Below are 131,773 nucleotides of genomic sequence, written 5' to 3'. Positions count from 1 at the left end.
TCACAATATGTTTACTTTCATTCATATCATATTTGTGAAATTGTATAGTTATGACTATAACTTCAATGACTATAATTTCAATTATGATGAACGTCGCCAACCTGTAAAAACGCACTGTATTTGTGACCTGTGTTTTGGGTGTTGTTAAAATTGCACTGACACCCACTGTAGATCGCAAGGGCAGTGCAATTTGAATGTGGTTTGAGAAACATGCACTGATTGCAGGTTTCCTGCACCACATTCTAGTGTGAAGTGAGTAAAAATCTAAACTCCAGGCAGATATAAAAGACACCTAAATGCAGCTCTGTATTCATCAATACATCAATATATATATGTATATACCGTATTTATAAGGCGACGGTGTATAAGACGACCCCCTAATTTTCCAGTTAAAACATAGGTTTTGGGCTATACTCGCCATATAAGACTACCCCCCTTCCGAGGCAACACCATTTAAAAACATCAGATTTGATTAAATATACACCCACTAATCTGTCAGCCTGCTGGATGTGCGGTAATACTGTGTGTATGGTAGCTTGGACTAGGTACAGTATACAGTATACAGGTGAAACTCGAAAAATTAGAATATCGTGCAAAAGTTCATTTATTTCAGTAATGCAAATTAAAAGGTGAAACTAATATATGAGATAGACTCATTACATGCAAAGCAAGATAGTTCAAGCCGTGATTTGTCACAATTGTGATGATTATGGCTTACAGCTCATGAAAACCCCAAATCCACAATCTCAGAAAATTAGAATATTGTGAAAAGGTGCAATATTCTAGGCTCAAAGTGTCCCACTCTAATCAGATAATTAAGCCATAACACCTGCAAAGTGTTGCCTTTAAATGGTCTCTCAGTCTGGTTCAGTAGGAATCACAATTATGGGAAAGACTGCTGACCTGACAGTTGTGCAGAAAACCATCATTGACACCCTCCATAAGGAGGGAAAGCCACAAAAGGTAATTGCAAAAGAAGTTGGATGTTCTGTCTGCTGTCTGGTTCCTCCTGAGGCCTTTCGTGCAATAGCACTTCATCAGAGGGAGAACCGAGAGCCATGACTGGATGATTGCATATAAATAGGGGAAATGGCGCGTGCGCACTACGCCGCCAAATAATTTTCTTGATGGGGCACTTTGATTAATGTACACTTTTTTGCTGTGCTTATTTATTAGATATATTTTATTAACATATTATTTTCATATCCTTGTTGATTATTTATATAATTTAACTGGGGAGCATTCTTCCCTTTATTTCCCCACATTCTGAGTGCTGTACCAGCTGTATCTTCCCTTTATCAGTACGAGTGATCCTTCCCTCCAGAACGATCGTTCACTGCTCTAACCAGCAGTTCCCTATACACAGTAATTCAGTGTACTATACGATAAAATGACAAAATGGCGGATCCGGAGTTGTGCATGTGCACTGGGTCAAACTCCGACAAAATGGCGGCGGTGTAGTGCACACGCGCCATTTCCCCTATTTATATGCAATCATCCAGTCACGGCTGTCGGTTCTCCCTCTGATGAAGTGCTATTGCACGAAAGGCCTCAGGAGGAACCAGACAGCACGTGACATCACCGCCGCCTGGAGCTACGAGGAAGCCTGGCGGCCATTTTAACTGAGGGTTAGTAATCACTTCATGGATGTTACTATACCCTGCTGTATTTACTGATACTTCAATAAAGGTTCATTGAACCTACTACACTATGGGCACCTGTTTTGTGGCTCCTTCATGGAGCTATTAAACCTACAGGTACCCCAGAGATACAAGTGTGACCAGAGGAAAAGGAGCCCTGTACTCAGGCTGAGCACCTAGTCCATCCTTAAGGGGACCTATGGATCCAGCAGATTTCTTTACTATTCCCAACGACTTGATGACTGCACCATAGAGGAAAAGTTCACCAGAATATCCTGCTTACCTTGAGGGTTTATATTATATGCGCATTATCCATGCGCTTCCGGTGAATGCGCACTTTAACTATTGGTTGGAGTCACAAGTCAATCTGCTGCGGAGTTTATCCTGGGATTTATATTTATTTATTTATATGTGAATTTCACATGTGGACATTTTATCATATGCATATGAGTTTTTAGATAGCAAATTATTGATATATTATTCATTTTTTACACCATTATTTATCTTTCAGCGCTACACTTCTATCTTGTCATGTGTTCACTGTTCAATTAGTATTCTGAGTGTGGGGAGATGACATCACTGTATTCCTTAATGTGAGCGTTTAAGTGGGGTGGGGGCAAGGCAGCCTACCTGCACATTAGTGCTCACTTAGCTCTCTTTGTGCTCCCCTCCAGCAAATTAAGGCCCGAGCTGCCTGCTGCCACACTGTCACCATCATTACCATCTTTTTCTGGGTGCCATGTCTCTATTCTTTACCCACTGAAGGGCCGCTCATGATGAAAGTTGTACACATGCACACTGAACCTACATTATGCCAGCACCCTGCTCCATTCTTGGTCTCTTCCAGATGCTGGGAATGGGCTGGGACTCCACAGTGCACTGTGCATGTGTTGCAGTCAATTTGGTACAGATATTAAAACCTTTGCTGGCTGACAAGTAGAAGAGATTTTGGAATTAGAAACTTACAAAATCCCTTGCCAAAAAACTCTACCTGCTGGCAAGTGTTAGGTATCAGTGATTTTATCTGCCTGGCTGTACTGGGCTCTGCTGAGTAAAACAGCTCCATTATATGTATTTAATCTATGTATTGACATGTTTGCCTGGAGTTCAGCTTTATCGTTACAAGCTCACAACATTTTTAGAGTCAGTAGACAAGTAATGTGCATTGCTTACCAAGCTGACAAAACTGTAAACGTTATAATATGTTACCAGTTTGGGATGCATATTGCTAACATTTCTGAAGTTAATTCAATTAAATGATCAGAACATCATCCTGAAAAAAAATTGTAGAGGCATGCAGCAGTATAATAAATGACATCCCGATGCCCCTACCAGCTATAGTGTTTCTGCCATCCCTTGTAGATATGAAATGGCAAGAGGTAGGGAAACTCCAAAAGCAAAGCACTGGTGGTGGCAGCAGGATGAATCTTCTTGCAGAAAAGCAGTGGGGTCAAAAATTCCAAGCCAACATGGAGACTGACAGTATCAACTAGATCATGTTTTCAAACAGCAAAACAAACTTTTTTTTGCTAAGACATCGGTCATACAAGGATCACTTTTACACAGTTGGCCAGCTTGAACATGTATTGCAATATACAGTTGTGACCAAAATTATTCAACCCCCAATGCTGTAAAGGGGTTTAGGGACTATAGTGTACATTTGGAATTGTATTCAGAATCAAATCCTACAAGGACGTTGTAACTACCCAAATGCAACTAAAATGACATCAATTGTTTATGTAATACAGTAGTAAATGGTTCTTATGTGGTTTCTTCATTGCCACAATTATTCAACCCCTTAAAGACTACCACTCTGAAGAACAGAGGTTCATACAGGTGCTTTCCATCAGGTATTGAAAACACCTGTGGATGTCACCGAGCAGCAATCAAGCATAATAAGCACCAATTAGGCAGCTTTAAAATGACTGTGATACTCAGCTCCTTCTAGACATTTACTGGTGTGGTTACAAACATGGTGAAGGCAAGAGAATGGTCCAGGAAGACAAGAGAAGAGGTGATTTCTCTTCACAGGAAGGGCAATGGCTATAAGAAGATTGCAAAGATGTTAAACATACCAAGAGACACCTTAGGAAGCATCATTCGCAAATTCAAGGCAAAGGGCACTGTTGAAACGCTACCTGGTCGTGGCAGAAAGAAGATGCTGACTTCGACTGCTGTGCGCTACCTGAAGCGTAGAGTGGAGAGAAGTCCCCGTGTGACTGCTGAGGAACTGAGAAAAGATTTGTCAGATGTGGGTACAGAAGTTTCAGCCCAGACAATAAGACGCACACTGCGTAATGAAGGCCTCCGTGCCAGAACTCCCAGGCGTACCCCCTTGCTGTCTCCAAAGAATAAGAAGAGTCGACTGCAGTATGCCAAAAGCCATGTGGACAAACCACAAAAGTTGTGGGATAGTGTTCTGTGGACTGATGAAACAAAATTAGAACTGTTTGGGCCCATGGATCAACGCTATGTTTGGAGGAGGAAGAACAAGGCCTATGATGAAAAGAACACCTTGCCTACTGTGAAGCATGGTGGAGGGTCAATCATGCTTTGGGGCTGTTTTGCTTCTGCAGGTACAGGGAAGCTTCAGCGTGTGCAAGGTACCATGAATTCTCTTCAGTACCAGGAGATATTGGATGGAAACGTGATGCAGTCCGTCACACACCTGAGGCTTGGGAGACGTTGGACCTTTCAACAGGACAATGATCCCAAGCATACCTCCAAGTCCACTAGAGCATGGTTGCAGAGGAAAGGCTGGAACATTTTGGAGTGGCCATCGCAGTCACCAGACTTAAATCCGATTGAGAACCTCTGGTGGGACTTAAAGAAAGCAGTTGCAGTGCGCAAGCCTAAGAATGTGACTGAACTGGAGGCCTTTGCCCATGAAGAATGGGCGAAGATACCCGTAGATCGCTGCAAGACACTTGTGTCAAGCTATGCTTCACGTTTAAAAGCTGTTATAACTGTAAAAGGATGCTGTACTAAGTACTAAGATTGAATGTCACTTGGGGGTTGAATAAAACTGATAATGCTGTGAGCACAGAAAAGACATTTGTGGTTATTTCATTATAACTGTTATGTTATATTTGTCTGACCTACAAGTGCCTCTTTAATGTAAATGTAAGCAAGATGACTGAATGATCAAAAGCAATGTCAAACTGGCCAAAACACTCAATTTCAGTGGGGGTTGAATAATTTTGGTCACAACTGTATGTGAACCAAGAATTTCATGTACTGTATAAGGGCCAGCTCACACCACAATTTCTGTGTTACAGATGCATTTCTTTCTACATGTGCGTTTTCAATGCATTTCAGTGACCTTTTGATGCTTTCCATTGCATCCCCCCCTTTTTTCCTTCATCTCAGTTCAAGACATGTGCATTCTGATGGCTTTTTTTATGTGTTCTGGTGCATTTTTGATGCGTTTTGCCACATTCCAGATGCTCATGGTACAGACAAAATGCAGCATGCTCTACCTTTGTTGACTGCACTGGAATGCACTGCACTGGTGTGAACTAGGGCCATTGGAGTACATGGAAAACACTGTGAATGTGTTTTTGAGGCAGCTGAAAAATGCACTGGACTGCATCTGTTATGAACCAGCCCCTAAAGACAAGTTTGGTAGAAATGTGTTGGTGTATAGCAGTGTGCAGAAGGTTAACTTGAATATGACTTGTTACATGTGACATTTGACAGTTAGAATTGGTCAGCATAAATATATATTGCAAAATATGTGAATCTGCAAACTTAACTAAAAGTGCATTATAGGGAAGTGCAGAAGATCAGTTGAGAATATTACTGCTACATTCTTATCCAATGCAAGTGTTTCCTCATTCGACACTCAGTATTTATTGGGATAGCAAAACTGGCATCTGGTTTTGTAAGGAGCTCAGCAGCAATGTACAAGGTAGCACCAACAACACTGTTTCAAACAGTTATATAATCACAGCTTACACTTCCGCTATATAACATGAGCATGTTGTGATTGCTGCCTCTCTGCTGGTCATCTCTTTCTGCAACTTTCTGAATTCTCTGCATGCTATGCAGTTTCTTCTGCTGTTTACTTTCAATTTCTAGGGACTACATATCCCATGATACCTTGCTGCCTGCAAGCAGTGATTCACCTCCTCCTCTCAGCACCTCTGTAGTTCAGAAGGCAGGCTCTGTAAAATGTGGGACACACTAGTGCCTCTTCGCAGGGTATAGTGAAATGTGTTCTGCTTCTGAAATCTAAGCACTGAAAGTGTTAGAAAGTGGATCTCTATAACTGATCCAGTTGTGGTGAGATAGCTTTAAGTGATTGTAAAGGCTCAAGGCTTTTTACCTTCATGCATTCTTGCATGAGGGTAAAAACCTTTTTCTGTGCAACATCCCTCATCTCTAGCCCACCCTAATACTCACCTAAGCCCCCTCTTGATCCAGTAATGTGCACTGGAGTTTCGACTATCCCGGGACTCTCTCTCTTCATTGGCTGTGTCAATCACAGCCAGTGAGCCAGTGAGAAGAGAGAGGGGGTAGGGCTGAGCCACTGCTCCCTGTATGAATGAACACGCCTGCTCAGGTGCCCCCATAGCATGCTACTTGCTGTGGGGGCACTCGACAGGAGGGAGGGGCCAGGAGTGCCATTGGGGAACCCAAGAAGAGGAGGATTCAGGCTGCTCTGTGCAAAACCACTGCACATAGCAGATACATATGACATATCTGTTTGCTTTTTTTTTTTTTTCATTTAAGCCTTTAGTATCACTTCAATTTAGTACCTTGGAAGACAGTGACTCAATCCAAATGACATCCAGCAGCTCACAGAAAGCTTTAACCCAAAATAACTTGTGAAGATCATAACAGATGAACATCAGATAGGTCAAGAAATCATAATGTGCTCCAGCAAAATACAGCACATGTGATGAATGGAGACTCAGGCATGAAGAAGAAGGGTGAGACAAATTGCATAGCGCATCTCCTAGCTCCTAGCCTATTTGACGGCAAACAAACAGCGATGTATGTGTAACATGATATTCCCTATGTTCCCTATATTCTCTATGATTTCAAATAAATAAACAGTTGAGTATCAAGTCTAAATATTAAGTCGTTAAATCAAACAAGGTGGTGCTGACTATATTATTCCAGAAATGTTATGGACTAGTGTGAAGGACTGTTACATGCCTTTACTGCAAAATATTTTTTGACATGGTAGTGATATGGTCACTGTTCGAAACAAGTAATGCGATCATTTGGCATGACATGTATCTTGAAAGAGGAAATTGTGGAAGACCTCCTGACATTACCTAAACAGACTGTGCCTATGATGACCTAACCTAGGTTCAGGTGTTGGGCGTATGGTGCATTATGTTGATTTGTTGGCGAGCCTTGTGTTCCAATGGGATATCTCTGCTGTAAAGCAGAAGGATATCGGCATTTCTGTCAAGAGCTGGTATGTGGTCAACTAAGCCTCTCAAGTGAGAGTGGTGAGAGGCAGAGAGTAGGGATCTCCTCTCTGCTGGATGGAATTTGGTTTCACTTGATGAGAGTGGGCAAAGGTATTCCTATGCTGCCATTCAGGGGAGTTACTACAATACCAGTGGCTCTCCTGCATGAAACATCTGTGATGCCAGCACAGGTACCCAGGGTATATGGTAAGGCATCTCATGTTATGTTTAACAGGTCAAAAAGCTTTGATTTTGCAAGAGACCTGTTACTCTGATCATCTAGAATAGTATACAGTCTTACAGCTTTTTCAGGTTGACCCTTGGGTTATACATGAACTAAGCATAGTTTAACATAGGATTTGTCACAGTCTTTCTCCACAAACAACTGTACATGTGGAGAAAACTGGAGTATGAGGCACTGTTTGGTGTGTGCTCTCCCCACCATGCTTTGCCTCGGAAGGATTATGTGTAGACAGAGTGGGACTGTCTTGAAATGGATGAAGGGCTGGCACATGATCATCACTGTCACATTCTTTGCACTTGATAGTAGCCTTAAAGTCTTTAGCATGGTGTACGGTGGAAGTAAAGCGCTTGAAGCAAACCCTAAACTTTTTTAAAAGCTCTTTGTGTTCTTGCAAGGGTTTGGTTCTGAAGTCAATACATTTCCTATGTGGGTGTGGTATGGTATATACGGGGCATGCATATTGTTCTGTTCAGTCTTTTCAGGGACTGTAGTTGGTGCAGGTAGAACATCAGTCTTTTTCACAGACACTGGATGTGTGAGGTCTCTATGTGAGATGTGTAAGCTTACAAGCCTTGGAAAAGGTGGTAGGGTTGGACTTTCCAAAGGAGAAACTTGAATCATTCTTATTATCCGCAATTCTCCTAAAGAACTTTATTTTCTTCCTTGTACCTTGATCTAAGTGATGCCCATTTTTCCTGTATGCCAAAAGGTAACTTGGAGACTACAGGATTAACCCCACAAGTAGTATCTAGGAGTCCTGCCACTTCTTTTCCACTAAGGATGTCCATTCTTCCCTGCTGTGCAGCCAGGTGTACAATGATGCTTTGATGTGGAGCAGCAGCTACAGCCAGGGATTGTATTTTTCACAGCCTATTGAGTCAATCTGGTAATTCCCAGTGAAGATTCTCTGAGATGGAAATCTTTTTTTTTAAACTGGTAGAACCAACAAAATGGACAGTCCAAGCTCAGGGAAGAGATATTTGCTGTTCTTCTAAACTTCCATCCTTGTCTCAAATATCAACTATACCAAGTGTACACCTTCCTTTCACTTACAGCATATGTTAAAGTGTATTAGTGCCACGTCTGTACTAAATGAACATGGACAAATAAGAAACCTGTCCAATGTAATATTAGCTCCACAAATAGCAAGTGCTTTTTGTTTGTTCGCTGACTGCTCTGTTCAGCTACCATCAATGAAGAAAAATACCTGGTGCTTCCAGTTCATAACTAAGCATTTGACTCATTCCCCTTTCATTTTTTTATGTGATTGGTCATTGGCACACCTAGTACTTATACAATGAGCTGGAGAGAGTTCTACAAATGCTAAAAAGAGAAATTGCAGCGCTAAACACAAAAACATTGAATAATGTCAATAGATAAATACCATCAAGTGCGAAAAAAGTTAATTCACATAAAGCAAAAATGAATACAAAATAATATACATAAGTCAAATGGTGTTCAAATCAATGATAGTGACGTCTCACCATCTGTATAGATGGGCTACATATTGAAGTCCGCTGTTACTTGTTAGTTTATGAACCCCTGCGGATGTGCGGTTGCGATAAACGGAGTTGGGTTGTGAGGCGTTATTGCTGGAGGTCGTGCTGCCATTCCGACTGTCTGGCATCCCCTTATGTAAATGAACACACAGCGGTGTCTTTGTGTTTAATTGGCTATTTTATCTGTGTATATATGCACTTTATTAAAACTACTACACTATGCGAGATTTGTTGGTGGTGTTTGGATGATGAAAGTGCATGTACTGACATCTGGTGGAGCAGGATATGAGGAGGATTATCGAGTTTCCTGATACACTGAAGGATCCTACCTTGGGAATTTATTATCATGCAAGTGCTATTGCTGTTTTTCTAAACAGCAACATCTTCTGGTGAGTTTTCATCCTAGCCATTGTGGAGGTAACATGTCTGTTGTTCCTGCATTACTGGGTGAAGATTTATTATACAGTGGACATTGGGACTATTCTTTCTTGTTTATCACAGTCCACAATCATTGATTTGAACACCATTGGACTTATTTTTTGTTTTATGTGAATTTTATTTTTTTGTACTTGATGGTATTTATCTATTGACATTATTCAATATTTTTTTGGTATGTCGGTATCCATTGCATGCAGCTACACATCATATTTTTCACTTTCTGTTTTTTTTGGATCAGCGCTGACCTTATTTTGTTTTTTATAGAGTTCCACATATGCCTCTCTTGGACTTACAAATGGTTCACTCTGTTTTCTCCTGATGGCTGAACAGAAGAAAAAGGCAAATATGGGCAGCTGGTGATATTGGCATTAAAATTGCTTGCATGGGCATAGCATGAGCATAGCGATCTTAAAATATCCTTGTCTTGCCCCGATTTGATGCTCATTTGAATAACAGGCATGCCTTAGGGACATTAAGGAGCATTTCCAATGGTTGGATTTACTATTACCATCTCACAGAAACACCGCACAATTTGATGCAAAATATTCTTTGCTTAAATAGCCTGCTGGCTTTTAAAACAAAAAAGGAATAATAATGTGCAACGCAGTGTGTGGTATTCCTATGATGGTGAAAGTGATTGCTTTTGTGCCAACCCAGCACCTTATATGTGATGCGGCACCTGATATGTGATGCGGCACCTGATATGTGATGAAGTGTGCATTTCAATCTCACCTGGAGTTGCATGTAGAAAGTTTAGTGTAAAAATGACCAGTTAGGATTAACAGAAATTTAGCAATTTGAGACCTTGGGAATCTCTGCATGACCTAGTTGATCTTTCCCTCTCTTCAATCAGAAGAGTGAAGGAAATCATGAACAATACTTGCAGCATTGCAGTCCATCAGGCATATCCAGGCATATCAGACCTCAGTGCAGATGTCTCTAAACCCATCTACAAACAGCCTTATAGGGACAGCACATTCCAAATCTATCCGCATAGCAACCCTAAACAAGCCTCTGTCTCTACAGAGGGTGTGGTGGACCGTAGTAATTTGTTTTCAAAAGGTCTCTGTAGTCCAGTCATCTTTCCCTGGCCAGAAGACAAGCTCAGCATGCGTGTGTTCACTGTTGATGCACACTGACCATCTTGACTTCAACCTCTGTGACAAGTCACATCCTCATTCTCAAAACTGGAAATGACACTCCTTCGGAGGAGGGAGAATGAGCTGCTCTCTCTCAAGAGCACTTGAATCACAGTATTTCAGTCTGCTGAACAGCTGAGCACAACTTCATATCTTCTGTGCCCAGAGCAGTTGCTTAGGTAAGTGGCTTTCTATTATTAATGGTAAACTCCATATAAGAAGAATACACATTCAGGCTATGAGAATTATGTATTATTATTACTGTTGGAAGTTGTTTTTGCTTTATTAAGTAAACAAAATCTTTGAATTGTTTTATTTTGGGTTTTTTTTTAGTATTATTAGAAATTTGCAGTTTTTTTATGTTCATTTTACTACAATAGATACATGCAAGTATTATTATCAGTTATTAGGGAGTACTGCTTAATGCTTAATCACAGAAAGCAAACCATTGCCTAAGGCTAGGTTTACAAAGCCACTTTGTTTTTTGGCTCCCCTCAAATAAAAAAATAGGTCAGATACAGAACAGAGATGCTGAGAAGAGTAGTACAGCACAAAGAACTATTTTCTTTTGCATGAATGTATCATTTGCACACACCTGTTAAAAGGACATCAGAATGAGAGAAGACCGCTGAACCATGTGTTGGCACTTATATTTTTCAACTATGTGTTTTACATTCCATGTATACAGCACATTTGTTTTCACATACAGAACTAAGCTTATGTATTTTTTTCTGTGCTGCCCTCTTACTCTTTTCCTTATGTCACTTTTTTTTAAATAAAAATGATACCAGGAGGAGACAAGGAATGAGAACAAGTCAATAGGTGTAAGTGATGTCAACAAATGGAACCTGTCTGCTTGGCCAAATTTTTTTTTAATCTTTAATTAGCAGAGGTTACTGAAGTCTAGAATGTCAATGTTATCATCATTGGGGATTAATTAGCTTGACTATAACCAACCTAAATGATTTTTAATTTTTAGGGACCTTTGAGGCTTTTACAATGTATTTGATGTGCTGTTTTAATAAAACCCCTGATGTGTTTTTTTATTATAGTATAGGCTAACCAATGTACACAAAATGTAAAAATATGTTGTTTAAATTAGTGTATTATTTGTTTTAATACTGTAGTTGTACCTGAAAATTACAGTATTAGTGACACACTGGCATCTTCAGTCTGCAGTGGCACCTGCAGGTTCTGGGTTTATTTTGTACATGAACCTTCGTCCTGAGTGTGATCACTATGTCATAATGATATAGTGATCACATGACCAAGAATCCCGCTGATTGGTTCCCAATCCTTAGTGGGACCAAAGCTGTAATGACAGTCCAGTAAGACAGCTAGAAGCTACGTACAGTGCCACCTGCTAGCTGTCAAAAAGTGAATGTAAATTAACATCTCTCAACACTGGGCATTATTGAGAGGAATGCTAGTCTACAGATTGTGTCAGGAAGCTGTGAAAGAAAACGTTTTAGGACTTTCTAATTCAATATTTTTCAAAGTCATTGACCCAGAACAACTCTACATACAAAAGTACTGGGACAAGAAGGTCAGCAAGGCAGCCAGGTAGCTAGCATTTGAATACTGAATAATGGCAGCCTTATTTTTTCTTCCAGGGATGGCTTTAACCCTTCACTGCCAAAGACAAGAAAGAAAAATTCTTTCATAAGGCATAGACAAATACAAAACACATTTTTAGTAAGAAAACATTAAAACTATTTTTTACTGCTACCTGTGCCTTTTTGTCCTGTGACATCTGCTCCCCCCAATTCTTGTCTGGGTGTCACAAGAAAAAAACAGTGATGGAATATCTGCCTAGTGAGATCACAGACAGAGAGACACTCTATCCAGTAAAAACAACTGGCTTTTAATAAGAATAGTCTGAGCCAGCTTTCCTTACAGCATTATACAAACAATTTAATTTAGGCAATGTGCAGTGACATCACTTTGAACCTTGTATTTTATACCCAACCACCTTTATAGTACTAGTCTCTGTCTTTAATTAGATGTTTGTGCAGACATCATGTCAGACATCTTGACCTTTTACCTTTCAAAACATCAAAAGTATTTAAATTTTTAGTTCAATGCAAATACATTCAGTAAAGCAGTACAAAGTATCTAAAATAAAAAAAAAGCAGTGCAAATATACTAAGCAGGTAATATTCAGTAAGTAACCCAATTCAAATTTAATTTGCTGAAACAAAATCTGCTTTGAAAAATTGGTTGCTATGAGTTACTGAACTTTGCCTAATTCTCCTTGCATTACTCAACATGGCTATTATATTGTATAAAAAAGCATTGTATGAAAAGAGTTGCTCACCATACTAGTTTAAAGGGTTAGTTCACCTTTACATAAAAATATAAAGGTGAACTAACAATGGACACCCCCCATCAGTCCCTGCTGTCAGGCTGTCAGCAGCCTCACAGCTGGTCCAATAGTCAGGGGACTTAAAATCCCCAATCTTCTTCCTCTTCCTTGTCAATGCTTCTGGGACAGACCAGATCAGTTCTGATTGGCAGCACGGTCACTGTGATAGCACTGACCAGTCAGAATCGATCTGGTCTGCCCCAATAGTACAGATGGAGAAGAGCATGGATATCAAATTCCCGGACCAATGAACCAGGTGCGAGGGTGCTGATGGCTCAGCAACCACGAAGGTAAGTACAGCGAGAACTGGGTAGGTGGAGAGGATGTCACATGTTACATCACCTTGACATTTTTTTCTGTAAACCTGATTTAACACTTTAGGTGTAGGGTCAAAGTGTGGGTGTGGTCTTAAAGACCAACTCCCTTTTCCTATTCTCCATCCCACCATCCCTCCTCCTCAACCCTTCCATTAAAAGAAATTTCTTTATACTTATCTTTTTACTTGCAGACTAATATCACAGGTCCTTCCTTTTCTCCTTTGTCAGTGGGTAATTTGTACTCCCAGACAGCAATCATGTAATAATGTGTGAATGTCACACCGTACCACACTGTACGAGAGTAGTATTAGTGTTATAACATGCCTCCAGGGCTTGTGCTCATGAGGGCCTGGAGTCACAGAAAGTGGGTTGGATGATTGGCACCATTCAACTCAGTACTGGCACTGGATCAGAGAGCAGGTGAGTGTACTGGTAACATCACTCGAGTGGTGGTACTGCAGCCAGGGTTGTTGTTTTTTTTTTTCTTTTAAACATGGTGGGCCACTGATTTATTTAATTTATTTAGAAATGTGAAGCTGGTCATGTTATAATTTCCTCATATAATGTACTAATTCACCAACCAGTACAACAAACGGAATGCTATTTGGGCAGAATAAAAGACAACATTGCATTTAGTATAACTCATTTAATAACATTTACTTACAGTTCATCAACTATCATATATAATTCATTGGCAATGATAACAGCTTGATACCCAAGATAAATTACAAAATAGTAAAATTACTAAGAAAACATAATTATGACACAGTATAACATACCAAAGTATAACTGTGTCTTTACTCTAGTACTGTAGTGTAAAATTGTATTGGCAGACTCTTCTTTCCTGTGGGTTCTGACATGGAGAAATAGCTTAGAAGATTCCTGTTATGTTTCCATTGGCTGGCAAGAGAATTTACCACTCTGACTGCCTTATAACTGACATAGTATACAAACCCATGTCTAGTGGTTTTTGTGTTCTTATCCCTGGCATCCAGCAGTCTGTGCATCCATATCCACCTGTTATCTACAGTTTTTTGTGCTGTATTCCCCTGGCATTTAGAATTCTTTTACGTTCATGTTCCTATATTCCCTGGACGAATTAAGAATTTTGATGCAGCTGCAGCCTGTTCCCAAAACAATTAAGTCCCAGGGATCTTCGTAACGCTTTGCCATCACTAAACCACAGGGGTAGGAAATACTCATAGGCATTTGTCCCCACTCCAAAGCTTGTCACATAAAGGTTTATTTACTAATTCACTTTGCAAGGGAATTCTTCCCAGAGCTTAGTGAATGAGATGATCGGGTATTCTTTGCAAATTAAACTTCACCACGTTCACTAAGCTATTGGGAAAGTTCCATTGCAAAGTGGGAAATGGAATGTGAGGGACAGAAAAGAAAGCACTGTCCTTCAAAAATCAGGAGTTATGCTTTATAAGGCCCTGGCAGAAACAGAAAAGTCAGAATAGATATGATAACCAAATATAACTACGGTAACCTAATTTGATATTTGCAAGAAATTACAAGAACAAATAATGTATTTCATGTGCATTGTTGGTAATATACTCTGAGTTAGACTGAGATTTATCATTTGTTTTGCAAAAACTGTAAAATAACATTCACTCATTCGATAAGGAACTAGACAAAATGTTTTTGGCTAAGATACATTTTGCTGTCAGCTGAATATGTAAAGTATTTCGATTTCGAAATGGCATACAGATCAAGCACTATTAAACAAGTGTTGTGTGAGCCATACAAGCTGGACATCCTGGTAAGGATATTAGGCAGAATTAAGCAATGTAGTTAATTTCATTTCCTGCGGCAGTAGCACTGTAACTATACACAAACACTTTTCACTTTTTTACCCAATGAAAGACTGAATCAAGCATCACCTGGGATATAGACGTAGTGCATGGGCAAGAATTTGGAAGCAACAAAAATATGTCACAAGTATAATAAAAGCGCCACACCCTTAATATTTTAAAGCAGCAATTCCACCTCAAAGAAACCAAATAAATTTCTTAGTGCTATAACTTAAATAAAGGAATGCGCTAAAACCACAAACTATTCCTAATTTACTGTAGAAACATTAGTGCAAAAAATATATACCGGTATATCTATTCTCAATTAATATCAAAAAATATCAAAATTATGTGCAAAACTTTTTTTTAGTGCATAAGTAATTTAAATAATTAAATATTGTGAATATAAAAATTGTCCAATTTTGTATTTCTTCAAATGTCCAAACAAATCCTTTTCCAATTCACGTGCTCTCAAAGAAATTGTGCCAAAATCCACCACCAAAGTAAAGTTGGGTAACTCACCAGAGCTCCATGCTGATCAATCTCTAGATCTCTGGGAGCAGATGCAATGAATCAAATTCTCAGGTGTGATGATCAATAGCTACACAATCATCCATAAGGTAGGTATCCACCACTCAATATAATGGTTCCAGGAGCATTATATCACTCTCTCTTTTTATATCTCTCCACCGAGGTCATGTTAGGGAATGAAAGAAAAAATCATGGTGCAGCCAGTTTTTATATAAAAGTATCCAACAATTAATAAAGATTTACACTCACAAAAACAAAAATATGTGTGCTCTGTCCTAAGAATGTGCCAACATGTCTTTTGTTCTATTTTATATTTGTTCATATGTTGATTGACCAAGGAAGAAAACGGTTTTGGTACTGGGCACCCTACTTTACTAACAAAAATGGGTATGCCGTGAAAAAATCATCCACTAGATTGTTTATTAGAAATTGTATTCATTAATGTTTTTTTTCCATTGGTTGTAGGGTCCATGTAGCTATGCCTGAATGTAAAATTCTATTTGGTACTGTACAGACAATATTTAACCACTTGCCTTCCAGAGGATTTACCCCCCATCCTGACCAGGCCAATTTTTGCATCACGGAACTGAGTTACTTTAACTGACAATTGCGCGGTCATGCAACGCTGCACCCAAATTAAATTTACATCCTTTTTTTCCCACGCATTGAGCTTTCTTTTGGTGGTATTTGAGCATCTGTGCATTTTTTATTTTTTGCGCTATTAAAAAAACATCGTCAATTTTGAGAAAAAAACATTATTTTTTACTTTTTGCTATTAAACATGTCCAGTAAAAACGTTTTTAAAAATCTAATTTCATCATAAATTTAGGCCAAAATGTATTCTGCTAAATGTCTTTGCTAAAAAAAAAATCCCAATATGTGTAAATTAATTGGTTTATGTGAAAGTTATAGCGTTTACAAATGGCTGTATATATACTGGGATTTTTGTTTAAATTTTTACTAGTAATGGTGGCGATCTGTGACTTATAGAGGGACTGCAGGCATTCTGATACTAGGGGGAACTGACTTGTTGTTACTGACAACCCCAGTGACACCAATACAGTGATCAGTGCTAATAAAAAGCACTGACAATGTACTAATGGCACTGGGCAGGAAGGGGTTAACATGTGGGGCGATCAAAGGTTTAGTTGTGTGCTGAGTGTGTTTTACTATGGGGCTGTGTCTGTGTGCTTCACTGTAAGCACACTGCCGTGCATAGCTGTGCTGTGCACAGTCATTCAAAGCAAAGTGCACGAGCTGGCAGGGAGATCCTCGGCAATCACGGGTGCCGGCAAGTAATCACCGACCAGGACCCGGCGATTGACAGCCACGGCCGCGAATGGTGGTTTGGGTAGCACTTGGTTGGAGGCCCCGAGTTGATGAGAAGGCTTCCCTTGTGGCTCTGGTCCGAGCACCACTGAACGTGTTGACAGAGGTACAAGGCTCAAAGAAGCACGGAACCGGTAACTTGATAGCAGGTGAATGCCATGGTCAGGGACATAGTCAAGGTGAGGCAGGGTCACACACGATGAGACAGCAGCGTGGTCAGGAGGCAGTCTGGGGTTGGTACCAGGGAAGCTGGAAGAGCGGGGTCTAGTAGCAATTCGAGGTCAACACCAGGAGATCAGGCAGAGAATAGTCTAAGGCAAGCCGAGGTCAGGATCCAGAATCCACAGAGCAAAGTCAGGAACAAGCTGGGTCAGCAACAGTCAGTACAAACAGGAACACAGAAACACGGATCACAGAAAGCTGAAGAACATCCAGAAATTAGTGCACAGCAGAGTCTCCTTTAAATAGGCAGCTTGGGGCCAATGTGCAAGCGCCTGCGCGCTGATGTGTACTGGCGCACAGAAATGTGCCTACGTGTCAGTGCACACTGGATATTAGCCTGAGCTTGTCCATGTGCATGAGCAATAACTGTACGGGAATGAGCAGCTTACTTGCATTGATAGAACAGCATATTTTTTTCCATTGATGGAAACTTAGAATAGTACTTGAGGGCACAAATACAAGATATCTTCCTTCAATTATTTATATAGATTAAGCCTACAAGCTCCCTGTTACAAAAAAAAAGAAATATACCACATACATAAGAAATATCTCTTTTTTATTTTTGGATGGAGTATGGTATATTTAAAACCATTATCAAACTGTTTTCGTTTGTGCCCCTTTGGGATGATTTTTTTTCACTTCCAGACTAAAGAGAAGAAATCCCTCCAAAGTCAGTGAAATTCCTTCTTCGATAGTGGTCATTAAAGCAGGCATTCTCTATTGCCACTCTATTGGCATCCCATTTATCATCACCTCCAGTTCCAGTCACAACTGTACAGTTTGAATTTCCCATCACTTTCTGTTGTGCTGACAAGGGTCCAGAAGAAATATAGAAGGTGAATCTCCCAGCAGGCATACAATAAAACCGTTTCCTACGCCTAAAACTAAAAACACTTTGGCCTGCAGATATATTTCACTTTTTACGTAAGAATTTTACAATTACAAATATGGATTCAAAGTTGAGTCATATTAGTCTGGTTGCCAATTAGAAGAGTGTGCTAGCTATAAGAGAGGTGAATCAATTAATTGTTTAGGTATGTGTTCCAGAAAGACCAAAAAATTGGTTTCCCATATTGTCAGGTGTTCCAGTTTAAAAACTGCAGTATTATTTAAGGTGTCAAGGGGAATTTTTTTTTTTTAAAAATACAGTTATGTGCTAGTCATGGACAAACTGGAAACACAGGAACAGTAATTAGAAGTCATAAAGCATACAGAAAAGCAGAGATTTTTTTCCTCAGAGAATAGGTACAGGAACTCCCCCTTTGTGAGTCACCTCTTGTCTCCGCATCTACCCACCTCCAAGTACTCTGCTGGTTCTACCCCCTACCCACTACCCCCTACCCACTTCTTAGTATTGCTCCTTTAACCACTAGCCTACAGGGCACTTATACCCCCTTCCTGCCCAAGCCAATTTCCAGCTCTCAGCGCTGTCACACTTTGAATGACAATTGCGTGGTCATGCAACATTGTACCCATATGAAATATTTTTCATTTTTTTGAGACAGATAGGGCTTTCTTTTGGTGGTATTTAATCACCTCTGGGATTTTTATTTTTTCTTAAACAAACCAAAAACCACTGAAAATTTTGAAAAAAAGTTTTTTCTTAGTTTTTGTTATACAGTTTTGTAAATAAGTGATTTTTCTCCTTCACTGATGTGCACTAATGAGGCTGCAGTGATGGACACTGATAGGTGGCACTGATGGGCACTGATGAGGAGGCACTGGTAAGTTGCACTGATGGGCATTGACAGGCATCACTGATGGGCACTGAAAGGCAGCACTGATACATGACACTGATACATGACACTGATGCATGACACTGATATATGGCACTGATAGGCGGCACTGACTGGCACTGATAGGCGGCACTGACTGACACTTTTAGGCGGCACTAACTAGCACTGATAGGCGGCACTGACTGGCACTGATAGGCGGCACTAACTGGCACTGATAGGTGGCACTGATTGTCAGCACTGATTGGCATTCATAGGTGGCACTGACTGGCACTGATGGGTGACACTGAAAGACAGTTCAGATGGGCACTCATATGTGGCATTGATGTGCACTGGTATGCAGTGATATGTGGCATTGATGTGGCACTGATGTGCACTGGCACTGAAGGGCACTGGCACTGATGAGCACTGACAGGTGGCACTTCTGGGGCCACACTGATCATCAGGGCACACTGATCATCAGTGCCCAGATGATAAGTGTACATGTCCCCTCTGCGGAAAGCCGATTACCGGCTCTCCTCTCCTCTTGAGCTGTCAGCGTGACAGCTCGAGAGGAGAGAAATGCCGATAACCGGCATTTCCATGTTTACATGTGATCAGCTGTGATTGGACACAGCTGATCACATGACCGAGCCAACATCTTTGGCTCTTTCCGTGATCCGCTGTGTCTGAGGGACACAGTGGACTGGTGATCGCCGCGCTGCGCGCTCCCTGAGCCGCACATGCTCAGTGAGAATGGTAGGACATCATATGACGTCCTATCAGAACGAGAAAATCACCTTGCGCCCGTCATTGTACTATACGGCGGGCGGAAGGTGGTTAAGAGAATACAGAAGCAAGTATCATTTTGCGGTGCTACGTAAATTTTATTGAATTTGTAAATGATAACAAGAAAAGGGTAAAATAGATCAACTCAAGCAACAATAGATTCCCCAGCAACAACGGACTGCATGCAACAAAATACCAAAATACTCCCAACATCAACAACAGATCTCCACACAGCCAGCAACAATAGACCCCCTCCCTTAACAGTAGATCCCTCCCTGGAACAATTGACCCCCCCAGCAAAATAGGACCCACCACAGCAACAATATACCTCCCAGCAGCAACAGAGACCCCCCCCCGCATAAAAAGATCCCCTCCAGCAACAATAGATCACTCGCAGGTAGCATCATTAGTCCCTGCAGCATACTCCAGGATCCCTTGCCATTACATACATTTAGTGCTAGAGGTGGTGGAGGTGCTGCAACTGTGTTCCCCAGCATTCCTGCTGAAAAAAAGCCCAGGAAAAAGGAATATACTGAGTCTTCACAGTACAGCTGATGAATGTCTGCACAGTCCCTGAAATTAGCATAGAATTGAATTACCACATCTGTAACCCAGTCTTATAGGGAATATATTATTATTATTATTATACAGTATTTATAAAGCGCCAACAGTTCTCTCAGTGCTGTACATTACAAAGGGGGACAGAACATGCGACAGTACAATAACAATACAATGCGATACACGAGGGGTTCGAGGGCCCTGCTCTTTCGAGCTTACAATCTAGGAGGGAGGGGATAGTGGTACAGGAGGAGATAGCTGTGGGGGATGGAGTGGTAGGAAGAGTGGATATATATATATTGTGTTCAATGATTTTTAGGATTTACATATAAAGGAGCTCAAATTGATGTAGAGAATCCCATCGATGGTTGTCAATGGTTTCAACTTTTTATCTCTGTTTATGTGTTTGTAATTGCATCTGTGTATGTGGCAGCCATATTTGCTCTTTACATATTCAGGCTATGCTTCTGTTTCAGAGTACTACAGTGCTTGTGTTTTCTTCTTACAATACAAGTCTATAAGTTTGATTTACTAAAAGCAAAAAGACTATTTACATTTCATGGGAAGTGAAACTTTGCATGTGAATTTTCAACAGAGCTTAGTGAATGAGGTGAAGATCTACACTTCTATCACCCAATCTTGTGCAAGAAAAATGCTGTTTTTTATTTTACTTTGCACATGATTGGGTGTTCTTCGCAGAATGAAATTTCACCGTATTCACTAAGCTCTGGGGATAATTTTCATACAAATACAACTTCTCTTGCAAAGTGAATAGCCTATTTGCCTTCAGTAAACCAACCGCTATGTGTCAGCAAACGTAGCAAAACCATGTGTTCACGGCATATAGTGGATTGTCTACAAATTTCTACGCTTGATATTATAGAACTTATGAAAGGGCATGCTTGTAATAAATGTCAAAAACAATTTTAAAGCGTAACTCAAGTATTTTACCTTTGCTTCCCTTCCCTGTTATAAATTCAGTGCTATGATCACCCTCTCTGCACTTTAGCTCTGCTCTCCACATCCTCCATTCGTCAGTCCTGTCTTGGGTTAGACATTTAATCAACTTCCTATGAGCTCAGGCTGTCAGGGATACAACCCCTGGGGTGTATCATCACATTGGTCAGGGGTCACAGTCAGGGAATGGTTCTGATGTCATAATGCGAGCGCTGTTCTCTGTAGCATTGAGGACTGTCCAACATTAAAGGTGGAAGGGCCCCTGGGGTGTGGTGGGGGGAGATTGGAGGGATACAGGGGAGCTGCTAAATTTGGAGTTGGACATTAGGATAAACACTAAAGTAATGACTTAAGATATGTGCTCACTGCAAATACAGTATATGTTTTCTTTAACAAAACCTTTACGATTAGAGTATTGCAATGTTCAAACATATGGCAGCAAACCATTGGTATCTAAGACTAAAGCACAAAGTCAAGGAACCTGTGCAGGAAGCACACAGTTCAAACCCCTGAGCTAAGGTGTAATATATTAAGGTCAGATGTTCTATCTTTCACTCAGTTTCCTACATCTGGATAGGTTTACATCTAGAAAAAAGATAGGATGCCTTCATCTTACATCACATGTTGTTATCTCTTAAAAAATGGGCTTGGTATTACAATTGTATTGCACAGAGCAGTGCCAAACTTCCTTTTCTAGGGCCCCCCACCAGTACTCTTGGCTCCTCCTCTTCTCCAAGTGCCCCCCCCAGCAAGCTGTGTGAGGGGGCACCCATGCTGATATGCTCCTGAGCTGGGCTTTGTGTGACTATAGAAACACAGTGCAGCTTGGCCCTGCTCCCTCTCCCTCCTCGCAATGGCTTCCTGCTGCCTCTGTGTCCTATGAGGAGAGGAATACAGACCAGCGCTGTTGCAGATGGGCACAGTGCTGGATCGAGATAGAACTCAGTATACAGGGAGGTAAGGGAGCGATACTACGACTGAGACATTTTTTACCTTAATGCAGGGAATGCATTAAGGTAAAAAATGTTCTGAAATGAACCACTTTAAGAACTTGAGGCTTTTCCCAATAAACAGTGTTGCAAAATGCCACTACATACAGTTCAGGGTTACAATGAGAGAATTACAGAAAGGAAAGAAACTGGCCTAAATGCAGATGAGCCATCCTTCTTATTGTTAGGTATTTGTTATTTTTTCCAGTTCATTTAAAAGGTTAAACACCCGAGTATCACTTCTGCTTGTCATACTGGTAGCCCTTAGATTTGGTAACCAGCCTTTTCTAGAAGACTTTCTTTCTTTTAAAAAAGATTTGGTCTTTATTACCCTTAAAATAAAAGGATTATATAGTAGTTGACTGGCCATTCTAAGCCAGTTATTAATGCTTTGTAGATAACATTTTCCTACCCAAAAAGATCTATACATATAAAGACGTATGTTCTAGACAATTAATTTAGTCATATCATAGTAACATATAAGTTCTAGCTCACATATGCTGAGATCATAATAATATATGTAGCACTACCCCCTTAGGAGTCGCTAAAAGATTTGGGTCCCCCTATAGCCCTGCACAGCCAGGCATCACACATCTTCACAAAAGCTTACACCCAGAGTCAGAAATCAGTCCATGAGCGTTGATTTTGTTGTTTTATTTAGGGGATTTGAACTAAGATAGGGTTAGGGATGCACAGGATGCCCAAGGGTACTGATAAACTGAGGACAACTTCCTGGAACTATTTACAAGCCTTCTCTGCAGCACAATCTCTGCTGAAGATCTAGCCAGCGTCTATTTAGTGTACCGGACCCTAGATGAACTTCATCCAGCAATCTGGAGGTATTCCTGAACATAGGATCTGGTTCCTGTCCTTTTAAGAGATGAACAGTCACTGGTTTTCCACCACAGTGCTCCTAGACCTAGTAGTCCCTTGAGTCTGCCAGGTTTTTTTTTTTTTTTAATTCATTCACTTTTTTTTTTGTTAACATTTTTGTCTGAGTGTAGATCTATGTTTGTCCCAAGCATGTCTGAAACCACTTGCCCTCCTGAGGTTTTACCCCCCTTCCTGACCAGGCCATTTTTTGAGTTACGGTGCTGCGTTACTTTAACTGAGAATTGTGCGGTCATGCAACACTGCACCCAAAATAAATTTACATCCTTTTTTCCCACAAATTGAGCTTTCTTTCATTGGTATTTGATCGCCTGTACATTTTTTATTTTTTGTGCTATGAAAAAAAAAGACCGACAATTTTGAGAAAAAAACAATATTTTAAACTTTTCTCTATTAAACATGTCTATCAAAAAAAAAATTAAAAAAATCAAATTTTGTAATAAATTTAGGCCAAACTGTATTCTGCTACATGTCTTTGCTAAAAAAAACAAAAACCCAGTACGTGTAAATTAATTGGATTACGTGAAAGTTATAGCGTTTACAAGTGGCGGTATAGATACTGGAATGTTTCTTTTTTTTTACTAGTAATGGTGGCAATGAGCGACTTATAGCGGGACTGTGGGACTGCGGTGGACATTCTGGCACTGGGAGGAACTGACTTGGTGTCACTGAGATCCCCAGTGACACCAATACAGTGATCAGTGCTAATAAAAAGCACCTACACTGTACTAATGGCACTGGGCAGGAAGGGGTTAACATGAGGGGCAATCAAAGGGTTAACTGTGTGCAGGGAGTGATTTACTGGGGGGCGGTGTCTGTGTCTGTGTCTGTAATCACACTGCTCTGGATGTCTGTGCTGTGCACAGCCATCCTGTCAGGAATGGACTTGCCAATAGTGGTGGGACTCACCTGCCTTGTGGGCTGCAGTACCAGGGCTGGCCAGCGGGTGCTCTCAACAACCAGAGGTTCACTTCGGCAATTAGCCATCACCTGGGGCTGATTGCAGGTGGTGTATTTAAGGGATGGCCAGACCTGCAGTCTGTGCCTTGGTGTGTGTTTTTCCATGGGCCCCTGTATCTTGTAACCTGCATTCCTGTTTCTGCCTGACTTGTTGCCAACCCTGCCTGATCCTGACCTCTGCTGACTTCTCCTGTTTGATCCCTGGCTTGTGACCCTGACCATTCTCTGCCTGACCACCTGTACCTACCTGTCCGTTAGTTGTTGTACCCGGCTCATGACCTGACTACTCTCCGCCTGCTCCTCCTGTACCTACCTGCCCGATAGTTATCGACCCGGCCTGCCTGACTACGTTGTGCTCTATATGTGTATGTACCTGTGTATCTATATCAGTTTAGGTTTGGGTTTGTTTCACCTTGTTGTATGTATTTGTGTTAGCTTGGGGTTTGGTGCACTGCGTTTATATTTGTATTGTTAGTTTTATTAAATTGTCTTATTTATACCATATCTGAAGCCTGCATTTCCCTGTGTCAGTACACACACCTCTGGTCACACCCGCATCCCTGACACATCCAGAGCAGTGTGCCCAAGCTTTCAGGGAGGAGGACTGTTAGTAAACAAAACAGTCCTCCTCCCCGTCGGAGATGCTTGGCAATCACCGGGCGCCAACAGGTAATCACCGGCCGGGACCCAGTGAACAACAGCCACGGCCGTGAATGGTGGCACAGGTAGGGCGTGCATGCGGCTTGTGCGCTCCCCCTACACGGAGATGCAAAATCACGTATATATACGTGATTTTGCGCACCCCTGCCGACCTGTAGCAGTATATCTGCTATAGGGCAGTGGGAAAGCGGTTAAAGCTGACTGACTCACTACCTCTTCTGGACGTCTGTTCCAAGCATCAACTAACCTTTCAGTAAAATAATACTTTCTAAGATTAATTTTGAACTTTCTTCCAGTTAGTTTGAAGTCATGTCCCCTAGTTCTTGATCTTGATCTTCATATTGAGTCCTGCCCTCTTGAACCTTATTACCCCCTTGATTTATTTAAAGGTTTCAATCCTGTCTCCCCTTTTCCTTCTTTCCTCCAGACTGTGCATACTAAGTTCCTGAAGTCTCTCTTGATATGTTTTATCCCTCAGATCTTTTGTTGCCATCTCTGGACTTGTTCTATCTTATCAGTATATTTTTGTAAGTGAGGTCTCCAGAACTGGACACAGTTTTCTAAATGAGGTCTCACTAAAAATCTACATAAGGTAATCAGGACCTCCTTCCTCCTGCTTGTGATCCCTCTAGTAGTGCATCCTAGAATTCTATTAGCTTTTCCCACTGCCTGGTTACACTATTTGCTCATGTTGGAATCATCTGAAATAAGTACCTCCTCTGTAGTGCCAGTCAACACTGTACCCCAAATGTACTCCGTCAAAGGATTATTTTTCCCTAGGTGCATAATTTATATTTAGAAACATTGACTTGTAGTTTCCACTGCTTTTACCAATCTTCCAGCAATGCCAACTCATGTTCCATGTTACAGAAGCCTCCAGGGATATCAACTCTATTATACACCTTTATATAAAGACATACCTTGCCCAACAACCCTTTAGTTATATCACTTACATATAGATTATAGAACAGGACCTAGTATAGATCCCAGGGGAACATGACTACTCACTGGTGTCTGTTCCAAATGAATGTTTTCCTCCAGCCAAGAAGTTAAGTAAACAAACATTCAAGTTAATGAAACCAGTAAGCTATTATAATGCGACTTTTGCAGTAATACTTTCTCCAAGCACGGGACATAGTTGATGACTGTGGTTAAGAAAGTCTATCTATGTAGCAGGCATGGTTAGGGTAAAAAAGATTATTTTTCTAAATATAAATTGTGTCCTTGGTAGTGCAGACAGTAAAACACAGTCTAACTATCTTACTGTTTTGTTTGTCCTTGATGTGTTGCGTACATAGTTCTTGACTCATATCCTCACTCTCTCGTTACATTCTCAGTCCACACTGCACGTACCACAAATTATACAGCACACTGGAAAATACATTTCAAGGCGCCATTATCTGTGTTTTTAGTATTTACATAACATGGACTTTACAAAGCACCCAAGCTGAGCGACTAAATATTCAAATGTTTTGCCCGTAAAGAGACCATGTCACCAACTTAAATGGAAAAATGAAGTATTTAGAATATTTCCTGGAAAAGTTTTTCATTTCCATAATTGATCTTTTATTCACTTGCATGTGGCTTTGAACTTAACAGAAAAGTTTACAAGTTTATTCCCTCACACAGCACCCTCCCTCTTTGAAAACCATTGCCTTTTCCTCTTCTGAGAGCATCCAATTACTCTTTGTCCTGACTTAACATCTCCACTCCTCCTTTCACCTTCCTACAAAGGAGCATAGGGGATTGTTTATAGAGTGACAGGTCTGAGTCTGTTGTGCTGACATCACATCCAAGATGGTGGTATCTATGAGCAGTTTCGGGGCTTTTGGATGTCTATACGACTAACGCATAAAATATGTTAAATGCACATATAATCTATAGAAATTTTTGTTGAAATTTAAAGGGTTTCTTTAAAGCAAATCTTCACCCTCGTATTAAAGTTGTCTTCTCTCCACTCCTCCTCTCCTCTGCACACTTAGCAAACTTTTGTTTTTTAATAAACTCTTCAAGCCTGCCCACCCACCATGCATGTCAATTGCGTAGGCGAATGACATGCATTATGCCTGCTGCGCCTCCTGGGATATGCACGTCACATAGTCCTTCATTGAAACGGAGGAGGAGCGGGTCTAGAAGTGAGCCATCGTGGGGCCAAACCCGGAAAACCTAGCAAGCCTCTTGATGACATTCCCGAAGAAGATGGTGGCAAAGACCAAACAGGGGCAGAAATCTGAAAGGATTCTGCAGGTCACTACTGGATCCGCTAGGCAGGTGAGTATCTGGACTCTTTTACCCACGTCCAGCCCAGGCCAATTTTCACCTATCAGCGCTGACGCACTTCAAATGACTATTACCCAGTCATGCAAGACTGTACCCATGTGAGATTTTTATCATTTTTTTCATACAAATAGAGATTTCTTTTGGTGGTATTTAATAACCACTTTTTTTTGTGCTATAAAAAAAAGTCAGAAAATTTAGAAAAAAAAATATTTCTGTAATAAAATTTTGCAAATAAATAATCTTTCTACACAAATTTAAGCCAAAACGTAATCTGCTACATTTCATTGGTGAAAATAACCCAAATCAGTGTTTATTATTTAGTTTGTAGGAAATTAATAGAGTCCACAAACTATGGTATATATCTAAAAGTCGATAAATCCTGATGTACTGACGGTCTATCTCATTTCTTGATGCCCAAAAATGCCAGGACAGTACAAATACCCCCGCCATGACTGCTTTTGGGAAAGTAGAAAGTTGGATGTATTTAGTAAGAGACATTGCGCGATTTTTGAAGTTGTAATTTTTTGCCATAATTTTGTGGAAAATAAAGAATTGAAAAAAAAAGTTCACAATTTATTTTTAAAATACTGTCACCAATGCAGTACAGCATCATCATCAGGACCTAGTATGGATCCTTGGGGAACATGACTACTCACTGGTGTCTGTTCCAAATGAATGTTTTGCTTTGCTGCGGTGCTGCGGTGATCAGAGAAGCTAACCGGCGACAGTGTGTAAAAAAAAAAGATAATTTATTAAAAAAAAATTTTAGATTTTTTAAACATTTTTTAAAATGTATTACTTTTTTTTACGATTTTTTTTTCTACTTCTGTGACCAGAGCAATACAACTATAGTAACATTGTACTACTCTGGGCAAGTGATCAGTTTTTTTTTGTTTTTGTTATTTTTATACATTACAAATTTCATTGGTATAAGCATGCATTTTTACTGAATGAAACTGATTCATTCAGTAGTTTTTGTTGTGATCAGCTGTGATTGGCCATAGCTGATAACATGCTACAGATGGGCTGTGATTGGCCCATTCTGTACATGTGACCAATGTGATCAATCACAGCTAGCAGCACAGTAGTAAGCAATGAATGGAATGAAAGGAAGCCATTCATAATTTACAACTGTTATGTGATCTGCTATGATTGGTCAACGTGAACACATGACACTGGCAGTGAGCCGGTGTAGTAATCTGTCATCGGCTGTGTCTGGAGGACATGGCTGGTGACAGATCGCACCGGAGCTGTCAGCTGTATATAGGCTGTATGTAGCATCATCTACCTACAGTATACAGGGCTGTGTTGTGGCGGCAGTACGGGGACTTCCTTCCCTTTCCTGGAACAAAATTGAGTTGGGATGAGTACTGATCAGACATTCACGGTAAGCCCTGTATTTTTATGAATGAATGCACGGTTTCCTCTGATTGGCTGGGTGAGTGAATGATTTCCAAAGGGAAAAAAGGGGGGGAGGATAGGGCTAAGAAAAAGTATATATGCTGAAGTTAGGTTTTAAATTAGGCTATGCCAGCATAATTGCTCAAACATAGTATAAGCAGGACAGTTCTCCCACAGTAAATGTTCAATTCCAGTATCATAATATATATCCCCATATCCTCTGCCATCCTTTTTGGCATTCAACAAATTTGCAAGAAGTTTGCTAAAGATGAAGCACCAAGTGCAGAGGATTGCTTAGCAGGCCTGTCATTTGTTCTTGGGCTCTGCTGATATTTCTGGGAAAAGCATCAAGACATTTACAAGAGTGATGAGAATTCTAGGAATTGCCCCCTACAAACGGTGTGTTGTTACTGCAGAGACTAAATATATGAATTTCTGGCAGTTGTGGGAAATCATGACCAGCACTATATCAAATTAATTTTAAATGCCTTATATTACCAAATTGTCTGTGTAGCAGTGATATATGTTATATGAATGTTTTATCTCTTTGTTCCGAAGACACTTGTGAGAATACTTTATTCACATTAGTGCCTGTGCATAATAATTTGCAGGCTTTATTTACAATCATAGAACTAGGGCAGCAGCACTGAGCTTCATCACTCCCAAATTCTAACATTTTCCTTATGGTTTACCACTTCTGTCCCCTCTGGATATTTATGTCTAAATCAAGTAAGAGAACTGCAGGGGATCTGGATGTTGAGTAAACATTAAACCGTCTCTGTTTTCTCTTATTTGGTGAGTTGCAAAATTAAAGCCCAACTCCAGGATATTAGCATCCCTCCTCCCACCTCCATCTAACTAACCACTGGTATAAAAAAAAAATATCCAATTACCTTTTTACTTGCATGAAGCCAAGGTCATATGACAACCCTTCCCTCTTCTGTCTACTTTCTGGGGTCCTGCTTTGTGTGTTAATATTACTGACTGCATGGCACTGACTGCATGGCTACACTTCTAGTGGACATGTCATCTCTCATAATTTCCAGAGGCAGGAGAGCTCACGAGGTTGGTGAGGGGATCACTGCCCAAGAAGATAACAAGCAGGGAAAAATGTCTGGTCCCCAGGGCATGGAATTAGCTTAGCTCATAGACGAAACTGTGATTTGATCCATTACTCTTCAGGATGGCTTAGGAAGAGATATATGGAATCAACACTGAAGAGTAATGTATTTAATGCATAATGCAATATTTAATTTAGTTTTTGCCTGGATTTGGGCTTTGAACTTAGCTCTGCTCATAAAGCAGACTGTATACCCCCAAACAATCACCACATAAGAAGGAGAGCTTGCACGAAAGGGTGCAATCACTTGGATGACCTAGGCCAATATAATGTCTAAATACAAGCCTGATAATATAGCCTGCCATCATTACTATTCAGTTCTGAAATGTTAACAAGGTGACCCTAAATGCATTTACAACTTTTTTTGCCAAGAGATAAGGTTTCTCCCTTTCCTGAATATATTCCCAAGCATGGAGTACAATTCAGCTAGTGTGGGAATAGGAGTAAGGTTTCATACAAGTTAGAAAAGCCAGCTTTAAAAATGTTGTCCATTGTCAAAATGACAAGGCGAGTCACTAAGTCATTTTATGTTTCCCTCTCCTTGCATTACTGGAAGTGAAATGCTTATCTTTCTCTATGGCAGGTGCATCCGTGACTATCCCTAGGAAATTTTTGTTGGACTTTCACCTGACCTCATTTAAGGACAAGCCATGTTCTGAACCCTGATCCTCATTGTGAGTTGCTGAAACTCTGTAACCCACTAGTATGTATCTAGAACTATTGTCAGTTAAATATTCACATTAAATTCAGACATATCCTGCTTGGAGGACAGTTATCAGCACAGCCATGCAAATCCTGATTTGGGTGTAATATTACATAGCACTCTTCAGCACTAGTAAAATTTTACTCCCTTTCCTTCCCATGATAATGTCTGACTTGTTGTTTTTGCAAACACCTGGCATCAATCCATCATTTTATAAAAAGCTCCGCTTATATTAGTGCGAATTCTTAAGCTTTTGACTAATGCAGAATCTGTGAATGGGGGCATTCTTCCTCTGCAGCGTTTCAGAGACAGTCCTTTCATAGGACTGTGACACGCTACGTTGTGTATTTATCTTTGCATGCCAGAGATACTCTTTCATCGTCGCACAAAAACGACTGTTTATTTTTTTAAAAGAATGACATTTTTGTGAACAAATAAATATAACAGCACTGGATTGGAGCATTTCTGTATGTGACCAAATTTTTCCAAATCCAGATGAGCACTTATGGTTAGATAACAGACTCATGCTGACATAATAGATCAGTTTGGCATGGGAATTGATAGATAAAGGACTAATCCAGATTAAATGGGGTGTTTTGTTACTTTGTGCTTCCCAAGGCAGCTCTATGTGCGCCAAAAACAATATACAATAACTCAGCCCCATATTTCAGCTTCCTACAGCCAACATTTCTGTTTCTACAGACTTTGAAGATTCTGTAGCCTTGTACAACATTTCAAACAGAAAACTCTCAGGGGTTCTAAGGTTAAGGGTCCATTCATACCACATGGGATGGGACTGCATTGGGCAGCTATTCCAGTGAAGCTACACCACATGCCTTGTCTCCCTATCTGCCAGGTTCATACCACTGCATTGCAGTGGTGTGCAAGTAGTATGTACTTTTTTCAGCTCAGCGCAGTGCAAGGCAATCCACTGCCTCCCACCATACAGCCGACATTTGAACTTTATCAGATGTCTATATGACAGCTGAATAAAGTTCACTAAAAAAGGAAACTGTGCAATGCGCTGATCTTGGTTGGACTGCACCACACACCAGCAGTGCCTTAGTGTGAACATACCCTTAAATTAGTTGTACCTGTTTATCTACGGTTTCTTCACCCTTCATCCTTTCAAAGTGCAGAATTGACAAAGGATCTCTTAGCACTGAAAAGCAGCAGGTGGGAGTTGAAGTTACAGTTGAAGGACGCCCCCACCCCCTCCATACAGCACATATGAACAGAGCTGAGGCTTGCAGTCACAGGTTTTGCTCTCCCATGTCATCATTTTTCTCTTAGTGTCAGGAAAATTCCTGAGAAGTGACTCATACAGATAGTAGAGGAACAAGGTACCCTGTTTCCCCGAAAATAAGACCTACCCCGAAAATGAGACCTAGTTGTGATCAGGGCTTTTTTTCAGCCGGAACATGGTGGAATGCCAATCCGCAACCTCTGGCACTGGCCCTGTGCACACCCATATCTACTGTCTCTTATAAACACAGAAGCGCGGCTGAAGTGACAGCACCATCCACTCCCACAGAACCTCCCTACCTCTGTACTCACTGTGGGACAGGGAAGGAACAGATATCTGTGGGTGCAGTATGCAGTGTGTTTAGGGGCGGGGTATCTCCTCCTGCAGCCTAATGCATGGAAGCCGATGCCCCAGGGGTGATAACCAGCCAGTGGGGAAGAGGCGGAGCGGTGAGGAAGATAGGACCCGAAACGGGAGTTACTATAGAGAGGGGCCGGCTGCTGACAGCTGTGTTTTGCAAAGCTAGCTAACCATATGAGGGCAGTGGAGGGGGAGGGGGGATGTGCAAAGGTGAGCTGAAGTCAGGTGTTGCAGAGGTAAATTGAGTCAGGTGAGTTGCAGACAGGGTGCATAGGTGAGCTGTGGCTGGGGGGGAGTGCAGAGGTGAGCTGAGTTGCAACCCACCTTTGCACCCCCCAGCCACAGCTTAGCTCTGCACCCCCTGGCCACAGCTCACCCCTGCACCCTTTCTGCAACTCACCCCTGCACCCTGTCTGTGGCTCATATCTGCACCCTGTCTGAAACTCACCTGTCAAGTCACCCCTGCAACACCTGACTTCAGCTCACAAATGTCATCATCCGGCCCTCTCCATAGTAAACCTCATCCACAACTGCCTGCAGCTCACCTCTGCACCCCCTGTCCACACCTGAACATTTAAAAAATAAGACCTACCCTGAAAATAAGACCTAGTGTGTTTTTTTGAGCCCAAAAAAATATGACAGTGTCTTATTTTTGGGGAAACACGATAGCAGACAGAAATGACACTTAATACTCTGGATTGAGACAATCACACACTCACTATAGAGCATGGTTTCTCAACCAGGGTTCCATGGAAGGCTAGGGTTTCTCAAGAGATTGCTAGGGGTACTTTGAGCCAGGAACAATTTCTGCCTCTCACAAGTTCCTACTAACACCCTTGACTTTTCTAGCTTTTTGAAAGGGGGTCATTCTTCCCAATGCCCACAAGAGTATGGATCATTATTCCCAGTGATCATCACACTAATGTATCATGAGTTGTAGAAATATTCATTTTTAACAGGGGTTCCCTGAGCCTGGAAAGTTATTTTGAGGGTTCCTCGTTGTTGAAAAGGTTGAAAAGGTTGAAAAAGGCTGTTATAGAGGGATATGCTCTGTTCATATTTCATGTCTGAGGTTTACAACCACTTTGAGCTGACCTCTAGTCAGCTGATAAAAATCCCCTAAATAGTAAAGGTCTAATGCTCAATTACTCTAATCTAGCTAACATATCGGCCAATTCTTATGAACCAATCAAAATTTGGGTCATAGATGACCCTGCTGATACCACCCAGTTTCACAAACTTCTATTAAGAAACAAAAAGTGCCAAGCAGAAAAAGAGATGTCTGAACTGTGAATGCAGCCAGTCAGCTGCCACCACTGTTTGGTTATTCTGACAGCCATAGGAGCTGTCTTTTAGAATAAAATAGCTGGAAGCCAACGATTCATTTGTCTACATTGTTTAGCATGAGATCCTGAGAGGCAAACCAATATTTTAGAAGCATACATTCCCTATTCACACAATTCAATTTTTTTTGCTGTATATCATGATTCCTAGCCATCGTATAATCATGTATTGCTCTGTGTATTCCATGCTCCACACAGTTGAATTTTCTACATTGTGCTGTACACTTCCTATTCCAAACCATCCCATTCTGCATGCTAAACCTTGGGTTTCTATTCTACATTCCTTCTTCTTTATGTGCTGTACATTCTTTATTCCACAATATTACTTTCTGTATGATTGATATTCTGTATACCAGGGGTCTCCAAACTTTCTAAACAAAGGACCAGTTTATTGTCTTGCAAACTTAAGGGGGGCTAGAATGTGGCCAGTGGGAGTAGAAAATGTCCTGGTATCAGTGGGAGTAAATGGTGTTCTCTGTTTGGTTCCTTGGTACTAGGGAGAGAAATAGTGCCCCATTGTTGGTGTCAGGGCGAGGAATAGTGCCCTACTGTTGGGGTCAGTGGGAGGAATAGTGCCCTACTGTTGGGGTCAATGGGAGGAATAGTGCCTCGCTGTTGGGGTCATTGGGAAGACTCATGCCCCATCATCGGTGTCAGTGGAGGAATAGTGCCCCATCTTTGGTATTAGGGGGAAGAACAGTGACCCATTGTTGGTGTCAGTGGGAGAAATAGTTCCCTGCCATTGGTGTTAGTGGGAGAAATAGTTCCCCACCATTGGTGTTAGTGGGAGAAATAGTGCCCCATTGTTGGTGTCAGTGGGAGAAATAGTGCCCCATTGTTGGTGTCAGTGGGAGGAATAGTGCTCCATAGTTGGTGTCAGTGGGAGGAATAGTGCCCCATTGTTGGTGTCAGTGAGAGGAATAGTGCTCCATAGTTGGTGTCAGTGGGAGAAATAGTGCCCCATTGTTGGTGTCAGTGGGAGGAATAGTGCTCCATTGTTGGTGTCAGTGGGAGGAATAGTGCCCCATCTTTGGTATTAGGGGGAAGAATAGTGCCCCATCATTGGTCTCAGTGGGAGAAATAGTGCCCAGTTGTCAATGGAAGGAACTATACCCCATTGTTACTGACAATGGGGGGGTATAATGCCCCAAGGGTCAGATAAAAGCTAGCCAAAGGTCGCATCCAGCCCTCAGGCCACACTTTGGAGACCACTGCTGTATATCTGCTGCCATCTTACACTATCTGTGCATACAGGCTGTTGTTTTTTTATTGCTACATGTCACAGCTCTATAGGGCAAACTTCATGGTCGCCAGACTTTTGAAAGCAAGGTAGATTTTTATGCAGTTTTTGCAGGGATTACTAGAGATGTGATATGAGTGAGGAAGGAATAAAGAGCTTAGAACAGCCTCTATGCACAGGTACCATTAGATAGGATAGCATAAAAAACATTATGGGGCACTTTAAATATCTCATTTTGTGTGCTGTTAAATGCATATTGCCCTGTGATCCACAGTAAATTCATATTTTAAAAAGAACTTGATATGCCACTTAAGCTGTGTTTGGGTGTTGTGTGAAAATGTTTTCTGTATAATTAGACAGAAGGGAGTTGCTCTACTATCTCAGACTTATGCTTTTTCAGTGACAACACCCATCGCAGTGCGTTCAGTGCCTGCTTACATTTGGTAAGTTTTTATTTTTACAGTCTAGCTGTAAGATTTCACTTCAAAATACAGAAATAGTTTTGCTGTGGGATGGGGGATGGCTACAGAAATAGTCTGGAGACCTTAGTTCAGTCACTGCTACAATACGTATACAGTTGTCTATTTACTCTGTAAAGAATCAGAATATTGAACTGCCTTATATATACGTGTCCTTAAGTTGCCAGGGTCACATCTTGACCAATATTTGGTGTACTCAGCATTCTATAAATATTTGAAGGAATGTGGAGTTTTAACTTAACAAACGTCTTGGTCCATTGAAAACATTTCAGCATACCAATGATTGTGCAGGTGGACTTAAATACAGATGTCTTTTAGGACTTGTTGACATGAATATTTTTGTTTGGCCTTTTGTACGCAGGCTTTTGTAGTTTGACAATCATTTCGACATCTTCTGACATCATTTTATTGAAGTGTTTTTATGGGATGTTGATGGAAGAAGCACATTTTTAAAATAGTTCAGATGGATTTGTGTATACCTGCATGTTTAAACTGGTAATAAACCCAAAAACAAAAGTTTAATATATCACAATTTACCAATCCTTAAAGCTCAACTCCAGGCAAATAAAAATGTCTGCCTTGCAGAGAGGCTGTACCTGCACTGCAAAGGTTAACTGCTCATTTTTGTCTGGGGTAACTATGAAAGGAGCTATACTTACCCGATCCTCCACTCCTATTTGCAGCTAGACTGGTTCCTGCAGCTTCTGCACCCCTGTACTCTAGCAGTCTAGGGTTATGACGTCATCAAGACCAGAGCAGCGTCCAGTGCTGCTCTGGATGTGAGGAAGCGCTGCATAAAATGTTGGTGCTATATAAATTCTGTATAATAATAAATAATAATGGCTGAAACGTGGAGAGTGCTGTCTGCCGGAGGAGCAGAGGATCAAGTAAGCAAAACTGTTTCTCTTCTCCCCTAGACCAGCCTTTCTCTGGGGTGACCCTGGGGTGCCTTGAGGTTTCTTTAGGAGTGCCTTGGCAAAATGTCTAAAAATTTCCCAAAACTTCTATACAAGCCAGCGGGTGGAACAAGCCTGCCTTTTAGTTATACAAAGCCACAGGTTTTCATTGTGCACCATTACGACCTTCTAGCTGCCGGCGTCCTGACAACCAATGACATCTTCAGTTGATAAGGAGGATGTCAGCTGCCTGCACAGCATACTAGTTTGACCCTCTCCTGCCCCTCTCCATACCCACCCATGCCCACCCTCACCCGCTGGCTTGTATACAGTGCTGGGGTCACATAAGCTCAGTAATGGAGAAAAACTGAGGAAGAAGAGAAACACCGGAATACTACTCAGCACCAGTGTGCAAAAGTGTATCTGCTTTGGAAGAATACATCACCTCTAATGTTGGGTGTCCTACATGTGTGGGTGTTGCTTTGTGATATAAAAATAATAGAATAGTTTTTCACATTTTAGAATGGGGTGCCCTTTTAAAATTATGGACAGTCTAGAGGCATCCCATTTTAGAATGGGGTGCCTCAAGACTGTCCATAATTTTAAAGGGTGCCTCAGGACTGTTCATAATTTTAAAGGGTGCCTTGACTGAAAAAAGGTTGAGAAACACTGCCCTAGACAAAACAAGCTATAACGTTTGCAGGTCTTTATTCTGAGTTTGCGGGCTCAGGTCAATTGAATGGCTGAGCCACGATGTCGTCACTCAAGTGCATATGCGTGGTAGTCATGGCCGCGGCACAGAACTCTGAAGGGATGGCATGAGTATGCTGTCACTTCAGAGTGCATGAGCTGGTGACATTATCGGCTGGAGAAACAGTGAATGTCTCCTTTACGTGGGCACGTTTTGGAGAAATTCATTGTACATACAGGCAAGCTTTATTATAAGCTTACCTGTAGGTACAAGTGTCCAAGCAGTGTTTATTAGCACTTTAAATGTGGTGGCTGCCGTAGGTTTTTTTTTTTAAACTTTCTTGCTACCTGTGATCTTGCCAGTAACACACTTCCTGTCTTGGGTGACTCTACTCTAGAGCGGAGCAACTGAGACACCTTTGTACAGCAGCATTATCAGTTAAGTGTAGTGTAAGATGCACTAGCAAACTTAAATGGACTTGACTAACAAATTAAAACTGCACTCCAGTTAAAACATTTGAGGCAATTACAGCAACATTTGCTTCCTTTTTGGATAAAGGTTATACATACAGTGGGGATCGAAAGTTTGGGCACCCCAGCTAAAAATTTGTATTAATGTGCATAAAGAAGCCAAGGAAAGATGGAAAAATCTCCAAAAGGCATCAAATTACAGATTAGACATTCTTATATGTCAACAAAAGTTAGATTTTATTTCCATCATTTACACTTTCAAAATAACAGAAAACAAAAAAATGGCGTCTGCAAAAGTTTGGGCACCCTGCAGAATTTATAGCATGCACTGCCCCCTTTGCCAAGCTGAGACCTGCCAGTGTCATGGATTGTTCTCAATCATCGTCTGGGAAGACCAGGTGATGTCAATCTCAAAGGTTTTAAATGCCCAGACTCATCTGAACCTTGCCCCAACAATCAGCACCATGGGTTCTTCTAAGCAGTTGTCTAGAAAACTGAAACTTTAAATAGTTGACGCTCACAAAGCTGGAGAAGGCTATAAGAAGATAGCTAAGCGTTTTCAGATGTCAATATCCTCTGTTCGGAATGTAATTAAGAAATGGCAGTCATCAGGAACAGTGGAAGTTAAAGCAAGATCTGGAAGACCAAGAAAAATATCAGACAGAACAGCTCGCAGGATTGTGAGAAAAACAATTCAAAACCCACGTTTGACTGCACGATCCCTCCAGAAAGATCTGGCAGACACTGATGTTGTGGTACACTATTCCACTATAAAGCGATACTTGTACAAATATGGTCTTCATGGAAGAGTCATCAGAAGAAAACCTCTTCTACGTCCTCACCACAAAAATCATCGTTTGAACTTTGCAAATGAACATATAGACAAGCCTGATGCATTTTGGAAACAAGTTCTGTGGACCGATGAGGTTAAACTTGAACTTTTTGGCCGGAATGAGCAAAGGTACGTGTCAGGAATGGACTGGCCAGCAATGGTGGGACTCACCTGCCTTTTGATCTGCAGTACCAGGGCTGGCCAGCGGGTGCTCCCAGCAATCAGAGACTCAACCTTTCAGCCAGCTAACACCTGGAACTGATGATACTGGTGTATTTAAGGGATGGCCAGACTTGCAGACTCTGCCTTGGTGTTGTGTTTGTCCTGGGCCCTGTCTCTGTCCTGCATCCTGTTTCTGTTCCTTTGCTGACCCTGTCTGATCTGATCCGCTGCTGACTTCTCCTGCTCTGATCCCGGCTCGCTCCTGACCATCCCTCTGCCTGACCCTCTGTACCACGCTGCTTGCTACCTGTTCTGATCCCTGGCTTGTGACCCTGACCATCCCTCTGCCTGACCCTCTGTACTACGCTGCTAGCTACCTGCTGAACCTGGCCTGTGACCCCGACCCATCTCCGCTTGCTCCCCCTGTACCTACCTGCCCTATTGATATTGACCCGGCCTGCCTGACGACGCTTGCTTGTATGTACTGTTATCTGTGTGTGGTTGGTTTGGTTTGTTTGCACTGTATTATGTTTTAGTATTGCACTGCGTTTATGTTTGTATGGTTAGTGTTAATAAATTATATTGTTTATCACATATCTGAAGTCTGCGTTTCCCTGCGTCAGTCACACACCTCTGGTCACACCTGGGAGCCCTGACATTACACCAAGGCCAATCCTGACCAGAAGTGGCTGCACAGGGAAGCCACCTTGGCTTGTTGCTGGGAAGGATGGATCTGGATGAGGTTCAGTATTTATCTCTGCTAGTGCTTGATGACAGAAAATATGCTTATCAGACTCTGAAGGAGTATCCCCGGGATGAACTGCTAGAATGTATACGGCTCGCTCATGTTCTAGTAGATCAGGGCACAGATTTCTCTATGGTGCAGCCATTGATTAAGGTTTGTGTTGAGTTGGTTTCATCTGGTTCCCCCGAATGCAGGGATAAATTTTTGCCACCATTTAGTGCAGACCAGGTAGAGTCCCTGGTGTGGTTATTAGAGGATGATGTGGGTTACTTTCTGGAGCGTTATTCCACATGTTCACCACAGGTACTAAGAGATTGTATAAACGCAGTGCAGTCTTTGGTCAGACAGGCTTTGTGTAAGCTCAGCTTTGTTCAACCCATACTGCAGACATGGACAGACTTGTTGCACCCAGCCTCAGTCAGCTTACAAAGACCCAGTCCTGCTTCTAATCTATTTCCTCAAAGCTCTACTCCTGTATTCCCAACAACTCCCCCAGTTACAGCCCAGTATACTTGGCTATCTACCGCATGTCAGTACCCTGTTCCCACTCGCTGCACCTATCCTGCCTTTAACCCTGTAAAAAAGCCCTCTGTAGCAACTGCTCCCTCTCCTGTTCCATCCTCCAGTTCTTCTCTGTCTCCAGCTGCTCCATTCGTTTGCAGACCTGCGTTTACTTGCAGTGCTCCAGTAGTTAAAACCAGAAAAAAGCGAAAATTCTTTCCAACCAATACCATCCTGCCAGTATCCAAACCGGTGAACCTGCCTTCCGTGGTTCAGCCTGAAGCCTCTACTCAGCCTGATGCCTCTCTTCTGCCTGAAGCCTCTACTCGGCCTGATGCCTCTACTCGGCCTGGAGCCTCTACTCGGCCTGGAGCCTCTACTCAGCCTGGAGCCTCTACTCAGCCTGAAGCCTCTACTCAGCCGGACGCCGGCATTCAGCCTGATGCCTCTACCCAGCATGATGAACTGATCCAGCCTGACGATCCTATTAGGCCAGTTGACTCGATGCCCGCTGTTGATCCAGATGATCCGGTACCTGATCCGGTGCCCGCTATCGTGCCAATTGACTCAGAGCCCGCTGTCGTACCTGGTGACTCGGTGCCCACTGCCTTGCCAGATGACGCGGTGCCCGCTGGCGAGCCAAATGACCTGATGCCTGGTGACCCAGGGCCCGCTGTCATACCTGGTGACCCGATTCCCGCTGTCGAGCCAGACGATCCAATGCCTGGTGACCCGGTGCCCACTGTCGTGCCTGTTGACTCGGAGCCCACTGCCTTGCCAGATGACGCGGTGCCCGCTGTCGAGCCAAATGACCTGATGCCTGGTGACCCTGTCCCCGCTGTCATACCTGGTGACCCGATGCCCGCTGTCAAGCCAGACAATCCGGTACCTGATGACCCGGTGCCCACTGTCGTGCCTGTTGACTCGGAGCCCACTGCCTTGCCAGATGACGCGGTGCCCGCTGTCGAGCCAAATGACCTGATGCCTGGTGACCCGATGCCCGCTGTCCGGCCAGACGATTCAATGTCTGCCCCAATGCCCGCGGTCATGCCAGTTGACTCGGAGCCCACTGCCTTGCCAGATGACGCGGTGCTCGCTGTCGAGCCAAATGACTTGATGCCTGGTGACCCGATGCCCGCTGTCCAGTCAGACGATCCAATGTCTGACCCAGTGCCCGCGGTCATACCAGTTGACTCGGAGCCCACTGCCTTGCCAGATGACGCGGTGCCCGCTGTCGAGCCAAGTGACCTGATGCCTGGTGACCCGATGCCCGCTGTCCAGCCAGACGATCCAATGTCTGACCCAGTGCCAGCGGTCATGCCAGTTGACTCGGAGCCCGCTGTCGTGCCTGGTGACTCGGTGCCCGCTGTCGTGCCTGGTGACTCGGTGCCCGCCGCTTCGCCTGGGGGTCCGAGACCTGTCGCCCCGCCTGGGGGCCCGATGCCCGTCGCCCCGCCTGGGGGCCCGATGCCCGTCGCCCCGCCTGGGGGCCCGGTGCCCGTCGCCCCGCCCGGGGGCCCGGTGCCCGTCGCCCCTTCCGGGGGCCCGATGCCTGTCGCCCCGCCCGGGGACCCGATGCCCGTCGCCCCGCCCGGGGGCCCGATGCCGGTCGCCCCGCCCGGGGGCCCGATGCCGGTCGCCCCGCCCGGGGGCCTGGTGCATGTCGCCCCGCCCGGGGGCCCGGTGCCTGACGCCCCGCCCGGGGGCCCGATGCCTGTCGCCCCGCCCAGGGGCCCGATGCCTGTCGCCCCGCCCGGGGGCCCGATGCCGGTCGCCCCGCCCGGGGGCCCGATGCCGGTTGCCCCGCCCGGGGGCCCGATGCCTGTCGCCCCGCCTGGGGACCCGATGCCTGTCGCCCCACCCGGGGGCCCGGTGCCTGGCGCCCCGCCCGGGGGCCCGGTGTCCGCTGCTCCGCCCGGGGGCCCGGTGCCCGCTGCTCCGCCCGGGGGTCCGGTGCCTGCTGCTCCGCCTGGTAATCCGATGTGCCTCTGCCCGGAGTCCTGCCCGATGTGCCTCTGCCCGGAGTCCTGCCCGATGTGCCTCTGCCCGGAGTCCTGCCCGATGTGCCTCTGCCCGGAGTCCTGCCCGATGTGCCTCTGCCCGGTGTGCCTCTGCCCGATGTGCCTCTGCCCGGAGTCCAGCCCGATGTGCCTCTGCCCGGAGTCCAGCCCGATGTGCCTCTGCCCGGAGTCCAGCCCGATGTGCCTCTGCCCGGAGTCCAGCCCGGTGTGCCGCTGCCCGGAGTCCTGCCCGGTGTGCCAGTCTTTGATATCCCGCCAGTTACCAGACCCGGGCGGTGGAACATTTTGCCCAGCTAGGACTGTTTGGAGCGTCCTGAGGCCGCTCCTTGAGGGGGGGGGGTACTTTCAGGAATGGACTGGCCAGCAATGGTGGGACTCACCTGCCTTTTGATCTGCAGTACCAGGGCTGGCAGCGGGTGCTCCCAGCAATCAGAGACTCAACCTTTGAGCCAGCTAACACCTGGAACTGATGATACTGGTGTATTTAAGGGATGGCCAGACTTGCAGACTCTGCCTTGGTGTTGTGTTTGTCCTGGGCCCTGTATCTGTCCTGCATCCTGTTTCTGTTCCTTTGCTGACCCTGCCTGATCTGAACCGCTGCTGACTTCTCCTGCTCTGATTCCGGCTCGCTCCTGACCATCCCTCTGCCTGACCCTCTGTACCACGCTGCTTGCTACCTGTTCTGATCCCTGGCTTGTGACCCTGACCATCCCTCTGCCTGACCCTCTGTACTACGCTGCTAGCTACCTGCTGAACCTGGCCTGTGACCCGACCCATCTCCGCTTGCTCCCCCTGTACCTACCTGCCCTATTGATATTGACCCGGCCTGCCTGACGACGCTTGCTTGTATGTACTGTTATCTGTGGGTGGTTGGTTTGGTTTGTTTGCACTGTATTATGTTTTAGTATTGCACTGCGTTTATGTTTGTATGGTTAGTGTTAATAAATTGTATTGTTTATCACATATCTGAAGTCTGCGTTTCCCTGCGTCAGTCACACACCTCTGGTCACACCTGGGAGCCCTGACAGTACGTTTGGAGAAGAAGGGGCACAGAATTGAATGAAAAGAACCTCTGTCCAACTGTTAAGCGTGGGGTTGGATCAATCATGCTTTGGGGTTGTGTTGCAGCCAGTGGCACAGGGAACATCTCACGAGTAGAAGGAAAAATGGATTCAATAAAATTTCAGCAAATTTTGGATGGTAACTTGATGCCATCTGTGAAAAAGCTGAAGTTAAAGAGATGATGGCTTCTACAAATGGATAATGATCCTAAACACACCTCGAAATCCACGGGGGATTACATCAAGAGGCGTAAACTGAAGGTTTTGCCATGGCCTCCACAATCTCCTGACCTCAACATAATTGAAAATCTATGGATAGACCTTAAAAGAGCAGTGCGTGACAGACAGCCCAGAAATCTCAAAGAACTGGAAGACTTTTGTAAGGAAGAATGGGCAAAGATACCTCAAACAAGAATTGAAAGACTCTTGGCTGGCTACAAAAAGCGTTTACAAGCTGTGATACTTGCCAAAGGGGGCAGTACAAGATATTAACTCTGCAGGGTGCCCAAACTTTTGCAGACACCATTTTTTTGTTTTCTGTTATTTTGAAAGTGTAAATGATGGAAATAAAATCTAACTTTTGTTGACATATTATAAGAATGTCTAATCTGTAATTTGATGCCTTTTGGAGATTTTTCCATCTTTCCTTGGCTTCTTTATGCACATTAATACATATTTTTAGCTGGGGTGCCCAAACTTTCGATCCCCACTGTAAATGAATAAAAACTGACAATTTTAAGCTTTCCTTCTCAGTTTTAAATGGTTTGTCTCAACTTTATAATTTCCCAATTTTCCTGGACAGCTTGGTCTGTGACCCTAGATTTACACCAAAGCATTTTCCGTAATATTTTGCAGAAATGCAGCACAGTCCATTTAACATGATTTCCTATGGGACATGTTCACATCTCCGCGTTTTCACCCGGTGCATTTTTTGGAAAGGATCAGGGACTTTTTTGAATGCAAAAAGTTGTGTTTTTGGTTCTATAGACTTCAATGGAAACACTGCAGCAAAGCATGTAGTGCATTTTTGCTGCATTTGTTATGCATTTTGCCATGTTTTTGATGCGTCTTGCATTTTAAATCTGCCTAGGAACAAGAAACATGGAAAAAAAAATGCAAAACACATAAAAAATGCAACAAAAACGCAAAATGCACTTCTAAAATGGATCAAACACAACCTGCATAGGTGTGAACCTAGCCTAAAAGTAAGTTGTAAAATAATGTACTTACTGGCCAAATCAATGGGTGAAAATAAAAAATTCTTAAAAAGAAAATTAATGTAGCCACCATGTCTAAGAATAGGTAAACTGCAATATACTGTATTAAATTCCTATTTGTGGCTTTAAAGTTCACCTGTTCCTAAACTTTGCACATTAAACTATTTACATTGCTTTTATTGCTGTTTCAGAATAAGTAATTGCTTTAGTGGTCAACCCTGTGCACATGTTCAATACATGAAAAAGAAAACAAATGCAGCCACCACATCTAAAAATCAGTAGGCACAATAAAATGCATTTTCGTTTTGGGGTTTAATACCACTTTAGGGTTATTGTAGTCGTATTAGTGCACAGTTGAGTACTTTTAATTTGCATTAACAAAATGTAACTGTTAGTTCAAAAAAGAAATGATCACCAAGAGTATGTAGCGGTGTTGTTGTATACCTGCATGCACTGGTGTTTTACCAAACATCCCACACAAAAAAAAGATTTCACTGTTCTGTAAAAATATATTAGACAAATGTCTCTCTCAGAATATCTCAAAATATCTGCAGTCCAAATCAAGAATGAAAGAAGATCAAATAGCCAGGAATGTGTCCCCCCAAAACTTATAGGTCCATATGTTACTCAGGGATGTTTATATCAGTCAGGATTCCTTATCCGTTATGGTTGTGTGTCCACTATAAAAAAGACAGTATAAAGCCACTGGCCAACTCTATTAGACCTCCAAAAGGAAAGCCAAATAGCCCCCATCCAGGTGAGCCAGCACTCCATCAACCTACAGCGCCATCCCAATAGACTGGCTACACCAGTTTCCTGAGGACTCCAGTTTTTAGCAAATGTGTGCTACACCTTCATGTTTTGCAAGTTTTGGAGAAGGAAGCTCCACACCATACAAGAGACAGTGACAATATAGCACAAAACAGGCTCTTGCCAGGACCACAACCTGGAGTCAGAGCACTGGTTGCATTTAATGTTAGCACTTGGATGGGAGCTATTGGGCCTACCTTTTGCAGGTCTAATAGCATTGTTGAGTATCTTTGAGTGCTTTACCATATTTCAGTTTTTCCAGGACTCTTCTTTGGCTCTGAGTGGTCCTCAACAATCCAGAGAGTATTGCTGATATGATAATGTTAACACACTTCTCTGTATGATTGTATTGTGAGAGCGAGGTGTTGTGCTGATGGTCCCACAGGAGGTGAGTCTATGATGCCCTGCACTCCAGGAAGCAGTTTGAATGATGCTTGGGAGTAGATTTACTAAAACTGGACAACTCAGAATCTGGTGTAGCTGTGCATGGTAGCCAATCAGCTTCTAACTTCAGGTTGTTCAATTAAGCTATGTCAATAAAACCTGGAAGCTGATTGGTTTCTATGCAGAGCTGCACCAAATTTTGCACGCTCCAATTTCAGTAAATCTTCCCCTTGGTGTCATTTGACCTAGAAAAATACCAGCGCTAGATTATACAGCTGGTGAGTCTACGGGGGAAGAGAAGGTGAGTATTGCAATCAGAGCTATTTGAAAGATATAATAAAACTGGACTTAAAGCAATGTTTACATTATAAATTGAATTTTATGGGGAAATGTTTACTAGCATTTCTACTTTGCATTTTGGTAAATGCAGCTTCTCTTACTGTGTGTTGAATTTTAATGTGAATACAAAGTAGAAGCATTTCCAAAGCATCTCATATGCATTCTAACTTAATCTCAAATGAAAGGCATATTTCCTTGGAAACTTCTTAAACTATGCTCTGACATGCTTCTGAGTCCATGTAGACAAACCTCTAAATTAAAACAGTCATGACGGAAATTGTTGGGATTGCTGCTGCAGCCCCCCTGCAACAGATCAGAACTAACAAGAAAATAGTCAAAATAACAATAGTCCCAGCCACTTAAGACATTCCTGAGACAGTGGTGCCAATAGACATGAGCCCATCATGTCTAGTAATGAATCTGGCTTTGAGTGTGCAAAATTAAAGTGGTTCTAAAGTCTAAAAAAATTCTTACCTTAATCACTTGCCCCCCGGAAGATTTACCCCCCTTCCTGACCAGGCCATTTTTTGCTTTTCAGCGCTGCGCTATTTGATAATTGGGCGGTCATGCAACGATGTACTCAAACAAAATTTATGTCCTTTTTTCACACAAATAGAGCTTTCCTTTGTATGTATTTGATCACCAATAGGAATTTAAATTTTTTGTGATATAAAAGAAAAAATACCAAAAAAAAAAAAAAAACCCGCTGACATTTTCTACTTTCTGCCATAAAAGACATCCAATAAACTCAAATTTTGTAAAAATTTAGGCCAAAATGTATTCTGCTACATTTCTTTGGTAAAAATCCCATTAAGTGTATATTAATTGGTTTGTGTGAACGTTATAGAGTCTACAAACTAGAGTGTAGCTCGTTTTACGCACCTTTTACTTTCTGACTGCCTATCACATTTCTTGAGGCACTAAAATGCCAGGGCAGTACAAACACCCCCCACATTACCCTTTTCAGAAAGTAGACACCCTAAGATATTTGCTGAGAGGCATGTTGAGTCCATGGAGGATTTTTTTTTCCACAAGTTTTTGGAAAATGACAAAAAAAAACATTTTTTTTACACAAAGTTGCTATTTAAATGGTATATTGCTCACTCATGCTATGGGTATATTTGGAATTACACTTCAAAACATATTCTGCTACATCTCACAAGTATAGGGATATCACATGTGTGAGACTTTTTGGCAGCCTAGTTGCATATAGGAGGCCAAAATCCAATGATCCCTTTGAAAGCCTGATGGCACGTAAATTCCTCATTTCACTTTCTCACTACCTATCACAGTTTCAGAGGCTCTGAAATTCCAGGATAGCACAACCCCCCCCCCTCCCCAAATGACCCCTTTTTGGAAAGTAGACACACAAAACTATTTGCTGGGAGGCATGTTGAGTCAATGGAAGATATTTTTTTTACCATAGTTTTTTGGAAAATGACAATTTTTTTTATATACACAAAGTTGTCACTTAAATGATATATTGCTCAAACATGCCATGGGTATATGAGGAGTTACACCCCAAAATATATTCTGCTACTCCTCTCAAGTATGGGGATACCACATGTGTGAGACTTTTTGGGAGACTAGCCACATACAGGAGTCCCAAATTCAATAACCTCTTTGAAAGCCTGAAGGTGTGTAATTTCCTCATTTCACTTCCTTACTACCTATCACAGTTTCAAAGACTCTGAAACGCCAGGATAGCATAACCCCCCCCCCCCCTAAATGACCCCTTTTTGGAAAGTAGACATCCCAAACTATTTTCTGAGAGGCATGTTGAGTGAATGAAAAATGTTATTTTATAACACAAGTTTTTGGAAAATTACATTTTCTTTGTCACTTAAATGATATATTGCTCACACATGCCATGGATATTTGTGGAATTACATCCCAAAATATATTCTGCTACTTCTCTCAAGTATGGGGATACTACATGTGCAAGACTTTTTTGGGAGCCTAGCTGCATACAGGAGCCCAAAATCCACTGACCCCTTTGAAAGCCTAAAGGTGCCTAATTTCCTAATTTCACTGCCTTACTACCTATAACAGTTTTGGAGGCCCTGAAATGCCAGAATAGGATAGCACAACCCCCCTCCCCCAAATGACCCCTTTTTGGAAAGTAGACATACAAAACTATTTGCTGAAAGGCATGTTGAGTCAATGGAAGATATTTTTTTTACCACAGTTTTTTTGGAAAATGACAATCTTTTGGAGTTTTGGAAAATCTCATCCAGCAGCACTGCAATCACTGATGTATATTTAGAAAGCACACCCTATTGCTGTCAGAATATACAGATAGGTGCTGCAGCTGAATGGTCTTCCTGCAAAGAAAACAATGGTTAACAATAAAACAAAGTAACAATAGAGAGTGAACTCAATAAAACAACAACTTTGTTATTGAAATCTGTGCCAAAAAATATGAAAAATATATATGCCAAAGCATAGGAACAATCCACCCACTGGCCACCCAAGGCCCCCTTGCTTGGGCACATATGTTCTTTTTTTTAACTGCGGATGATAAATGTCATCGAGCAGCGCTGCTCGCACTGAAGTATATTTTGAGAGCACACCCTCTTGCTGTCAGAATAAACAGATCGGTGCTGCAGCCGAATGGCTTTCCTGCAAAGAAAACAACCATGGTAAACAATAAAACACAGTAACAACAAAACAATACCTCAATAAAACGACAACTATTTTTTTTTTTTACTTTATTTTTTCATTTTTTTTTCTCACTTTTTTTACTTTTTATTTGAAACTGTAAACAGAATTTTAGGGTCTCTTAAAATGTGATTTTCTAGTTTCCTGTCTACCTAACATATTTCAAGACCCTGTGTATACATGTGTCCTAGACTGTGCCATGCATATACTAATACAAAACTAGTGTATGGTAGCGACGGAAGCAGTTCTTGAAGCAGAGACCAGGTTGGCCAGGACAGGGGGGACAAAAAAAAGTGGGTGTCACGTCTAATTCCATGTCTGCTTTTTGGAGTGACTTTTGGGTTGGGGTACCAGAAATGGCATCAGGAAAATGCCTCTCATGCAGCCGGCTCACTGCATCTGGGTTGGGTGTTTGAGCCACAGCACCTTCTGGATAAAAAAAAGGGCCGTCATAATATCTTCCTGAAATGTTAGGAAGGATCCACTTCATTCTGTTGCTTTTTTAAAGCACAAAAGCGTTGTACAGAGCCAATTGAAATAATTATACAGACTCTTTTTTTATACCAGCGTCTGGCTTTATGGGAAGCTATGTACGGCTTCATCATCTGGTTGTTGAAGTCCACCCCTCCCATGTTATGGTTATAGTTGTGGACACAGAGGGGGCTTCTCAACAATACCAGCTGCTGTGGAAATTTAGACCATCATTTCTGCGTTAATGGAAGACAGGACGAAAACATCCCATTTGTCCTTCTACTTCACTGCGAGCAATTCATCATTTTTCATGAAGGCTTCCTCCCTCTTTCTAAGTTGGGTATATCCAAGCCATTGGGGGAAGCTACAAGGGTTGGTATTAAGTGGTTAATACATGTCCTTCATTAAGTTAAAAATTGTTTCGGTAGTAATATTGCCTGCTCACCACTACCACACCCCCTCCTTAACTGAGTTCTCACTTGATCCAGAGCTGTGCCCAACCGTAGTGGTTCTCCCTGCTCACAAGCTTTTCTGAGATAGTGGGAGCCATAGGCTCCCACTGCTGTCAGTCAAATCCTGTGACAAAGGAGCGGGGTCAAGGCTGTGCCATGCTGTCTGTGTCTATGGATGCAGGCAGTGCAGCTCAAGACCGAGCTCACAGGTGTGCCACCATAGGAAGTGGCTTCCTATGGTGGCAAACTGAGAACAGGAGGAACCAGGAATGCCAGTGGGTGATCCCAGAACAGGAGGATTGGGGCTGCTCTATGCAAACCTATTATAAGTATAATATGCTTGTTATTTTTAAAAAATGGACTTTAGCCTGCTGTTGGGTGAAAATGGGTCACAGGAGTGCAGTTAGTTCTGCATCCATAGGAGAAGTATAGCCAAAAAATCATTGGCTATACTTCTCCTTTAAGTTAACTAGTTAACTAGTTTCAGCGTGCTGCTGAAAAACTGTAGGTTTTATTTACAAGTTATTGTAAGTACAAGACCATGTCTACTACAAAAATGGTTAATATTGACAGTGATGCCTTGCAATTCAATGGTTGTTTTTTAGTATATGGCACTCTCTGCATGGTCTTCCTGTGTCTGTGTGGGTTTCTTCCTGTAGTCATGAAACCCACTGGAACGTTAATAGGCTCTCAAATATACTGGCTTTAGGAGAGTCATTAGACTGCAAGTGCTTCCCGCTCCTGTGACATAATCAATGACTTTACAAGCTACAATGTGTCAAAACTAGCAAAATTTAAGTAAACATTTTGCCACATAGAGGAAGAAATACCTCTGAGACAACTTCCAGGAGAGTCAGCATTGTATGAAGGCTACAGGTCTTATCAATGGGCCTCCTTATGGTATGACATCTGCAGCATAACCTACTACTTTATGTCTTCCTTTCTAGTTTAGAAGTCAGACCTTCTCTGTTGTTTCTTCCTGTTTCCGATACTACTGGTTTCTTTCTTTTTAATGAAATGTTTATTGAAGATTTTAAAGATACATTGAAACACTGCAGCACTAGACAGTAACATTAGAGTTCAAGACATCTTGATGAGAACTATTACAAAGTTGCCATCCCTGAAAGCCAAAAGAAACAATTGCAGATTGTTGAACCAATGACTGCATAATGGGATTTTCCCTAGATCTACTGCAGTGTTTTTCAACCTTTTTTCAGTAAAATTCTACACAATCTCAAGGCACCCCATTCCAAAATGTGAAAAACGAATCCAATCAATAGCTTTATATAATGCAGCAGCTTCCGCACATGTGGGGCACCCAATGTAAGAGCGTATTTGTTCTTCCAAACCAAATACACCTTTGCTTACTAGTACTGACTAGTATTTCAATGTTTCTCTCTATCACTCAGCTAATATGACCGCAGGGGAGGAGCAAACAAAGATGCTGTGCAGGTGCCCGACATCCTCCTTATCAACTGATCACATCATTGGATGTTTTGAAGCCAGAGACTGGAAGGTTGTAATGGTGCACAATGAAACCCTGTGGCTTTGGGTGACTAAAAGGCAGGCGTGAACCACCCACTGACTTGTATACAATTTTTGGGCAATTTTTAGGGACTTTGCCAAGGCATCCCTGAAGAAACCTTAAGGCACCCCAGGGTACCTGAGCACCATGGCTGAAAAAGGCTGATCTAGGGTAATAATGTATAGGGTTTTAGTGGTCATTGGCAGATACTGCTAGTTTAATGCTACTATTTGTATCTATTTTTATAATTATGCATACATGAACATTCAAGACTTCCTACATTTATTAGTTGCTTTAATTTCTTTATTTCAGATATTTAATTAAATGGTTAGTTCACCTTTACCAAAAGAAAAACTGCCCATGCAGGTAAGGAGTGCCTAAAGGTAAAAGGAAACAATGTAGCTTTGAGAGACACTCACATTTTGTTCTTGGACCAGCATTTAGTCTATTTGAAATGTGCACAAACATCTTGGGGCGGTTGTTTTTCTACTAAGGATTTTCCACAACTGCCAGTAATTTGGGATCAGGATAAAACTGTAAAGTGTGTTCTCATTTCTTCCTTGTGAAATCATTTTCATGCCTTTGAGGTCTTTAGCCCAGAAAAAAAAAAAGATTGGAACACCAAAAACAAATAGAATATAGAAATTGGTTGTTTCTAGCAATAGAAAGAGATATATTTAAAGGGGAACTCCACTATGAGCATTTTGTATCTAAGCTAGCTCCATAACAGAATCCCGGCATAATTTCAGATGAGGTGGATGGAAGAACTCCCCCGCCAAGACATTGTATTCCAACAACGGAGCACCCACCACTGTTAGAATACAATGATCTGGGGCTGCAGCTGCTGACCAACAGAAAGTTTTCCAACATGATGTCCCTTTGACAGAAGTTGATTAAACAATCAACTTCTGACTCCGACACACTAAACAAAATTTGCCCAGTCCCTGCTGGACCAATGGAATTTTAATCAGTGTATAGCCAGATTTTCAGACAATTGAAATGATCAATGATGTCATTCCTACTGGCTCTGCCGAGTGGCATTGGACCCAGAACTATGCAAGTGCCCTCAGATGGGAGGTCAATCAGCCACAGCTCAAGGAACTTCCAGCAAGATCTGGAGGAACCCCATGGTTCCAAGGAACCCTTGTTGACAATGACTTGTTTACACAGTCTATTTATGTAATAAACATACAAAGAAGACAAAAAGCGGTATCTATAGCACGTGTGACCTTTTCCTCTTCTCAGCATATTATTGCTGAGCATGTGTGAACAATGCAGTAGGAGGAGTCCTAGTTTACTCTGTAAGCCATGCTTTCCTTCAGCATTATACAGATGTGTGTGTGAGCACAGACTGAACCTATTATAGGATGTCATGCTTGGAACTGCATATTATCTTCTCTTTGATTGCAGAGAAAACAAATAAACATGATCTCTTATTAAAGGAATAGTACTGTACTTTCACAGAATTTTTAGATATTAATGTAAAGAGAAAGTTTTGATGTAAATAATCTTATCAATGTGCATACATTTTTTTGCCTCCTCATTGCCGGTTTTAACCCCGTTATTGACGATTGTATCATAAGCCATTGTGGGGCGTTCATGATGCTTCCCTATTGACATTTACAGTGTGTATAGCGTTCAGCAAGCTTGTCGCCCACCAATTGCTACATGTCAGATCAGCTGAGCCGCGGTCACAAAGGGAAGATTGATATATCTGGCAATTTTAGAGAAAAATATTTGTTTCTTTACAGAAATGCATAATATATACCAAATTTGTGTTAGAAAGGCCACACTTTGAACATATAATACTACAGGACAAATATTTCTACTTGGACAATTTTAAAAGGTATAATAAACCCAGTAATAGGATAATGACACAATTATGCTATTACAGAGGAGTCAGTCTAAGCGATAATCCACTGGAGGCAATCAAGTAAGTTCACAATGCACAAGATTGTTAAAAGTTAGCAAAGGCCAAGGCTACTTTCAACAATTTTAAGATACAAGATTATTTCCCACAGAAAATGTAACAAACATACTATATACACACCTACACTCTGTAGCCCAGCTTTCACAAAGTGTGTTGGTGAATCACAAAGGCTAATCAGTTATTATCCAGTCTACTACTGTATGTTAGACACAGTAGCAGGATGGAAAGAGTATTATGTATTTTTGTATAGTGTTTTGTTTATACAGAATCAACAGTTGCAAAGTGTATTTGTTCCTATATCCACCCTTAGTAAACCAACATACATAACAGTTTTATTGAAAAAAGGATGTCAATGTACAGAGCATAGTTAGATATCAATCCATAGATACAATGTAGTGAGAGGTATCATATGATGTATATATCATGGATAGTACATAAGCTAAGTCATACTGTAGGTCTCATAGCTACAGTACATGTACAAAATGGGAATAGAGCAACATACGCAGAAGTATTCAGTAGACCTTCGGACGTCGAGTAAGGGAGGACTTCTCATTAATCAGACTGTACATTAACATAAATTAACCATCAGGGTACACTTTTTAAGATTTGGGGGGGGGGGGGCAGAGAGTGAGGAGTAAAGGACCAAGGAGGATAGGTTTCTGGGCTCTCACTACTGGAAAAGCAATCATCTATAACATGGAGCAAGGTAGGGCTCTTCAAAAGGGTGTGCTTAGGGTAAAGTTTATCAGCTATGGGCAATGTCATCCTCCCATGTAGGAAATTTACTAGGAGTAATTTGAGGACTGAGATAATATAGGAGGAACAAAAAAAGGAAGGAAGGGGGTGAAGAAATGGGGGAGAGATGGCTGAGGAGGAGGGAGGAAGAAGAGGGAGGGGAAAGGTAAGGAGTAGGCAGGTAAGAAAAGTTAAGGGACAGATAGGAGAGAAGGGGAGACTCGTGGGGTTTTACAGGATCCCTCCTGCAGGAATACTCCCTGTCTAGGGTCTCTATCACAGATAGCAGATCTATTTTACTTCAGTTGAGTACAGTTGAGGGACCTAGTATACTTTTATATATTTCAGTCATTTAAAAATGAATCCAGCATGCCCACGTGGTAGTGATATTTGATGGGGAATCATTTGCGATGCTTATGAGTTCTTCCATTTCTGCTTTTTTAAGTACGTGGTAAAGCCATTCCGAAAGAGAGTCATGCCCCAGTGCAGCGAGATGCACAACTTGGCAGCATTGCTCATATGCATCGCTAGTGATCTGAAGTAGAATTTGTGGGAGATAGAGGTGTGGTGGAGAAGGAATTGAGCAGTGAGAAATCCAAAGTGTGTGTTGCCACCTGGGAGATCATTGCGTGAACTTCAGACCAAAAAGGGTAAATCAGTGGGCATTCCCACCATATATGGAGCAGTGAGCCCACAGTGGTGTGGCAACGCCAACAGCTGTTTGAAAGAGCTGGGTCAAATTTATGAAGTAAGGCTGAATAGCACCTTGCGTCAAAATGTTAATGGATCCCTTGTGAGCAATTATATATAGGTGTTAAGGCAGTATATTTATAAGTACAGCATCTCTAAAAAGGGTAATTTTTAAATTTTTACACATTTTTCACATTTCTACTAGACATTGTTTCATATATTTTTGCAGAAAAGTACTAACAACCCCAAAACTATTATATCATTTCTGAAAGCAGAGGCCTTGTAGAATAAAATGATGGAAGTTGCAATTTTTATTTTGCATGATATTTGCAGAACTGCTTATTAAACACAAATTTTCAGTAAGAAAATAAATTTTAGTGCACATGAACACAATATAATACCCACATTTTTGGTTAAATAGAAAATATGGGGTTGTGGTGAGTAGGCACTAAACATGTCAAGGTTTAAAACTGCTCATGCTTGTGAAAGGTCAAAAAAACTGTAGCTGTTTTAACTTTAACCTCTTTTTAACTGCTTGAAGTCCAAATTGTTTATAAACTCGATCATATTCATTCACAAACTGACACATACTAAACTCAGTGTACTATGTGTCGGTGATGAATGAACAAAATGATCAATATTGGCAATTGCAATGGATCCATGGAGATCCGTGCTGGCGTGGGCATTTTAGGGACTGCAGGAGGTAAGAAAGCAGCAGGTGGGATGTAAAGAGTTGCGGCTTATAGCAGAGGAGGAATATACAGTTGCAAGAAAAAGTATGTGAACCCCTTGGGATTACGTGGAGTTTTGCATGAATTGGGCATAAAATGTGCTCTGAACGTCATCTAAGTCACAACAATAGAAGAACACAGTCTGCTGAACATAATACTACACAAACATTAGATGTTGCCATGGTTTAATTGCACATAACATGTAAACATTCACAGTGCAGGGAGGAAAAAGTATGTGAGGCCCTAGCTTAATGACTTTTACCAGAGCTAATTGGAGCCAGGAGTGAGCCAACCTTGACTCCAATCAGTGTGATGATATTGGATGTGTTGCTGACAGCTGTCCTGCCCTTAAAAAACACACACCTGTTTTGGGTTTACTGGTTTCAAGAAGCACTGTCTGATGTGAACCATGCCTCGCAGAAAAGAGCTCTCGGAAGACCTGCGATCAAGAATTGTTGACTTGCATGAAGCTGGAAAGGGTTACAAAAGTATCTCCAAAAGCCTTGATGTTCATGTGTCCACGGTAAGACAGACTGTCTACAAATGGAGAAAGTTTAGCACTGTTGCTACTCTCCCTAGGCGCGGTTGTCCTGTAAAAATGACTGCAAGAGCACAGCGCAGAATGCTGCATGAGGTAAAGAAGAATCCCAGAGTGTCAGCTAAAGACCTACAGAAATCTCTGGCACATGCTAACATTTTTGTTGACACATCTACAATAAGGAAAACATTAAACAAGAATGGAGTACATGGGAGGACACCACGGAGGAAGCCATTGCTGTCCAAAAAGAATATTGCAGCACATTTGAAGTTTGCAAAAGAGCACCTGGATGTTCCACAGCACTACTGGCAAAATATACTGTGGACAGATGAAACCAAGATTGAGTTGTTTGGGAAGAACACACAACACTATGTGTGGAGAAAAAAAGGCACAGCACACCAACATCAAAACCTCATCTCCACTGTAAAACATGGCGGAGGGAGCATCATGGTTTGGGGCTGCTTTGCTGCCTCAGGGCCTGGACGGATTGTTGTCGTTGATGGGAAAATGAATTCCAGAGTTTATCAAGACATTTTGCATGAAAACGTACGACCATCTGTCTGCCAACTGAAGCTCCGCAGAGGATGGGTGATGCAACAGGACAATGACCCAAAGCATACAAGTAATTCAACAAAACAATGGCTGCAACAGCACAAAATACGCCTTCTGGAGTGGCCCAGTCAGAGTCCTGACCCCAACCCGATTGATATGCTGTGGCATGACCTAAGAGAGCGATTCACACCAGACATCCCAAGAATATTGCTACACTGAAACAGTTTTGTGAAGAGGAGTGGTCCAAAATTACTCCAGATCGTTGTGCAGGTCTGATCTGCAACTACAGGAAATGTTTGGTTGAGGTTATTGCTGCCAAAGGAGGGTCAACCAGTTATTAAGTCCAAAGGTTCACATACTTTTTCCTCCCTGCACTGTGAATGTTTACATGTTATGTGCAATTAAACCATGGCAACATCTAATGTTTGTGTAGTATTATGTTCAGCAGACTGTGTTCTTCTATTGATGTGACTTAGATGACGTTCAGAGCACATTTTATGCCCAATTCATGCAAAACTCCACGTAATCCCAAGGGGTTCACATACTTTTTCTTGCAACTGTAGGTCTGTACGGCATCCGAACCTGGCCTGCTGGAAGCAGTGCTGTATGGACCTGACAGCGAAAGGGTTAAGGTTGGCAGCTATTTTGAATAGTTTTGGGTCTTGCAAGAAAGCTATGAAACCTTGGTGGTAGCAAGAGACTATACAAAAAGATATCATTGTTAAAAATATATATCTGAATGGCTGGTGATAAGGTTTTGTGAATGAGCAAAATTTAAAAAATAGAGGTAACAGAAAGGATGAAAGGTATCCAAGGGGAAGATCCCTGAAAGCATATTAAATTTAGCAATATCAAATACACAGTACATATGTAAAAATAAAACCCCTGGTTAATGCTTTCCTGGCAGCACCAGGTACTGGTCTTGTATCCACCCCCTCCTATGGTTTTCTGAAGGCAGCCTGTAGTGAGTGAGTATGTGGGGTCCCTTCCACAGCTATGCTTTCTCACAAATTATGTACAGCACTGTGAGGCTACTAGTTATACATGTTATACAACCCTAATCCTCTTCTTTTCAGGTCCCCTGCCAATGCTCCTGGCTCCTCCCCCTTGACTAGTGCCCGCAATAGCAGCAGCTTGCTATAGGGGCACTGGTGTGTGCTCGCTGTTGAGCACAGCTCTATGTGTCCATAATACACATAGAGCTGTGACTTGGCCCCGCCCTCTCCTTATTGGCTCACTGACTGTGATTGACAAAAGTGCAGGAGAGGACTGTACATGGTATAATGGAGGGCACTATGTGCATGAGAGAAGTGTGAAAGGAAGGGTAGTGGGCAGTATGTTCAGGAAAAGAGTGTGGCTGGTATGGTGGTGGGCATTATGTACAGTAGAGAAGCGTGGAGGGTATGATGGTGGAAAGTACAGTATGTTCATAAGCAGAATGAAGAGGGTATGATGGCTGGCAAAGAGCGCATAAGAAGAGTGTGGAGCTTATAGTGGTGGGCAGTATGTACAGGAAAAGGTGGCACATATGATGGAAGGCAGTATGTGCATGCAAGGACTGCAGATGGTATGATGTTATGGCACTGTGTGCATGAAAGGTGTGTGCAGGGTATGATGGTGGGCAGTATATGCAGGAGAAAAGGGTGGAGGGTATGTCGGTGGGCATTATGAAGAAGAGAAGTGGGTAAGAGTATGATGTTAGGCAGCATGTGCAGAAGAGGATTGCAGATGGTACAATGGAGGGTAGTATGTGCAGGAAAGAAGTGTGTAGGGGATCTTGATGGGCAGTATGTACAGGAGCAACTGGAGGAGGCAGCAATATGCAGCGAAGGAAGCAGCAACTGAAGTTGGGTTCACGGTCCATGACCAGCCCAATCTATACTGCCAGCTGCAGAGACCAGGAACCAGGTGATCTACACTGCTAACTGCTTTTGAGAGAACATGTGTGTGGGAGGAACAGGTACATATTTCCAGTCTCAGAGATCCTGTCAAGTAGAAAGTGAGTTCCAAGAGTAGGTTTTCTAATTGGAAGGGATGCGTGGTGGGGAAATTGAGATGACAGGATTGGAGTGGTGAGGAGGATCAGGAGAAGAAGTGAATATATGGGGAGCCAGGCTGAGTTTGCAGGATAAGAGGCATTGAGAGTCCAGATGCAAGTCTGTAGCAGAATATAGCAGAATAAGAAGTGACACTTTTAGTTTAGAGAAGACACACTGGGCTATGTTGGGGAGAAATGTTGTTCAGTTGGAATACATTTTACTGGCTAATCACTATTGTTGCCTTGTAATAATTCATGTGCATAATGTGCGCACATACAGGCCCATACAATATGAATGTGTGTGCCTATGCACCAGTCATAATGAAGAGTTTTGTAGCAGATAGCTTGTGGCAGTGCATGCAACAAAAGCCCCTTTTTATGGCATACAGACATGCAAAACCAATGTCACAAGGAGGTAATAAGAGGTTGAAACCCTAAAATATACTCCCTTGCATGTTCTTTATATAGCATTTACCATTGGTTCTTCCATAGAAGGTGGCTGCCAATATAGATATAATATTACCTCCTTTGACTTAGCGGAGCTGGCTCTGCAGGTTCTGAGCAGACATTTAAAAAAAAATGTCATCTAGGTCTTATTCTCTCTCATTCCTCCGATGTACTCAGAGAAATATGGGAGCTGTATTGCTTAAAAACACAATTGCCTGGGTGTTAATCCAATTGCTTTAAGTCCCTGATCAAGTAGAGTATATAGTAGGTGAAGTCAGAACTCCCTCTCTGCATACTAATGCAGTGTTCATTTGAGGACATACCTAAGTTTACACTGTGTTCCTCATACAAAACTCTCTCTTCTTCATTCAAACTTCAGTCAGATATCCAAAAATCACTTGTCAATATCATAACTTATCCATCAAACAACAGTAAAGTCTGCTGTCTGCTGCACCTCTTCCTTAACACAAGTGTCATCTTTGATTCGCTAATATATACACCAGTGAAAATGTTTTTTCTACTCAGTATCTGTAGAAGACCCAAAGTGAACAGTCTTTTTGCCTTTAGTAAATCAACCTCTATGTATTTCTCCCAGAAGAGGTTTCTTTAATTATGAATAATACTATACTCTTAATACTAAGAGCCAAACTTTCATTGCCTCTGAGACTGAAATAGTGGTGCCCATGGATGACATGAAAGGTTTTAGCTATAGTGTAATTACATTTCATTTTAATGCTTAAAGACCATATAAATGTCAATATACTTCTAACAATAAACAGGTATATGGAAACGTGTGAGGAGTGTGCTTTGTCACATGGTGGCTATTTGTCCTGGATGAATTGAACTTGGAAAACTTGGTGCTTGGACATTAGCACAAGGGTCCATCTATTTAAGCCCTGATTTACTTACTCAGCTAAAAACTATTTTCTATGCTTTTCACTGACAGATGTCAACTATGCTAAGTATTTGTATTTCATAAAATGTGACTTAGATCTGGCTCTTAAGCATCTTTGCTTCTTCATAGCTATGCTACTCCACATTCCTTAGCAAAATATGAGTCTCCTAATATACAGTAGGTATTTCCAGTTTAAAAAGAATTCAGTATTTTCAAAGATTTTTGAAACTTGCATGTGAAAACAAAATCTTTAAATATTGTTATCAATGGGTATTAATATTTTGCAAAGATATTTTCTTTGTCTAATCTGCAAATGCACTTTGGGACAAATATATTTTCTCATTACATATGCAGGTTCTGTCTTCTGCTTTGTAGTGCTACACAATAGTCAAACATTACTTCTTACATTGAAAGTCTACTTGTTGGCCAACCCACTGAAAACAATGTATCTGGTTAGTGGCTAAAATGTTCACAACAGAAATCCATCACCAGACTCCACACATATACCACCTTCTGCTCACAGATATCCATTCCACAGTGACATCCTGCCCCTCTCATCCCCACATATGTCAGTTTTCCCTTCAAGCCTGCTTCACCCTCTCCTCCACTGACTACTCACCACTATACCCTCTAGCACAAACTGCTTGGTAGTTTGCTCCTGCATGTCCACTGCATGTTCCTACTATGCCCACTGTCATACTCTCCACATTCCTCTCTGCCCACCATCACACCCTACACAGTCCTATCCTTCTCATAGTGTTCACCATCATACCTGCCCTATAAGTTTTGCCCACTAAAACAGTTGTTAAATATTATTTCTAATATCTCCAACTTTGCACATTCTGGAATAGGAATCATTTTGCTAGTTATAGTAAATCAAGTGGGAGAGAAATGTTTTTTTCTGGCAGGATCAACAGATAATTAGTGGACCGTGCTTAGTATTATAGAAAAACAAATGGAGTACATTTATACAGTTTTCCAGCCTGTTTAATTTACTTTTTTGTTGTTTACCTATAGTACTACCTTAGTGGATTTTCTGTCTTCACTTGTACTACACCGATACTCTTCTTTTTTCAAAAACATTATTAAAGGTTAAAACTTTATGTATTGTGAGGTTTCCTGCTCTATAATGACTAATTACAATGCAGAATTTTCATAGTAACTGAACCAGGGGTGGACTGACCATTTGGAAACACGGGCACTGCCTGAGGGCCCGGGGTCAGTAGGGGGCCCCATGAGATGCCCCTGGTACCTTTTTCATAGGCTTTTTTGAGTTTGGGCAAGGACACAGGAGCCCCATGATCCCCTATTGCCCCGGGGCCCCATGAGTGGTCAGTCCGCCCCTGAACTGAACCATGGAATGTCTCTTCTCACGTACCGTTCTGATTGGTATATTACTTCATTCATGCAATAAAAACCATGGTTAAATTTTTACTAATGATTATTATTGAATGAAGATATTACAGTATAATTACAGTATATTAACTCCATGTTAGTGCTCCCCCAATTTGTCATGAGTATTAGGAATATGAGCTGGTAATTAATATTAAAAATTAATGCCTTCCATTCCATGGTGACACCAACCAATATGCCTGAATTGCCAGGCTGGTATCCTTTGAGAGTAGACATATTTTTTTCCAAGTTTACATTGCAAGATAAATCCAAAAAAGTACCACTGTTCTTGCTGACAACTGACCTAGTGTAACTTCACTGCAATCATAGATTATACCAAGTAAAAACCTATAATTTTCAACCAGATATTAGTAATGTCTTCAATTTTACTGCTTGGAATTTCAGTAAGAACCCATGTCAGGTTTGTTGTGTTGTGTTACTGCACATTTGAATGGGCTGTCATGGCACCACAACAGACCAAAAATCGGACATGAATCATTATTTCTAATACAGTGCACCACAACACAGAAATGAGTTATCATGCTTTGTGGTACTCTGGCAGGTGTGAATGATAGATTGCCATGCATTGCAGTAAGGCATGTGTTAACAAGCATGTTATTGCAACACATAGTTGTGGATGTGCCCTCAGTGTAATGAAGACCAGTTAATACAGTATGCTAGTGAATTTTGGTTATTGGGAGAGCTCCCAAAATTACAATGCTAAAAATTGTAAATTTTTTAAAAGCTAATTGATTTTTTAAAAGTAATTTTAAACTTTCCTCTGATTTCTCTGCAGCTGCTTAGCTCAAGAAAAGGATGAATTTGTCAATGAATGAGACTTTCCCTGAGGAGTTGGACTTTTTAAACTATACTTATGAGTACTACGACTTGGATGAGGCACCACACGGAGCAACAGAGCCGCAGGCACTCCATATAGTATCAATTGTGATCTACTCGTTGGCCTTCCTACTTGGGGTACCAGGAAACTCCATGGTTATCTGGTTCACTGGTTTCAAATGGGAGAAGACTGTCAGCACGCTCTGGTTCCTTAATCTGGCCATTGCAGACTTAATCTTCGTGTTGTTTTTGCCTCTACACATCACATATGTGGCTACAGACTTCCACTGGCCATTTGGGAAGATACTTTGCAAAGTCAATTCATTCATTGCTATTCTAAACATGTTTGCCAGCGTGTTTTTTCTCACTGTAATCTGCTTTGACAGATATATCTTTTTGGCCTGTCCAAACTTTTCTCAGAAACACCGAACACTGACCAAAGCTGGCATAGTGAGTGGGGTGGTATGGATAACTGCCACCATTATTGCTAGTCCAGCTCTGTACTTTAGAGACATTGCAAAAGATACCCAAATGACCACTGTCTGCTATAATAATTTCCATGAAAATGATAATTCTGTTATTTTGAAGATTCACACATCCCTTACCTTAATAAGGTTCTTTATTGGATATCTTTTTCCTTTGCTAACAATGATTATATGTTATACAACCTTAACTATCAAATTGAAGATGCTAAACAAAAAAGCCAACAGTAAATTCTTCTGGGTGGTCCTAGCTGTTGTCGTGGCATTTTTCCTCTGTTGGACTCCTTATCATATATTTAGTTTGCTGGAGTTAAAGATCCATCACAGTGATGAATATGGCGATTGGCTAAGAATTGGCATGCCTATTTCTACCAGTCTGGCCTTTGTTAACAGCTGTATCAACCCAATCTTTTATGTCCTTATCAGTAAAGTGTTCAGGACACATTTAGAGGCCTCACTTGCAGAAATATTTAAACACACTTTACGGGACATGAAGCAGACATCTACACGAAGTGAAAAGCTTGTGGACTCCGAAAATAATTCAACATATTGTGAAACAGTTTCCTAAAAAGTTAATATACTGTATATAGAACATACAAGTAAAATACAGGGATGAGTGCTTTTTCTTTTGTTCTTATGTCATTCCACATCAGGAGAAATATATGAAGATCTTATTATACACCCATGGATGTTTCCTCATTTGAAAAAAAAAAAAATAGGTCATAAACAATTTTTTTTGTCAATTGACATTATTTTAACTCAACGTCTTGCATTTTAAAATAGATTGCTAAAACATTTTTTAAACCAAATGCAATCATTCTTTGCGGTCTTCACCACCAATCTGCATCATGTGAATAAACCACCACAGAAGCTATTCCTAGCATTTGCTGGTTACTAATCTTATTGTGGTTTCTTCTTATAGATTCTCTGGACGATATCATATTGGTCTGCTATAGAAAAAAAGTAGGTTAAGTCTAAGTAGCAGTTATGTAGAAAAGGAAGCTAGAGCAGTAGATGCATAGACAATTTTGTTATAAAGTGACTCTGGCTATTACTGAGTATTTCATTAACAGTTATTAAAGTATTTAGTTACTATTAAGTTTATTGCATATGTTTGTTGATCTGTATGGGTCGGGAAAATGAAGTTGAAGGATCTGCAGAAGTAAATACCAACACTGTGTACTTTTTTAATATTTAAAACCCAACTCCAGGCAACTAAAAAATGGTCCCTTGCAGTGGGACTGTGCCTGCTCTGCAAGGCTTAACTGCTTGTTTGGGTCTAGGGAAACATTAAAAGACGTTTTATTTGACTGATCCTCCACTCCTCCCCGATCCTAGACCAGTCCCTGCAGTGTCATCTCTAACATGCTACAACGGTCTGTGATCCTGAAGACTTCATGACCAAAGTGGGTCCATATCCCTGCATTGGACGTGTTGATGCCGAGTCCACCGCTGGAATGTCATCTGCCTTGGTAGCGGAGGATCAGGTAAGTAAAACTATTTCTCCTCTCTCATAGATGAAATGAACCCCACTGCATGGGATCATTTTTAATTTTTCAGAAGTTGGACTTTAAATAGACCCTGTCAAAACTGCTTATTCAGGTAAACTGATAGGGTCTGCATTATGGCAGAAGGCTACATACTACCCCATACACAGAAGCACCTGCATTTTGCAGTGGCTGTGATGAAAGGAATGAAGAAGGAATGAGTGGTGTGAACGTGAGTATATGGGGGTTGAGGGAGTGGGCTTTAAGGAGACCCTATTACTTTGGACTGGATGGACACGATGACATGTTCTCTTTAAAAAGTTGAGTAAGTCACTATATTTGGGAAAGATCTATTAGACTACATGTACACTGGAACATTTATTCTACTAGAAGCAGAAAAATGCTAAATGCGGCAAAAACGCGTGTAAGTGCTGTACCACATTTAGCCGTTTACCTAAATTTAGCATTTGGGTGTTTATTAATTTCATTGGCCAGAGTACTTGCCATTGAGATGAATACACGCCCAAGCACTAAATACAGTTAGTGCTTATGTTTACACACCCAATATATGTAGGTTAGTGAGCGCACTCTGAAAAGCGACTGTTGCACTAAAAGGAACCACAAAAGCTTTCTGATAGAATCATAAAACAGGGAGTGCAGCGCTACATTAAATATTAAACAAGTTGAACCTTTACAACAAAGGAATATATGATTGACATAAATCCACTATAATATCATAATTGGATTACGTAGTCCACCATAGGATTTCAATCACTGTGAGTATGGTCCGGTGTTCTGTTGTAGAGATATGAATAGATTGCCTATTCACCAGAAACACAATGTTAATAGGCATATCTGGATCACATGCATCCTGGGGTCCCGGGTAGAAACAGCCTGGTGCTAGGATCCTCTGGTGGTCCCTCAATGGTGTGTAAGAAGGATACCGGTCTGGTCACAAAGTACTTACTCCTCTGGTCTGCAATGATGCCTGAAATACTGGGGCTGAGGTGTGGAGGCTCAGTGCCAGGTATGGCGAATAAAGGTGCTCATAGTGTAGTATTATAAATAATAAATTTATTGTGTCAAATAAGAGCAATGCCGTACATACATAAATGACTGCAAATAGTAGTAAGAGGCTGCGGTGAGCAATGATAAAAGCACCCGAAAAGCACTAACCAGTACAAGTCAAAAGTAGGCCGCGGGACCTCCTGATCCGGCGGCGTGACGTCAAGGCGTGCAAGGGCTCCTCCTAGACGCGTTTCGTGTAAACACACATCTGCAGTAGGGGTGATGCCATCACCTGGTACTGGTTAGTGCTTTTCGGGTGCTTTTATCATTGCTCACAGCAGCCTCTTACTACTATTTGCAGTCATTTATGTATGTACGGCATTGCTCTTATTTGACACAAATTTATGTTTACACACGTTTTTGCCGCGTGTGGCTTTTTTTCACAATTTTCCTGTGTTCAGGAGAGGGATGTTTAATTGTCCCTAAATAATGCTGCTGCTAAACTGCAGTGTGCATAAGGCCTTATAGACAGAACTAATATGTTTGAGGACATGGGTTATTAATTCATTAGAAGCCACAACATCAGAAAAGGAATCAGTGATGTCAGTGCTTTTAGCAAATAGCATACTGTTTTCACCAACATATGTATGCCTGTATTTTAAAGTGGAACTTTGGTCAGAAAATTAAGTCCAACTTGATCACTTCAGGCTGGCCCCTTTTGCAGGTATACCTATGAAAAATGTTAGAAATAAGTGCCTATACTAAAAACCAGTAATACATTGGGGTTGATTTATTTAAGTCAAATAGGCTGTGCAGTGAAAGTGCAGTTGCTCTAGATCTGAGAGGAACATGCAAGGAAAAAAAAAAAAACTGCATTTTTGCTTGCACATGATTTGATGAAAGAAATCAGCAGAGCTTCACCTAATTTCAGAGTTTCCCCTCGGATCTAAAGCAACTACTCTTGCAGTGCACAGTATATTTACCTTTAGTAAATCAACCACACTGTCTCATTCTGCTCTGCACATGCTCAGTTGCTCTCTATTTTTAGGCACTATGCTGAAAATGAGAGCCACTAGAGGCCGATCTGATGACAGCCTAAAGATTTACTGCAGCTCAGGGGCTCTGGGCTTCAGCAAACTGACAGGCGCCGACAAAAAGAAACGGGAACAATGCTAGATGCAATTTCCAGCACAATTTGGTAGCATAATTATTAATGTGAAATGTACGTTCCTTGCTAAAGAACATTATTTCTCAACAGTTTGTTAAGGGTAAAGTTCAGCTTTAAAGTGGAGTTCCACTCACCTGTCAAAAAATAAAAGTCAGCAGCTACTAAAACTGTAGCTGCTGACTTTTAAAAAACAGCCACTTACCTGTTCCTCAGTCCCATGGTGTGTCCCCTGCAGCCTGTTTCATCGGCCGTCCTGGATTCCAGGATGCCGGCATCTTCAGTGTGGACACCCGGTTGTGATAGCTTGCGGATTCACAGCCGGGTACCAACTGTGCATGCGCGAATAGTGCTGCGCTTCATGAATGGTCCTCTACTCTTCTGGGACCTGTCACGTGTCCAAAAAGACTACAGAAAGGGAGGGAGGTAACCTTCCGCTTCCGATTGCCTAGGCGATCGGACCGGAAATGGGAGCGGGTACCTGTCGAATTCGGGTACCCGCTACCCCCGCCCCCAAAGGTGCAAATCCTTAATGGGGAGTGGGGGAGCAGTCCTTAATGTGGAAATTCCCCTTTTGGGTGGAGCTCTGCTTTAACTCTCATTCAAAATAAGAAGCTCCACAATCAATGGGGTTATTTTGATAAGGCAAAGATTAATAAGCCATAAGCAGTAACAAAATCAATCAGCTAAAAGTGCATGCAGTGAAATTCCATTGTTGCTATTAGTTACAGCGATTGGCAAAGGGGCTGCTCACGTGTCTACATCTGAACATTGTCCTATATCAATGGCAACCTTTAGGTAAAGCCATATGTATAATGCTGACAGATGCACTACAGGGGCTTATACTGTCAGTCTTGATTGTTTACTGGCATCAACAATATCTGTTCAGTGCATTGCCACACTGCCACACTTTGGTAATGTTTTTTTCAACAAAATACACTCTGATCAGTATCCCCTTTCAGTTGCATATGGTTACATGATATTATTTGTGTAGCATGAAGTATATTTGATTTTAGTTAAATATATATAGTGCATAAGGGATACATGATGACTAGGTAACATTTAAAATTCTACTATATGAAAGAAACAAAATTTAAAAGCGAATGCTTATTATTTAGGTAAAGTGCATCGCCTACAAATTTGCACTGGAAATTATATATTATATAAACTGATAGAGAAGAGAATGTACTTCCATTATGTAACTCAGGAATCACTAGGGCAAGGAATATTAAAATAGTTGGTTAAGGAACTCACTTGTTGAAAGCAACAGTGCCACCTTCAGTTGAAAATGTAACCTGCCTTCTTCCTTTCCAGACTTGTTTAATAAGATCCACATAAGAACAACCCTTTTCATTCACAAAAAAGAGAACAGATTTAAAATGGTTGTTGCTCTTATCTTATGGCGGGTGATGCGGTAATCAGCAATGATCATCTGTAATGTCCCAACACATTTCCCCTTATTTAATCAATGCAGAGCTCTCTTCCACATAGATGTCTTCAGTCTGAAAGTTCTAAAGCAGTTTAATTGCAGTGAAGTTTGTTTTGCAAAGAACTGCCTTTGTCGCCCTCCTCATCCTACCAATGCTCAGGTTTACTGACATAGAAAAATGCTCAAAATAGTATGTTACAATAATTCATTGCATGTTAAATAAAAAATTAGGGCTTTTTTAGAATTAAAATTCCAAAACATCTGAATGGAGCCCATGGGAGAAACAGGGGGAATGACAACCCTCAGGGTACTGTGGTCACCCCCTGAAGGAGGACACCCCACCCACATTCCACCTATCAGGCCATGCACAACACCATAGTTATCCCACCAGACCGCACCCAACTGGGAAGAGATGCAATCAATCCTGAACTTCGTGAACCCTTCAGGAAGGCCGAGGCTTCCTGAGAGCTATGCGCCACCAACATTCCTGTCCTGCCACAGTTTCAGAGCTCTCCAAAGACGTAGCCTCACTCCATTCATCTAGGCTCAGAATGTCTACTTTTCGCCTAAAAAAACCTGTGCTAATATACTATTACGAGCATTATTTCTATGTTGGTAACATTGAAGACAGACCAAAAAAGAAAAAGAATGAGCAAAACAGTCCTATGACAGCAGACCTAACAGCATGAGGAGCCAAAGAGAAAGGCGCCACCCTACCTGGAAAGCTGATCAACAGCTGTGGTCAGCAGAGCAATCTCCAGAGTTGTGCCGTGGCCAGCAAGTTTCCTCCTTTAAACATTAGATCAGAGAAATGTTGCCGGCATAGAAATAGAAGGAATAAACGTGTATCATTAAAAATGACTGTATGTATCTTTTTTTCTATAAATATAGACATAGAACTATTTTTTTCTGGTCTGCCTCTATGAAATCTAGGAGTCTTTTAGTTGAATCCCATGATCAAAAATGGCACTGCCCAGAGACAATAGATTCTTTCTCCAGTTTTGACATTTTTAACCAAAAGATGACAAGCCTGCCCACCACGACAAGGTAGACTCTTTTAGGGCAGGACCTACACTGAACTACACTACGCTAACCTACTCCATGCTAGTCATCGTATTTTTAGTGTTAGATGCCTGTTTGTAAAAAGCCTCATCCTACAACCTGCCTTCTTCCTTTCCAGACTTGTTTACTGAGATCCACATAAGAACAACCCTTTTCATTCACAAAACAGAGAACAGATTTAAAATGGTTGTTGCTCTTATCTTATGGTGGGTGATGCAATAATCAGCAATGATCATCTGTAATGTCCCAACACATTTCCCCTTCTTTAATGAATGCCGAGCTCTCTTCCACATAGATGTCTTCAGTCTGAAAGTTCTAAAGCAGTTTAATTGCAGTGAAGTTTGTTTTACAAAGAACTGCCTTTGTCGCCCTCCTCATCCTACCAATGCACAGGTTTACTGACATAGAAAAATGCTCAAAATAGTATGTTACAATAATTCATTGCATGACAAATAAAAAATAAAGGCTTTTTTAGAATTAAAATTCCAAAACATCTGAATGGAGCCCATGGGAGAAACAGGGGGAATGACAACCCTCAGGCTACTGTGGTCACCCCCTGAAGGAGGACACCCCACCCACATTCCACCTATCAGGCCATGCACAACACCATAGTTATCCCACCAGACCGCACCCAACTGGGAAGAAATGCAATCAATCCTGAACTTCGTGAACCCTTCAGGAAGGCCGAGGCTTCCTGAGAGCTATGCGCCACCAACATTCCTGTCCTGCCACAGTTTCAGAGCTCTCCAAAGACGTAGCCTCACTCCATTCATCTAGGCTCAGAATTAGAGATGAGCAAATTATTCAAAAATTCGGTTTGGCTGATTCGCCAAATTCGCCGAATAAATTCGCTTCAAGCCGAATATATTCGCTGCGAATTTAACTTATAAAAAGGGTGTTTCTAGGCTTCAGAGAGCCTTTATATTAGTGCAGAACACTGTACCTTTAATTTAAATGCCCTTGGAGTCTGCTGGGGAAGAGAAATAATACTGTCAGTCAGTATGACATGCAGATGAGTGCCGTCGATCTTAGAATCACCGCACACTTCACTCATTTGGGCAGTCACGGGGCCAAAACCAGAGTGTGGAGCCACAGTGTGGCGGTGGAGGCAGCAGCAATGGGAGGCCATACAGCACCCTATGACAAAATGGAACCCACCAGCAGTGTGAGGAGACCTGAAAGTGGCACATGGCAGAGTGTGGCGATGGAGACAGCAGCAATGGGAGGCCGTACAGGGACCCATGACACACTCTGGACCTGGCAGCAGCATGAGGAGGCGGTACAGGGGCCCATGACAGATTACGGGCCTGGCAGCAGCATGAGGAGTCGGTACGGGGGCCCATGGCAGATTACGGGCCTGGCAGCAGCATGAGGAGGCGGTACAGGGGCCCATGGCAGAGTGGCGGAGCGTAAGCAGCTAAAATTGAAGGCCATACAGAGGCCTATGTTAAAAAGTCCCCCCAGCAGCAGCGTGGGGAGACGACTATCAAGAGTCCAATGGCAGAGTGGCGGAGCAGAAGCAGCTTCAATTGAAGGCCATACACAGGCCTAGGTTTAAAAGTCCCTCACAGTTAATTCCAATAACGAACTCTACTCCTCCGTGCAATCTACTTACGAGACCCTGGGCAGGTCTGGGTCCAATTTGTGGTAGAGACTGGTTTTGTTCAGCCATGCTTGAGCGAGTAATAACAGGTCTGTGCTGCCCTTTGGTGTCTGGCTTAATGCGCACAACACTGAACGTCCCAGCGTTTGTCAACGATTTGCCGTTAAGTGATGCAAACCCGCTGAACCACGTTCATGAGGAGCCGGTACAGGGGGCCATGAATCAGTATGGACCTGGCAGCAGCGTGAGCAGACGACAGAGGCACATGGCGCAGGGTGGCGGTGTAGGCAGCATTATTCTGAAGCCATACACAGGCCTAGGTTAAAAAGCGGAAGCCGTCAGCAGCGTGAGCAGACGACAGAGACACATGGCGCAGGGTGGCGGTGGATGCAGCAGTATTCGGAAGCCAAACACAGGCCTCGGTTAAAAAGCGGAAGCCGTCAGCAGCGTGAGCAGACGACAGAGGCACATGGCGCAGGGTGGCGGTGGAGGCAGCAGCAATGGAAGGCCATACAGCACCCTATCACAAAATGGAACCCACCAACAGTGTAAGGAGACCTGAAAGTGGCACATGGCAGAGTCTGGCGATGAAGTCAGCAGCAATGGGAGGCCGTACAGGGACCCATGACACACTCTGGACCTGGCAACAGCAAGAGGAGGCGGTACAGGGGCCCATGGCAGAGTGGCGAAGCGTAAGCAGCTTAAATTGAAGGCCATACAGAGGCCTATGTTAAAAAGTCCCCCCAGCAGCAGTGTGGGGAGATGACTATCAAGAGTCCAATGGCAGAGTGGCGGAGCAGAAGCATCTTCAATTGAAGGCCATACACAGGCCTAGGTTAAAAAGTCCCCCCAGCATCAGCGTGGGGAGACGACTATCAAGAGTCCAATGGCAGAGTGGCGGAGCGGAAGCAGCTTCAATTGAAGGCCATACACAGGCCTAGGTTAAAAAGTCCCCCCAGCAGCAGTGTGGGGAGACGACTATCAAGAGTCCAATGGCTGAGTGGCGTTCCGGGAAGTCAGCGTTGTGATTGCAGATGCAATGCAGAAATTCTACGAAGTAATGCCGTGGGTGCGAAGAAGATCATATACCGTCGTACTTCCATCCATAAGATGGAACAACCTGCGAACCGGGAGCTTTATTGCCCTGACCCGCTGAGCAGCTTCTGGGATACCCAAGAGGCCCATGGCAGAGTGGCGGAGCGTAAGCAGCTTCAATTAAAGGCCATACAGAGGCCTATGTTAAAAAGTCCCCCCAGCAGCAGCGTGGGGAGACGACTATCAAGAGTCCAATGGCAGAGTGGCGGAGCGGAAGCAGCTTCAATTGAAGGCCATACACAGGCCTAGGTTAAAAAGTCCCCCCAGCAGCAGTGTGGGGAGACGACTATCAAGAGTCCAATGGCTGAGTGGCGATCCGGGAAGTCAGCGTTGTGATTGCAGATGCAATGCAGAGATTCTATGAGGTGATGCCGTGGGTGCGAAGAAGATCATATACCGTCGTAGTTCCATCCATAAGACGGAACAACCTGCGAACCGGGAGCTTTATTGCCCTGACCCGCTGAGCAGCTTCTGGGATACCCAAGAGGCCCATGGCAGACTGGCGGAGCGTAAGCAGCTTCAATTAAAGGCCATACAGAGGCCTATGTTAAAAAGTCCCAGAGGCCTATGTTAAAAAGAATGTGGCCGATAGGGCTATATACTGCATGGAATTATAAAGTTGTAAAGACAGCGGCCTATAAGGCTATACACACTATAACAATCATGACTTGATTGACCATTGGCCTATAAGGCTATACACAGCATGAATATCATGACTTATTCTGAGAGTGGTTTGGAAGGCTATATACAAAAAGTAATTCATGAGCTGTCCGGACAGCGGACAATAAGTACATATATACAAATCAATTCATCAGCTGTCCAGCCAGCGGCCTCAAAGGCGACACATATAGAAAGCAATTCATGAGCTGTTCAGACAGCGGCCTCTAAGGCGACAGATATACAAAGCAATTCCCGAGGTGTTCAGGGAGCGGCTTGAACGGCTAGGTTATTACTAAATATATTTTTGTGGCCAAACATCGGCCTATAAATAGATGTCTACACAGTGACAAAAAATTATGTCACCAGACAGCGGCCCCTAAGGCGACAGATATACAAAGCAATTCCCGAGGTGTTCAGTGAGCGGCTTGAACGGCTAGGTTATTACTAAATATATCTTTCTGGCCAAACATCGGCCTATAAATAGATGTCTACACTCTCCTCGCCAGTACTTCTTCGCCTGGCTGCTGAAGAGGCGGATGTCTCCCCCCGTTCCTGACCGCCCTCTGTTAGCTCTTCCTCACTGTACAGTGGGGCTGAGCCCACAGCATGCGATACTTCGCTTGGTGAGGGAACACCAAAGGACAGGGGCAGGTCGAGGACACGTGATTTCAGTGGGCTTGCTCCCGGGCCATGCCAACTAACGGTTGTGTCTGACGTACCCACCGACCGTTGGCTGTAGGTGTCAGAGATGACCTGGGAAGAGGAAGACGACCGAGTCAACCAATCGATGACGGCAGGGTTGTCGGTGGAGACACGACCGCTGGATGACACCGGGAGCACTGGCCTCTGGCTGCGACTAGTGCTGCCTCGACCCCTTCCTCTGCTGCCACGTCTGCTCGCTCCTGAAACATTGCCTCCTCTGCCACTCCTCTGCGTGTTGTCTGACATACTCTTTAATTCAATAAGCACCCCAAAAATAAAACCGGATTTAACTCTTTGAACGTACAATAGTGGTTGTGAAGCAGAAAGTCAGTTTATTTAGCACAATCGGTCAATTGCAGCTTGCCGTTGGCTGTAAACTGTACGTTTATGTCACTGGAATGCACTAATCACCCAAAAAATATTACCGCCAGCCGGCGTGTAAATGGATTTAACTCTTTGAACGTACAATAGTGGTTGTGAAGCAGAAAGTCAGTTTATTGTACACAATCGGTCAATTGCAGCTTGCCGTTGGCTGGAAACTGTACGTTTATGTCACTGGAATGCACTAATCACCCAAAAAATATTACCGCCACCCGGCGTGTATATGGATTTAACTCTTTGAACGTACAATAGTGGTTGTGAAGCAGAAAGTCAGTTTATTTAGCACAATCGGTCAATTGCAGCTTTCCGTTGGCTGGAAACTGTACGTTTAGGTCACTGGAATGCACTAATCACCCAAAAAATATTACCGCCAGCCGGCGTGTAAATGGATTTAACTCTTTGAACGTACAATAGTGGTTGTGAAGCAGAAAGTCAGTTTATTGTACACAATCGGTCAATTGCAGCTTGCCGTTGGCTGGAAACTGTACGTTTATGTCACTGGAATGCACTAATCACCCAAAAAATATTACCGCCAGCCGGCGTGTAAATGGATTTAACTCTTTGAACGTACAATAGTGGTTGTGAAGCAGAAAGTCAGTTTATTTAGCACAATCGGTCAATTGCAGCTTGCCGTTGGCTGGAAACTGTACGTTTATGTCACTGGAATGCACTAATCACCCAAAAAATATTACCGCCACCCGGCGTGTATATGGATTTAACTCTTTGAACGTACAATAGTGGTTGTGAAGCAGAAAGTCAGTTTATTTAGCACAATCGGTCAATTGCAGCTTGCCGTTGGCTGGAAACTGTACGTTTAGGTCACTGGAATGCACTAATCACCCAAAAAATATTACCGCCACTCGGCGTGTATATGGATTTAACTCTTTGAACGTACAATAGTGGTTGTGAAGCAGAAAGTCAGTTTATTTAGCACAATTGGTCAATTGCAGCTTGCCGTTGGCTGGAAACTGTACGTTTATGTCACTGGAATGCACTAATCACCCAAAAAATATTACCGCCACCCGGCGTGTAAATGGATCTAACTCTTTGAACGTACAATAGTGGTTGTGAAGCAGAAAGTCAGTTTATTGTACACAATCGGTCAATTGCAGCTTTCCGTTGGCTGGAAACTGTACGTTTCTGTCACTGGAATGCACTAATCACCCAAAAAATATTACCGCCACTCGGCGTGTATATGGATTTAACTCTTGAACGTACAATAGTGGTTGTGAAGCAGAAAGTCAGTTTATTGTACACAATCGGTCAATTGCAGCTTGCCGTTGGCTGTAAACTGTACGTTTCTGTCACTGGAATGCACTAATCACCCAAAAAATATTACCGCCAGCCGGCGTGTAAATGGATTTAACTCTTTGAACGTACAATAGTGGTTGTGAAGCAGAAAGTCAGTTTATTTAGCACAATCGGTCAATTGCAGCTTTCCGTTGGCTGGAAACTGTACGTTTATGTCACTGGAATGCACTAATCACCCAAAAAATATTACCGCCACCCGGCATGTAAATGGATCTAACTCTTTGAACGTACAATAGTGGTTGTGAAGCAGAAAATCAGTTTATTTAGCACAATCGGTCAATTGCAGCTTGCCGTTGGCTGGAAACTGTACGTTTATGTCACTGGAATGCACTAATCACCCAAAAAATATTACCGCCACCCGGCGTGTAAATGGATCTAACTCTTTGAACGTACAATAGTGGTTGTGAAGCAGAAAGTCAGTTTATTGTACACAATCGGTCAATTGCAGCTTTCCGTTGGCTGGAAACTGTACGTTTCTGTCACTGGAATGCACTAATCACCCAAAAAATATTACCGCCAGCCGGCGTGTAAATGGATTTAACTCTTTGAAAGTACAATAGTGGTTGTGAAGCAGAAAGTCAGTTTATTGTACACAATCGGTCAATTGCAACTTGCCGTTGGCTGGAAACTGTACGTTTCTGTCACTGGAATGCACTAATCACCCAAAAAATATTACCGCCAGCCGGCGTGTAAATGGATTTAACTCTTTGAACGTACAATAGTGGTTGTGAAGCAGAAAGTCAGTTTATTTAGCACAATCGGTCAATTGCAGCTTGCCGTTGGCTGGAAACTGTACGTTTATGTCACTGGAATGCACTAATCACCCAAAAAATATTACCGCCACCCGGCGTGTAAATGGATCTAACTCTTTGAACGTACAATAGTGGTTGTGAAGCAGAAAGTCAGTTTATTGTACACAATCGGTCAATTGCAGCTTGCCGTTGGCTGGAAACTGTACGTTTGTGTCACTGGAATGCACGAATCACCCAAAAAATATTACCGCCAGCCGTCGTGTAAATGGATTTAACTCTTTGAACGTACAATAGTGTTTGTGAAGCAGAAAGTCAGTTTATTTTGCACAATCGGCAACTGCAGCACCAACTGTGCACGACAGCCACCAAAAAAAAAAGGGTGTATGTCACTTTAAATTTTCGATTCTTTGATAGCTGTGGCCCTAAGTAACGATTCTGTGTCCCTGAGTAACGATTCTGTGTCCTTGAGTAACGATTCTGTGTCCCTGAGTAACGATTCTGTGGCCCTAAAGTCTCTGTGGCCCTAACTCTGTCCCTTAATACACACAGGTCTGTCTCTCTTGAATGACCGGAGGCTAATGGAGAATTCTAAGATGGCCGCGATTTATAGCTCCACCATTACACAGTGCTGGCTGGCTGCTGATTGGCTAATGCGATCACATGTCATGAATGCATTATGGGTCAGCGCGCCTTGTCTGCGCGCCTTCCCAGAGATCCCCGCCCCATCTTCTCTGTCCATTTTCTCCGTCGCCACACATGTCGCCGCCATTTTTGGTAAAATTCGATTCGTGCATCCGAAGTTTGCTAATCTTCGGATTCGTCGCGAATAGAATTTTTCCAAATCTTCGGAATGAATTCCACTTCGTCATGTTCGATTCGCTCATCTCTACTCAGAATGTCTACTTTTCGCCTAAAAAAACCTGTGCTAATATACTATTACGAGCATTATTTCTATGTTGGTAACATTGAAGACTGACCAGAAAAGAAAAAGAATGAGCAAAACAGTCCTATGACAGCAGACCTAACAGCATGAGGACCCAAAGAGAAAGGCGCACCCTACCTGGAGAGCTGATCAACAGCTGTGGTCAGCAGAGAAATCTCCAGAGTTGTGCCGGGGCCAGCAAGTTTCCTCCTTTAAACATTAGATCAGAGAAATGTTGCCGGCATGAAATAGAAGGAATAAACGTGTAACATTAAAAATGACTGTCTGTATCTTTTTTTCTGTAAATATAGACATAGAACTATTTTTTTCTGGTCTGCCTATATGAAATCTAGGATTCTTTTAGTTGAATCCCTTGGTCAAAAATGGCACTGCCCAGAGACAATAGATTCTTTCTCCAGTTTTGACATTTTTAACCAAAAGATGACAAGCCTGCCCACCACGACAAGGTAGACTCTTTTAGGGCAGGACCTACACTGAACTACACTACGCTAACCTACTCCATGCTAGTCATCGTATTTTTAGTGTTAGATGCCTGTTTGTAAAAAGCCTCATCCTACAACCTGCCTTCTTCCTTTCCAGACTTGTTTACTAAGATCCACATAAGAACAACCCTTTTCATTCACAAAACAGAGAACAGATTTAAAATGGTTGTTGCTCTTATCTTATGGCGGGTGATGCAGTAATCAGCAATGATCATCTGTAACGTCCCAACACATTTCCCCTTCTTTAATCAATGCAGAGCTGTCTTCCACATAGATTTCTTCAGTCTGAAAGTTCTAAAGCAGTTTAATTGCAGTGAAGTTTGTTTTACAATCAACTGCCTTTGTCGCCCTCCTCATCCTACCAATGCTCAGGTTTACTGACATAGAAAAATGCTCAAAATAGTATGTTACAATAATTCATTGCATGCTAAATAAAAAATTAGGGCTTTTTTAGAATTAAAATTCCAAAACATCTGAATGGAGCCCATGGCAGCAACAGGGGGAATGACAACCCTCAGGGTACTGTGGTCACCCCCTGAAGGAGGACACCCCACCAACATTCCACCTATCAGGCCATGCACAACACCACAGTTATCCCACCAGACCACACCCAACTGGGAGGAGATGCAATCAATCCTGAATTTCGTGAACCTTTCAGGAAGGCCGAGGCTTCCTGAGAGCTATGCGCCACCAACATTCCTGTCCTGCCACAGTTTCAGAGCTCTCCAAAGACGTAGCCTCACTCCATTCATCTAGGCTCAGAATGTCTACTTTTCGCCTAAAAAAATCTGTGCTAATATACTATTACGAGCATTATTTCTATGTTGGTCACATTGAAGACTGAACAGAAAAGAAAAAGAATGAGCAAAACAGTCCTATGACAGCAGACCTAACAGCATGAGGACTCAAAGAGAAAGGCGCCACCCTACCTGGAGAGCTGATCAACAGCTGTGGTCAGCAGAGAAATCTCCAGAGTTGTGCCGTGGCCAGCAAGTTTCCTCCTTTAAACATTAGATCAGAAGAATGTTGCTGCAATGAAATAGAAGGAATAAACGTGTATCATTAAAAATTATTGTCTGTATCTTTTTTTCTGTAAATATAGACATAGAACTATTTTTTTCTGGTCTGCCTCTATGAAATCTAGGAGTCTTTTAGTTGAATCCCTTGGTTAAAAATGAAACTGCCCAAAGACAATAGATTCTTTCTCCAGTTTTGACATTTTTAACCAAAAGATGACAAGCCTGCCCACCACGACAAGGTAGACTCTTTTAGGGCAGGACCTACACTGAACTACACTACGCTAACCTACTCCATGCTAGTCATCGTATTTTTAGTGTTAGATGCCTGTTTGTAAAAAGCCTCATCCTACAACCTGCCTTCTTCCTTTCCAGACTTGTTTACTAAGATCCACATAAGAACAACCCTTTTCATTCACAAAACAGAGAACAGATTTAAAATGGTTGTTGCTCTTATCTTATGGCGGGTGATGCAGTAATCAGCAATGATCATCTGTAATGTCCCAACACATTTCCCCTTCTTTATTCTGATTGGTCAGAAGAGCCAGGTAAAGGCGGCATCTGCGGTGGCGGGAGTGGGACCAGCTTCTGTCACAGGTAACAGTAATCCAGCAGCTTCATAGGATTGCTTTTACAGGGAAGGGGATTGCTGGCAGGAGAAAATGATATCGCCATCATTTTTGGAGCTGCAGCAATGAAAGAGATATCACTCTTCCAATACAGTGACGTACCAGTACCAAGGAGCAAGGACAATAATAAGACACCCCTGCCTCATTCCACATGCAGAGGAAATGGGGTCCTACAATACATTATTCATTTTATACGTACATTGGTGGTATACAGCATTCTCAGGTTTCCCCGATTGCACGGGACTGCCCGAGAAGGCCGTGGAAGGCAGTGGGGGAGGGGAGCATCGTCTTCTGCTGCTTGTAAAAGCAATCCTGCAGCTAATTAGCCACTAGGATTGCTTTTACATGAAAGCCAATCGCCGGCTGAAAAAAAATAATACCATGATGATGCCTGCAGCTGTAGGCATCCTCCTGCTATAACCAAAGTCCAGTGATGTACCAGTACCTTGGTTTACGAATTTAATTCGTTCTGCGGGACATTTCATATAGTGAAAAATTTGTAAACCGAAACACTGTTTCCCATAGGAATTCATTGAAAACCAATTAATCCGTTCAGAAGGTCAGAAAAACAGTAAACGCTACTAAAATACCGCATGAGTTATTTTATTAACTCATGCGGTATTTTAGTAGTGACAACCATGTGTTAATGTTTCAGCTGTCAGCGGGGTTCCCCACTGACAGATGAATGTAAAAGAATCGCTGGTAATTAAATACAAATTTTAATTGCAGGAAATTCACTCAGCTGTCAGGTGCCAGTTTTTAAATGTAATTACAGTTTTGTTTTTTTTCCCTTCACTATACAGTAGTTCAGAAATTCAGCTGTCACTTTCCCCCTCCAGCTGAAAGAGAGTTTCTTTTAGTTTATTTCCCCAAGTTAAAAGATACAATGTTTCCTTTCAGTTTCTTAAAAGATACAATGTTTCCTTTCAGTTTCTTAAAATATACAAAGTATCCTTTAGCTCTCGGAAACTGACAGCTAATGTTGTGAGCTATACTGAAGAAAAAAAAAAAGATGGCAATAGCATTTAAAAATCAGCACTAACATACACTTAGTATTGTGAAAAAAATTTGTAAAAAAATTGTAAACCGAGGCCTTATTTTCAGTGGATTTTTATTCGTAAACCGAAAATTACATTAACAAAGGCATTTGTAAACCGAGGTATTACTGTATAAGCTATGCTCTTCTTTTTTTTTTTTTTGTATGCAGCCTGTAGACTGAATGAAAAAAAGAGAAGAAATCTCTGCCAGAAAAAGTGTGTGGTATGCCCACCATTAGAATATACCGCCCTGCATCCACCCACTTCTAATGGTGGGCACACATTAGGTCACACTTTGCCACATGCGCCAGTTCCAAGATTGTACAAATGTCTAAATAGTGGCACACTTGAATAAAAATTGTCCATGTATAAGTGGTACCCCGTATGGAAAAAGGATGACACCGAGTCCCAAACTATCATGCTACTGCTCCCCATTTATTCTGGGCATCTGGGGGGCTCCACGTGACTATCTTTTCTCTCGTAAATCCGAAACTTATAAGTATAGCCTGTTGCCCTCTCACAGGTCTTATACACCTTGACCCCATATCTGGCACGCTTGCTGGGGAGAAATTGTTTGAATGCAAGGCGGCCAGAAAAATTCATGAGGGACTCATCGGCGCAGATGTTTTGCTGGGGAGTATAGACATCTGCAAATTTTTGGTTAAGATGATTTGTGAGGGGCTGAATTTTGTGGAGCCGGTCAAATTCAGGGTCACCCCGAGGGCGACAGAGTGTAATGTCGTTTAAATGCATAAAACACATTATACTCTCATGTCAATGCCTGGCCATGGCAGCAGAGAACACGGGCATATGATGAATCGGGTCTGCGGACCAATACAACCGCAATTCATGGTCTGGCAAGGTCTGAATTTGGGTTGGCGGCTCTACGGGCCTGAGTGTGAATTCTTGGTGGTTGCCGGACAATACTTGTGCTCACCACTGCGCCAGCTTTCACTACACTTATGGGACTCGCCATGTTGCCAAGTCATACTGCAGTACTGGTATTATTATACAGGATTTATATAGCGCCAACAGTTTGCTCAGTGCTTTACAATATAACGGGAGATAATACAGTTCAACACAAGAGGGTTAGGAGGGCCTGATCCTGGGAGCTTACAATCTAAGAGGTATGTGAAAGACCAGGATGTACTAGACCGCTGGTGCTCGCCAGTTCACCAAAAGGTAGTATGGCACTAGTACTGGCACTCTGCTCCATTTTAGAGTCATCAAAATTTACCGAAAAGTGCTAACAGAGATCAGGCCTGATTCTGCCAACAAAACGGTTTTGTGTGCAATGTATCAAGTGACAGTGACCTACTGACATTGCACTTGCTGGGGAGAAGGGGGGGGGGGTAAGTGTAGGGGTAAATGCAGGTGTTGGCAGGTGCTGGGGCTGGTCCCGCTAACGCTGCGTTTTTGGGGATGCTATACTAATGTGAACGCTGGTATAGTACTGATCTAAATCAAGATATTGATCTGTTCAGACATTATACTAGCAAGGAAGGTTTACTGTGTATGAGCGTCTTCCTGGCAATCAAGGGGTTAAATAAGATGACTGGTGTACTGACGGGCAATTTGACGCTATCTGGGAGGGGCGTGAAAACCAAGGGAGCGCCAACCACGTATAGATATATGATTTTGCGCACCCATGCCACCCTGTAGCAGTATTTCTGCTATAGGGTGGTCAGGAATGGGTTACATAAGTGGTTTGTGTTACGGCGCTGCTTTACTTTAACTGACAATTGCGCGGTCATGCAACACTGCACCAAAATTAAATTTACATCTTTTTTTCACCATGAATTGAGCTTTCTTTCGGTGGTATTTGATCACCTGTGCGTTTTTAATTTTTCACGCTATATAAAAAAAGACAGAATTTTGAGAAAAAAAAATATTTTGGACTTTTTGCTATCAAAAATGTCCAGTAAAAAAATTAAAAAATCTAATTTTGGCCAAAATGTATTCTGCAACATGTCTTTTCTGAAAAAAATCCCAATATGTGTAAATTAATTACTTTACGTGAAAGTTATAGCATTTAAAAATGGCGGGAAAGATACTGGGATTATGCGCGCCCCGTACCCGATATGCAAAATCACGGCCTAGATTGTAAGCTCCCAGGATCAAGGCCCTCCTATCCCTCTTGTATTGAACTGTATTGTTGCTGTATTGTCTCCCGTTATATTGTAAAGCGCTGATCAAACTGTTGGTGCAATAGAAATTCTGTATAACAATAAAAATCACGTATATATACGAGATTTTGCGCATCGGTGCCGCCCTGCCGCAGTAGATGTACTGTGGCTGGTCGGCAACTGGTTAAAATTGGATCTAAAACTTTTGTATTTGTTTGTTTTAATAAACAAATGTCAAACTGAACTTTCCTGTGCAATGGTTTTGCACAGAGCAGTCTCAAGCCTCTTCTGGAGTCACCCACCGATGAGGTGCAAAGTCTGTGGAACCACCTTGTGTTCTCCAGGGCTCTTTTAGGTGGAGATGGGTTGTGCTGCAGACAATGTTTCCCAAGCTGGGGTTCTCTAAATCTCTCTGGTGCTAAACAAACACAGAAATGGATTGAAGATTCAAAAAACATTGGTCCCAGGAAGACTAAAGGAATAAATGTTGATTTTGATGTAAACTGTTTTGCAAGTTCTGCTGTTCCTACTCCTTTCCTCCCTACTCTGCCACCAATGCAAAGCTTCACTCAACAAGCTGAAGTGAGAAGCTGATTGCTTACGATGCACAACTACTCCGGATCCTGTCTGCACCCATTTTAAGTAAATTCCCCTCGAGGTAGCCCAAAGGAGGACTGTCTACAAGCTCTCTTTAGCCCATTGCACAGTAAGTCCATGAACTTTACAAGCTATATAACAACGGTAACCTACAGAAAAAATCTATATCTGCTCATATAGGAAAAACCAGAGTTAGGCTTACCGGTAACTCTTTTTCTTCGAGTCTTCCAGAACAGTCCTTGAGACGTAGAGCTCCTCCCTCCAGGTCAGGAAACACGCCATCCCCCACGCCTTTAAAGGCGAGCCTCCAGGCCTCCATCCTCAGTTTTTATTCGAGAACTAGCGGAAGACACAAATATATATACATATAGATAACCCCATATACAACACTTGTACATTTGAAGGGTGGGATATTGCGGCTGTCCTGGAAGACTCGAAGAAAAGGAGTTACCGGTAAGCCTAACTCTGGTTTTCTCCTTACGTCTTCCAGGACAGCCCCTTGAGACGATAATAAAGAACTTACCCCTTAGGGCGGGCCCACTGCCTGCAGGACCCTGAGTCCCAATGCCTGCTCCCTATTTGACAGGAGATTTATCCCCTATTTCAGGGCCTTGGATGCTACTGTCTTGGACACTGGTGCTGAGCTGGTTTCCTGTCTCAGACATTGGTTTTGGTACCAAGATCTCCTCCTCTCTAGTACAGATTATCCAGAGAAACATCTAAGCTTTAGAGCACCTCTAGAGGCTACAGGTGAAAGCTTGACTTTCACCTTCAGGAAATCCCAACAAGTAGCCCAAAGAGGACTCAGTCAGTGCTCCACTAGGGCCTACAGTGTAACTGCTGTCACATTTATAAAATGGCACCTTTCTGAGCAATACAGACATGGGAAGAGTAAGGAAGAACCCTCTGCACACTGCAATATATCCTTTCTAGCAAACTTTGTCATAAACATAGAGATTTGTAGTTCACATATATTGCAATACATGTTTAGGCTGGCCAACTGCGTCAAACTAAACATTTCTGGCCAGTCCTACTCTACCAAAAGCAAATGCTACTGTGGACACAATGCCAACATGGGGCAAAAAGACACAAAGTGGGGGGAGAGCTGCTAGGTTTAAACCTGGCTACTGACCTTCAAAGCTGTAGAGGATGTGAGAATCATGCTTCACTAGGGCATCCCGCGCTTTTTGGCTGCAGCTCATGGCCGGTCAGTTTGCCATTAATCTGGACCAGATACTAGGCTCGTACCCCAAATTCAGGGCTTGCACTCCTCTGTCTCTGCGGAGCCTCCGACATTAGAGTGGAGTTTATCCCCTGTTTCAGGGCCTCTCACACTTGTGTCTTTTGGAGCCTCCAACATTAGCGTTGAGTTCATCCCCTATTTCAGGGCCTCGGACGCTGCTGTCTTGGACACTGGTGCTGAGCTGTTTTCCTGTCTCAGACACTGGCTTTGGTACCAAGCTCTCTTCCTCTCTAGAACAGATTATCCAGAGAAACATCTAAGCTTTAGAGCACCTCTAGAGGCTACAGGTGAAAGCTTGACTTTCACAATCAGGAAATCCCAACAAGTAGCCCAAAGAGGACTCTGTCAGTGCTCCACTTGGGCCTACAGTGCAACCGTTGTCACATTTGTAAAATGGCACCTTTGTGCGCCACACAGACATGGGAAGATATAGGAAGAACTCTTTACACACTGCTATATATCCTTTCCAGGAAACTTTGCCATAAACATAGAGATTTGTAGTTCACATATATTGCAATACATGTTTAGGCTGGCCAACAGCCTCAAAGTAAACATTTCTGGCCAGTCCTACTCTACCAAAAGCAAATGCTACTGTGGACACAATGCCAACATGGGGCAAAAAGACACAAAGTGGGGGGAGAGCTGCTAGGTTTAAACCTGGCTACTGACCTTCAAAGCTGTAGAGGATGTGAGAAGCATGCTGCACTAGGGCCTGCAGTGCAACCGTTGTCACATTTGTAAAATGGAACCTTTGTGCGCCACACAGACACAGGAAGATCCAAGAAGAACCCTCTGTGTTCAAGGACAGCCCCTTGAGACATAGAGCTCATCCCATCGGGTCGGGGAACACGCCATTCCCCACGCCCTAAAAGGCAGACCTCCAGGCCTCCGTCCCCAGTTTTTATTCGAGAACTAGCGGAAGACACTGAAAGACACAAATATATATACATATAGATAACTCCATATACAACACTTGTACATCTGAAGGGTGGGAAATTGCGGCTGTCCTGGAAGACTCAAAAAAAAGGAGTTACCGGTAAGCCTAACTCTGGTTTTCTCCTTACGTCTTCCACGACAGCCCCTTGAGACGATAATAAGGAACTTACCCCTTAGGGCGGGCCCACTGCCTGGAGGACCCTGCGTCCGAATGCCTGCTCCCTATTTGACAGGAGATCTAGGCGGTAATGCATGACGAAGGTAGAGAACTTTGACCAGGTGGCTGCCTTACAGATCTCCTCCGGCGAAGCCCCGGCCCTCTCTGCCCAAGAAGCTGCTAAGGATCTCGTCAAGTGGGCTTAAAGAAAGGGGGGAGGAATACCTAAAACTTTGTAAGACTCCCCGATAGCTAATCTAATCCATCTACCTATAGTGGATTTGGACGCTGCGGAACCCTTCTTTTGACCAGAAAACAAAACAAAAAGGGAATCTGACTTTCTAAATTCCCTGGCTCTATCAAGATAAATCATAAGACTCCTCCTTACATCTAGCAATCTTAGCCTTTCTTCTTCCTTACCTTCAGGAGAAGTGTAAAATGTCGGCAGGACTATATCCTGAGACCTGTGAAAGGAGGAGGATACTTTAGGGATAAAACCTGGATCCGTCTTGAGGACAAGCCTGTCTTCAAAAACGGTCAGGTAAGGCTCCCTAATAGAAAGAGCTTGTAATTCACTCACCCCTAACAGGCACAGGTTGATTTACACATAAGAGGGATATGGGGAGCTGAGACAGGGGTCTCCCCACCTCTCCTAAGTGAGCTGGGTTCCATGGGCCCCCCCCCCACCCTAAGTGGCTCCCGTCACAAACCCCAAAACACATGATATATTTTTCTAAAGCAGATGCCCTAGAGCAGAGCTGTCAAACTGGCAGCCCTTTAGCCGTTGCCAAACCACAAGTCCCATGAGGCATTGCAAAACTGAGGGTTACAAGCATGACTCCAAAAGGTACAGGCATGATGGGACTTGAAAGTTTGGCAACAGCTGGAGGGCCGCCAGTTTGACACCCCTGCTCTAGAAAATTAATTGACGGTTGTTGCAATTTTTTATGTCACACGGTATTTGCGCAGCAGTTTTCAAATGCAATTTTTTTGGGGAAAAAAAATTTATATTTTTGTTAATTTTAATGCAAAAACAATACATAACCCAATTTTTTGGGGCAAAATATAAAAGATGATGTTACGCCAAGCAAATTGATACCAAACATGTCACGCTTTAAAATTGTGCATGCCTGTGCGACAAAGATGAAAATTTTACTGTCCATAGGCTAGAATTAGTGCCCGACGTTCGCAGTGATACCTCACGTGTGACTGATGAGAGCATTTGCGCGTGACTGATGAGTGCATTTGCCTTTGCGCACAAGCACAAGGGAATGAGAACCCTTGAATGTTTTTTTTTTTAATTAATTTTTATTTTTACACTGTCACTTTAATTTCTTTTTATCAATTTTATTGCTGTCACAAGAAATGTAAATATCCCTTGTGACAACAAAAGGCATGTGACAGGTGCTCTTTATGGAGGGTTCTGAGGTCAATAAGACCCCAAATCCCTCTTCTGCCCTTAAAAGTATTTGATCACATGCTTTTCATTTTTAAAAATGGTGCCGTTTACATCCAGATAAATAGGAAGTGATGTAAGGTCATCGTTTCCAGTTCACTATATCACAGAGCCGAACGGAGCGGTTCCCCTCCTTGTTCGGCTCTGTGATCAGCCGGCAGAAGCGCGGACTGGTTGATCGGGTATCTCGGTGGGGGGTGTCCCCTCCAGCTGCTTGGTTTTAGACCGTCGGCTCTAAAAAATGGTACCGGGATGATGCCTGCATGAAGCTTCATTTATCATCCCAGTACAACCACTTAACACCAAATGGCATACATGTACGTGATTTGACATCAAGCGGTTGAAGGCAAGTATACCTGGAGGGAGCCCCTTCCTCCCAACAGAAGTCCAGCAGGAGCACAATGGCACCTGAAGGCCTACAATGTGTCTCCACAGCAAATCCAGTGAACAAGCTATAAAAAAAAATGACAACAATCCCAATTTATAACTAGCTATTGAAGGTGCACAAGGAGGGTATGGCACAGTTCAAACAGAAAATTTCCCAGCACACTTACCAGCTAGCTTGAAAAAGAAAAATGACTCAACCTAATAATTTACATTAAAAACAGAGATTTTAGTTGCAGACATTTGCAAATGTATGTGGAAGCCGCACTGCCTCACCAAGGCTCCTCTGTAAAGTGCAGTCCAACTCATAAATGTGAGAGTCTTCCTGTTGGAGCATTCACAAAAGAAATAAAAATGGAACCAAAAGGAGCGATATACTCATGTTTCCGCCAACAATCCTGTCCTGAATCTTCTCCATCTTCATTGGCTGGCACAAGATGACATCACTTCTGCGCATGCACAGGAGCTAGTCATTCTGACACACAGAGACTGGCCCGGAGCCATAGGCTGAGCTGTGCATGTGCAGATCAGGTTACAGAGCTGGAGAGGACATCGAGCAGGCAGGTAGGGGCATTTAACTGCTTGCCATCCAGCCACTGTGGGAAAAAAAGCCACAAGGTGGCACCGCTGGGCAAAATCACGTTTAAAATGTGATATTGCAAAACAAGTAGGGGGTGCGCACGAGGCACGCAACCGCCCTACCCGTGCTGCAATAAAACGGCCAGCGGTTTGTCGCTTGTCTGGCCAACTTTGACCACCCACCTCTCTCTAACAACAGTGGCTGTTATGTAAAGAACCAGGTTGACCACGCCCATGGGAAAACCACACTTTAGGCGAACAGGTCCTGCTGTCTATCCTCCGTAAAGGGGTACACCTTCTTCCCCGTTTTACAGTCGAGCGTGCACACGCAGACGGGACAGCAGTAAAGAGCTTTGTAGTATTTTGAGGGGGCGTTTACTAAAAAGGGACACACACAATCTGGAGCCACTGAGTATGGCAACCACTCAGCTCCTTGTGTCCATTTCAAACCTTCACTCAACAAGCTGAAGTGAGAAGCTGATTGCTTACGATGCACAACTACTCCGGATCCTGTCTGCACCCATTTTAAGTAAATTCCCCTCAAGGTAGCCCAAAGGAGGACTGTCTACAAGCTCTCTTTAGCCCATTGCACAGTAAGTCCATGAACTTTACAAGCTATATAACCACGGTAACCTACGGAAAGAATCTATATCTGCTCATATAGGAAAAGAATTGTAACGTACCTGGTGGTGGAGCCTGATGTGGAGAGAGGGCACCCTCTTTCCTCTCCCGTTCGGGACCCCTGATAAGGTAGACAGGAAGTAACGAGCTGAGAGAGGCACGAGTGGCTGACGGGTCTGCGGTGACAGCTGGCAGGTGGAGACCTGGAATACCAGGATGCGGGTAGCAGGATGCAGGTGAGCAGGTGCAGCAGAGACGTGTAGCTGAGATGTGGATGACCGTGTCAGCTGGTAGCCAAGGATAGTCACAGGCAGAGTAGAATAGTCAGGCAGGCCGAATCAGGGTCAATCGGACGGATCAGGTACAGAGAAGCAAGAAAGAGGATAGTCAAGGGAGAGCCGGGTCAGTGCAGGTGGAGTTCAATTGTTTGTCAGGAATCAAGCAAGGAGGTCACAGGAGTCAGGATACAGGAAACAGAAAGTAGTAGATCAGAAGGCACCATTCTGTTTGCAGCAGGGGTTAAAATAGCCCACCTGTGCTCGTCAGCACATGCACGTGTGCGCAGCTGCGACAATCTTCTTCCCTGACAAGAATTGTGTTTGTGACTTTTCATCTTAAGAACATTCCTTTCATTTACTAATTGGTCAGCTTGATGTTTGTTTTGAAATGCAGTGAGGAGAAAATTCAAGGGAGCAAGATGACAATTTTTGAATGAAACTCATTTCTAACAGTGTATGCAGTTTTCAATCAGGAAAGTCCATACATGTGACAATCCAATGGTAAAAGCAAAGGGTAATTTGAAGTACTTTCAGACAACCTTCAGCCAGAGGTCCCCTTTAGGTGGGATGGAATATCTAAGGGGGGCCTCTGGCTGACTTCTAACCACCCCAGACTCCAGAGGAAGGATATCCAGACCAGGCTGTATTTCATCCCACCCTAAAGGGGACCTCTGGCTGACTACAACATATTTATACACTGCGCATTTAAAATGCGCATCTGGCGAGTGTGCATTTTTACCATACTCCACACGTCTCCGGAATATCTGTTTATATGCCACTGGGATAACAAGATTTTTTAGCTCATATCCGAATCACTTACACTTATTGGGACTGTTTTTATTTATTATATATCTGGACATTATTAATTAATATTTATTCATTGATTTGCATATCAATTAATTCCTAAGGTGGTTATTTACTAAGCACTTTATCTGGATATTAAGCATTTTGTTTTGTTATTACTAAGCACTTTATTTGGATAATATCCAGTTACTTATCCAGTCTTATTATTAGCGCTGCACTTTCTACAATTGTACTAAATCACATATATATATTTGTGACTGCGCAGCCCTGCCGCCCTGTAGCATTACTTCTGCTATAAGTCGGCTGGAAAGTGGTTCAATTTCATTTATTTTGTTTTTACACTGTACCTTTTATTTATTTATTTTTTTATCACCTATATTGCTATCACAAAGGATGAACAACAGCCCTTGTAATAGCATGGACCATGACAGGTCCTCTTTATGGAGACATCTGGGGTCTCTGAGACCCCAGATCTCTCCTCTGGCCTCCAAAGCAGCAGACAAAAAACTGAGATTGGTTTGATCTGCTGCTACACAAGCTAGGAATGGCTTGCAAACAAAAAAACTGAAATCTTGTTCGTCCCACTGTGTGACGTCAGAAACCAGCCGGTTTCTGACATCATACAGTGGGAGGAGTAAGATCAGTTCCTCTGTGTTCAGGGAAGCCGATGCTGCCAGTGGCATCCTTAAGGGGCTCCCTGATTGGTCAGAAGAGCCAGGTAAAGGCGGCATCTGCAGCGGCGGGAGTGGGACCAGCTTCCGTCACAGGTAACAGTAATCCAGCAGCTTCTTAGGATTGCTTTTACAGGGAAGGGGATTGCTGGCAGAAGAAAATTAAATCGCCATCATTTTTGGAGCTGCAGCAATGAGCAGGTGCTGGCCTGAAAGACTCCTGGAAAAGACGTTACCGTACGTGTAACTTGATTTTTTTCTGCTCTGCCTATATGAAGTCTACGAGTCTTTTAGTTGAATCCCTTGGTCAAAAATGGCACTGCCCAGAGACAATAGATTCTTTCTCCAGTTTTGACATTTTTAACCAAAAGATGACAAGCCTGCCCACCACGACAAGGTAGACTCTTTTAGGGCAGGACCTACACTGAACTACACTACGCTAACCTACTCCATGCTAGTCATCGTATTTTTAGTGTTAGATGCCTGTTTGTAAAAAGCCTCATCCTACAACCTGCCTTCTTCCTTTCCAGACAAGTCTTATACACCTTGACCCCATATCTGGCACGCTTGCTGGGGAGAAATTGTTTGAATGCATTGCACAACAACAATTGCATTGTTTAGCCCATTGCACAGTAAGTCCATGAACTTTACAAGCTATATAACCACGGTAACCTACAGAAAAAAATCTATATCTGCTCATATAGGAAAAACCAGAGTTATGCAGGCCATAGATGGGGAGAAAAAGGGCCGTTTTTTCGTCCGAAAATAAAAACGGCCGATTATCTTATCGTTAGTGGACGATTTTGTCGGCCGTTTTTCGTGTATTTTGGACTTTCAGATTATCGGTGATGTTGGAAAATTTTGCGGAAAACGCCCGACTTTATCCTCATTGATGGTCAAAAACGAACGATCGTTTTCCGAAAATTTTATGCGCATGTGCAGTGACCTGGAAAGATAAGTTTGCAGCGTACGAAGTTTCGTTTCCGGTACAAGTTCTAAAATGTAAACATCACATCATTGTATGCACTAGTGTGTAAATAAGTTCTGTGTGATCTGTAATATATTTATTTAACTGTGCTGAAGTACCCCACATATTAAAATTGTTTATGTTCAATCTCACCATATATATTAACTATTATAAAAATAAAAAGTCAGATTTTTAAAGCAGAAGTGCTTTATTGAACAATTTTGCAAGTATCCAAAATAACATTATCCAAAATAAAATATTTTTTATTATTTTAGAAGCATTATGTTTATTGTTCATAAAAAACAATTTACTGTCTATTATCAATATAAAATGTGACAATATAGATAAATATGGTTTAATGGCAGAAACCTTCAATAAATAAGAATTTCAAGTTTGCTAATTGCTGACATGACTGTAATCATTTTGTAAAAATATGTACATGTAAGCATAATTCCAGTGCTGACATGAATGAAAGCAGTTGAAAAAATTAGTCAGCAAAAAGCATAATGGACATCCTTTAGCAAAACCTTTGTGCAGGCAAGACTGTAATCAGTTTTTTAGAATATCAGGTAAAAGGATATGCAATGCTCAAATCAACAAGCATAGCATAACCCCAGTGCTGACATTCATAACAGCAGTTCTAAAAATGTGTCTGAGAAAAGGATAATCAACCTGTGTGCAGGCAAGACTGTGATCAGTTTAGAATATCAGATAAAAGGATATGCAATGCTCAAATCAACAAGCATAGCATAACCCCAGTGCTGACATTCATAACAACAGTTCTAAAAATGTGTCTGAGAAAAGGATAATCAACCTGTGTGCAGGCAAGACTGTGATCAGTTTAGAATATCAGATAAAAGGATATGCAATGCTCAAATCAACAAGCATAGCATAACCCCAGTGCTGACATTCATAACAGCGGTTCTAAAAATGTGTCTGAGAAAAGGATAATCAACCTGTGTGCAGGCAAGACTGTGATCAGTTTAGAATATCAGATAAAAGGATATGCAATGCTCAAATCAACAAGCATAGCATAACCCCAGTGCTGACATTCATAACAGCAGTTCTAAAAATGTGTCTGAGAACAGGTTACAATGTGCAAAACATCCATTGACAAAACAATTGCCGACATGAATCAAGTGTAACATTCAGAGAAAAAGGGTTAGACATTTAACAGTGGAACATTTTTAAAACAATGGTAAGGGATATACAATACGCCAATCATATCAGTTTGCAGAGTGTATCCAAAACTGTATTGATCCTGCATTGCATGGTGTTCAAAGTTTCCCTGATGTCCTCAATCTGGACGTTACAAGCCATCAATTCTGCCGTCAGTTTTTGGGTGGTATAACTGTTTAGTGCTGGTGACTCTGGATTTCCTGTTAATACAAATCAGAATTATTAATGTATGTTTTCAGACAGATGAATGCATGTATAGATAACTGTATATAGATGAATACTTGCCCCAACTTGTGCTATTGACTGCATCCTCCTCAACAGGCATGAGGTTCAGTATTACTTCCTCAGAAACCTCCACAGGGTCATCCATAACATTTTTTGCCAAGTCCTTATAGACAGATTCATGTTTCTCAGATTTATCTTCATCAATATTCTTGCGTTCTCCTGTGTGAATTAATGTGAAAGTAATCAATACAGCACTGAAGTTCTATTGACTGATGACTGTAACATTATTGATCATAATAAAATATGTCACATTAAAACAGCATATTACATCAAGAAAGAGGCATAACACTTTTATCATACATATAGGGAAAACATTATACAACCTATAAAAAATATTTTTTTATTGAAGACAATACTCACTTTTTTTGAGAATTTTTCTTATTCTCTTAAACTGATCAGCTTCCCTCAACTTCAGATCAGACCATCGTTTTCTCAGTTGGTCCTTTGTGCGTTTTACCCCAAATTTTTTCCTAAGCACTTTAAGTATTTTGCCCATTATTGCATCCTTCCTTTGATTGGTGTTGTTGTAAACTTGCAGCTTGCAGTCATAATCTTTTCTGAGCAGGATTCTAACCATCTCCACCATTTCCTCAAAAGACATGTTGGTTGCCTTTCTTTTTGTATCTTTCCCAGTTTGTAGAAGCTGCTGCTGTGATCCTTCTTGCTCACTAGGTTTGTTGACCTCCTTCTGCTCCGCCATCTTGTTCCCAGCAAAAGAGGGAGGAGGAAGGGGCGGTGTTTATAGTGTGAAAGAGCGCCAAAAAACACGAACGTTCGGACGTTCGCGGACAGAACGTTCATTCGACCGCGCGATCGTATCTACTGAGGAGGGCTGCTAGTGTCTGCGGAGGGCTGCTGGTCGGAACGATATATCGTGCATAGTTCGACAAGAAAACGAATTTTCCGTGTCAAAACGACATCAAGTCATCTTTACCAGTAGGTACCTTGCAGAATTCGATACATGTTTATAGTTATGCAACATGTTGCAAGGCTTTCCTGTCTCATGTGCTGGGTGCTGTGTACAATTTAACCCATTGTGACAGCATAAGCATATTGTATTATTATCATTATTCATTATAATATATATTTGGGCCTCATTGTAAACCTTTTTTTTTTTTCTTCTTTCAGCTATGGCACAGAAATTCACATCTGTGGCGTTTTTGCCAGAGTTTATTGACATGTACAGGGAGATGCCCTGTATGTGGAAAGTGAAATCTAAAGACTATTCCAATCGTTTGATGCGTGAGGAGGCCATGACAAAACTCATAGACTTGTGCAAAACTGTGTGCGTACATGCAGATGAGACCTATGTAAAGAACAAGATTTCAAATCTGCGTACTGCATTTAAAAAGGAGTTAAATAAAATTGAAAACTCCAAAAAATCTGGTGCTGGCACAGATGAGGTGTATGTGCCACGGCTGTGGTATTTTAACAGCCTCATGTTCCTGCATGACTCAGATGTGCCAAGGGAGTCTCAATGTACTTTGCTGCCTGGTCCCTCTGATGAACCATCCTTTACACCTCTGCCTGAATTCGAGGTACCAGAGACACAGGTAATTGAAGTCAAACATATACTTTACAATATATGATCATATGTAACCTCAGAATGTACAATTAAATCAATGAACACAAATTTTGCAATATATATTTATTATTTAAATGCACACATGCACCTTTTTTTGCACAACTAAAGTCAACTTTAATATATACATTAGACAAACTTTAATATATACTTCAGACAACATTATCCTGCCAAGATACTGCACCATGGCCCACAAAATATTGCATATAATTGACACGATTTTCACGCGCTGTCGCAGTTGACAAAACTGGACGCGCAGGAGCCAAATTTTCAAGGCCTCCATTATCGCTCCTCCATTCTCCTGGCAGAATTTCACCGCTTAACGGATCTTCTCTGTCCACTGATAGTGGTGACATATAAGCTGTGTTGGTCGACCTGAGAAAATTGTGGATTAGGCAGCAGCTCTCCACAATCACATCAATTGTGTCAACGCTCACATTGATGGGAGTGTGGAAAATCCTGAAGCGACTTGCCAGGATGCCAAAGGCATTTTCCACCACGCGTCGTGCCCTTGACAGCCTGTAATTGAACACTTTTTGATTGTGATTCATATTTCGCCATGGAAATGGCTTTAAAATATGTTCACTCAAAGGAAAAGCATCATCCGCTACAAAAACAAAATTAAGTCCTTCAACTGTATGCTCGGATGTTGGAAGATGTAGAAGTCCACCCTTCATTCTTCTGTGGAATTCAGTATTCTCCATCACTCCTCCATCGGAATTACGGCCATTTTTTCCAATATCCAGATATATAAACTCATATTTGGCGTTCACAATGGCCAATAGTATGATACTGTAGAAGCCTTTATAATTAAAGTAGTAGGACCCGGAGTGAGCCGGCAGTGTAATGCGCACATGTTTGCCATCTATGGCACCACCACAGTTAGGAAAGTTCCACAGGTCTTGGAAGTCTTTGGAAATCTGCATCCAGTCTTGAGGGCACATTGGAAACTGAAACAGATAAAAAGGTTTTTATTGCCTGTTTTTGTAACATTTAACATGTGTTCTACATTTCTGTTTGTTATAGGAAAGTGAGGCAACACCAGATAAAAATACAAGATCACTGCACGTGAACAAAGGAAAAAAAAAAAAAAACCCAGAGTCGGAAACAACATTATTTTTAAGGCAAGCATCTGCTGCCCTGGCTGAAAAAGAGGATGAATGCGACGCATTTGCAAAACACATTGCCCACAAGCTGAGAAACATGAGCCTGCAACAACGGGATATAATAGACCCACTGATGTACCAGCTATTGACTATTGGCCAAAGGGGACAGGGTACCTATGACACCCGAATTGTTGGATTCACTAGATATCCACCTCCACAGGGCACAGCACAACCACATAACATGCCTCCAAACACACCAGCCAGAGAGCCTCTTAATTTGGCTGTCTCCCCAATTAATCCACAGTGGCCACAACAATCCCACAGTACTTGGGATGTGAACTACCTCAACCTGTGAGATAGTGCAAAAAAAGTGTTCACATTAAAAATCTTAAAATGTTTTTTTGGATCTGTGTTTAGTTCAATAAACTTGTTAAAAGTTATATAATATAAGACTGGAATCTTATTTTTTCAGAATCGTTTCTCATTGTGGTTTTCCTCTTTATTGTGTGGGGGGGGTGGGGGAAGTAAGAAGAATTTATTAAATTTTTTTGCTTTTGTTCTAAATGTTTGATAATTTCACTATGACCAAAGTAGAACAATATTACCATGGTAACATTGTACTACTTTGGTGAAGTGATAATAACTTATTTAACTATTTGCAAAGTATTACTTTGCTATTAACAAGCATTTACAGTAGGGGTCCTCAAACTACAGCACGCGGGCCACATGCGGCCCGCAGAGCAGATTCATCAGGCCCGCCGGCAGGGGACATTAAGTACAGGGGCGGGCAGGGGGCTGCTGTCTCTTATCTGGCTCCGGTCCCAGTACCACGATGATCCAGTCCGGGATGCGCAGCTCCTTCTCTCCGGCCGCTCCCTCACTCGATGTCCGCGCTGCCGCTCGGCTCCGCCACCTCGCCGGTGATTGGGCGCAAGTGCTGTAGCTTAGGAAAAGCACACAGGCAGCCAATCACCGGCGAGGAGGCGGAGCCGAGCGGCCCCACGAAAATCAAGGGAGGGAGAGGCCGAAGTGCAGGAAGGAGGACAGCTGACCGCCCGGTAAGTGCCGTGCAGATGGTGCTGCTACAATCAGGTATGATGGCTGCAGCAGCACCATGCTGGAACAGGGGTCGGCTAGTTAAGTGTCATTGCTGTCAGTGGGAGGAATAGTGCTCCATCATTGGTGTCACTGATACTAATGATGGGGCACTATTCCTCCCACTGACACCAACGATGGGACACTATGCCTCCCACTGACACCAATGATGGGACACTATGCCTCCCACTGACACCAATGATGGGACACTATGCCTCCCACTGACACCAATGATGGGACACTATGCCTCCCACTGACACCAATGATGGGACACTATGCCTCCCACTGACACCAATAATGGGGCAGTATTTTGCTCCATAAGACACACTTGGGGGAAATGTCTGTGCGTCTTATAGAGTGGCCGGACCAGTATTCCCATTGCCGTTGTATGTCCACAGTCTCTGAACAAATGCGGACACAGTACAGGAGAGGACCATATTTTTTTTTTTTAAAAAACTATAGTCCAGCCCTCCAATGGTCTGAGGGACAGTGAACTGGCCCCCTGTTTAAAATAGTTTGAGGACCCCTGATTTACAGGTAAGACATCAATTCATTCAGGTTTTCTTTACTTAGCAGTGATTTGGACACGGCTAATCACATGACACAGCTGGCCTGTGCTTGCGATCGCTGTGACCATTGACAGCTAGGCACACTAGTACACAATGTATGGCATGAATGAAGCCATCCATTGTATACAACTGTCATGTGACCTGCTGTGACTGGTCACAGCAGGTCACATGGTACCGGCAACAGGGCCGGTACTCCGATCTCTCATGGGCCGTGACTGAGGTTAACATGTGGGTTGATGAAATGGTTAACTGTGTACTGTTTCACATTACATGCTGTCAGTGATTTGCACTGTATGCACATTGCTTTTTATGAGTAAGATAAGCAGAGTCATATAAACCAGTGTGCAGGAGCAGAAAGGGGAGAGAACTGTTAGATTTACAAAGACAAAACAATATAACAAAATAATATAATATTTCAGTTAAATATATATATATATATATATATATACACACATATGTACTAACTACCTTCATATAGTCAGCTTTCAGCACACGGGATATTGCTGCACACGTTTCTGGGATTATCCGACCTAAGGACTGTGCGGATATACCCGTTGAAAACTTGAGGTCTTCATAGGATCTTCCTGTTGCTAGGTAACGTAGGGTTGCAATGAGTCTCTCCTCTGCGCTGATGGATTTGCGCATGCAAGAGTCTTTTTTCTTAATGTGGGGTCCAACCATGGATAGCAGGAGCTCAAAAGACTGCTGTGACATTCGCAAATAGTTTTTAAAGTCATCAGGATTGTGTACTTTTAAATTGGAAAGCAGGTTCATGTGTGAAAACATGGCACGTTGAAGAAGCCATTGTTTGGACCATACTCTGCTCTTCCTTGCTTTCTTACTTTTGTTTTTCTTCTCCACTGCTAACAGGCCAACCATTATTAAGGCCAGTTTTTGTTTGGTGATATTTCGTGGCATTTTCGTCCAAGAAACAACGATACCTCGTTCGTACGACACGATTATTATTTCCCCTTTCGTCAGGTTCCGGTGAGAAGGATCACAAAGGTCACAAAATGACATCATTTCCTGTTATAGGTTACTCGTTAATCAGCCGATTTTCGTAATAATTGGTGGTCAGGTAAGTTTTTTAGACCGACCGATAGTTCGTTAATCGCCCGAAAATCTGCCGTTTTTCTCCCCATCTATGGCCTGCATTAGGCTTACCGGTAACTCTTTTTCTTCGAGTCTTCCAGAACAGTCCCTTGAGACGTAGAGCTCCTCCCTCCAGGTCAGGAAACACGCCATCCCCCACGCCTTTAAAGGCGAGCCTCCAGGCCTCCATCCTCAGTTTTTATTCGAGAACTAGCGGAAGACACAAATATATATACATATAGATAACCCCATATACAACCCTTGTACATTTGAAGGGTGGGAAATTGCAACTGTCCTGGAAGACTCGAAGAAAAGGAGTTACCGGTAAGCCTAACTCTGGTTTTCTCCTTACGTCTTCCAGGACAGCCCCTTGAGACGATAATAAAGAACTTACCCCTTAGGGCGGGCCCACTGCCTGCAGGACCCTGCGTCCCAATGCCTGCTCCCTATTTGACAGGAGATTTATCCCCTATTTCAGGGCCTCGGACGCTACTGTCTTGGACACTGGTGCTGAACTGGTTTCCTGTCTCAGACATTGGTTTTGGTACCAAGCTCTCCTCCTCTCTAGTACAGATTATCCAGAGAAACATCTAAGCTTTAGAGCACCTCTAGAGGCTACAGGTGAAAGCTTGACTTTCACCTTCAGGAAATCCCAACAAGTAGCCCAAAGAGGACTCAGTCAGTGCTCCACTAGGGCCTACAGTGTAACTGCTGTCACATTTATAAAATGGCACCTTTCTGAGCAATACAGACATGGGAAGATCAAGGAAGAACCCTCTGCACACTGCAATATATCCTTTACAGCAAACTTTGTCATAAACATAGAGATTTGTAGTTCACATATATTGCAATACATGTTTAGGCTGGCCAACTGCGTCAAAGTAAACCTTTCTGGCCAGTCCTACTCTACCAAAAGCAAATGCTACTGTGGACACAATGCCAACATGGGGCAAAAAGACACAAAGTGGGGGGAGAGCTGCTAGGTTTAAACCTGGCTACTGACCTTCAAAGCTGTAGAGGATGTGAGAAGCATGCTTTACTAGGGCATCCCGCGCTTTTTGGCTGCAGCTCATGGCCGGTCAGTTTGCCATTAATCTGGACCAGATACTAGGCTCGTACCCCATATTCAGGGCTTGCACTCCTCTGTCTCTGCGGAGCCTCCGACATTAGAGTGGAGTTTATCCCCTGTTTCAGGGCCTCTCACACTTGTGTCTTTTGGAGCCTCCAACATTAGCGTGGAGTTCATCCCCTATTTCAGGGCCTCGGACGCTGCTGTCTTGGACACTGGTGCTGAGCTGGTTTCCTGTCTCAGACATTGGCTTTGGTACCAAGCTCTCTTCCTCTCTAGAACAGATTATCCAGAGAAACATTTAAGCTTTAGAGCACCTCTAGAGGCTACAGGTGAAAGCTTGACTTTCACAATCAGGAAATCCCAACAAGTAGCCCAAAGAGGACTCTGTCAGTGCTCCACTTGGGCCTACAGTGCAACCGTTGTCACATTTGTAAAATGGCACCTTTGTGCGCCACACAGACATGGGAAGATCTAGGAAGAACCCTTTACACACTGCTATATATCCTTTCCAGGAAACTTTGCCATAAACATAGAGATTTGTAGTTCACATATATTGCAATACATGTTTAGGCTGGCCAACAGCCTCAAAGTAAACATTTCTGGCCAGTCCTACTCTACCAAAAGCAAATGCTACTGTGGACACAATGCCAACATGGGGCAAAAAGACACAAAGTGGGGGGAGAGCTGCTAGGTTTAAACCTGGCTACTGACCTTCAAAGCTGTAGAGGATGTAAGAAGCATGCTGCACTAGGGCCTGCAGTGCAACCGTTGTCACATTTGTAAAATGGAACCTTTGTGCGCCACACAGACACAGGAATATCCAAGAAGAACCCTCTGTGTTCAAGGAGAGCCCCTTGAGACATAGAGCTCATCCCATCGGGTCGGGGAACACGCCATTCCCCACGCCTTAAAAGGCGGACCTCCAGGCCTCCGTCCCCAGTTTTTATTCGAGAACTAGCGGAAGACACTGAAAGACACAAATATATATACATATAGATAACTCCATATACAACACTTGTACATCTGAAGGGTGGGAAATTGCGGCTGTCCTGGAAGACTCAAAAAAAAGGAGTTACCGGTAAGCCTAACTCTGGTTTTCTCCTTTACGTCTTCCAGGACAGCCCCTTGAGACGATAATAAGGAACTTACCCCTTAGGGCGGGCCCACTGCCTGGAGGACCCTGCGTCCGAATGCCTGCTCCCTATTTGACAGGAGATCTAGGCGGTAATGCATGACGAAGGTAGAGAACTTTGACCAGGTAGCTGCCTTACAGATCTCCTCCGGCGATGCCCCGGCCCTCTCTGCCCAAGAAGCTGCTAAGGAACTCGTCAAGTGGGCTTAAAGAAAGGGGGGGGAATACCTAAAACTTTGTAAGACTCCCCGATAGCTAATCTAATCCATCTACCTATAGTGGATTTGGACGCTGCGGAACCCTTCTTTTGACCAGGAAACAAAACAAAAAGGGAATCTGACTTTCTAAATTCCCTGGCTCTATCAAGATAAATCATAAGACTCCTCCTTACATCTAGCAAACTTAGCCTTTCTTCTTCCTTACCTTCAGGAGAAGTGTAAAAGGTCGGCAGGACTATATCCTGAGACCTGTGAAAGGAGGAGGATACTTGAGGGATAAAACCTGGATCCGTCTTGAGGACAAGCCTGTCTTCAAAAACGGTCAGGTAAGGCTCCCTAATAGAAAGAGCTTGTAATTCACTCACCCCTAACAGGCACAGGTTGATTTACACATAAGAGGGATATGGGGAGCTGAGACAGGGGTCTCCCCACCTCTCCTAAGTGAGCTGGGTTCCATGGCCCCCCCCACCCTAAGTGGCTCCCGTCACAAACCCCAAAACACATGATATATTTTTCTAAAGAAGATGCCCTAGAGCAGAGCTGTCAAACTGGCAGCCCTCCAGCCGTTGCCAAACCACCATTCCCATGAGGCATTGCAAAACTGAGGGTTACAAGCATGACTCCAAAAGGTACAGGCATGATGGGACTTGAAAGTTTGACAACAGCTGGGGGGCCGCCAGTTTGACACCCCTGCTCTAGAAAATTAATTGACGGTTGTTCCAAATTTTTATGTCACACGGTATTTGCGCAGCAGTTTTCAAATGCAATTTTTTGGGGAAAAAAAATATATATTTTTGTTAATTTTAATGCAAAAACAATACATAACCCAATTTTTTGGGGCAAAATATAAAAGATGATGTTACGCCAAGCAAATAGATACCAAACATGTCACGCTTTAAAATTTTTCATGCCTGTGCGACAAAGATGAAAATTTTACTGTCCATAGGCTAGAATTAGTGCCTGACGTTCGCAGTGATACCTCACGTGTGGGACGATCACTGCCTGAGTGCGTGACTGATGAGTGCATTTGCGCGTGACTGATGAGTGCATTTGCCTTTGCGCACAAGCACAAGGGAATGAGAGCACTTGAATGTTTTTTTTTTTTATTAATTTTTATTTTTACACTGTCACTTTAATTTCTTTTTATCAATTTTATTGCTGTCACAAGAAATGTAAATATCCCTTGTGACAACAAAAGGCATGTGACAGGTGCTCTTTATGGAGGGTTCTGAGGTCAATAAGACCCCAAATCCCTCTTCTGCCCTTAAAAGTATTTGATCACATGCTTTTCATTTTTAAAAATGGTGCCGTTTACATCCAGATAAATAGGAAGTGATGTAAGGTCATCGTTTCCAGTTCACTATATCACAGAGCCGAACGGAGCGGTTCCCCTCCTTGTTCGGCTCTGTGATCAGCCGGCAGAAGCGCGGACTGGTTGATCGGGTGTCTCGGTGGGGGGTGTCCCCTCCAGCTGCTTGGTTTTAGACCGTCGGCTCTAAAAAACGGTACCAGGATGATGCCTGCATGAAGCTACATTTATCATCCCAGTACAACCACTTAACACCAAATGGCATACATGTACGTGATTTGACATCAAGCGGTTGAAGGCAAGTATACCTGGAGGGAGCCCCTTCCTCCCAACAGAAGTCCAGCAGGAGCACAATGGCACCTGAAGGCCTACAATGTGTCTCCACAGCAAATCCAGTGAACAAGCTATAAAAAAAAATGACAACAATCCCAATTTATAACTAGCTATTGAAGGTGCACATGGAGGGTATGGCACAGTTCAAACAGAAAATTTCCCAGCACACTTACCAGCTAGCTTGAAAAAGAAAAATGACTCAACCTAATAATTTACATTAAAAACAGAGATTTTAGTTGCAGACATTTGCAAATGTATGTGGAAGCTGCACTGCCTCACCAAGGCTCCTCTGTAAAGTGCAGTCCAACTCATAAATGTGAGAGTCTTCCTGTTGGAGCATTCACAACAGAAATAAAAATGGAACCAAAAGGAGCGATATACTCATGTTTCCGCCAACAATCCTGTCCTGAATCTTCTCCATCTTCATTGGCTGGCACAAGATGACATCACTTCTGCGCATGCACAGGAGCGAGTCATTCTGACACACAGGGACTGGCCCGGAGCCATAGGCTGAGCTGTGCATGTGCAGATCAGGTTACAGAGCTGGAGAGGACATCGAGCAGGCAGGTAGGGGCATTTAACTGCTTGCCATCCAGCCACTGTGGAAAAAAAGCCACAAGGTGGCACCGCTGGGCAAAATCACGTTTAAAATGTGATATTGCAAAACAAGTAGGGGGTGCGCACGAGGCACGCAACCGCCCTACCCGTGCTGCAATAAAACGGCCAGCGGTTTGTCGCTTGTCTGGCCAACTTTGACCACCCACCTCTCTCTAACAACAGTGGCTGTTGTGTAAAGAACCAGGTTGACCACGCCCATGGGAAAACCACACTTTAGGCGAACAGATCCTGCTGTCTATCCTCCGTAAAGGGGTACACCTTCTTCCCCGTTTTACAGTCGAGCGTGCACACGCAGACGGGACAGCAGTAAAGAGCTTTGTAGTATTTTGAGGGGGCGTTTACTAAAAAGGGACACACACAATCTGGAGCCACTGAGTATGGCAACCACTCAGCTCCTTGTGTCCATTTCAAATCTTCACTCAACAAGCTGAAGTGAGAAGCTGATTGCTTACGATGCACAACTACTCCGGATCCTGTCTGCACCCATTTTAAGTAAATTCCCCTCAAGGTAGCCCAAAGGAGGACTGTCTACAAGCTCTCTTTAGCCCATTGCACAGTAAGTCCATGAACTTTACAAGCTATATAACCACGGTTACCTACGGAAAGAATCTATATCTGCTCATATAGGAAAAGAATTGTAACGTACCTGGTGGTGGAGCCTGATGTGGAGAGAGGGCACCCTCTTTCCTCTCCCGTTCGGGACCCCTGATAAGGTAGACAGGAAGTAACGAGCTGAGAGAGGCACGAGTGGCTGACGGGTCTGCGGTGACAGCTGGCAGGTGGAGACCTGGAATACCAGGATGCGGGTAGCAGGATGCAGGTGAGCAGGTGCAGCAGAGACGTGTAGCTGAGATGTGGATGACCGTGTCAGCTGGTAGCCAAGGATAGTCACAGGCAGAGTAGAATAGTCAGGCAGGCCGAGTCAGGGTCAATCGGACGGATCAGGTACAGAGAAGCAAGAAAGAGGATAGTCAAGGGAGAGCCGGGTCAGTGCAGGTGGAGTTCAATTGTTTGTCAGGAATCAAGCAAGGAGGTCACAGGAGTCAGGATACAGGAAACAGAAAGTAGTAGATCAGAAGGCACCATTCTGTTTGCAGCAGGGGTTAAAATAGCCCACCTGTGCTCGTCAGCACATGCACGTGTGCGCAGCTGCGACAATCTTCTTCCCTGACAAGAATTGTGTTTGTGACTTTTCATCTTAAGAACATTCCTTTCATTTACTAATTGGTCAGCTTGATGTTTGTTTTGAAATGCAGTGAGGAGAAAATTCAAGGGAGCAAGATGACAATTTTTGAATGAAACTCATTTCTAACAGTGTATGCAGTTTTCAATCAGGAAAGTCCATACATTTGACAATCCAATGGTAAAAGCAAAGGGTAATTTGAAGTACTTTCAGACAACCTTCAGCCAGAGGTCCCCTTTAGGTGGGATGGAATATCTAAGGGGGGCCTCTGGCTGACTTCTAACCACCCCAGACTCCAGAGGAGGGATATCCAGACCAGGCTGTATTTCATCCCACCCTAAAGGGGACCTCTGGCTGACTACAACATATTTATACACTGCGCATTTAAAATGCGCATCTGGCGAGTGTGCATTTTTACCATACTCCACACGTCTCCGGGATATCTGTTTATATGCCACTGGGATAACAAGATTTTTTAGTTCATATCCGAATCACTTACACTTATTGGGTCTGTTTTTATTTATTATATATCTGGACATTATTAATTAATATTTATTCATTGATTTGCATATCAATTAATTCCTAAGGTGGTTATTTACTAAGCACTTTATCTGGATATTAAGCATTTTGTTTTGTTATTACTAAGCACTTTATTTGGATAATATCCAGTTACTTATCCAGTCTTATTATTAGCGCTGCACTTTCTACAATTATACTAAATCACATATATATATACGTGACTGCGCAGCCCTGCCGCCCTGTAGCATTACTTCTGCTATAAGTCGGCTGGAAAGTGGTTCAATTTCATTTATTTTGTTTTTACACTGTACCTTTTATTTATTTATTTTTTTATCACCTATATTGCTATCACAAAGGATGAACAACAGCCCTTGTAATAGCATGGACCATGACAGGTCCTCTTTATGGAGACATCTGGGGTCTCTGAGACCCCAGATCTCTCCTCTGGCCTCCAAAGCAGCAGACAAAAAACTGAGATTGGTTTGATCTGCTGCTACACAAGCTAGGAATGGCTTGCAAACAAAAAAACTGAAATCTTGTTCGTCCCACTGTGTGACGTCAGAAACCAGCCGGTTTCTGACATCATACAGTGGGAGGAGTAAGATCAGTTCCTCTGTGTTCAGGGAAGCCGATGCTGCCAGTGGCATCCTTAAGGGGCTCCCTGATTGGTCAGAAGAGCCAGGTAAAGGCGGCATCTGCAGCGGCGGGAGTGGGACCAGCTTCCGTCACAGGTAACAGTAATCCAGCAGCTTCTTAGGATTGCTTTTACAGGGAAGGGGATTGCTGGCAGAAGAAAATGATATCGCCATCATTTTTGGAGCTGCAGCAATGAGCAGGTGCTGGCCTGAAAGACTCCTGGAAAAGACGTTACCGTACGTGTAACTTGATTTTTTTCTGCTCTGCCTATATGAAATCTACGAGTCTTTTAGTTGAATCCCTTGGTCAAAAATGGCACTGCCCAGAGACAATAGATTCTTTCTCCAGTTTTGACATTTTTAACCAAAAGATGACAAGCCTGCCCACCACGACAAGGTAGACTCTTTTAGGGCAGGACCTACACTGAACTACACTACGCTAACCTACTCCATGCTAGTCATCGTATTTTTAGTGTTAGATGCCTGTTTGTAAAAAGCCTCATCCTACAACCTGCCTTCTTCCTTTCCAGACAAGTCTTATACACCTTGACCCCATATCTGGCACGCTTGCTGGGGAGAAATTGTTTGAATGCATTGCACAACAACAATTGCATTGTTTAGCCCATTGCACAGTAAGTCCATGAACTTTACAAGCTATATAACCACGGTAACCTACAGAAAAAAATCTATATCTGCTCATATAGGAAAAACCAGAGTTAGGCTTACCGGTAACTCTTTTTCTTCGAGTCTTCCAGAACAGTCCCTTGAGACGTAGAGCTCCTCCCTCCAGGTCAGGAAACACGCCATCCCCCACGCCTTTAAAGGCGAGCCTCCAGGCATCCATCCTCAGTTTTTTTTCGAGAACTAGCGGAAGACACAAATATATATACATATAGATAACCCCATATACAACACTTGTACATTTGAAGGGTGGGAAATTTCAGCTGTTCTGGAAGACTCGAAGAAAAGGAGTTACCGGTAAGCCTAACTCTGGTTTTCTCCTTACGTCTTCCAGGACAGCCCCTTGAGACGATAATAAAGAACTTACCCCTTAGGGCGGGCCCACTGCCTGCAGGACCCTGCGTCCCAATGCCTGCTCCCTATTTGACAGGAGATTTATCCCCTATTTCAGGGCCTCGGACGCTACTGTCTTGGACACTGGTGCTGAGCTGGTTTCCTGTCTCAGACATTGGTTTTGGTACCAAGCTCTCCTCCTCTCTAGTACAGATTATCCAGAGAAACATCTAAGCTTTAGAGCACCTCTAGAGGCTACAGGTGAAAGCTTGACTTTCACCTTCAGGAAATCCCAACAAGTAGCCCAAAGAGGACTCAGTCAGTGCTCCACTAGGGCCTACAGTGTAACTGCTGTCACATTTATAAAATGGCACCTTTATGAGCAATACAGACATGGGAAGATCAAGGAAGAACCCTCTGCACACTGCAATATATCCTTTCCAGCAAACTTTGTCATAAACATAGAGATTTGTAGTTCACATATATTGCAATACATGTTTAGGCTGGCCAACTGCGTCAAAGTAAACCTTTCTGGCCAGTCCTACTCTACCAAAAGCAAATGCTACTGTGGACACAATGCCAACATGGGGCAAAAAGACACAAAGTGGGGGGAGAGCTGCTAGGTTTAAACCTGGCTACTGACCTTCAAAGCTGTAGAGGATGTGAGAAGCATGCTTCACTAGGGCATCCCGCGCTTTTTGGCTGCAGCTCATGGCCGGTCAGTTTGCCATTAATCTGGACCAGATACTAGGCTCGTACCCCATATTCAGGGCTTGCACTCCTCTGTCTCTGCGGAGCCTCCGACATTAGAGTGGAGTTTATCCCCTGTTTCAGGGCCTCTCACACTTGTGTCTTTTGGAGCCTCCAACATTAGCGTTGAGTTCATCCCCTATTTCAGGGCCTCGGACGCTGCTGTCTTGGACACTGGTGCTGAGCTGTTTTCCTGTCTCAGACATTGGCTTTGGTACCAAGCTCTCTTCCTCTCTAGAACAGATTATCCAGAGAAACATCTAAGCTTTAGAGCACCTCTAGAGGCTACAGGTGAAAGCTTGACTTTCACAATCAGGAAATCCCAACAAGTAGCCCAAAGAGGACTCTGTCAGTGCTCCACTTGGGCCTACAGTGCAACCGTTGTCACATTTGTAAAATGGCACCTTTGTGTGCCACACAGACATGGGAAGATCTAGGAAGAACCCTTTACACACTGCTATATATCCTTTCCAGGAAACTTTGCCATAAACATAGAGATTTGTAGTTCACATATATTGCAATACATGTTTAGGCTGGCCAACAGGCTCAAAGTAAACATTTCTGGCCAGTCCTACTCTACCAAAAGCAAATGCTACTGTGGACACAATGCCAACATGGGGCAAAAAGACACAAAGTGGGGGGAGAGCTGCTAGGTTTAAACCTGGCTACTGACCTTCAAAGCTGTAGAGGATGTAAGAAGCATGCTGCACTAGGGCCTGCAGTGCAACCGTTGTCACATTTGTAAAATGGAACCTTTGTGCGCCACACAGACACAGGAAGATCCAAGAAGAACCCTCTGTGTTCAAGGACAGCCCCTTGAGACATAGAGCTCATCCCATCGGGTCGGGGAACACGCCATTCCCCACGCCTTAAAAGGCGGACCTCCAGGCCTCCGTCCCCAATTTTTATTCGAGAACTAGCGGAAGACACTGAAAGACACAAATATATATACATATAGATAACTCCATATACAACACTTGTACATCTGAAGGGTGGGAAATTGCGGCTGTCCTGGAAGACTCAAAAAAAAGGAGTTACCGGTAAGCCTAACTCTGGTTTTCTCCTTACGTCTTCCAGGACAGCCCCTTGAGACGATAATAAGGAACTTACCCCTTAGGGCGGGCCCACTGCCTGGAGGACCCTGCGTCCGAATGCCTGCTCCCTATTTGACAGGAGATCTAGGCGGTAATGCATGACGAAGGTAGAGAACTTTGACCAGGTGGCTGCCTTACAGATCTCCTCCGGCAAAGCCCCGGCCCTCTCTGCCCAAGAAGCTGCTAAGGATCTCGTCAAGTGGGCTTAAAGAAAGGGGGGAGGAATACCTAAAACTTTGTAAGACTCCCCGATAGCTAATCTAATCCATCTACCTATAGTGGATTTAGACGCTGCGGAACCCTTCTTTTGACCAGAAAACAAAACAAAAAGGGAATCTGACTTTCTAAATTCCCTGGCTCTATCAAGATAAATCATAAGACTCCTCCTTACATCTAGCAAACTTAGCCTTTCTTCTTCCTTACCTTCAGGAGAAGTGTAAAATGTCGGCAGGACTATATCCTGAGACCTATGAAAGGAGGAGGATACTTTAGGGATAAAACCTGGATCCGTCTTGACCCCAAAACACTTGATATATTTTTCTAAAGAAGATGCCCTAGAGCAGAGCTGTCAAACTGGCAGCCCTCCAGCCGTTGCCAAACCACAAGTCCCATGAGGCATTGCAAAACTGAGGGTTACAAGCATGACTCCAAAAGGTACAGGCATGATGGGACTTGAAAGTTTGGCAACAGCTGGAGGGCCGCCAGTTTGACACCCCTGCTCTAGAAAATTAATTGACGGTTGTTGCAATTTTTTATGTCACACGGTATTTGCGCAGCAGTTTTCAAATGCAATTTTTTGGGGAAAAAAAATATATATTTTTGTTAATTTTAATGCAAAAACAATACATAACCCAATTTTTTGGGGCAAAATATAAAAGATGATGTTACGCCAAGCAAATAGATACCAAACATGTCACGCTTTAAAATTTTGCATGCCTGTGCGACAAAGATGAAAATTTTACAGTCCATAGGCTAGAATTAGTGCCTGATGTTCGCAGTGATACCTCACGTGTGGGACGATCACTGCCTGAGTGCGTGACTGATGAGTGCATTTGCGCGTGACTGATGAGTGCATTTGCCTTTGCGCACAAGCACAAGGGAATGAGAGCACTTGAATGTTTTTTTTTTTTATTAATTTTTATTTTTACACTGTCACTTTAATTTCTTTTTATCAATTTTATTGCTGTCACAAGAAATGTAAATATCCCTTGTGACAACAAAAGGCATGTGACAGGTGCTCTTTATGGAGGGTTCTGAGGTCAATAAGACCCCAAATCCCTCTTCTGCCCTTAAAAGTATTTGATCACATGCTTTTCATTTTTAAAAATGGTGCCGTTTACATCCAGATAAATAGGAAGTGATGTAAGGTCATCGTTTCCAGTTCACTATATCACAGAGCCGAACAGAGCGGTTCCCCTCCTTGTTCGGCTCTGTGATCAGCTGGCAGAAGAGCGGACTGGTTGATCGGGTGTCTCGGTGGGGGGTGTCCCCTCCAGCTGCTTGGTTTTAGACCGTCGGCTCTAAAAAATGGTATCGGGATGATGCCTGCATGAAGCTACATTTATCATCCCAGTACAACCACTTAACACCAAATGGCATACATGTGCGTGATTTGACATCAAGCGGTTGAAGGCAAGTATACCTGGAGGGAGCCCCTTCCTCCCAACAGAAGCCCAGCAGGAGCACAATGGCACCTGAAGGCCTACAATGTGTCTCCACAGCAAATCCAGTGAACAAGCTATAAAAAAAATGACAACAATCCCAATTTATAACTGGCTATTGAAGGTGCACATGGAGGGTATGGCACAGTTCAAACAGAAAATTTCCCAGCACACTTACCAGCTAGCTTGAAAAAGAAAAATGACTCAACCTAATAATTTACATTAAAAACAGAGATTTTAGTTGCAGACATTTGCAAATGTATGTGGAAGCTGCACTGCCTCACCAAGGCTCCTCTGTAAAGTGCAGTCCAACTCATAAATGTGAGAGTCTTCCTGTTGGAGCATTCACAACAGAAATAAAAATGGAACCAAAAGGAGCGATATACTCATGTTTCCGCCAACAATCCTGTCCTGAATCTTCTCCATCTTCATTGGCTGGCACAAGATGACATCACTTCTGCGCATGCACAGGAGCTAGTCATTCTGACACACAGAGACTGGCCCGGAGCCATAGGCTGAGCTGTGCATGTGCAGATCAGGTTACAGAGCTGGAGAGGACATCGAGCAGGCAGGTAGGGGCATTTAACTGCTTGCCATCCAGCCACTGTGGAAAAAAAGCCACAAGGTGGCACCGCTGGGCAAAATCACGTTTAAAATGTGATATTGCAAAACAAGTAGGGGGTGCGCACGAGGCACGCAACCGCCCTACCCGTGCTGCAATAAAACGGCCAGCGGTTTGTCGCTTGTCTGGCCAACTTTGACCACCCACCTCTCTCTAACAACAGTGGCTGTTGTGTAAAGAACCAGGTTGACCACGCCCATGGGAAAACCACACTTTAGGCGAACAGGTCCTGCTGTCTATCCTCCGTAAAGGGGTACACCTTCTTCCCCGTTTTACAGTCGAGCGTGCACAGCAGTAAAGAGCTTTGTAGTATTTTGAGGGGGCGTTTACTAAAAAGGGACACACACAATCTGGAGCCACTGAGTATGGCAACCACTCAGCTCCTTGTGTCCATTTCAAACCTTCACTCAACAAGCTGAAGTGAGAAGCTGATTGCTTACGATGCACAACTACTCCGGATCCTGTCTGCACCCATTTTAAGTAAATTCCCCTCAAGGTAGCCCAAAGGAGGACTGTCTACAAGCTCTCTTTAGCCCATTGCACAGTAAGTCCATGAACTTTACAAGCTATATAACCACGGTAACCTACGGAAAGAATCTATATCTGCTCATATAGGAAAAGAATTGTAACGTACCTGGTGGTGGAGCCTGATGTGGAGAGAGGGCACCCTCTTTCCTCTCCCGTTCGGGACCCCTGATAAGGTAGACAGGAAGTAACGAGCTGAGAGAGGCACGAGTGGCTGACGGGTCTGCGGTGACAGCTGGCAGGTGGAGACCTGGAATACCAGGATGCGGGTAGCAGGATGCAGGTGAGCAGGTGCAGCAGAGACGTGTAGCTGAGATGTGGATGACCGTGTCAGCTGGTAGCCAAGGATAGTCACAGGCAGAGTAGAATAGTCAGGCAGGCCGAATCAGGGTCAATCGGACGGATCAGGTACAGAGAAGCAAGAAAGAGGATAGTCAAGGGAGAGCCGGGTCAGTGCAGGTGGAGTTCAATTGTTTGTCAGGAATCAAGCAAGGAGGTCACAGGAGTCAGGATACAGGAAACAGAAAGTAGTAGATCAGAAGGCACCATTCTGTTTGCAGCAGGGGTTAAAATAGCCCACCTGTGCTCGTCAGCACATGCACGTGTGCGCAGCTGCGACAATCTTCTCCCCTGACAAGAATTGTGTTTGTGACTTTTCATCTTAAGAACATTCCTTTCATTTACTAATTGGTCAGCTTGATGTTTGTTTTGAAATGCAGTGAGGAGAAAATTCAAGGGAGCAAGATGACAATTTTTGAATGAAACTCATTTCTAACAGTGTATGCAGTTTTCAATCAGGAAAGTCCATACATGTGACAATCCAATGGTAAAAGCAAAGGGTAATTTGAAGTACTTTCAGACAACCTTCAGCCAGAGGTCCCCTTTAGGTGGGATGGAATATCTAAGGCTGACTTCTAACCACCCCAGACTCCAGAGGAGGGATATCCAGACCAGGCTGTATTTCATCCCACCCTAAAGGGGACCTCTGGCTGACTACAACACATTTATACACTGCGCATTTAAAATGCGCATCTGGCGAGTGTGCATTTTTACCATACTCCACACGTCTCCGGAATATCTGTTTATATGCCACGGGGATAACAAGATTTTTTAGCTCATATCCGAATCACTTACACTTATTGGGACTGTTTTTATTTATTATATATCTGGACATTATTAATTAATATTTATTCATTGATTTGCATATCAATTAATTCCTAAGGTGGTTATTTACTAAGCACTTTATCTGGATATTAAGCATTTTGTTTTGTTATTACTAAGCACTTTATTTGGATAATATCCAGTTACTTATCCAGTCTTATTATTAGCGCTGCACTTTCTACAATTGTACTAAATCACATATATATATACGTGACTGCGCAGCCCTGCCGCCCTGTAGCATTACTTCTGCTATAAGTCGGCTGGAAAGTGGTTCAATTTCATTTATTTTGTTTTTACACTGTACCTTTTATTTATTTATTTTTTTATCACCTATATTGCTATCACAAAGGATGAATAACAGCCCTTGTAATAGCATGGACCATGACAGGTCCTCTTTATGGAGACATCTGGGGTCTCTGAGACCCCAGATCTCTCCTCTGGCCTCCAAAGCAGCAGACAAAAAACTGAGATTGGTTTGATCTGCTGCTACACAAGCTAGGAATGGCTTGCAAACAAAAAAACTGAAATCTTGTTCGTCCCACTGTGTGACGTCAGAAACCAGCCGGTTTCTGACATCATACAGTGGGAGGAGTAAGATCAGTTCCTCTGTGTTCAGGGAAGCCGATGCTGCCAGTGGCATCCTTAAGGGGCTCCCTGATTGGTCAGAAGAGCCAGGTAAAGGCGGCATCTGCAGCGGCGGGAGTGGGACCAGCTTCCGTCACAGGTAACAGTAATCCAGCAGCTTCTTAGGATTGCTTTTACAGGGAAGGGGATTGCTGGCAGAAGAAAATGATATCGCCATCATTTTTGGAGCTGCAGCAATGAGCAGGTGCTGGCCTGAAAGACTCCTGGAAAAGACGTTACCGTACGTGTAACTTGATTTTTTTCTGCTCTGCCTATATGAAATCTACGAGTCTTTTAGTTGAATCCCTTGGTCAAAAATGGCACTGCCCAGAGACAATAGATTCTTTCTCCAGTTTTGACATTTTTAACCAAAAGATGACAAGCCTGCCCACCACGACAAGGTAGACTCTTTTAGGGCAGGACCTACACTGAACTACACTACGCTAACCTACTCCATGCTAGTCATCGTATTTTTAGTGTTAGATGCCTGTTTGTAAAAAGCCTCATCCTACAACCTGCCTTCTTCCTTTCCAGACAAGTCTTATACACCTTGACCCCATATCTGGCACGCTTGCTGGGGAGAAATTGTTTGAATGCATTGCACAACAACAATTGCATTGTTTAGCCCATTGCACAGTAAGTCCATGAACTTTACAAGCTATATAACCACGGTAACCTACAGAAAAAAATCTATATCTGCTCATATAGGAAAAACCAGAGTTAGGCTTACCGGTAACTCTTTTTCTTCGAGTCTTCCAGAACAGTCCCTTGAGACGTAGAGCTCCTCCCTCCAGGTCAGGAAACACGCTATCCCCCACGCCTTTAAAGGCGAGCCTCCAGGCCTCCATCCTCAGTTTTTATTCGAGAACTAGCGGAAGACACAAATATATATACATATAGATAACCCCATATACAACACTTGTACGTTTGAAGGGTGGGAAATTGCAGCTGTCCTGGAAGACTCGAAGAAAAGGAGTTACCGGTAAGCCTAACTCTGGTTTTCTCCTTACGTCTTCCAGGACAGCCCCTTGAGACGATAATAAAGAACTTACCCCTTAGGGCGGGCCCACTGCCTGCAGGACCCTGCGTCCCAATGCCTGCTCACTATTTGAAAGGAGATTTATCCCCTATTTCAGGGCCTCGGACGCTACTGTCTTGGACACTGGTGCTGAGCTGGTTTCCTGTCTCAGACATTGGTTTTGGTACCAAGCTCTCCTCCTCTCTAGTACAGATTATCCAGAGAAACATCTAAGCTTTAGAGCACCTCTAGAGGCTACAGGTGAAAGCTTGACTTTCACCTTCAGGAAATCCCAACAAGTAGCCCAAAGAGGACTCAGTCAGTGCTCCACTAGGGCCTACAGTGTAACTGCTGTCACATTTATAAAATGGCACCTTTATGAGCAATACAGACATGGGAAGATCAAGGAAGAACCCTCTGCACACTGCAATATATCCTTTCCAGCAAACTTTGTCATAAACATAGAGATTTGTAGTTCACATATATTGCAATACATGTTTAGGCTGGCCAACTGCGTCAAACTAAACATTTCTGGCCAGTCCTACTCTACCAAAAGCAAATGCTACTGTGGACACAATGCCAACATGGGGCAAAAAGACACAAAGTGGGGGGAGAGCTGCTAGGTTTAAACCTGGCTACTGACCTTCAAAGCTGTAGAGGATGTGAGAAGCATGCTTTACTAGGGCATCCCGCGCTTTTTGGCTGCAGCTCATGGCCGGTCAGTTTGCCATTAATCTGGACCAGATACTAGGCTCGTACCCCATATTCAGGGCTTGCACTCCTCTGTCTCTGCGGAGCCTCCGACATTAGAGTGGAGTTTATCCCCTGTTTCAGGGCCTCTCACACTTGTGTCTTTTGGAGCCTCCAACATTAGCGTGGAGTTCATCCCCTATTTCAGGGCCTCGGACGCTGCTGTCTTGGACACTGGTGCTGAGCTGTTTTCCTGTCTCAGACATTGGCTTTGGTACCAAGCTCTCTTCCTCTCTAGAACAGATTATCCAGAGAAACATCTAAGCTTTAGAGCACCTCTAGAGGCTACAGGTGAAAGCTTGACTTTCACAATCAGGAAATCCCAACAAGTAGCCCAAAGAGGACTCTGTCAGTGCTCCACTTGGGCCTACAGTGCAACCGTTGTCACATTTGTAAAATGGCACCTTTGTGCGCCACACAGACATGGGAAGATCTAGGAAGAACCCTTTACACACTGCTATATATCCTTTCCAGGAAACTTTGCCATAAACATAGAGATTTGTAGTTCACATATATTGCAATACATGTTTAGGCTGGCCAACAGCCTCAGAGTAAACATTTCTGGCCAGTCCTACTCTACCAAAAGCAAATGCTACTGTGGACACAATGCCAACATGGGGCAAAAGACACAAAGTGGGGGGAGAGCTGCTAGGTTTAAACCTGGCTACTGACCTTCAAAGCTGTAGAGGATGTGAGAAGCATGCTCCACTAGGGCCTGCAGTGCAACCGTTGTCACATTTGTAAAATGGAACCTTTGTGCGCCACACAGACACAGGAAGATCCAAGAAGAACCCTCTGTGTTCAAGGACAGCCCCTTGAGACATAGAGCTCATCCCATCGGGTCGGGGAACACGCCATTCCCCACGCCTTAAAAGGCGGACCTCCAGGCCTCCGTCCCCAGTTTTTATTCGAGAACTAGCGGAAGACACTGAAAGACACAAATATATATACATATAGATAACTCCATATACAACACTTGTACATCTGAAGGGTGGGAAATTGCGGCTGTCCTGGAAGACTAAAAAAAAAGGAGTTACCGGTAAGCCTAACTCTGGTTTTCTCCTTACGTCTTCCAGGACAGCCCCTTGAGACGATAATAAGGAACTTACCCCTTAGGGCAGGCCCACTGCCTGGAGGACCCTGCGTCCGAATGCCTGCTCCCTATTTGACAGGAGATCTAGGCGGTAATGCATGACGAAGGTAGAGAACTTTGACCAGGTGGCTGCCTTACAGATCTCCTCCGGCGAAGCCCCGGCCCTCTCTGCCCAAGAAGCTGCTAAGGATCTCGTCAAGTGGGCTTAAAGAAAGGGGGGAGGAATACCTAAAACTTTGTAAGACTCCCCGATAGCTAATCTAATCCATCTACCTATAGTGGATTTGGACGCTGCGGAACCCTTCTTTTGACCAGAAAACAAAACAAAAAGGGAATCTGACTTTCTAAATTCCCTGGCTCTATCAAGATAAATCATAAGACTCCTCCTTACATCTAGCAAACTTAGCCTTTCTTCTTCCTTACCTTCAGGAGAAGTGTAAAAGGTCGGCAGGACTATATCCTGAGACCTGTGAAAGGAGGAGGATACTTTAGGGATAAAACCTGGATCCGTCTTGAGGACAAGCCTGTCTTAAAAAACGGTCAGGTAAGGCTCCCTAATAGAAAGAGCTTGTAATTCACTCACCCCTAACAGGCACAGGTTGATTTACACATAAGAGGGATATGGGGAGCTGAGACAGGGGTCTCCCCACCTCTCCTAAGTGAGCTGGGTTCCATGGCCCCCCCCACCCTAAGTGGCTCCCGTCACAAACCCCAAAACACATGATATATTTTTCTAAAGAAGATGCCCTAGAGCAGAGCTGTCAAACTGGCAGCCCTCCAGCCGTTGCCAAACCACAAGTCCCATGAGGCATTGCAAAACTGAGGGTTACAAGCATGACTCCAAAAGGTACAGGCATGATGGGACTTGAAAGTTTGGCAACAGCTGGAGGGCCGCCAGTTTGACACCCCTGCTCTAGAAAATTAATTGACGGTTGTTGCAATTTTTTATGTCACACGGTATTTGCGCAGCAGTTTTCAAATGCAATTTTTTGGGGAAAAAAAATATATATTTTTGTTAATTTTAATGCAGAAACAATACATAACCCAATTTTTTGGGGCAAAATATAAAAGATGATGTTACGCCAAGCAAATAGATACCAAACATGTCACGCTTTAAAATTTTGCATGCCTGTGCGACAAAGATGAAAATTTTACAGTCCATAGGCTAGAATTAGTGCCTGATGTTCGCAGTGATACCTCACGTGTGGGACGATCACTGCCTGAGTGCGTGACTGATGAGTGCATTTGCGCGTGACTGATGAGTGCATTTGCCTTTGCGCACAAGCACAAGGGAATGAGAGCACTTGAATGTTTTTTTTTTTCATTAATTTTTATTTTTACACTGTCACTTTAATTTCTTTTTATCAATTTTATTGCTGTCACAAGAAATGTAAATATCCCTTGTGACAACAAAAGGCATGTGACAGGTGCTCTTTATGGAGGGTTCTGAGGTCAATAAGACCCCAAATCCCTCTTCTGCCCTTAAAAGTATTTGATCACATGCTTTTCATTTTTAAAAATGGTGCCGTTTACATCCAGATAAATAGGAAGTGATGTAAGGTCATCGTTTCCAGTTCACTATATCACAGAGCCGAACGGAGCGGTTCCCCTCCTTGTTCGGCTCTGTGATCAGCCGGCAGAAGAGCAGACTGGTTGATCGGGTGTCTCGGTGGGGGGTGTCCCCTCCAGCTGCTTGGTTTTAGACCGTCGGCTCTAAAAAATGGTATCGGGATGATGCCTGCATGAAGCTACATTTATCATCCCAGTACAACCACTTAACACCAAATGGCATACATGTGCGTGATTTGACATCAAGCGGTTGAAGGCAAGTATACCTGGAGGGAGCCCCTTCCTCCCAACAGAAGCCCAGCAGGAGCACAATGGCACCTGAAGGCCTACAATGTGTCTCCACAGCAAATCCAGTGAACAAGCTATAAAAAAAAATGACAACAATCCCAATTTATAACTGGCTATTGAAGGTGCACATGGAGGGTATGGCACAGTTCAAACAGAAAATTTCCCAGCACACTTACCAGCTAGCTTGAAAAAGAAAAATGACTCAACCTAATAATTTACATTAAAAACAGAGATTTTAGTTGCAGACATTTGCAAATGTATGTGGAAGCTGCACTGCCTCACCAAGGCTCCTCTGTAAAGTGCAGTCCAACTCATAAATGTGAGAGTCTTCCTGTTGGAGCATTCACAACAGAAATAAAAATGGAACCAAAAGGAGCGATATACTCATGTTTCCGCCAACAATCCTGTCCTGAATCTTCTCCATCTTCATTGGCTGGCACAAGATGACATCACTTCTGCGCATGCACAGGAGCTAGTCATTCTGACACACAGAGACTGGCCCGGAGCCATAGGCTGAGCTGTGCATGTGCAGATCAGGTTACAGAGCTGGAGAGGACATCGAGCAGGCAGGTAGGGGCATTTAACTGCTTGCCATCCAGCCACTGTGGAAAAAAAGCCACAAGGTGGCACCGCTGGGCAAAATCACGTTTAAAATGTGATATTGCAAAACAAGTAGGGGGTGCGCACGAGGCACGCAACCGCCCTACCCGTGCTGCAATAAAACGGCCAGCGGTTTGTCGCTTGTCTGGCCAACTTTGACCACCCACCTCTCTCTAACAACAGTGGCTGTTGTGTAAAGAACCAGGTTGACCACGCCCATGGGAAAACCACACTTTAGGCGAACAGGTCCTGCTGTCTATCCTCCGTAAAGGGGTACACCTTCTTCCCCGTTTTACAGTCGAGCGTGCACACGCAGACGGGACAGCAGTAAAGAGCTTTGTAGTATTTTGAGGGGGCGTTTACTAAAAAGGGACACACACAATCTGGAGCCACTGAGTATGGCAACCACTCAGCTCCTTGTGTCCATTTCAAACCTTCACTCAACAAGCTGAAGTGAGAAGCTGATTGCTTACGATGCACAACTACTCCGGATCCTGTCTGCACCCATTTTAAGTAAATTCCCCTCAAGGTAGCCCAAAGGAGGACTGTCTACAAGCTCTCTTTAGCCCATTGCACAGTAAGTCCATGAACTTTACAAGCTATATAACCACGGTAACCTACGGAAAGAATCTATATCTGCTCATATAGGAAAAGAATTGTAACGTACCTGGTGGTGGAGCCTGATGTGGAGAGAGGGCACCCTCTTTCCTCTCCCGTTCGGGACCCCTGATAAGGTAGACAGGAAGTAACGAGCTGAGAGAGGCACGAGTGGCTGACGGGTCTGCGGTGACAGCTGGCAGGTGGAGACCTGGAATACCAGGATGCGGGTAGCAGGATGCAGGTGAGCAGGTGCAGCAGAGACGTGTAGCTGAGATGTGGATGACCGTGTCAGCTGGTAGCCAAGGATAGTCACAGGCAGAGTAGAATAGTCAGGCAGGCCGAGTCAGGGTCAATCGGACGGATCAGGTACAGAGAAGCAAGAAAGAGGATAGTCAAGGGAGAGCCGGGTCAGTGCAGGTGGAGTTCAATTGTTTGTCAGGAATCAAGCAAGGAGGTCACAGGAGTCAGGATACAGGAAACAGAAAGTAGTAGATCAGAAGGCACCATTCTGTTTGCAGCAGGGGTTAAAATAGCCCACCTGTGCTCATCAGCACATGCACGTGTGCGCAGCTGCGACAATCTTCTTCCCTGACAAGAATTGTGTTTGTGACTTTTCATCTTAAGAACATTCCTTTCATTTACTAATTGGTCAGCTTGATGTTTGTTTTGAAATGCAGTGAGGAGAAAATTCAAGGGAGCAAGATGACAATTTTTGAATGAAACTCATTTCTAACAGTGTATGCAGTTTTCAATCAGGAAAGTCCATACATGTGACAATCCAATGGTAAAAGCAAAGGGTAATTTGAAGTACTTTCAGACAACCTTCAGCCAGAGGTCCCCTTTAGGTGGGATGGAATATCTAAGGCTGACTTCTAACCACCCCAGACTCCAGAGGAGGGATATCCAGACCAGGCTGTATTTCATCCCACCCTAAAGGGGACCTCTGGCTGACTACAACACATTTATACACTGCGCATTTAAAATGCGCATCTGGCGAGTGTGCATTTTTACCATACTCCACACGTCTCCGGAATATCTGTTTATATGCCACTGGGATAACAAGATTTTTTAGCTCATATCCGAATCACTTACACTTATTGGGACTGTTTTTATTTATTATATATCTGGACATTATTAATTAATATTTATTCATTGATTTGCATATCAATTAATTCCTAAGGTGGTTATTTACTAAGCACTTTATCTGGATATTAAGCATTTTGTTTTGTTATTACTAAGCACTTTATTTGGATAATATCCAGTTACTTATCCAGTCTTATTATTAGCGCTGCACTTTCTACAATTGTACTAAATCACATATATATATACGTGACTGCGCAGCCCTGCCGCCCTGTAGCATTACTTCTGCTATAAGTCGGCTGGAAAGTGGTTCAATTTCATTTATTTTGTTTTTACACTGTACCTTTTATTTATTTATTTTTTTATCACCTATATTGCTATCACAAAGGATGAACAACAGCCCTTGTAATAGCATGGACCATGACAGGTCCTCTTTATGGAGACATCTGGGGTCTCTGAGACCCCAGATCTCTCCTCTGGCCTCCAAAGCAGCAGACAAAAAACTGAGATTGGTTTGATCTGCTGCTACACAAGCTAGGAATGGCTTGCAAACAAAAAAACTGAAATCTTGTTCGTCCCACTGTGTGACGTCAGAAACCAGCCGGTTTCTGACATCATACAGTGGGAGGAGTAAGATCAGTTCCTCTGTGTTCAGGGAAGCCGATGCTGCCAGTGGCATCCTTAAGGAGCTCCCTGATTGGTCAGAAGAGCCAGGTAAAGGCGGCATCTGCAGCGGCGGGAGTGGGACCAGCTTCCGTCACAGGTAACAGTAATCCAGCAGCTTCTTAGGATTGCTTTTACAGGGAAGGGGATTGCTGGCAGAAGAAAATGATATCGCCATCATTTTTGGAGCTGCAGCAATGAGCAGGTGCTGGCCTGAAAGACTCCTGGAAAAGACGTTACCGTACGTGTAACTTGATTTTTTTCTGCTCTGCCTATATGAAATCTACGAGTCTTTTAGTTGAATCCCTTGGTCAAAAATGGCACTGCCCAGAGACAATAGATTCTTTCTCCAGTTTTGACATTTTTAACCAAAAGATGACAAGCCTGCCCACCACGACAAGGTAGACTCTTTTAGGGCAGGACCTACACTGAACTACACTACGCTAACCTACTCCATGCTAGTCATCGTATTTTTAGTGTTAGATGCCTGTTTGTAAAAAGCCTCATCCTACAACCTGCCTTCTTCCTTTCCAGACAAGTCTTATACACCTTGACCCCATATCTGGCACGCTTGCTGGGGAGAAATTGTTTGAATGCATTGCACAACAACAATTGCATTGTTTAGCCCATTGCACAGTAAGTCCATGAACTTTACAAGCTATATAACCACGGTAACCTACAGAAAAAAATCTATATCTGCTCATATAGGAAAAACCAGAGTTAGGCTTACCGGTAACTCTTTTTCTTCGAGTCTTCCAGAACAGTCCCTTGAGACGTAGAGCTCCTCCCTCCAGGTCAGGAAACACGCCATCCCCCACGCCTTTAAAGGCGAGCCTCCAGGCCTCCATCCTCAGTTTTTATTCGAGAACTAGCGGAAGACACAAATATATATACATATAGATAACCCCATATACAACACTTGTACATTTGAAGGGTGGGAAATTGCAACTGTCCTGGAAGACTCGAAGAAAAGGAGTTACCGGTAAGCCTAACTCTGGTTTTCTCCTTATGTCTTCCAGGACAGCCCCTTGAGACGATAATAAAGAACTTACCCCTTAGGGCGGGCCCACTGCCTGCAGGACCCTGCGTCCCAATGCCTGCTCACTATTTGAAAGGAGATTTATCCCCTATTTCAGGGCCTCGGACGCTACTGTCTTGGACACTGGTGCTGAGCTGGTTTCCTGTCTCAGACATTGGTTTTGGTACCAAGCTCTCCTCCTCTCTAGTACAGATTATCCAGAGAAACATCTAAGCTTTAGAGCACCTCTAGAGGCTACAGGTGAAAGCTTGACTTTCACCTTCAGGAAATCCCAACAAGTAGCCCAAAGAGGACTCAGTCAGTGCTCCACTAGGGCCTACAGTGTAACTGCTGTCACATTTATAAAATGGCACCTTTCTGAGCAATACAGACATGGGAAGATCAAGGAAGAACCCTCTGCACACTGCAATATATCCTTTCCAGCAAACTTTGTCATAAACATAGAGATTTGCAGTTCACATATATTGCAATACATGTTTAGGCTGGCCAACTGCGTCAAACTAAACATTTCTGGCCAGTACTACTCTACCAAAAGCAAATGCTACTGTGGACACAATGCCAACATGGGGCAAAAAGACACAAAGTGGGGGGAGAGCTGCTAGGTTTAAACCTGGCTACTGACCTTCAAAGCTGTAGAGGATGTGAGAAGCATGCTTTACTAGGGCATCCCGCGCTTTTTGGCTGCAGCTCATGGCCGGTCAGTTTGCCATTAATCTGGACCAGATACTAGGCTCGTACCCCATATTCAGGGCTTGCACTCCTCTGTCTCTGCGGAGCCTCCGACATTAGAGTGGAGTTTATCCCCTGTTTCAGGGCCTCTCACACTTGTGTCTTTTGGAGCCTCCAACATTAGCGTGGAGTTCATCCCCTATTTCAGGGCCTCGGACGCTACTGTCTTGGACACTGGTGCTGAGCTGGTTTCCTGTCTCAGACATTGGCTTTGGTACCAAGCTCTCTTCCTCTCTAGAACAGATTATCCAGAGAAACATCTAAGCTTTAGAGCACCTCTAGAGGCTACAGGTGAAAGCTTGACTTTCACAATCAGGAAATCTCAACAAGTAGCCCAAAGAGGACTCTGTCAGTGCTCCACTTGGGCCTACAGTGCAACCGTTGTCACATTTGTAAAATGGCACCTTTGTGCGCCACACAGACATGGGAAGATCTAGGAAGAACCCTTTACACACTGCTATATATCCTTTCCAGGAAACTTTGCCATAAACATAGAGATTTGTAGTTCACATATATTGCAATACATGTTTAGGCTGGCCAACAGCCTCAAAGTAAACATTTCTGGCCAGTCCTACTCTACCAAAAGCAAATGCTACTGTGGACACAATGCCAACATGGGGCAAAAAGACACAAAGTGGGGGGAGAGCTGCTAGGTTTAAACCTGGCTACTGACCTTCAAAGCTGTAGAGGATGTGAGAAGCATGCTCCACTAGGGCCTGCAGTGCAACCGTTGTCACATTTGTAAAATGGAACCTTTGTGCGCCACACAGACACAGGAAGATCCAAGAAGAACCCTCTGTGTTCAAGGACAGCCCCTTGAGACATAGAGCTCATCCCATCGGGTCGGGGAACACGCCATTCCCCACGCCTTAAAAGGCGGACCTCCAGGCCTCCGTCCCCAGTTTTTATTCGAGAACTAGCGGAAGACACTGAAAGACACAAATATATATACATATAGATAACTCCATATACAACACTTGTACATCTGAAGGGTGGGAAATTGCGGCTGTCCTGGAAGACTCAAAAAAAAGGAGTTACCGGTAAGCCTAACTCTGGTTTTCTCCTTACGTCTTCCAGGACAGCCCCTTGAGACGATAATAAGGAACTTACCCCTTAGGGCAGGCCCACTGCCTGGAGGACCCTGCGTCCGAATGCCTGCTCCCTATTTGACAGGAGATCTAGGCGGTAATGCATGACGAAGGTAGAGAACTTTGACCAGGTGGCTGCCTTACAGATCTCCTCCGGCGAAGCCCCGGCCCTCTCTGCCCAAGAAGCTGCTAAGGATCTCGTCAAGTGGGCTTAAAGAAAGGGGGGAGGAATACCTAAAACTTTGTAAGACTCCCCGATAGCTAATCTAATCCATCTACCTATAGTGGATTTGGACGCTGCGGAACCCTTCTTTTGACCAGAAAACAAAACAAAAAGGGAATCTGACTTTCTAAATTCCCTGGCTCTATCAAGATAAATCATAAGACTCCTCCTTACATCTAGCAAACTTAGCCTTTCTTCTTCCTTACCTTCAGGAGAAGTGTAAAAGGTCGGCAGGACTATATCCTGAGACCTGTGAAAGGAGGAGGATACTTTAGGGATAAAACCTGGATCCGTCTTGAGGACAAGCCTGTCTTCAAAAACGGTCAGGTAAGGCTCCCTAATAGAAAGAGCTTGTAATTCACTCACCCCTAACAGGCACAGGTTGATTTACACATAAGAGGGATATGGGGAGCTGAGACAGGGGTCTCCCCATCTCTCCTAAGTGAGCTGGGTTCCATGGCCCCCCCCACCCTAAGTGGCTCCCGTCACAAACCCCAAAACACATGATATATTTTTCTAAAGAAGATGCCCTAGAGCAGAGCTGTCAAACTGGCAGCCCTCCAGCCGTTGCCAAACCACAAGTCCCATGAGGCATTGCAAAACTGAGGGTTACAAGCATGACTCCAAAAGGTACAGGCATGATGGGACTTGAAAGTTTGGCAACAGCTGGAGGGCCGCCAGTTTGACACCCCTGCTCTAGAAAATTAATTGACGGTTGTTGCAATTTTTTATGTCACATGGTATTTGCGCAGCAGTTTTCAAATGCAATTTTTTGGGGAAAAAAAAAATATATTTTTGTTAATTTTAATGCAAAAACAATACATAACCCAATTTTTTGGGGCAAAATATAAAAGATGATGTTACGCCAAGCAAATAGATACCAAACATGTCACGCTTTAAAATTTTGCATGCCTGTGCGACAAAGATGAAAATTTTACAGTCCATAGGCTAGAATTAGTGCCTGATGTTCGCAGTGATACCTCACGTGTGGGACGATCACTGCCTGAGTGCGTGACTGATGAGTGCATTTGCGCGTGACTGATGAGTGCATTTGCCTTTGCGCACAAGCACAAGGGAATGAGAGCACTTGAATGTTTTTTTTTTTTATTAATTTTTATTTTTACACTGTCACTTTAATTTCTTTTTATCAATTTTATTGCTGTCACAAGAAATGTAAATATCCCTTGTGACAACAAAAGGCATGTGACAGGTGCTCTTTATGGAGGGTTCTGAGGTCAATAAGACCCCAAATCCCTCTTCTGCCCTTAAAAGTATTTGATCACATGCTTTTCATTTTTAAAAATGGTGCCGTTTACATCCAGATAAATAGGAAGTGATGTAAGGTCATCGTTTCCAGTTCACTATATCACAGAGCCGAACGGAGCGGTTCCCCTCCTTGTTCGGCTCTGTGATCAGCCGGCAGAAGAGCGGACTGGTTGATCGGGTGTCTCGGTGGGGGGTGTCCCCTCCAGCTGCTTGGTTTTAGACCGTCAGCTCTAAAAAATGGTATCGGGATGATGCCTGCATGAAGCTACATTTATCATCCCAGTACAACCAATTAACACCAAATGGCATACATGTGCGTGATTTGACATCAAGCGGTTGAAGGCAAGTATACCTGGAGGGAGCCCCTTCCTCCCAACAGAAGCCCAGCAGGAGCACAATGGCACCTGAAGGCCTACAATGTGTCTCCACAGCAAATCCAGTGAACAAGCTATAAAAAAAAATGACAACAATCCCAATTTATAACTGGCTATTGAAGGTGCACATGGAGGGTATGGCACAGTTCAAACAGAAAATTTCCCAGCACACTTACCAGCTAGCTTGAAAAAGAAAAATGACTCAACCTAATAATTTACATTAAAAACAGAGATTTTAGTTGCAGACATTTGCAAATGTATGTGGAAGCTGCACTGCCTCACCAAGGCTCCTCTGTAAAGTGCAGTCCAACTCATAAATGTGAGAGTCTTCCTGTTGGAGCATTCACAACAGAAATAAAAATGGAACCAAAAGGAGCGATATACTCATGTTTCCGCCAACAATCCTGTCCTGAATCTTCTCCATCTTCATTGGCTGGCACAAGATGACATCACTTCTGCGCATGCACAGGAGCTAGTCATTCTGACACACAGAGACTGGCCCGGAGCCATAGGCTGAGCTGTGCATGTGCAGATCAGGTTACAGAGCTGGAGAGGACATCGAGCAGGCAGGTAGGGGCATTTAACTGCTTGCCATCCAGCCACTGTGGAAAAAAAGCCACAAGGTGGCACCGCTGGGCAAAATCACGTTTAAAATGTGATATTGCAAAACAAGTAGGGGGTGCGCACGAGGCACGCAACCGCCCTACCCGTGCTGCAATAAAACGGCCAGCGGTTTGTCGCTTGTCTGGCCAACTTTGACCACCCACCTCTCTCTAACAACAGTGGCTGTTGTGTAAAGAACCAGGTTGACCACGCCCATGGGAAAACCACACTTTAGGCGAACAGGTCCTGCTGTCTATCCTCCGTAAAGGGGTACACCTTCTTCCCCGTTTTACAGTCGAGCGTGCACACGCAGACGGGACAGCAGTAAAGAGCTTTGTAGTATTTTGAGGGGGCGTTTACTAAAAAGGGACACACACAATCTGGAGCCACTGAGTATGGCAACCACTCAGCTCCTTGTGTCCATTTCAAACCTTCACTCAACAAGCTGAAGTGAGAAGCTGATTGCTTACGATGCACAACTACTCCGGATCCTGTCTGCACCCATTTTAAGTAAATTCCCCTCAAGGTAGCCCAAAGGAGGACTGTCTACAAGCTCTCTTTAGCCCATTGCACAGTAAGTCCATGAACTTTACAAGCTATATAACCACGGTAACCTACGGAAAGAATCTATATCTGCTCATATAGGAAAAGAATTGTAACGTACCTGGTGGTGGAGCCTGATGTGGAGAGAGGGCACCCTCTTTCCTCTCCCGTTCGGGACCCCTGATAAGGTAGACAGGAAGTAACGAGCTGAGAGAGGCACGAGTGGCTGACGGGTCTGCGGTGACAGCTGGCAGGTGGAGACCTGGAATACCAGGATGCGGGTAGCAGGATGCAGGTGAGCAGGTGCAGCAGAGACGTGTAGCTGAGATGTGGATGACCGTGTCAGCTGGTAGCCAAGGATAGTCACAGGCAGAGTAGAATAGTCAGGCAGGCCGAGTCAGGGTCAATCGGACGGATCAGGTACAGAGAAGCAAGAAAGAGGATAGTCAAGGGAGAGCCGGGTCAGTGCAGGTGGAGTTCAATTGTTTGTCAGGAATCAAGCAAGGAGGTCACAGGAGTCAGGATACAGGAAACAGAAAGTAGTAGATCAGAAGGCACCATTCTGTTTGCAGCAGGGGTTAAAATAGCCCACCTGTGCTCGTCAGCACATGCACGTGTGCGCAGCTGCGACAATCTTCTTCCCTGACAAGAATTGTGTTTGTGACTTTTCATCTTAAGAACATTCCTTTCATTTACTAATTGGTCAGCTTGATGTTTGTTTTGAAATGCAGTGAGGAGAAAATTCAAGGGAGCAAGATGACAATTTTTGAATGAAACTCATTTCTAACAGTGTATGCAGTTTTCAATCAGGAAAGTCCATACATGTGACAATCCAATGGTAAAAGCAAAGGGTAATTTGAAGTACTTTCAGACAACCTTCAGCCAGAGGTCCCCTTTAGGTGGGATGGAATATCTAAGGGGGGCCTCTGGCTGACTTCTAACCACCCCAGACTCCAGAGGAGGGATATCCAGACCAGGCTGTATTTCATCCCACCCTAAAGGGGACCTCTGGCTGACTACAACATATTTATACACTGCGCATTTAAAATGCGCATCTGGCGAGTGTGCATTTTTACCATACTCCACACGTCTCCGGAATATCTGTTTATATGCCACTGGGATAACAAGATTTTTTAGTTCATATCCGAATCACTTACACTTATTGGGACTGTTTTTATTTATTATATATCTGGACATTATTAATTAATATTTATTCATTGATTTGCATATCAATTAATTCCTAAGGTGGTTATTTACTAAGCACTTTATCTGGATATTAAGCATTTTGTTTTGTTATTACTAAGCACTTTATTTGGATAATATCCAGTTACTTATCCAGTCTTATTATTAGCGCTGCACTTTCTACAATTGTACTAAATCACATATATATATACGTGACTGCGCAGCCCTGCCGCCCTGTAGCATTACTTCTGCTATAAGTCGGCTGGAAAGTGGTTCAATTTCATTTATTTTGTTTTTACACTGTACCTTTTATTTATTTATTTTTTTATCACCTATATTGCTATCACAAAGGATGAACAACAGCCCTTGTAATAGCATGGACCATGACAGGTCCTCTTTATGGAGACATCTGGGGTCTCTGAGACCCCAGATCTCTCCTCTGGCCTCCAAAGCAGCAGACAAAAAACTGAGATTGGTTTGATCTGCTGCTACACAAGCTAGGAATGGCTTGCAAACAAAAAAACTGAAATCTTGTTCGTCCCACTGTGTGACGTCAGAAACCAGCCGGTTTCTGACATCATACAGTGGGAGGAGTAAGATCAGTTCCTCTGTGTTCAGGGAAGCCGATGCTGCCAGTGGCATCCTTAAGGGGCTCCCTGATTGGTCAGAAGAGCCAGGTAAAGGCGGCATCTGCAGCGGCGGGAGTGGGACCAGCTTCCGTCACAGATAACAGTAATCCAGCAGCTTCTTAGGATTGCTTTTACAGGGAAGGGGATTGCTGGCAGAAGAAAATGATATCGCCATCATTTTTGGAGCTGCAGCAATGAGCAGGTGCTGGCCTGAAAGACTCCTGGAAAAGACGTTACCGTACGTGTAACTTGATTTTTTTCTGCTCTGCCTATATGAAATCTACGAGTCTTTTAGTTGAATCCCTTGGTCAAAAATGGCACTGCCCAGAGACAATAGATTCTTTCTCCAGTTTTGACATTTTTAACCAAAAGATGACAAGCCTGCCCACCACGACAAGGTAGACTCTTTTAGGGCAGGACCTACACTGAACTACACTACGCTAACCTACTCCATGCTAGTCATCGTATTTTTAGTGTTAGATGCCTGTTTGTAAAAAGCCTCATTCTACAACCTGCCTTCTTCCTTTCCAGACAAGTCTTATACACCTTGACCCCATATCTGGCACGCTTGCGGGGGAGAAATTGTTTGAATGCATTGCACAACAACAATTGCATTGTTTAGCCCATTGCACAGTAAGTCCATGAACTTTACAAGCTATATAACCACGGTAACCTACAGAAAAAAATCTATATCTGCTCATATAGGAAAAACCAGAGTTAGGCTTACCGGTAACTCTTTTTCTTCGAGTCTTCCAGAACAGTCCCTTGAGACGTAGAGCTCCTCCCTCCAGGTCAGGAAACACGCCATCCCCCACGCCTTTAAAGGCGAGCCTCCAGGCCTCCATCCTCAGTTTTTATTCAAGAACTAGCGGAAGACACAAATATATATACATATAGATAACCCCATATACAACACTTGTACATTTGAAGGGTGGGAAATTGCAGCTGTCCTGGAAGACTCGAAGAAAAGGAGTTACCGGTAAGCCTAACTCTGGTTTTCTCCTTACGTCTTCCAGGACAGCCCCTTGAGACGATAATAAAGAACTTACCCCTTAGGGCGGGCCCACTGCCTACAGGACCCTGCGTCCCAATGCCTGCTCCCTATTTGACAGGAGATTTATCCCCTATTTCAGGGCCTCGGACGCTACTGTCTTGGACACTGGTGCTGAGCTGGTTTCCTGTCTCAGACATTGGTTTTGGTACCAAGCTCTCCTCCTCTCTAGTACAGATTATCCAGAGAAACATCTAAGCTTTAGAGCACCTCTAGAGGCTACAGGTGAAAGCTTGACTTTCACCTTCAGGAAATCCCAACAAGTAGCCCAAAGAGGACTCAGTCAGTGCTCCACTAGGGCCTACAGTGTAACTGCTGTCACATTTATAAAATGGCACCTTTATGAGCAATACAGACATGGGAAGATCAAGGAAGAACCCTCTGCACACTGCAATATATCCTTTCCAGCAAACTTTGTCATAAACATAGAGATTTGCAGTTCACATATATTGCAATACATGTTTAGGCTGGCCAACTGCGTCAAACTAAACATTTCTGGCCAGTCCTACTCTACCAAAAGCAAATGCTACTGTGGACACAATGCCAACATGGGGCAAAAAGACACAAAGTGGGGGGAGAGCTGCTAGGTTTAAACCTGGCTACTGACCTTCAAAGCTGTAGAGGATGTGAGAAGCATGCTTTACTAGGGCATCCCGCGCTTTTTGGCTGCAGCTCATGGCCGGTCAGTTTGCCATTAATCTGGACCAGATACTAGGCTCGTACCCCATATTCAGGGCTTGCACTCCTCTGTCTCTGCGGAGCCTCCGACATTAGAGTGGCGTTTATCCCCTGTTTCAGGGCCTCTCACACTTGTGTCTTTTGGAGCCTCCAACATTAGCGTGGAGTTCATCCCCTATTTCAGGGCCTCGGACGCTACTGTCTTGGACACTGGTGCTGAGCTGGTTTCCTGTCTCAGACATTGGCTTTGGTACCAAGCTCTCTTCCTCTCTAGAACAGATTATCCAGAGAAACATCTAAGCTTTAGAGCACCTCTAGAGGCTACAGGTGAAAGCTTGACTTTCACAATCAGGAAATCCCAACAAGTAGCCCAAAGAGGACTCTGTCAGTGCTCCACTTGGGCCTACAGTGCAACCGTTGTCACATTTGTAAAATGGCACCTTTGTGCGCCACACAGACATGGGAAGATCTAGGAAGAACCCTTTACACACTGCTATATATCCTTTCCAGGAAACTTTGCCATAAACATAGAGATTTGTAGTTCACATATATTGCAATACATGTTTAGGCTGGCCAACAGCCTCAAAGTAAACATTTCTGGCCAGTCCTACTCTACCAAAAGCAAATGCTACTGTGGACACAATGCCAACATGGGGCAAAAAGACACAAAGTGGGGGGAGAGCTGCTAGGTTTAAACCTGGCTACTGACCTTCAAAGCTGTAGAGGATGTGAGAAGCATGCTCCACTAGGGCCTGCAGTGCAACCGTTGTCACATTTGTAAAATGGAACCTTTGTGCGCCACACAGACACAGGAAGATCCAAGAAGAACCCTCTGTGTTCAAGGACAGCCCCTTGAGACATAGAGCTCATCCCATCGGGTCGGGGAACACGCCATTCCCCACGCCTTAAAAGGCGGACCTCCAGGCCTCCGTCCCCAGTTTTTATTCGAGAACTAGCGGAAGACACTGAAAGACACAAATATATATACATATAGATAACTCCATATACAACACTTGTACATCTGAAGGGTGGGAAATTGCGGCTGTCCTGGAAGACTCAAAAAAAAGGAGTTACCGGTAAGCCTAACTCTGGTTTTCTCCTTACGTCTTCCAGGACAGCCCCTTGAGACGATAATAAGGAACTTACCCCTTAGGGCAGGCCCACTGCCTGGAGGACCCTGCGTCCGAATGCCTGCTCCCTATTTGACAGGAGATCTAGGCGGTAATGCATGACGAAGGTAGAGAACTTTGACCAGGTGGCTGCCTTACAGATCTCCTCCGGCGAAGCCCCGGCCCTCTCTGCCCAAGAAGCTGCTAAGGATCTCGTCAAGTGGGCTTAAAGAAAGGGGGGAGGAATACCTAAAACTTTGTAAGACTCCCCGATAGCTAATCTAATCCATCTACCTATAGTGGATTTGGACGCTGCGGAACCCTTCTTTTGACCAGAAAACAAAACAAAAAGGGAATCTGACTTTCTAAATTCCCTGGCTCTATCAAGATAAATCATAAGACTCCTTACATCTAGCAAACTTAGCCTTTCTTCTTCCTTACCTTCAGGAGAAGTGTAAAAGGTCGGCAGGACTATATCCTGAGACCTTTGAAAGGAGGATAGTTTAGGGATAAAACCTGGATCCGTCTTGAGGACAAGCCTGTCTTCAAAAACGGTCAGGTAAGGCTCCCTAATAGAAAGAGCTTGTAATTCACTCACCCCTAACAGGCACAGGTTGATTTTCACATAAGAGGGATATGGGGAGCTGAGACAGGGGTCTCCCCACCTCTCCTAAGTGAGCTGGGTTCCATGGCCCCCCCCACCCTAAGTGGCTCCCGTCACAAACCCCAAAACACATGATATATTTTTCTAAAGAAGATGCCCTAGAGCAGAGCTGTCAAACTGGCAGCCCTCCAGCCGTTGCCAAACCACAAGTCCCATGAGGCATTGCAAAACTGAGGGTTACAAGCATGACTCCAAAAGGTACAGGCATGATGGGACTTGAAATTTTGGCAACAGCTGGAGGGCCGCCAGTTTGACACCCCTGCTCTAGAAAATTAATTGACGGTTGTTGCAATTTTTTATGTCACACGGTATTTGCGCAGCAGTTTTCAAATGCAATTTTTTGGGGAAAAAAAAAATATATTTTTGTTAATTTTAATGCAAAAACAATACATAACCCAATTTTTTGGGGCAAAATATAAAAGATGATGTTACGCCAAGCAAATAGATACCAAACATGTCACGCTTTAAAATTTTGCATGCCTGTGCGACAAAGATGAAAATTTTACAGTCCATAGGCTAGAATTAGTGCCTGATGTTCGCAGTGATACCTCACGTGTGGGACGATCACTGCCTGAGTGCGTGACTGATGAGTGCATTTGCGCGTGACTGATGAGTGCATTTGCCTTTGCGCACAAGCACAAGGGAATGAGAGCACTTGAATGTTTTTTTTTTTTATTAATTTTTATTTTTACACTGTCACTTTAATTTCTTTTTATCAATTTTATTGCTGTCACAAGAAATGTAAATATCCCTTGTGACAACAAAAGGCATGTGACAGGTGCTCTTTATGGAGGGTTCTGAGGTCAATAAGACCCCAAATCCCTCTTCTGCCCTTAAAAGTATTTGATCACATGCTTTTCATTTTTAAAAATGGTGCCGTTTACATCCAGATAAATAGGAAGTGATGTAAGGTCATCGTTTCCAGTTCACTATATCACAGAGCCGAACGGAGCGGTTCCCCTCCTTGTTCGGCTCTGTGATCAGCCGGCAGAAGAGCGGACTGGTTGATCGGGTGTCTCGGTGGGGGGTGTCCCCTCCAGCTGCTTGGTTTTAGACCGTCGGCTCTAAAAAATGGTATCGGGATGATGCCTGCATGAAGCTACATTTATCATCCCAGTACAACCACTTAACACCAAATGGCATACATGTGCGTGATTTGACATCAAGCGGTTGAAGGCAAGTATACCTGGAGGGAGCCCCTTCCTCCCAACAGAAGCCCAGCAGGAGCACAATGGCACCTGAAGGCCTACAATGTGTCTCCACAGCAAATCCAGTGAACAAGCTATAAAAAAAATGACAACAATCCCAATTTATAACTGGCTATTGAAGGTGCACATGGAGGGAATGGCACAGTTCAAACAGAAAATTTCCCAGCACACTTACCAGCTAGCTTGAAAAAGAAAAATGACTCAACCTAATAATTTACATTAAAAACAGAGATTTTAGTTGCAGACATTTGCAAATGTATGTGGAAGCTGCACTGCCTCACCAAGGCTCCTCTGTAAAGTGCAGTCCAACTCATAAATGTGAGAGTCTTCCTGTTGGAGCATTCACAACAGAAATAAAAATGGAACCAAAAGGAGCGATATACTCATGTTTCCGCCAACAATCCTGTCCTGAATCTTCTCCATCTTCATTGGCTGGCACAAGATGACATCACTTCTGCGCATGCACAGGAGCTAGTCATTCTGACACACAGAGACTGGCCCGGAGCCATAGGCTGAGCTGTGCATGTGCAGATCAGGTTACAGAGCTGGAGAGGACATCGAGCAGGCAGGTAGGGGCATTTAACTGCTTGCCATCCAGCCACTGTGGAAAAAAAGCCACAAGGTGGCACCGCTGGGCAAAATCACGTTTAAAATGTGATATTGCAAAACAAGTAGGGGGTGCGCACGAGGCACGCAACCGCCCTACCCGTGCTGCAATAAAACGGCCAGCGGTTTGTCGCTTGTCTGGCCAACTTTGACCACCCACCTCTCTCTAACAACAGTGGCTGTTGTGTAAAGAACCAGGTTGACCACGCCCATGGGAAAACCACACTTTAGGCGAACAGGTCCTGCTGTCTATCCTCCGTAAAGGGGTACACCTTCTTCCCCGTTTTACAGTCGAGCGTGCACACGCAGACGGGACAGCAGTAAAGAGCTTTGTAGTATTTTGAGGGGGCGTTTACTAAAAAGGGACACACACAATCTGGAGCCACTGAGTATGGCAACCACTCAGCTCCTTGTGTCCATTTCAAACCTTCACTCAACAAGCTGAAGTGAGAAGCTGATTGCTTACGATGCACAACTACTCCGGATCCTGTCTGCACCCATTTTAAGTAAATTCCCCTCAAGGTAGCCCAAAGGAGGACTGTCTACAAGCTCTCTTTAGCCCATTGCACAGTAAGTCCATGAACTTTACAAGCTATATAACCACGGTAACCTACGGAAAGAATCTATATCTGCTCATATAGGAAAAGAATTGTAACGTACCTGGTGGTGGAGCCTGATGTGGAGAGAGGGCACCCTCTTTCCTCTCCCGTTCGGGACCCCTGATAAGGTAGACAGGAAGTAACGAGCTGAGAGAGGCACGAGTAGCTGACGGGTCTGCGGTGACAGCTGGCAGGTGGAGACCTGGAATACCAGGATGCGGGTAGCAGGATGCAGGTGAGCAGAGACGTGTAGCTGAGATATGGATGACCGTGTCAGCTGGTAGCCAAGGATAGTCACAGGCAGAGTAGAATAGTCAGGCAGGCCGAGTCAGGGTCAATCGGACGGATCAGGTACAGAGAAGCAAGAAAGAGGATAGTCAAGGGAGAGCCGGGTCAGTGCAGGTGGAGTTCAATTGTTTG

At 43.3% G+C, this 131,773-nt stretch overlaps 1 protein-coding gene across 4 annotated transcripts; it reads left to right on the top strand.

The window, feature by feature from the left end:
- The first annotated feature begins 10,335 nt into the window (after window positions 1–10,335).
- Window positions 10,336–62,241, top strand: CMKLR2 (chemerin chemokine-like receptor 2). 4 transcript variants are annotated; one of them, XM_089671022.1, is made up of 3 exons: window positions 10,336–10,565; window positions 50,188–50,241; window positions 60,620–62,241. In XM_089671022.1, exon 3 carries the CDS (start codon window positions 60,640–60,642, stop codon window positions 61,708–61,710), a length of 1,071 nt encoding a protein of 356 aa, XP_089527148.1. In that variant the 5' UTR covers window positions 10,336–10,565; window positions 50,188–50,241; window positions 60,620–60,639; the 3' UTR covers window positions 61,711–62,241. The 4 variants fall into 4 exon arrangements, with proteins under 4 accessions (XP_089527148.1, XP_089527157.1, XP_089527138.1 ...); XM_089671031.1 differs by lacking the exon at window positions 50,188–50,241 and adding an exon at window positions 29,850–29,940; XM_089671012.1 differs by lacking the exon at window positions 50,188–50,241 and having other exon boundaries at window positions 10,338–10,565.
- Window positions 62,242–131,773: the final 69,532 nt, after the last annotated feature.

The sequence above is a fragment of the Staurois parvus genome, unplaced genomic scaffold (genome assembly GCF_062004578.1).
Source record: "Staurois parvus isolate SC_StPar_1 unplaced genomic scaffold, SC_StPar_1.0 ptg000011l, whole genome shotgun sequence".
Lineage (NCBI taxonomy): Eukaryota > Metazoa > Chordata > Amphibia > Anura > Ranidae > Staurois > Staurois parvus.
This window is presented reverse-complemented; position numbering and strand designations above follow the sequence as displayed.

Coding starts and splice junctions, on each gene's coding strand:
- CMKLR2 (XM_089671022.1), top strand. CDS start 60,640: ATGAATTTGTCAATGAATGAGACTTTCCCTGAGGAGTTGGACTTTTTA.